The sequence below is a fragment of the Octodon degus genome, unplaced genomic scaffold (genome assembly GCF_000260255.1).
Source record: "Octodon degus isolate 3935 unplaced genomic scaffold, OctDeg1.0 scaffold00199, whole genome shotgun sequence".
NCBI classification, from domain to species: Eukaryota; Metazoa; Chordata; class Mammalia; order Rodentia; family Octodontidae; genus Octodon; species Octodon degus.
Window position 1 is genome coordinate 4,120,720 of NW_004524775.1, and position 124,122 is coordinate 4,244,841.

The window sequence follows — 124,122 nt, forward strand, 5'->3', positions numbered from 1 at the left end:
AAACTGTCCTATTCACAGAGAGCACATTGGCCAAGCAATGGCCGTGACTCATCCACATGGCTGACACTGACAAAGGTTCTACAATCTGAGGTACAGGATCTCAGGATAAATCCTGAGGGGATTTCACTGACCTTACCAGACCCTAAAGCTACAACTCTTGTTGCATAGGTCTTGCTTTACCTTGGTCTTAACCATTCAGTAGAAAAGTATGAATTCGAAATATAAGAAATAAAGCCATGCTGTTATGTTGAGCTGTAGGGGACTCAGGTCAACAATTTCTGACATTGCCAGTCAAGTGGAAGACCCAATACTATTATGGGCTACTGGACTCTTTTAGAATATTTTGCTGAGTTAACACACCTATAATATTCAAATAATGGAACTTAACAAAAAAAGGGTATACAGATGAATGTCCATTTTGTATCTGTGTTTTCAAAGTGGTTAGGATAGATATATAGTTACATTCTCTTAATGAATAGAGTGATTTGTTCTAATGGTGTTTGTAAATAAGATATCATGTCCGCATCTTGTACAGCAATTAACCACTAGGAAAAAAACATGCAATGGGATAAATATTGAAACTATCATACTAATTTGATTTGAAAAAAAAACTGTCCTATTAATCAGCTGTGAAACTGTCTCATTCATATTTATTTCTCAATAAAAAAATAAATATAAAAAAGCCTCAAATTTATCCTTTTTATAGCTGAATAATACTCCATTTTGATAGCTTAGTAGAATAAGTGCTTCCCTGGCAAGCACAAGGGCCTAAGTTCAATCCCCGGTTCCAAAAAAAAAAAAGAAAGAAAGAAAGAAAGAAAGAAAGAAAGAAAGAAAGAAAGAAAGAAAGAAAGTCAATCCTTTGTCTCATGTCACTAGCCAGAGAGTGAGGACTGGGGCTGTGCTTGCAGCCTGTCAAGGATGCACTCCCCCCCATGTCCTTAGCCTGCACTGTTCCTGGGTCCCCAGCACTGGACTCCTGAGCCAGGTACTGGCTGCCTGGTGCCACTAAACAGGCCCAGCATGGTCATGCCAGGGCCTAGGCTCAACTGCACATTGCGTCTTGGTCCTGCTCTTGCCCTGCTCTGCCGAAGCCCCAGGACGTCTCTAACCCTGGACAGCTTAGCATCCTTTGGACCTGGGGCTCAGGCCACCTTTCTGCCCTAATTAGAGCCTCAGGCTCTTGCTCCCTTCTCCCACACTAGAACCTCCTGCCTCTGCAGATCCAGGGCCCTCCTCAACCAGCCCCCAGCTCCCAGTTGACCCCAGTGGCCCTGTCACAGCCTGCCGTGAAGAGGGGAACTGGCCAGGGAGGAGAGCATGGCCCTGGTGTGTAGAGTCTTGAGCCCAAGGCAGGGGGCTGCCATCTAGGATTAGAATCAGACACTAAAAGTAAGGCTGGGGTCCTACAGCCAGCCTGGTACCCACAGAGGTTTAACCACTACCCAGGTTCCCCTGCTCCAGGAGAAGCCCACTCCCCACAGGGAAGGCCTGCAAAGCAGAGCAGAGGCTCATTTTCAGACTCACTTGCCCTTTTAGGTTAGCATCCTTGTTCAGTGAAGCACATGAGCAACTGTACATGACAGTCCTACATGCCTGACACCCCTCGGTTAAGGGTCTGCTGCTCCCACTAGATTTAGGAATCCCAGAGTGTGAGAGTCCTGTCTCATTAATCTTTGAATACCTCTCTGGCCCAGTACAGAGGTGGTCCCTAAAACCCATTGGATAAGTGCATGCATGGATGCATCTCTCAGCAACTCTGTGGCTTCCCTGTCTAGTGCATGCCAACAATACCAGCTCTGTCCTATTTGATTTCCCTCAGGCTCACCCTTCCCCATGCCCTGGCAGACTCTTCTGCAGCACGAGAGCACAAACCCCGCCACCTCCTTCCAGGAGGGTGACAAGCAGCAGAGCTGACACTCATCTTCTCACCCCGTGGAGGAGGGGTGTGCCCTCCCTGGAGTCTCACAAACAAGCTCCCCACCACTCCCCTCGGGATGTGCGTCTGCACTTTCCCCAGCTGGCTGAGCTATTCTGGGCATTCCTTCAAGTGTCACTGGCGACTTAGAACTCACCTGTGACGAGCTGCCAGATTCGCTTACAGAATGCAGTTCTAAAAGCAGCTAACAATGCCACAAGATGACGGGAGAGGAGAAGCAGCGGGATCTGGTCTTCAGTTTAAGACATAAATATCTGAAAATGAGAAATTCTTCAGAGCTAGGCTCCCTGCTGGAATATTTAGTGCCTGGTTACATAAAAAGCCACAGAAGCCAGGCAGATGGGGGCTGGGCCCTGACTAGGGTGCTCGAGTGGGTGCCGGGGTATCTGACGCGCCTCTACCCCACTGCCCATCACCATTGGACAGGAGCCACAGGCAAAGGCAAACATGCAGGGTGGCACACAGGGCCTGTGCTGTGCCACAGGACCAGAAGAGGTATACAGCAAGATGCAAAGGGCCTTGCCTTCCTTCTCTGGAGAGAACTGAGGTCACACCCTGACATCCATCCTAGGGATGGAGATGCAAGCTATGTCCTGGTGTTCAGAGCTGGCCTCAGTTGGGCGGGCAGAGACAGAGAAGAGAGGTTCCCAGGCAAAGGAGGCTGAGGGAAGAGGAAACAGGAAGCTGGCTCTCAAGCTCCAGAGGACTTAGGAGGGCACACACACTGAGGGCCTTAGAGGTACAGTGCTCTAGAAACCCCACAGGGCACCACATCTGAGGACAGCCATGCCTGCGGCTCATGTGCTGCAGCATGTCCTGCATGACTGGAAGTAACCTCTGGTGGGATCTGATCCAATTTACATGGGGTCCATGCAGGGACAGAAACCCCTCCAATAGACAAAGGGGGCTTGGAGTGAATCACCATTCTGGAAGTCACACAGAGGCTCTGACTGGTGGCTTCCAGGGGCCGGGAGCTCTTTTTGTTGCCTGGCTCCCTGCCGAAGAGTGTGTCCTTGCTAATAAATCTGTTTTTGCTCCTGTCTCTATGTATCCTGATCAATTATTTGTTGGGGACACCAAGAACATAGGACACCATTCACAATCCAAACAGCACCCACCAGCTCACAGGGACTCCAGCTTTGGCTCAGGGGCACCTGGGCCTTAGCAGGCTCAGCGCAGAGCTCTTGGGCTTCAAGAGCCCAGCCTGCATGGAGGAGCTGTGCTTGCTCAGGAAAGGCCATGTGGATGAGAGCAGGAGCCTCTGTCTGCAGCCACGTGGGGCCAGAGGGCACAGCGCGTCCTGGCCCCCCTCGGGCAAGAAGCTCCAGCAGGGCCTCAGCCAGGGTGCCCAGAATCTCAGAACCAGATCTGATCCAATTTATAAAAGTAAAACTGTGGGAGTTTCTTACACAAGACTGTGAGGAGGCAGAGCTGTAGCCAGGCCTTGCCAACCTCCAAGGCACCAACCTCAGGCATCTCTGGCTCAGAGCAAAAGGAAACAACGTTTTAGGGATCATCTTGCCTAGCAGAATGTGGTGCAGATCAGACCACAAGAGGAAGACAAACATGGTGAAAAAAGCTGCCTCGCATTTGGAGGCTGCCATGTTTGCAAGAAACATTCATGAACAAGACTCCTGTCACCCCGCTGGCAACCTGTCAAGCTGATATGGACCCAGTCCACAGAGCAAACCCTGAGGCTCAGACAGGCTGGGACTGCAGGGTCCTGGGAGGCTTCCATCTCCATGGGCTCCCCCAGGGTCATGATCCCTCCTGGTTACCCAGAGCTTTCCCACTTTAGCACTAAAACCCCATCGCCTAGGGACACTTCTGACCATGGCCAGCCAGGATGCTGTTCAGGACTGCTGTCAAAGAGGCCCAGCATCCCCAGAACTCGGGTCTTAAACAGGAATAGGTGGTCAGCACCATTCTATCCTGCTATGACAGTGGATGTGGGGGCTAGGACAAGGAGAGGGTGGCATGGTCAGAGCCACTGAACCACCACGGTCAGCACCACACCCTGTCCAGGTATCAGGAAGCAGAGGGAGAAGAGAAGCACTCCTCACTCGCAGAAAGCACCAGAGCTGCATGGACCAGTCCTTGCTCTCCTCTTCTTCCTCAGCTCTGGAAGCCCCTCCGGACAGCAGGATCTCCAGCTGAGGACTGTTTCTGACACCCATTCCCAACAGCCAGTAAGGTAAAGTGGGGTTACTAGGAGGTCTTCCAGGAAGCCACTTCTGAAAAAGTCAGAAAAAAAAAAAAAAGTCAGCCAGGCAGCAAACTCTTTGCCCTTTTATTTATTCTTCTTGCCTGTAACTTGACTGTTTTGGCTCAAGTGCCAGCAGCCATCTTTGGACTGTGAAGAGGAAAGCAACATGCTAATAAAGTGAGAGAAAAAAGACAGGGAGAAGCGGGGCCCCTCATAACCAGGGAGCCACCATCTGCTTCCAGGCTTCCTATGTGTGTGGGTCACTGAAGTGGGTTCTCCTTGTGGGCAGGGGACTGCACTGCGAGGCACTCACAGGCTGGGGACCGAGTGGCTTCCAGGGCTCAGGCTGGCTTCCTGGTCTTGCTTTTCTTTCAGATCTCTGTGCAGCAGCCCACAGTGGTACACAGTGCCACCCTGACACCTGGGACTGCACCATTCTTCCTGCCGTCCATCCAGCTGGCTCTCGTCTGACTGCTTCCAGCCTTCCCCCAGTGGTCAGTGGCATTAATGATCTTGGGAAGAGTGAAGAAAACAAACAGCTGGCTCTTGGCTTTGAAGCCACAAAAGACACTTCCGGAACTGATGGCCTAAAGAAAAGAAAGGCTTTTTAAATTTCATAAGTCTGTGTACTGTACATCTGCAAAAGTTCAGAACATCAGCAAGTGAAGAGAGGCTCCCAGTTTCCTAAGAGTAAAATCAGATGGCAGGAGGGAGAAGACAGCCTTCATCCCCTCCCCCTAGTTGCTGGGACGTGTGAAAGGACACCTTCACAGCATGTGGGAAAACCACTTTCAACCTAAATGATCATTGCTAGCCATACCACCAACTGAGCGAGAGCAGACTGCAGGCTCTTCTCCCTGTCCACAGGAGTCCTAGCTGCAGGTGCTCAGAGCCAGGGGCACCTCGCAGGAGAAGGACATAGGGTATCAGCAGCAGGGGCCCAGGTGCAGGGCGGGAACCTGGAGCCGCAGGCACAGGCAAAGGCAGGTGAATGACAAGTAGGCCACAGCTGGACCGTGCCACAATGGACAGCTCGCACAGCGTGGGGATGAGCGCAAGGCTGTGCTGGGGCTGGAGGCGGCGCTTGCGGGAGAGTAAGGTTCACATCCACCAGGGCCAGACTCTCCCCAGGCGGCCGGCACGAATGAGCAGCGCCCACGCGAGCGTCGCTGTGCAAGACAGGAGGCGAAGGCCTTGAGGACAAGAGGAGCAGAAAGCCAGCCCCTTGCCTTGGCACAGGTATTAAATCGTGAAGTACAGGCAGAGCTTTGAAAACAGTAGCTGACCAGTAGCACACATTTTTAAATATGCCGCGGAACGAATTTTAACACACTGGAAAGCAGCAATGTGACAGCTCTGTACTTGTGTTGGTGGGTAAAACATTATTAATTTAAACGTGTAAGATGGAATTTTAATCAACTTTTCACAGCTAAGGACACAAACAATAGACCTAGAAAACGTTTATGCTAAACCAGAACCAGTTGTTTCCTAACACACGCGTGTTTTAACTTTTACTTTGAAGCAACTGCAGACTCACAGCAAGCAGCAGGAAGGGGATAGAGGGTCCATCTGTGCCCTTCCACCATCCCCCAGTGTTAAGCGTTGTGTCCCTGCAGGATGGTGGGAAGCTAGGAGACTGACGTCAGCGCAGGGCCTGGGTTTTGCTCCCAACTCTTTACCCATGTGAGCTTCTAGGATTCACTGTAACAAAGATGCGGGGAGATAACTCAGTAGAATAAGTGCTTGCCTGGCAAGCGTAGGATCCTGAGTTCAATCCCTGGTTCCGCAAAAAAAAAAAAAAGAAGAAGAAATAAAAATAAAGATGCAGGGCTGTTTCATCACTACGAAGACCTCTCTCCTGCTTCCCTTGGGTACTAAAATCCAGGGAACTGCTCGCCTTTCTCCCGCTGTGGTGCCCTTGTGTTTTCAGCACTGATAAGTGGCATCGACAGTGCTTTCCCTGTTCCACTAGCACCTGCCTGAGTTCTGCAGGGTCTGCACGCACACGATCTCGTCCCTTCTGTTGCTGAGAAGTGTTCCACAGTGTGTCAGGGTCGCACAGTGACCACTCACTTGCTGAATTTCATCCTGGGTGTTTTCAGGTTTGGGGCAGTTGCAATAAAGTGGATATTGGCATTTCTGCACACATTTTATGTGGATGAAATTTCATTTCTCTGGGATAAATGCCCAGGAGTGTGATTTTTGGTCTTATAGTAAGCACACGTTTATTTCTGCAAAAACTGCCAACTCCCAGAATGTTTGTGCCACTTTGTATTTTCATCAGCAGTGTAGAAGAGATCATTTCTTCACATCTTTGCCAGAATTTACCATTATCATTTCCTAATTTCATTTTCCCTAAAAGGTTTGAAGCGGTAGCTCACTGAGTCTTCTCTGCGTCTCCATAGCAGCTGCACCTGTGAGCGTCTTCCCTGGCTCCCTTGCCAGCTGCTTGTTCTTGGTGCATGACATTTTCTAATTGTGGTGTGGCAGTTCCTAATTGTCCTGTTTGGCGGCGAATGTTGAGTTGTGAGAAGAATGTATATATTCTAGATTGGAACTCTTTTTCAACTATGTGGCTTACAAATATTTTCTCCCAGCTATAGCTTGTCTATTCGTGCTCTTCACAGGCCATTTTAATAATGACCGTGCTTATGTCCAACTTACTGATACTTCCCAATTCATTACCTCAGACTAATATTTACCTGACAGAAAAATCAGACAAAAACAGTTCACAAAATAAAAACATATACCCTATCATTCACAGCTATAGATGCTTACTCCTTAATAAAATATTAACAAACAGGATTCAGTGACATGTCAAAAGGACCTTTGTGCACACCAGCCCTGACAATGTGAGGTGCCTCAGTGTTCAAAGGTCACTGAACACGCTGACTATTTAGGACACTAATAACCTACCATATCATCAGCTCAAATTAGCTTTTAAACTGGTGCAGGAAAATCATTTGATAAAGTTCAGCCTTTTATCATTTCATGACCATATCTCTCAGAAAACTAAGAATTTAGAGGAAATTCTTCAACTTAATAAAATATGCTTATTTTCAAATCCTACAGTTAGCATCATATTTAAAGGAGAAAACCTGAACACACCCTTCCAAACCATGCACCAGAAAGGAACAAACAGTCTGACTACCACCATTCAAAACCCTATCCAGGCTGGGGAGATGGCTCAGTAGAATAAGCGCTTCCCTGGCAAGCACAAGGGCCTGAGTTCAATCCCCGGTTCTGCAAAAAAAACAAAACAAAACAAAACCAAAAAAACACCATCAACAACAACAACAACTATCCATTTTAGGTTTTCCTATTACATAATCATTTCCTATTACATAAAATGGGGAAATCAGAAGGAATCAGGAGAACTCACACAGAGAGTAAGTCCTCAAGAAGGGGCTTCCACTTCTGGGTTGGGACCAGTGGAAAAGAAAATGGGGGACACCTGCTGTCTCCTGAGGGCTGTTTATAGGGAAGAGGGAGTCCTGCTCCACAGTGCAAGGAGCCTTACCCCAGCCTCCCCAGAGCTTGAGACCAGAGCCATGGAGCAGAACAGACTTCAGAGGCCACATCCATGGGACACACAGGTGGGGCCTGGCAGAGCTGGCTGAAGGAGTAGGGGGACCTGTCCGTCATAAGCTCCCAGAACCCGCTAGAACTTCTCCAGACCCCCACAAGGTTCAGACTCCGTGAGGGGCTGCTATTTCCACTCCGCAGCATAGGCTGCCTGTGCTGAGGCAGGGTACACTTTTAACTTTGCTTCTATACTCTTTTTGGTCTTCCCTTACCCCTTCAGTCCTCCTCACCTTTGAAATAAACTTTTGGCACTGTGTTTGGTTTGTCTCATCTGCTTGTTTGCTCCAGACAAGAAGGACCTGGAGTACTTTTCCAGGCATGCCATTTTTTAAAGGAAGTACAGTTCACTCCAGCTGCCAGGGAGTGGCACTGAGGGAGGAAGTGCTGCCTAGCCGAGGTCCCACCGAGGAGGCAGAGAGAGAGCTAGTGTTGAATGTTCAGGCACGGCTAGGGTGCTTATCAAGATGCGCAGAGAACTGACAAGCGCACACCTACTTGCAAGTGTGAGCAGCTTCATTTAGCGAAGATCACAGGACATTGTGCCCAGGGCAAGTCCATGCTGGCAAAAGATAAGGCACAAGTAGAAGAGGTTCCAAGTGACAGAAAGGCAAGCACTGCACACAGGTCACAGCCTGTGGAAGCAGCAGCAGCAGCGGCTCTACCCCACCAGGCTCTTGGAATGTAAAGGATGTGTACATTGGCCCAGGTGCCTCCTGAGGTGTTTTTTGTTGTTGTTGTTGTTGTTGTTGTTTTTGCTGTACCGGGGATTGAACTCAGGACCCTGAGCTTGCCAGGCAAGCACTTATTCTACTGAACCATCTCCCCAGCCCCCTTCTGAGATTTGAGTGTGATGGGCAAGCCTGACTGACTGGGTGCGTTGTCATCCTCGGAGCGCTGTCCCGGAATTTTCTCTAACCGACCTGTGATCCTCTGATGAGGTGAGACAGGAGAAGGTAAGTGGAACTGAGCTGGGAGACCTAACACGAGTGTGGTCTGGCCTAGAGAATCAGTGACCTGTCTATGGCCATACCACCCTGAGTGCACCCGATCGCATCTGATCTCAGAAGCTAAGCAGGGTCGGGCCTGGTTAGTACTTGGATGGGAGAATCAGTGACCTCCTGCCATCTCCTAGGACAACAGAAGGCAGAATGGCCCTGGGCGCTATTTAAATGGGTAGAGGACAGTGACTCCTTATCTCCAGGGGTGGGGTGGGCACAATGCAACCTTGTGTTCTGCTGAGGCCCATCCAGGACCACAGCATCTTGGAGGCACTGGGCAACTGGTAGCAGGAATCACACAGCAAAAGATCCCATGGTCAGGGCTTGATCTCCTACTGGCTGCCACCACCCACGAGTTGGGTCCAGCAGGAAAGAAAGGGGAAGCAAAACCCTGACCAAGCAGCAAGGTGTACTCGTTGGATGTTTGTCTGTCAGGCGGCCCAAGACAGAAACAGCCTGACTATAGGTGAGAGCGTCACACTGGCCTGAGGAAGTCACGGTGTGAGCACTGGCCAGCAGAGGAGGAGCACCTGTGGGGACCTCAGAGTCAGCAGGGTGGAGCGAGGAAAGCAGGCAGGTGGCAGGGAAAGGTAACTTGCTGAAGGGAAGACCACAACTGTGGCAGGACCCTCACCTCTCCAACTCAGCAGGGCCTTCAGGACCTGAGCCCAGGCTACCAGTGGGGAAGGACTGCTCCGAGGGGTGTCAGCTTCTCCTCTCGTACTTAGGCCCCTAAAAAAGAAAGGCCATGCTCTTTCCTATGCACCCACCAGCCAGATTTCTTACCAGGAAACCCGCAAACCCTTCTGTCCTCCCCAGGGACCTGTGGCTAATGAAGCTGGTGAAACACCAGGATGTCCCGAAGCTCTGCTCTCCACAAGTTGGCCAAAGCTCACATGAGCCAGGCATGGTAGCCCTCACCTGTGGTCCCAGCACTCTGGCAATTGAAACAGGAGGAGTTTGAGTCCAGCCGGGGCAGTACTGAGATACTCTGTCTCAAAAGAAAAATGAAAGTGCTGGGTAGAAAGCTCAACACAAAAGTCCTGGCTTCAGTCTTAGCACTGCAAAGTCCAGCAAACAAACAAACAATAAATAAAACTTCTATGGCTCACCACAGGGAGTCATAGTTCCCCTGAAGTTCTGCCCTCCTTCTTGAGAGTGGCCAGTGGCCAGTGACCTGAGAAGATATAAAGATGGCCAAAATTCCTCTATTTCACTGCCTGCAGTTCCTCCCCTGCCCTGTTCCACCTGCCATCAAGGGGCAGAACGGCCACCCTATTGCAGTCCCTTCCATGCCTGTGGAGTCAGCACCCCTTGCACAGCCACCAATGGCCTCCAGGTTGCCTGAGCCACCTGACTGCCACAGAGGGATACAGGTGCTCCCAGGAACACATGTCCTCCCACAGCACCAATACGGCAAAAACAAGGGCAAAACGCAGGGCACTCTCTTTCCACATTGGAAGGGGCTCAATGGCTGTGCCTACAGCTAAAGAAGACGAGAGCTTCTTATGATCGCACCCCACCCACCAGTCAGCAAACACCCAGTTGCCTGTCTGCCCACTACACCCATCCAGGGCAAGGCAGGAGGCTGGTGACCTGCACAGTGGCTGCAGTGCAGCACCACAGTCCAGAGTGCACAGCATCGCTCCCAGCCTGCTGCAAACCAAGACAGCCACGCCTGGGAGCCACACACGGAGGCCTGGCACAGGCAGCTCAGCCAGAGAAGCATCACCTCCAGCTGCACTGAGCCACACACGTGGCCTCCGTGGGCCCCAGTCTGAGCTGCCTCCAGTCCAGGCTCCCTGCAGGGGGCTCGCCAGGGAGGCTGTGTCCAGTGTGTCTAGTTTAGGGATGATGCAGGCCCTCGTCCAGATCCACACGCCACCCTCTCTGTGGACCTCACAGGCAGGCTCCCGCCTCTGCCTTCTGCCACCTAGTGGAGACATTGTGGGAGCAAAGGAGGCTCCATTCCTCCTGTTCTCACCTGTCAGGTGACCACAGCATACTGGTGGCCCTGTGGTGATGATCATAGCTCTTGTCTCCTGACTCCATACAACTCCTGGGATGAGTAACCGCTTTGTCTAGCCCAGCTGGGGATGGCGCCCATTAGAACCAGTCCTAGAGTCCTACTCCATCCATTTGCTGACCTAAATATATCTCCTTTAATACTCCTGATACAAACTTTCTGACAATACTCAAAGTGGGCCATCTAGTTCCCAACTTTACACACAGCCTGTTTGCAAGGCCCCTGTGACTGCCCCAAGGCAGAGCCCAGAGCTGCTTCTGAACCTCATGACGGCTGGAGCCTGATCCTATAGATCTAAAGCCTGGTGCCTGGGAGGATTGTGCACCTTTGCAATGAGATGCTGTCATCAGAAAACCAAGGGATCGTACAGATGTGAAAGCTGAGACAAAGGAGAAGTGCTCTGCAGATGAAGGACATCGTGTCACTGAACAGATGTATGTCTTTGTGAAATCCCCTTTGAGACACCTTTGTGTCACCTGCAAGAGAGGAAAGGCCATCATCACATGGATTTCGCATCTTAGAGTTGATGGGCCGGACCACTAATTCATGGCACATAGAAGGGACAAGGCCTCATGTGGGCAAGGAGACCTGTGGAGCACAACCTGGCTTCAGAGGTACCCACACCTCAGCATCAAGATGGAGAAAATGGAGCAAAGAGGCTCCTGGCTCTGGCTTTAGGGGAAAGATGGGTTCAAAGCCCCACCGGGCCTCAGAAGGACCAGAGCTCTAGACACTCTCAGGAGCTGCTTAGGAGCCATATGGAAGATGCCAGAAAGAAAGGGATAAGATACCACCAGGGGTCTGAATTCAGGCTGAAGTAGCAGCCACTTGGAGAAGCACATGGGGAGCCCCAAGTTAACCTTGTGTTAATCCAAGTTAACACAGTATCAAACACAGTGTGTCTGGGAATCTCTCGGGAGCCAGAGCACAGTGACCCCCCCCCAAAGGGCCAGCTTCAGAAGCTGTAGGGAGCTGAGACCAGGAAAGGGACAGACAGGAGTCTGTAGCCATAGAATGCCTGAACTGATGACTCAGGAGGCTCTGTGGAAACCCTAAGATCTACAGGCAGAAGACAGTAATCTCCCTCCTGGCTCTCTGTGCTCCAGAGCAGCCGAGTAGGGTGATGCTGGCAGGACTGGTGGAATCACATGAATTCAGCCCTGCCACATGGAAGTGGTCAGATGATGGTGCTCACTGCTCTGAGACGTGGTTTGCACCGGAACCCATCATCTCCTCCTTGCCCTTAAGAGGCCAGTCTATACTTCCTAACTCCTCCGAGCTGTGAGTGGCCCAAGCACTACTTCTCCCAGTGGAATGTGTGCAGGAGAGAGCGCCACTTTTGAGACAGGTGCATGTTGCCACACTTGCCTCCCTCCCCAGAGAACCTGCCCGTGTGGCATGCAGGAGCCAGCAAAGCATGTCAGCAGCAGACCCACCTGATGGAGGCTGGAAAGGCACTGCCAGAATTCTGGAACACTATGCAAGCAAGCCTTGCCTGGGTGTAGAAGTACACTTCTGAGCAGAAGCCACACACTTCTGGATTCATTTGTTAGACTCCAGGCCTAAGCTGGCCTCCAGAGGGCACTTGGGCTCTGAGGGAGCCCCCCACACGCACACCCATCAAGGGCTAGAAAGTGTTGTAGGGGCAGGGTGCTTACTCTGGGAGTTATCAGCCAATTATTTACCACTTTGGACTAATCAACTCCAGTAAGAAACCGCTCAGATTTTTCTTCTTTTACTTAAAAATTGGAAATCAGCCTAATAATGATGGATTTTTGTTGTTGTTTTGAGACAGGGTCTCACTATGCAGTTCAGGCTGACCTTCAACTCACTTTGTTGCCCAGGATGGCCTCAAACCCAAAGCAATCCTCCCGCCTCAGCTTCTTGAGTGCTGGGATTACAGATTTGTGCCCCCATGCCTGGCTAACAATGGGTTTTTAAACCTCTCTAAATTACATTCCTCAAGAGCCTCTCTTACAAAAAAAAAAAAAAAAAAAAAAAAAGCCTCTTTTATTTTGACTCTACAACAAACTTCCCACTAGTCTATGTGGGCTTGGGACCAGCTATTCCTTGTGTAATAGTAGCAGAACATGTGCTTCTCTAGGACTGCTAGAATTTTCTAGAACTTTGCCATATAGACCATGAATATTCTAAGAGCTAATGCTCTGCCTGCTGTTTTTTGAATTATTAGCATATATTTACTGCGCACAAGAGTTACATTCTGCACACTTGGGACGCGTACATTACACATCTAGGGTCTTCCTTCATCTCCTTCTTCTTCCCCTCCCTCCCTTGGTCCCCTTCCCATCTGCATAAGATCCATCACCCTTTTTCTGTTATCTGTCTTTTACTTTACTCTTCATTTATCACTTAGGTTTCTCCTGTAAGAGAAACCATGTAATATTTAAGCTTGTGTGCTGGATTTATTTCCCTTAACCTTATGATCTCATGGTGCATTTGTTTTCCTACAAATGCCCCAAGAATTTCTAAAAGTCTCTGCATATCTTGGTTCTACTTATGTACCATAGTAACTTTTTATTACAAAAAGTAAAAAATACAGATAATCATAGAAGAACATTGAATCTAAATGAGAAGCAGATCACATATGCCCACCTCTCCTCCCACTCCTGTGAAATGATTCAAGAGATCAGATTAGCTGGACCTGACTCTAATGCAGGAGGAGGTAAAACTCAGGCTTATTTTTCATTTTATGCCATGTCAACCCTAGGCCTCTGCCTGTAACAAAGTTTGATCCAGAGACAGTGGTAGAAAGGCAGGAGTCCGGGCTCTGGGTTCTCGCTGCAAATCTGAGACCAGCCTGGGCCAGGGAGTTTAAGGCCAGCTTGGACTACATAGCAAGGCTATGCCTGAAAAATAAATAAATAAAAATAAAAATTTTGTGGCAATATGAAAAAAAATTCCCACATACTATCAAGTAACCAGAGAATGAGATTCAGATAGCATGTATTTTGTACAGGCTGAAGCAGGAAGAGCATAAGTTTGAGTCCAGTCTGGGTCACTGTCTCAAAATTAAAAACGAGTGCGAGAGCACTTGCCTAAAGTGTACAAGTCCCTAGTTGGATCCCCAGCGCTACACATATACCTGCCCTTTGTTTCATTATTTGTAAGGAAGTCAGCAGCAGCAGCAACACAGGTCTGGCCCGTGGGTCCAGGAAAGGCAGCGGCCACTCAGAGTGGGCTCGGTGTGGACGCTCCTGACTTGCCCCAGACACTTTCCCAGAAGGTGTGTGCGCGCGCGTTGAGGCAGGTTCCCGGGACACTGGCCGCGCTGCAGCCTCCGGCTCCTGCTCCGCGTGGTGCCGCGCTCTGAGCCCTGCGCACTGCGCTCTGCGCCCTGCGCCCTGCGCCCTGCGCTCTGCGGCAGACGCGGCGCGCGTTCCCTGATCCGCACCAGCTCGCGCCTCCGGATGCAGCGTGCGGGCGCGGTGACGTTCTCGGATAAATGCCGAGTAACTGTGTAGGCGAATGGGAGCTAAAAATAAGCACGGAAAATCTATCATTAAGGTATCACTGCGCCCGCGCAACTACTGAAGGCTCCCCGGCTCCGCCTTCAGGCTCCGGGCATCTGCAAAAACTCTTCAGCCGGACCTCGGCCGCACGGCAGCGCCAGGAATTAAGACACCGCTGGAAATAAGTAAAACAAGCCCCCATCCCCAGCCCGCCCCGAGACCTCGTCTAGGAGGCCACTCGAAGGGCCCGGAGCTGAGGCGCCAAGGGACCCATCTCGCCATCACCCTCTTCTATCCACCTGGGGTTAGGAAAATACGGTCCTGGGGGGCGGAGATGCCGGATGAGAAAATGAGCAGGACTTGACCCTGGGTCCGCACTGCGCCACGCCGCGCCTCGGGGGGCACACATCCCGGGATCCAGGGGCGGCGAGGCCCCAGGTTCCCCGGGTTCGATGAAACCGATCCGATTCGCTCTGAACACCCGGGGAAGGGGCGGCGGGGGCGGCCGGCCAAGCGCGCGCGCGCGCGTGTCCCTTCCGCGCGGGGACGGCCTCGCGGGCCGCGTCACCTGGCTCCGCCCGCCTTCGGCTAGCCGGGCAGGGCGGCGGCCTCTGCGGCCCAGGCGCTGCGGAACCGGCGGATCCAGGAGCCGACCGCGAGTGTAGACGCGGGGGCGGAGCGCGAGCGCGCGGATGGGCTGCGGGGCCGCGCCGCCGCGCGGGGAGAGGACGTGAGCGCCGGCCGCGGCCTGCGAGCATCATGCAGAAGGGCATCCGGCTCAACGACGGCCACGTCGCTTCTCTGGGGCTGCTGGCACGCAAGGACGGCACGCGCAAGGGCTACCTGAGCAAGCGGAGCGCGGACAACACGAAATGGCAGACCAAGTGGTTCGCGCTGCTGCAGAACCTGCTTTTCTACTTCGAGAGCGACTCGAGCTCTCGGCCCTCGGGGCTGTACCTGCTGGAAGGTTGCGTGTGCGACCGCGCGCCCTCGCCCAAGCCGGCGCCCTCGGCCAAGGAGCCGCTGGAGAAGCAGGTGAGGGTACGGGCGCTGAGGAGTGCGCGGCGGGGAGGGACGGGCGAGGACCTCGAACCCGCGTCGAGACCGGAGGGGCGCCGCGCTGTGCCCCGCCAAACAGTGTCACCCTGGCGGGAGCGTCCGCTCAAGCACCACTTGGGTGCAGCTCCGTGTGGCGGCACCTGCGCCCCGCGAACCGCATGGTCGGCTCCAAAGGCCGCTGGGGCGCGGGTCTTGGCCGTGGGCGCGACGCTCCTCCCCGTTCACAGCCGCAGGGCCCCGGGGCCTGGACACACACAGCCTGGGTGATGGGAGGAAGGTGAGCCCTCTGCGGTCTTCAAAGGTCTGTCCTGCTTAGGGGAGGGTGATGATAACGGGTCCTCGGATGCTACCACTAAGAGGAACCTGACATCCACAGGGCCCGAGCAGCCTGGGACACTAAGGACCTGAGAGCTATATTGAGGTGCCCCAGGGTCTGAGGTTGTCTTAAGCCGCAACTGCACCAAACTGGCTGCATTGAATGTATCCCTAGAAGTCTCACTCCTTATCAAGACAGACATCCCAGCTCAGCCTGCCCAGCCAACCCCTTCTCTCCTCAAAGTAGCCCTGCGCACTGGGAGATGGTTCTGGGGCCGGGAGTGCACAGGAATGTTTGAGAGTGGGTCTCTGGGAAAGACCAACTAATTAGGCTGGAACCCCCAGGCAGAGAGCAGGCAGCCACTTACATTCAGAACTCCAAACAGGCTGAAGGACCCAGCAGAGACTAGGCTGTCCAACCTGGTAACCTGCCCTTCTCCAGCCCTAAGGTCCTGGTGTCTGCCCTGGCCAGAGTCCTTGACCCTCAACCCTCAGCCCTTCCCCAGTGGACCACCTGGGCCAGGGTGGGTAGAGGTGGGAGAGGGCACCGGTGAATGTGGGTTCACAGTGTCTATTCCCTGGGCCTGGATGGGAAGACGGAAGGGCCTGGGGCCAAATCGCAGCTTCCTACTTTAGATGTGTGACTTCAGTTAACATGCTGAGCTTCTCTGAATCTGTCTTGTGGTCTGTGGAATGGGGATAATAACTGACACCTCTGGGATTCTGATTTTACTGAGTTAAATGTTGTTTATGAAGGGATGCTCCAAGTACAGTTTAGTGGGGGGGGGGTCTAATAAATCTTAATTAAATCTGAATTCTGGGCAACAATATCTAGGAAACTGCATGTTGAAGCCGGAAGACAGCCCAGAAAGCATGAGACTCATCTTTCCCATTTCACAGACCACAGCACTGAGGAGCAGAGAGGGAAATGGTTGCCCAAGAGCACAGAGAATCTGGCAGAGTCAGACCTAGAACTCACTTAGCAGTCAGCCTGGGAGCAAGCGTGTGTGAGCTTGTCCCCAGAGCACTTCAGGCAGAGTTGAGCTGGGAGCAGCAGGTGGCCGGTGCTGCCCTGCTGGGTGCAGGTCTGTGGAAGACTCATCACGCCTCCTGTCCTAACCCCATGTTGTGCTGTGTCCTCTAGACAGGTTCGGTGCACATGGGAGTAGGTCGTGCCCCTTGGCTCTTCGTGTGTGCAGAAGTGTAATGTCCTTTCCAATGTTTGCCAGAGATCAGTGCCCCAGCAGCTGCTCCTGCTCCTCCTTGACTTGGCATCCCTGTAGCATGAGGCCCTGCACCCAGGGCAAAAGGCTTCAACTCACTCATGACACTGTCTGGGTCACACAAACTTTGATTCCAGCCCTGCTGGACACAGGGGTGCCCGAGTTAACAGCCCAATGAAGCTATCAGCCTGACAGGACTGGCTAGAGTCTGGTGAAGAGTGTCTTAGTACCGCATCGTATTTATGTAGGTCCAGACTTCTCTATGGGCCACAAGATGGTTTGTGAGGAATGGGGGCCATGCCTTTGCTGGGTGCTCTCTCAATTTCAAGGTAGATGCATAGGAAGCACTCTCAGAGTTGGACCTGTGGGTGCATTGTTACTTCTGCCTTCTGCACTTGAGGACAAATCAGTGTAAGGCCCTAGTTGAGCCATTAGCCTAAGGAGCTGATGGCCACATGCCCTGGGGAAAAGAGACACAGATAAGAGTGAGCTCTTTGCCCTAGGAAGATACTCTGATCCTGGGCTTCGTGGGGGACTTCCAAAGCTCAGGCCATGCACCAGGCCCTCCCGACCCTGTGCATTCCCACCTACTACATCCGGGGCTGTCTTGGGGCACTGGAGCTTTGGCCCTGGAGCCGGCATCTCAGGCTATCAGATCCGCACAGCCTCGTTCCCGCATCTCCCCCATCCTGGCCTGATTGTCAGTTCTAGTTCATCTCCTCCCACCACTCAGCCCACACCACAAAGTCGGGTGGTGTGGGCCCAGAGTTGGCTGCTCCACGGCATCACACAGTGCTGTGCAGTAGAGGCACTGCACATGGGCTCTTGCAGCTCAAGTAACAGTGCTCTTAGCCCTGGTTTCTCAGGAGAAGAGCAACCAGAGTGGGTCAGAGCGTGGACTCGAGGCTCTTCCTGTTCACGGAGAACAGAAGGGCTCAGGCAAATCCTTGCCACCGTAGCCTCCTCACCTGATGGGGGCAGTGCTCTGGAAGCCACCAGGCAAGTGCCCTGTCCCCAGACACGATGAAGCCCTGTTCCTGTTATCTTTCACCGGACATATGGGTTCACACCAGCCTGAAGGCTTGGAGACAAACAGCCACCCACTGAGGCAGAAATGAAGCTCACTTTGGCTGTGCCCTTCTGCCTCTGCTGGTGTTAGCCCAGCCTGAGCATACTTGAGCTCTGCCAGTCCTGAGCTCACAAACCAAACAGCAGACATGGCCAGCAGCTCGGAGGGAGAACCTGCACACTGGGATCCAGCAAGCATGGCACTGGCAGTGGATGGTGCTGCCCTCACGTGCCTGGAAGGAGTGGGGTGAACATGGCCCTGACTGTGTCCTGAGGGGACAGCAGGCAGGGCTCAGGGAGCAGGCCACACACCCACACCTGGCTGGGTGCCATCCACAGCTTGCTTGCAGTGCTGGGCCTGGATGGGGGTCCTGCAGGTTCAGAGAAGAAAAAAACTTCTGCCCATGGAAAACTTCTTCTGATGGGAACCTGCCCATCAGCCACAGCAACTGCCCAGGGCAGGGACACACCTCCCTTGAGGCCCCTCCTGAGGTAGGAGCTAGGGCCCTGCTTAAATAGCCTCTGCCTGCTGCCCACTCACCCATCCCAATGCTCCCTCTGGGTAGCCGGCCACCAGGATCCTTCACTGTTACTATATCCTTTTAAAATTTTAGCTGATGTATACACTGGTATAAGGGACAGTGTGACATTTTGATTCATATACATAGGGTAGTGATCAGCTTAGGGGAGTCTGCTCGTCCATCCCCTTTAACTGAATCATTTTTAGACTCTTCTGCCAGCACCGGGAGCCACTTAAGTCAGGCCAGGCTGGCCAGCCTTCTCCCTCTTCCTTCCCTGGCCTGGCCAGAGCATCAGAACGCCAGCCTCTGTCTCCTCTCTCCTCCCTCAAGGCCTCTGCTGGAGTGGGCTCAACCTGTCCCATGTCCTTGGGATACCAGCCTCTTCTGTTTTGGGTCCTCACCTAAAAGTCACCTCCCCAAAAGAGGCCTCCCCCTCCAGGGCCACATAACACTCCCCCTCACAAGGAACGGCATCCCAGACCACGTCCTCTGCCCTTTGGGAATGGCTGTCCCTCAGGGCTAAGCACCAGCCAGCTAGGATAGGAAAGGCCTCTGGGCTGGTACAGCTACAAGTGGTGCTGGGGGTAGAAGCTCCAGAAGGAAGAGGGAACCAGGGCTCTGTTGTGAAGGCTTGGTCAGCAGGTGCTTCCTGAAATTGCAGGGCCTGTGTTCTGCTGGCTACCAGAAAAGAGTTTTGTGAGCCTACCTGCTGACATTCTCATCTCTGCCTCAGGTCTCTGAGCAGATAGATCACAGGGAGTGAAAGGCAGCAGGAGGTTTGCGGATGGGAGATGAGTATGGGGGCCTGGGGCAGAAGGGTTTGGTCCCCCTCCAGGTCTTCAGGCGTGCTTGTTATGGAGATAGATGAAGCCTGTGTGTGTACCTCCATGGGCTCAGGAGGTAGCTGCCCTGTGCCCACAGCCCAGGAGGGAGCAGGTGTATCAATGGAGGGTGGCTGAGAACTGTGCCAGCCTTGCATAGCCTTCACAGTCCCTCGAGGTCCCCTGCGTGAGACCCAGCCGGCCTGTCCTTGGGCAGCTGGGAGGTGTGTGCTTGCCCACCTCCCATTCGTCTTCCCCTTCTGCCCACTGGAACACCCCATTCCTCCCATTCAGGGACAAAGCCTGAGGATTTACCAAGCCACGTGACAGTGAAGTTGACATGTCCCTCCCTAGGTCCCTTTAGACATCCTGCTTTCCTCTGCTAAGCTACAGTGTTCTTGCCTCATTCTGGGAATCCCTGGAACTGCACCCACATCCCCCAAAGTGGCCTCTTTTACATTCTAGGTTTCCACATGAGAGCTCATCTTTAATGCTTCCCAAAGTTTGTCCTTCTTCACGGTATCACTGAGCACCCTTCAGATGACATGTTGTGGATATAGATTAAAATGGCTTTGAAGCACTCGACTGAAAACATCGAATAATAACAGTAAATATCATTTATTGGGCACCCAGATCATGCCAGGCCCAGGTGCATGTCTCAGATATGGCACCTTCCTTCACTATGCCAGCAGCCCCGGGGGGGGGGGTATCTCTTGGCCCATTTTCCAGATGGCAGACAGAGCTCAGGTTTAAATTGTTGCTCCAGAGTTTGAGAGTTACAGTATGTGGAGCGCTGCACATATGGAGGGGGGCGCTATCAATTACAGCCCTGCACAGTTACAGCACCGCATGTGGACTCCAGAGGGGGCTGGTTCTTACCAGTTTCTGCCAGGAGAGACTGGAAGAAACGATTGAAAACCTGTTGATGCTGCACAAAGCTGGCTTTGTGTGTTGGGTGAGAGCTCCGCAGCTGAGCCCTGTGCTGACGGCCCTGTGTGGCACGCCCCTGTGGGTCTCCCTGAAACTGGTCTTGAGAGCTCACATGGCTGGCAGCAGAGCCTGACCCAGATGCTCACGCAGGGCCCTGGGCCCAACATATTCCTGCCACCTAGATGCTTCCAATAGCAGCAGTTATTCAGGGAGTGGTTAGGGACCCCAAAACCCCACACCCGTCTCCACTGGGGTGGAGCTAGGCCGTTTCCACCTCCATTCTGGAGGAGCTCCCTCCTCTGCCTGTGGCAGCATGGGCCTTCCAGTGGTGGGCTTCAGACCCATCTGTGGGTCCCCCCTCTGCCACCTCCCAGCTTAGGAAGGACTTCAAGTCCCTGACCCTCAGTTTCCCCATCAAGGGCAGCCCGGGTGTGGTGCTGAGGCCTGAAACGGCCTGGCAAGCATCAGAGGTCTATGCTGATGAGGGTTTTACTATTGGGGCAACAGCCCAGGCTCTCCCAGCTGTGGCAGATTTGAGGAGGGCTGCCCTCTTGCCATGACACTTCAGGTCTCTGCCTTCCTTGCCTATGGCCATGGAGTGAACAAGGGAGGGGACTTAACCACTTGGGTCAGCTTCAGACTTCTGGTCTCTAGCAGCAGCTTGGTGGCTTTGCTTCTTGGGAGTTTCCAACACCTCTTGGGGCCAGGCCTGTGCCTTTGGGGCACCACGACCACAGGCAAAAGGTTGGTGCTGACTGGAAGAGGGGAAAGAGCATGGGTCATAGTGAGCAACACATAGCACCCAGGCAAATCAGGGACACAGGCGACCATGGGGAGGATTCTGCCAGGCTGGGAAAAAGGAAGGCTCCCAAAGAAAGGGCACAGTCAAGCAGGGTATGGAGGCTGTGTGAGGCTTGGGACCTCCTAGGAGCACCCAAGTCCTGTACTTCAGAGCTCAGGTCGCGCCCAGGCCTGGTAGGGAGCTGGTCAGCTGTGTCTCTCTGTACCTGAAAGATCTCTGTGGGGGAGAAGGCAGGAGGAGAGCCCATCTGGAGGCTACAAAACTGAGTAAGGTGCAGGGTGCGATCCAGAGTGCAAAGGTCCATTCCTGCACCCAGGCTCTGGGTCCCCAGGACTGCCCATGAGTCCTGGGATGCCCCCAGTAGGCTGCCCATGGGAGGGCATTGGCAGGCCTGGTCAGGCATGCACCTTCGCTTGGCAGGGTACCTTTCAGATGAGTCCTGGAGGTCAGGCTCCCAGGAAAGGCCACAGCTGCCCTGTGGTCACCATGTCTCCTGCAGGCTAGGGTCACGGTCCCCACAGACACCAGCACTGAGCTATCTCTGCAAGCAACAGAATACAGATCAGTCCTCTCCTGATTCGGTAAGGGAACAACAAGGGGGTGCATACTTTGAGCTGGAGACTTCAGTCAACCACTTTCTCCCTAAAGATGAAATTGTTATTTCCTGGAGATACTGCACTTCTTAGCTGAACTTCGATTTTGGTCAAATTGGAAGCTCCAACTTAGATTTGAAATAAAAGCCTTTCAACTAGGAGTGCATAAGTGAATTTTTAATGAACTTAACTGTGCAGTTTTCCAGAAATTCACCTAAAAATGCAGAGATGCCTGGGCCAGACTGATTTTCCCTCTTTCAGAACCATAACTAGAACAGAGCTAACTGTTCAAATGCCTCTTGGCTCTTGCATGAACCCAGGGACTCAGTAAGAGTGAAAGAACATGGTCACATTGGGCTCTTCCCTGCCCTGTCCTCTGAGCCTGCCACTGTCCTTCATCCTTCTAGTGCTGCCCTCTACCATGCTGCCCACCACTGGGTTAAGCTTAGGCCGTGGGGAGGCAGAGTCCCAGGAGAGCCGGTGCTGCATGCCTAGTGTGGGGAGGTTCCTGGTGGCCTGGGGAAAGGGAAACAGGCTGATATGGGGCACTCCCTGCCTTTTGCATAAATGAGTGAGAGTCCCAGTGTCCTAGGAGCTCGAGTAAGCAAATGTTGTTGGCAGATATAGCAGCTGCCTTTAGTGAGGACCACATCCAGGAGACTGGAGAATGGGCTCTAGGGAAGAGCCTGGTGGCTGGACTGTGCAGTGAGGTAGAGAACAGGTGTCAGCCAGAACTCTGCCACTGCCATGGCTGTGCTTGCCTTGGGGTTAGGGTTGGTGGTGTATCCTGCAATCAGCACCTAGGAGGTGCAGGAGGGCCATACACTTTGCACCTAGCCACAACTCTTTCCAGGTTCCCCTGCTTCTCCTGGACAGCGTCTATCCAGTGCATGCCCAGATGTGAGCATGCACTCAGGGTCGATATGGGGATTGTCACTTCCTCTGAAAACCAGCACTTCTGATGTGGAGAGCTGATGGACTGCCCTTTCTATGGCTGTATAGTGTTATGTGGATGTGCTCTAGGTTTTTACAGTTTTGAGGGATACTTGAGTAACTTAACACCTTTTGCTGTTGAAAGCAAAGATATAATTAATAAATATCTATATTGATGAGCCATTCCTGACTGAGCACATACATGTTATGTTCCAGCTGCTGTTTGAGCCTTCTCTTACAAATGGGGCAGTTGGTAGGTGAACAATGGGCAGACAGGCTGAGGCACAGGGACGGTGAAAAGATGTTTGCTTAGGACTGGGTGAGGGTGGCAGCCCCAAGGCCATCTCCCCCCGGGCCACTTGCAGTGCCTCAGTCACACAAGGTCAGCAGTAGAAGTTTGGTGGCTACAAAGATGGAGCCTTGGCCTCAGAAGCAGCACGTTCAACACTGGGGTGTGTGTGTGTGTGTGTGTGTGTGTGTGTGTGTGTGTGTGAGTGTGTGTGACGGAAATTTGGACAAAGGGCCTTCTCACTGAGCTGCCTTCCCAGGCCCCCTTTTTTGAGTCAACCTCTCCATAAATTGCTCAGCCTATGCTCAAATTTACCACCCTGCTTCAGCCTCCTGAAGTACTGGAATCCCAGGTGTGTGCCACCACGCCCATCTCAAGGCTGGCTCTGAGGAGCTGCAGCAGCCCTTCAGGGCTCTGGCTTTGCAGTTACTCCCCTGCCCCTGCCTCCCTGTGGCCAGCAGGGGCTGCACAGGTCCTTCCCTGTTGTAGGTTGGGCTGCAGGCCACCAGAGACCAGAGTCTTATACTGGACCTGGGACTGCCACTCAGTCTGGCAGAGGCCTTGGGGCCTGAGCAAGGACCTGAGAACTTGGAGGCAGGCGGGGAGCAAGGAGCCAGCAAGAGCCAGCAGCAGGCTTGGGCACAGGTTGCCTCTGCCCCTGGCACTGCCATACTGAGAGGCCAGGGCCAGACATCCTGTCTGGTTTGGGAACCAGGAACCCAGAGAAGCTGCATCCATATTTAGGAAGGCCCTGAAATCCACATTGTGTTCCCAGGGGAGCTCCTAGCACCAAGGCAAGAGCCGTGTGGATTGGTAGGTGCTGCCTGGAACCAGGAGTGCCAGGAGGCTGGGTAGGAGTGGTGCTGTGCAGCTCAGGAGCCAGGCAGGGGCTCCCTGGAGCCCTGACCATGGGAACAGAGGACACAGGGAGCCCAGGAGCCCTTTCTCCCCTTTGGAGAGAAGAGAGGCAATGAGAAGAACTCCAAGCCAGGACACATGCACATGCACACATGCACATGCAGACACATGCGTGTGCAGGGCTGTCTGGAGCACAGCATCACATATATGGGGACAGTGAACAGCTGACTGAGGCCCAGGCCACAAAGCCTGACCCTGACAGACAGGGCCACAGAGTGGATCCTGGTTCAGATGGCAGTGACCAGGGTGACAGTGCCTGCCCTCTCGGAAGTATAGTGGGTCTGAATTCTGAGACCCAGGCTGGACAAAGGTGGCACAGTGGGTGTGGGAGTTGCAGCCATGAACAGGGAAGGCCTAGAGTCCAGAGAGTACAAAGAGAGGGGCATATGGGGTGTAGCAGCCAGGGGACACTGACCCTCAGTGTGCGTGGGTCTCGAAACCACTGAAGCACTCTGGGCCAGCCCTCTAGGCCTCATCCTCAGGACAGCAGCCAACCCATGCAGTGTGTGTGTGTGCGCGCAAGTGTGGATGCACACATATGTGTTTTCTAGTAGTTCATAATGAGGAGGCCAAGCAGACCCACTATGTGACCTTGTGAAGGGTTTGATGGTTTAGAAAGCATCCCTGTGCCCCTTCATGAGCCTGGAATATCTGCATAATCTGTCTGAACTACATATAAGATGGTTTTGTTTTTTGGCTTTTTGGTTTTGATTTTTGTGTTTTTTTTTGTTTTGGGTTTTTTTTTGTATTTTAGGGAAGGGTCTACAGGGTGTTCAGGTTCTCACTGCTAGATAGATTGGACTCATAGTGATCTGCCTGTTCACAGCCTCCCAAGAACTGGGATTACAGGCGTGCGCCACCACGCCCAGTCTCAATTGCTGTCTCAGTGGGCCCAGGGGGCAGTGCCTGCATGGCAGGCCTAAGGATCGAACCTGGCCCCTGCACCTTCTTGCAGGTGCTATAATCTGCTGAGCTATTTGGCTGACCCTGTAAGATGGTTTTGTGAATGAGGAAACTCCACAGCAGCACCATAACCCTAACACTGTATGCAGCCTAAGCCTGAGGTCCTTATACCCTAACACAAACTGCACCCTGGGCCTGAACACACTTCCTAGACTGTGTCTCACAGAGGACCAGTAGATCTTTCTGCAAACCGGAAATGCAAGGGCCCCTGCTGGAGTAAGTTCCATGAGCCACTCCTTGCCCTCCTCATCAGATGGTCAGAATCTCTTGTGTAAAGCCTTCCCAGTGGGGGCCAGTGTAGCCCAGGATGGCTCTGCAGTGTTTGATGTTTTCAGGTGGGGTCTTTCCTTGGAAAGGAGCAGGAGCCCACTCGTGTTCCAGAACAGCCCCACAGAAGGAGGCTCTGGAGTAACAGCAGTGCTGACCTGTGGAGCCAAGTGGGAAATCCGTCTCTGAAGCCCAGACCTGTGGCATCTCAGCCCCAGGCTCCCTGCTGTGTGCTGGGCTCAGCATCTGGACTCTGCCTCTCAAGGTGCTCTGGCCTGGGGCGTGGAGCTCAGTGCACAGCTTGTATCCTGCTCTCTTGTCACCTCTGCAGCTTCCTGCATCCCCAGCTGGGTGACTCCAGGGATATTTCGAGGCTGCACTGGGTCCTTGCCTGCAGGGATGTGGGTCTCAGAGGGCACAAAGCTAAGGGAGACAAATGTCAACTCTCAGGGTCCTCCCAGAGTCTGCACACTGGATGCCAGCAGAACCAGCTGGGCTTTCAGAGTTATCGGATACCCCAACTCATTTTCACAGCTCTGGAGAGGGTCCTAAATGCTTGTTCCCTGATGTCATAGATGTGCAGGCTGGAGGGAGTTGTGGTAGCAGGAAAAACAGGCATGCAGAAGGTGGTTGTGAGGGATGGGACGGGACTGTGGAAGAGCGGGCAGCTTTGCCAGGAAGGAGGCTGCAGCTCCTGAAGGATGTGGCCCAGCTTCTGCCAGAAAACTATCCTTTGGGTGTTTGTTTGTTTGTTTTGGAAGTCTTGCTATGAAGTTTAGTCTGCCTTTGAACTCGCTGTGTATCCCAGGCGGACTGCACTTACAGCAGCCTTCCTGCCTCAGCTTCCAAATGCTGGGATTACAAGCATGCACCACCACTCCTGCTGCTCACCATTATTAATACCAGTCATATGTGGCTGGCCCAGGGCCGTTACCACTCTGCCAATGCCAGAGAGGAGCCCAAAGGTCAGGGGCTGGAGGCGGTTGGGGGCTGGAGGTGGTCAGGGGCCCAAGGCTGCCAGAGCCCTTAGCCTTGAGTGTAGCCAGCCAGCTTTCCTTGATGTCGCCCAGTTTTGTTCCACCCTGTGCTGGCTCACTGCAGCCAGGTGAGCTGGAGCTCCTCTGCCTAGACAAGTGGACCGCTGGCCACTCCCTGCCTGGCAGCAGGGTCATCATTCATTCTGTGCTCAGCACCTGGACTGCAGGCAGAAGCTAGGTGGAGAGAGGCAGGAGGTAGAGGTTAAGTGGTCCCTCATGTCCAGTGTCTTGAGTGGGGGAGTTTCTGTTGACCCTGCCCAGGCACTGTGGGAACCCAAGCTCAGTTGGCCGAAGAGGGGACATCGATCCAGCCAGACCGACCTTCATGGAAGGAAGGGGGTGGGTAGCAGAGGCCTGAGGCACAAGTAGAGAGAGAAAGGGTAGAAACAAACCATAAAGAAAGGAGGACAAACAGGAAGTAGAGGCAGAGAGAAAGAAAGAATACACAAGACCTTCCCAGGCCAGTGAACCAGGAGGCAGGCTTGTTCTAGAGCTGCGCCTCCCTGTAGCACACGGGGCCTTACCTGGGTCCTCACCCAGCTACAGCCCTGCACACACCGGGCTCTGCTCCTTGTGAAGAGCTTCCTGTGTCTTCCGAGGGTACCATCTGAAGCTGCAGCAGCCCTCCAGAATGGCTCCAGGTGAAGACAGTGAGCTCTGAGTGCCATAGGAAGGCACAGCCGGGGCTCTGGACAGCCCAAGCCAGCCAGGTCCCTAAGACATGGGTGTTTCAGACCCTTAGTGCTTTGCAGCTGCTTTCTTTGATGTTGCCCAAGACTTTGCCCCATAGTTATGTAATGAATCCAGGTCTAGTAGTTGATCAATTTTGTTCAAAGTACCCGCACTTTGAATTAGGCTCAGCCTTGCTGTCCAGCCCAGGAGAACAATGTTACAAAGGAATTGCAGTGAAGGAGTAGAATAAAGTGCCCGTTAGTGGCCAGACATCCCTGTTAACTTAGCCAGGCCTCCCGCGCCCATGAGAGGAAAGAGTCTTTTCTGTGCCTGCTGTGTGAGGGAGAAGCTGAAATGGGAGGCATGCAGGTGGCCAGGGGCTACACAGGCAGCACAGGGCCTTTCCATAGTGTAGCACCTCAGCTGTCACCCTAAGCCATGCTACAGAGCTGCCCCTCTTCCTCTCCTGTCAATTAAGGATACTTCTTTACCTCCAGGGGAATTTTGCCTCCTGATGTTCTTCCACCTTTCCAACTCTGCACTGAAGTGAAGGCTAACGGAGCTCATACCCCTCCTGGATCTGCTGGTTACACTCTGACTGGCTCATCACTCCCAGGGAGGGTTGGGTGGGCTGTGGGGTCCTGGCTCAGCTGGGTCCCAGAGCTGGGTGGTTCTGGCCCTGAGAGCTTTCTGTGTTTTCCATCTCCGAAGTCCTGGAAAGTCAATGGGACACCAAGCCTAGCCCAGACCCAGCCTTCCACCCGGAGAGGCAGGAAGCTGGTGGGACCCAGCCTACTGGAGGCCAGGTGCCCAGGCATTGATCCAGCCAGGGACCAGCACTGGGCACCCCTGCCTGGGCTGTAAAACTCTTAGAACATTTTGTGATGGCTCAAATTTCCCAGAGTAAACTGTCAGCCTGAGACATCAAAGGCTTAGCAAGAAGCAGTGGGAGTCCTTTCCCTGTTCCCTTTCCCTCAAACATTGCCTTAAAACCCTATGGCATCCATAACAATAACCTTTGCTTTCACACACTTCACCAAAAGATTTCTTTTTCTCTCAGACTAACCTCAGTCTGCTTTCCCTGTCCCAGTTGCCCAATCCTGATGAAAGAATATCACTTAGCATAGTGAGAAAGAATTTGGCTGTCCTGAGTGTCTGTCACCCCCAGGCCTGGCTTACTTGGAGGGAACCCTGCCTTGGTTTAAAAACCACTGGTGGCCCCACATGCCATCAATCAAAGGGGTGAACTCAAGGTCCTCCCCTCCTCCCAGGCCACACCTGCAGCTGGAGAGGTCTTCACAGTGTAATTAATGTTAGCAAGGGGCAGTGGAGGCTGCTGCTTCCTGGGTCCTTGTGGAGACTGCAGGACCTTGGGATGCAGCAGTTCCTTTGCACCTGCTCATTTCCTCCTTCTACCAGCTGTTACCATCTGTTCTGCACCAGGCAGTCCCAGGCCCATGAGTCTGCCAGGCAGGAGAGGGCTTGGAGAGAAGGACAGGGTGGGTGTGCAGACCTCTGCCCCAGCCCTGGATGGTATGGGAAGTACCACACTCACACCGATCACCCTGCCACACTGAGGCTGCAGCTCATTGGCTACCCTGTCAGAGAAAAGGTGAGAGCTCACCTGGAGGGCACATCAGGGTGGCAGGCCCAGAAACTGCCTTGTCCAGCCAGAAAGTCAGGACACATTCTTACTCATTCATCTCTGATAGTTACTCAAGATAGAAGCTATATCAGTAATAGATGGCAGATAGATAGATAGATAGATAGATAGATAGATAGATAGATAGATAGGGCAAGATAGATAGATGATAAAGGGAGAGATGGTGGTAGATGATAATAGATACAGATGGTAGATGACAGATGGGCACATATGTGCACACGTGTATCTGGCCATGTATCATGGAGATCACAGAACAGATGACAGGAGGCATGGACTCACCTGCCCCAAGCCACCCTTGGGCCACCACAGAAATTTGGCCCTGGGCTTTCCCTACCCAGGAGCATCAGCCTGCTGACTCGGAAGCTTGTTTGTAACCATGAGGACAGCAGCAGGAGGCACACAAGGGCAAGAGCCCCCAAGGGCCCCAGGCTGGGGGTCCTAAGCCCTACTCCCAAGGATGCCCCATGCCACTTCCTCCAGGCCTTGGCCCTCTGTGGCATGGGGCGCACATCTCTACCTGCATCGGGGTCCTCCTCCCTCCTACTGACCACACCTGGGTGTAGCAGGCATATCCAGGCACAGAAGTCAGCTGCCTGCCCTTGCAGACACACCACTGACCAGTGTTTGGTTCTTCTGCACATAGGTCTGTGAGCCAGGTGTTTCCTTTTCCTTAGCACCTCATCCTCTACCCCGTACATATAGGCTTAGTCTGTGTTGTGCCCCCCATCTGTCTCCGCATCCATCCCTGTCTCTACTGATTCCTATGTGTGCTGGTCTCTGCTGGACAGCCCAGAGTCAGAATCCTTGATGACTCAGAAGCACTAGTGTCAGTGGTCCCCCCCCCCCCGGATGCTGCTGGCTGTGTGAGCCAGGTGCTGGGGAATGGCTGCCATGTGAGAGGACCAGGCCACTCTCTGCTGGGGTCTCGAAAAAGCCAGAACACCCGGGGCAGGAGCAGCTCCAGCTCTGGCTGCAGTTGTGCTATTTCCAGCAGAGGCCCCCAGACAGACCCCACAAAGTCAGGATGTGTGCTCAGCTCCAGCACAGCCTGTCATCTCTACTCCCACCAACTGCCTAGGCCTGCAGATGCTTCAGTGTTACAGGCCCCCATGTGATGAAACAGGAATGGCTCTGCCCACCCTACTGCCAGCAGCTACTTTTTGGCTAAAATGCAGCCTGCCAGTCATTCAGCCCAGGTCTTCAAGGGATGACAGAAGCAGGACACCTGCAGGGATGGTGGTGGCCAGGAGGAAGTGGAGTGGACATGGGGATGGCCTGACCTTTAGCTGTGAGGTGGGAGAGGAGTTAAAGTCTTAGGAGCCCTCCACCCCTCCCCGTGTGGCCTGAGGGGTGGGTGCTGGGTATGGACTCTGTCCTCGCCACCAAAGGACACAGGTGCCTGATTGCCTGGGCTAGCTGACTTCTCTGAGGCCAGGTTCCCATGGCGAGGGTGCAGGAGCTGTAGGAGCTAGTACTTCTCCATCAGAACCTACTGACAGAAGCTTCCCCAGAGAGGCCTGAGCCACACGAAGCCCTGCCCTCTGCAGCCTAGGTGGAGAGGCTGCTCCTGCCTCCTACCCAGAGCCCCCATCCTGCCCAGAGCCTCTCTGTGCCTTGTGTCGAAGTCAGGGTTGGGTCTCTCCCCCTGCACCCCTGGAGTTTGTCTCCCTGCTTCTCTCACCTGTGCTCCCAGTGTGGGCCTGCAGCTGGAGGAGAAGATCCTTGTCCAGGAAGCTGTGTGGTCCTGCCACCTTGCTGTCCAGCTGTGTGGCCTCGAGCAAGTAGCACAGTTACTTCAGGATCCATGCCTGAAAATCAGATAATGCCTGCACCACAGGGTGGGTTGGGAGAAAGTATCATGCGCCTGTCACCTCAGGGACAGAGAGGTGCTGGGCAGCACCTGCAGCTGTTTCCACCTGCTTCCCTCCTGGCAGGCAGCAGTACGGGCCCACTGAGTTCAGGTATTTGAGGTTGTAGCTAACATTTCATTCTACAGCCTGTTACCTGTTTCCTAGGAAACAATGAGAGGCACAGTCTTGGCAGTGAGTGTCCCCTCCCCAAACATGTGTGCACATGCTCATGCACACTCTGGCTGCTACCTAGAAGGGCAGTTAACAGAGACGTGTCAGCAGGGGCTTCCAAGAGCATGATGCCTTGTGCTGCTGCTCCTGCCGGCTGGACTCCAAGGGATAAGGGCAGCACCTTTTGGGCACAATTCCACTCAGCTTAGCCCTAGTCAGCCTCTCTGGGTCCCTCTGGGCCCATGTCTGCACCTGCGCTGCTGGTCCTCTCTCTGTGTCCTCTGCCAGCCCCACCCCAGCTGTCTCTAGCTCAGTGGACCCCAGCCTGTGACACCCCAGAGCCCAAGGCATTGTTCTTGATGCTCCCACTCCAGCTGGCTCCCTGCAGTTGGCCCCGACTCTTCCTGTGCCAGCTGCCCTGAATGGACCAGGTGCACACAGCATCCCTGGCCTCCAACCAATGAGAGTCCAATAGAGCCTGTCCTCTGGGAAGCCCCCCCCCCCCGATTTCTCTGGTTAGGTCTGTGAGCCCTGTGGCTCATTTTCTTAGCACTTCCATGTACAGATCACACCACATTATTGCAAACACATTCACGTGCTCGCTAAGTGCCAGGCACTGCACAAACATCCACATGGGCACCTAATTGCATGCCATACTGCTCTGCCCGACAGCCCGGGCAGCCTCACTTTCTGTTGGTCACCTGCACCCAGCACAGAGGCTCTGGGGCTGTGTCTGCTCTGGTCAGCTCTGGCAGAGCACATCCTTGGGTTTTGAGGAATGGTTGGACAATGCTGCGTTGAATTGCTGTCCCTGGCAGGGAGGTTTCTCCAAGTGCTCTCCCTGCCTTCCTTCTAGCCTGTCTGGTGGTTTAAGACCATCTTTTTTGTAATTTGTTGGCAAATAGAGCTTTGTGATTTTCCTTCCTTGTTACATCCTAAGCATAGGTTTTGTTACGTTGTGCAAAAGCCTTTTCAACAGAGTGTGTGAAACCGTTAACTAGAACAGCATTCTGGTGATCACTGCCAGCTCCTGTGGGCTAGCAGACAGCTGGATTGACAGTGGGTGCCACCAGCCGCTGCTGGGACCCTGTAACTAGCTGTCATCTTCTCCTCCCTGCAGCATTACTTTACAGTGAACTTCACCCACGAGAACCAGAAAGCTTTGGAGCTGAGGACAGAGGATGCAAAGGACTGTGACGAGTGGGTGGCAGCCATCGCCCATGCCAGGTATGTCCCAGTCTGCTGGCCCCGCAGGGAGGCTGACTCAGGAAAGTGTGTGTCCCAGAAGCATCCAGGTTGTGCCTCTCCACAGCCAGGGAACACGAAGCATCAGGGGCAGCCTCGCAGCTCCCCTGTCTGGGTTACTTTTCGCTCATTGCTGAGTAGAATATCTGACATCCAGAATTAGGAAAGGTTTATATAGCTCATAGTTTGTGGAGGTTTCAACCCATACTCAGCTGGCTCCAAGGCAAAGTGGCACATGGCAGAGGGCAGCAGTTCACAGAGGTAGAAAACAGCAAAAGCAGCAAGAGTGCAAGGGAGGCACAGAAAGAGCGAGTCTCGTTCCCTCCCTCCTAGTGTATGCAGGCTGCCTGCCCAGGGCAGGTGTGGCACTCACACTTGTAATTCCAGCATTGGACTGTAGATTGACAGAAAACTCTAGAAGCCCACCCATTGACTGCTTGAGGCTTTGGGGGGACATCTAAACACCAACCATAGAACCCCATACTGCTCCAGCCCCACTCATGTGTTGCATGGCCAGGAACAAGTCCTATGTTCCCTTTAGACCTTAGTTTTCTCACCGAACACTGACATTCCCCATACCTCTCTGAGCTTTGACCTGTACCTCCCTTCCCCACAGCAGTCCATGCCCCTCTGGAGGGAGACTCCTGCCAGGTGGGGAGAAAGGTGCTAGAGGGAAAAGGGGCCCAATGCTAGACCACGTCCTTCCTGGGATCTGGGCAGGATGTGTTTGTGAGCTAGGATGCAGGCCCAGGACTAACAGTACCAGGCAGAGCTGAGCACTGTCATGAGCAGCAGGACCCAGACTCATCCTCTGAGCAGACGGTGCTGCTGTGTCTGCCTTTCCATGAAACGTTTGCTCCAGAGGGTGAGGACCATGTACAGTAGTCTTCTTTGCATTCCCAGGGACTTTGATAAGAGTAGAGAAAAGTCGCTCAGCAAATAGGAGTGGAGGAGTACAAAGATGAACAGATGGATGGATGGATGGATGGATGGATGGATGGATGGATGGATGGATAGAGGATGGATGCAAGGCTAGGTGTTGAGTTTACACATGAATGATGGGGGAGAAGAGAAGATGGATAAATCAATGGATGAGTGTTCAAAGTGTAGGTGGAAGATGGCTGTCTGTCTGGCTGGCTGGCTGGCTCGATCCATCAATCAGTTGAATTCTTGTCCCTTCCTTAACCCTTGAATCAGACCAGTTGACCAGAACATCTTATTATGACCATAGCAGTGACCCTTCCCTAAGAGCTACTTCTGTTCTCCAGGTGTATCCCATCTTAGCTGTAGAAACTTAGCAGAGGCAGAGTAGCTCCCAGGTATTTTCCCAGAGATATCACAGTCTGGTCAGGAAGACATTAGGCACATGTGTTCTGGGGTGCCTAGGCTGTGCTAAATACAAAGCATACAAGGGAGACAAACACAGAAAGAGACATTATTTCCATCTTCATGGAAATGGAATTTGGAGAAGGTTAAAAAAAAAAGAGGGTAACATCTGGCCTAAGTGGAGGACTGAGGAGCAGATTTAATGGGTTTAACCATTAATAACTATTTGAACCATTTAAAGTAACCATTTCAAAAACATTTCCAAAACCCCTTTTAATTACAACAGTGGTGCAAGAAAGCTAAATCCAGGAATAACAAGGAAGTAAGTTTGGGTGTCAGAAAATATAAGAGGTTGGATAGTCAGCTGGTAAGAGCCTATGATTGATTTGGAAAACCCTGCTGAGAGGTTTAGCCTTTCCTCTGCAGAGAGTGGGGCACCACTAGGCATGTGCACCAGGGGAGTAATAAGGTCAGAGCTGTGATGCAGAATAGAAATTGCTCAAAAATGCAAAGATCATCTTACTATGAAGATAAAGGACTAAATAAGGAATTTTCTAATGCTAAAGAATGTAATTCATTATGAAGCTATGTACACAAGGATAATTAAATAGAATACTATATCTTTTTCTAATTCCAGAAAAGATGGTTACAAAGATCAATTTATTTTAAAAATAAAGTTGTCAAAAATCTAAATAAAAAAAAGAATAGAAATTGCTGCAGCTGTACAGGGTTGGATTGAGTGAAGAACCAAATTCAGAGGGAGCAACTGGACCACAATCTCCCTGGCATCAAATGCTGTAGAACCAATAACAGGGTTACTCTGAAGGTCAAAACATCTTATGTGAAGGTTGAATGATATTATGTACATGGAGGAATTTTTTTAAATATTGAAGTGTCATGGAATTGTAGTTTGTTATGCAATCTTATAACCAGGGCTACATTGATTTAGAAATTAATACAAACATTTTCAAGAGGCAGTAAAACTCCAAAACCTATATGATAGAATAGTTAAATCACGAAGACTAGAAACAATAAATGTTGGAGAGGGGCTGGAACTACCTTAAGTATTGCAAGGTGCAAAATAGCACAACCAGAAACATTGTTAGGCAGTTGCTTAAAAAGTTAAACATATATCAGCTCAGTCACCCAGCAATTGCTCTTCTTGTGTTTATATAAGAGAAATGAAAAATGCCCACAAAGAGTTTCATATGCAAATGCCACTAACAGCTTTATGCACAGTAGACCAAAGGCTAGACATAGCCAGTGTCTATCAGTGGGCAAAAATATAAGTCAACCTCTGTACTTCATGCAGTGGAATAATGCTGACCAATAAGAAGGATAGGCTAACATTACATGCAGGAAGATGGATGTATTCCAAAATCAGTACACAGAGTGAATCTAGGAAGACAGTGCATGCTATGAGAGTTCAGCTATATAGTTTTAGAACAGGCACAACTGGCCAGGAGTGACAGCTCAGAGTGGGTACTGGGTCTGGAGTGGCTGGACCGCAAGAGGACCTCTTGGAGTGCTGGGAAAGCCCTGTCTTGGTCAGGGTTGATGCATTGGCCACAGTTGATTGGACCATATGTTTAAGATTTGTCTTTCCATAAGATGTGCATTAAACCTTAACTTTTAACAATGAATAATATATATTTCAAAGAGAACATTTTATTTTCTCCTGGTGTATAACAGATTACACAAGCCAGTCATCTTGAAGCAACATCTCTTATCCCAAAGTCCCGTGGGGCTGCTGTCTGGGGTCAGCTGAGGTTTCTGCCCAGGTATCCCAAGGCTGGTCAGGAGGTGTAGGACTGCCCTGTGGACATGTCATCCCAGGCTGCTTCCTGTGTTGGGCAGGATCCAGCCAGGGAGGATGTGGGACTGGCTGTCCACTCCCTTGACGCTCGCCCATGCGCCTTCCACGTAGGCACCTTCTGCCTGAGCCGGCAGCTCCCCACCCCAGACAGCTGCACTGGCACAGAGAGCCTGTTCATGTCCAGACTACCTTCCTGTCACCACACCAGCACCACCTGGCACAGGAGCAGAGCCTGAGCACAAGCAGGCACTCAAGGCGGGTGTGCCGCAGGGGACACCTTGGGGCTGCCCTGAATCTGCCCACCTTAGAGAGGGGCCTGCAGTCACAACAGACCAGACAGTGTGATCTGTATACCATGGCCACCCAGCCCCAGGCCCAGGGACATTTCCCACCTGGCCACGTCTGCAGCACTGGCCTCTACATCAGAGCAGCCCTCTGACTCCGTGTGTCTCCCCTGCTTCACCCCAACCTAGAGAGCACCTCCGTCCCCATGGGGCTCTCGTGGACTCACTCACAGGCCTCTGGGCCTGGCTCCCAGTGAACACTGCTGACTCCATGTCAGGAGGTGCCCACACAGCAGGCATCTGCCTTCCCAGGGCATGCAGGGAGGAGGGCTCAGCTTCTGCCCTCCACCCATGCGCTCAGCCTCCTGGAACCAGGTGCCAGCGGTCAGCAGGCTTCGGGCTTTGCTTGCCAGAGCCTGGGATAGGAGCCAGCCCACCTCTCAGAGGGTCTCCTGTGGAGCAAGGCACATAATGATCACAAACAGGGGAACATTAGTCACTTCTCTGGGGTACACATCACCCAGCCCAGTGGGGCTGGCTTTGGGGAAGACACCCTCCCTGGAGCAGCTGCTCAGGACTGGGGGGCATGAGGAGCTGTGGCCTCTGCCTGCAGCCTCCCATACCAAGTGTGACCTGAGCCAGTGGAGGGCAACCCAACATGAGCTGCTTTCGCAGACACTGTGTGTGCAGATGTGGCCACTGCACACGGCCAGGCTCAGCCAGCTTTCTCCCACAGCAGCCTCCTGGTGTGGTTACGGCTGCAAGCTGGCAGGAGCATAGCTCACAGCCTGCCTTCCAGCAAGGAGAGCTTGCCCAAACCTGCCACCCAGTTCTCATGGCCAGACCCATTCTGTCTCCCACCTGGACAATGACTGCCTGTTTATTCAGGCAAGTTGCGTCTCATCTTGGCCTCAGTTTTTGCACTTATCGCATGGAGCTGTCGAACTCCATCATCCTTGAGTTGTCTTATGGTCTTGGGTGTGTGGGCTTGTTACTATTTTCAGAAGGGAGGGAGGGAGGGAAAGGGAAGAGGATGGTGGTGATTTAAGGGGCTGATGAGGGAAAGGGAGGGGCTTTGGAGGGGAGGGAAGTAGCCTGGCACCTGTCAGAAGGGTTGGGACACTGCTGTTAGTAAGACCATCCAAGAGGAAGAGGGGCTTTCTCACCAGGTGTGATGCGAGGTGGGCAAGGAAAATCTGGCTCCTTATGCTTTTAACTGAATTTTATTGGATATTCATTTTCATAAGAGAAGTTCATAAAGTCCCATTGTAATCTGATAGTGCTGCTGTCCAAGGACACTCTCTCACAGCATGTTATCTGCTTTTGGAGGTGGGTGGCAGGCAAGATGGGAGATTTGTGCTCTTGCCAGTTCCCCCAGGCCCCTGCTGGGTCCCTGCTCTGCCCTAGCTCCAGCTGGCCCACACCTGCACCACACCTGTCCCTTGCTCCCGCCCCAGGGTGCAGCCTCCTGCCCTGGCCACAGGCCTTTCCCACCACAGCCTTCTGGGTTCTTGGCTCCAGCCTGGGGTTATGAGGAGGCTGCCCTTGCCTCATCTTGCTGAAGTGTCACAGATAAGGAGGAAGGAGGCAAGCTGCAGACAGAAAGTCTACCCAGGCAAAGTCTAGAGTCAAGGGCGCCTGTGCCTGTGTGTATGCATGTGTGTGCAAGAAAGCAAAAGAAGCTGGGTATGGTGGCACACACCTGTAATCCCAGGACTCGGGTTTCTGAGCAGGAAGGATTGTTGTAAGTTCAAGGTCAGCCTGGGCTACAAAGTAAGCTCAAGTCTAGCCTGAACTACATAGTGAAACCCTGTCTCAAAAAAGACAGACAGACAGACAGACAGACAGACAGACAGACAGACAGACAGACAGACAGGACAGGACAGGACAGGACAAGACAGGACAGAAAAGGAAGCAAAAAACAGAAGTGTGAGCCAGAACAGTGGAGGGGGAGGGCAGTGTGAGCTGTGGGCTTGGGACAGCTAACAGGATCCAGGGCTGCGAGGCAGCGTCTGGGCCGCATGTCCATGTGTCCCCCACCCCACCCCCGCAGCTACCGTACCCTGGCCACGGAGCACGAGGCACTGATGCAGAAGTACCTGCACCTCCTACAGATCGTGGAGACAGAAAAGACGGTGGCCAAGCAGCTGCGGCAGCAGATTGAAGATGGGGAGGTCGAGATTGAGCGGCTAAAGGCAGAGGTGACTGGGACTGGGGGCTTTGAACTGGGGATGAGGTCTGCGCTTGGGCCAGTTCAGGCCACCCTGGTATCCGGCCGGGCAGGGCACCATTGTGGCCGCTTTCCTGCGCTGCTGTGAGAGCAGCTCCTGCAGAGGTCAGTGGGCAGCAGCATCCCTCCCCGCACACACTTGGGCCTCCTAGGTCAGGATCTTCACAGCCACAGCACCGCAGGTGGGAGCAATGAATGTCTGCCCCTCGGTGTCTTTCCGGTCTCCACCTACCAGAGTTCATGGTGGGAAGGTCTGATGTCTCTCTCCCCCTACTCCACACAAGCTCAAAATAATCTGGACATATCACACAGGGACACAAGCTGAGCCAAAGAGGGGATAGTACCAGCATGGACTCCTGGGATCCATCAGTTGTAAGAATTGCAGGGTTCTGGGCACAAGGACAATGCAAGGCCATTCAGGGTTGGGGATATCTGCTTCCCTTTTCCTATCCTGCTGTCCCCACCCAGCTCCAGCCTCCAGCCTCCTCTGATGACCTTGTAGGACCTCTCAGCCCCAGATTGCATGGGCAGGAAGGACAGCGACGCAGCTGGGACAGCGCAGCTGGGACAGCGACGCCATCACATCCTGCATCACGCACCCCTGGGCAGGGTACCTGCTGTGCCTACACGGAGGTCCCATGGAGGGTGGGATGTGCAGCTTCCCAGCTGCCTGGGCAGAGGGTACCCAAGAATTCCACCTGCAGGTCACTGGCAGGATGGCATGGGTTCCCCGGAGAGCTGCATGGCCCTTCAGCCCCACTTGAAACAGCTCAAAGGAGATTAACAAGGAGCACAAGCACCAGGCGCAGGGCTTTCTGTGCAGGGAACTTCACACCAACAAACCTGTGCTGCCTGAGTGCCAGGCATCCAAAACGACATCATCCTCGCCCTGCAGCAAAGCTCTGAACTCAAGGCAGCATCAGATTCGGCATCTCTCCCCAAAGGTGTCTGACATCCTCCTGCAGGTCTCCAAATCACCCTGACAGTATCAGTCGCCACATCTCACAGGGGAGGAGAGAGCCCAAGTCGCCTGCCCAACGCATGTGGCACAGGGCTGGCACCCAGGTCTCCTGCCCACTCAGCCATCTTCCCACCCAAGTCCAGGCCACTATTGAGCCTTTTTGCACAGGTTGGAGCTCCTTCTCATCCCCACATTTGCTCTGGAGAAATCCTGCCAAGTGCAAGTGCCAGAATGTGCTCTGCCAGCTCCCCACAGACTCAGTGAGCAAAGCTATGCTACAGCCAGCTGGGCGTCCTGTGCCATCCACTGGTCAGGCAAGAAACTCTTGATGACAGGGCAGTGTCCATTGTCACTCTTTCCCTTTCCCTAGGAAGAGCAGGTGCTCCCTATGGGCTTGTGGGATTCAGGCTCTCAGGTAGGTGTACCAAGAAGCAGAAGTTCCTACCTCTGGGTCTAGAGGTGGCAGAGTGTGGCATGCGCCCAGGTCACACAGGCAGGTAGTGTGGGCTTGCCTTAAAAGGCCTGGAGATTTTGGGCCAGAGAAGGGGCACAGTACAAGTAGTCTCTCTTTTCCCCACAGGCACACATGGCACACACATACATGCACGTGTGCATGTGCGTACACACACACACACACACACACACACACACACCCTGCAGGCCAAGGGCCCCTGTTCTCTAGGGAGGCAGGACAAGAAAATCTCATCCTGAGAAGAAACCATCAGCAATACAGGAAGTACAAGAGGCAGGCAGGTAAGCAGCAACCCCAGTGACACACAGACTGAGGTCTCAGTATCAGAGTGAGAGGGACCTGAGGACACTGAGGCCTTAGCAAGGAAGGACCTCACTTCAGTGCTGGATCTGCCGTTCAGTTCTGCCAGTGCTTGACTCAGCCCATGACCCATAGGAGACACCCCAGCATGTTGGGAGGGCCAGCATTACCTGAGGGGCCCCAAGCTCTCAAGTCTACCTGGCCCCCAGCCCTGGCCTGATATACCTGAGGGTTTCTGGGGGCTTTGGTTCCTTTGGCCAGCACTCACTTCCCAGCTGTGCTCTCCAAACTCCTCGAGCTGCTTCCCACAACAGCTATATCTCCTCAGGCTTTGCACTCCTGACCCTCAGGTGGTCACACCAAGATCTGTCAGGATAGGTGGGGTCCTGATGCAGCAACAAACAGCCCCAGATCCTAGTGGTCTAGAACGCAAATGCAGGTAGGTGCCTTGTGCTCTGTGCTTCGGCGGTGGTTCCGCTGCTGACCATGCACCACTGGAGCCTCCCTGGGAGCCAGGGACATGGACAGACAGGGCTCCCTCCATCAGAGTCACAGCATCCCGCAGCAAGGACAGGAAGCTGGCTTAGCTTGAGGGACATGTTGAGGGACAAAGCAGGCTATGTGAGCATGCCCTTCGCAGGGCCTCTGAGAAGTAACTCCACTCACAATATGTAAGAAGGAAGAGTGCCGAGCGGCCACCTCAGCTCTCCTGCCCACTCAGTGGTGGCTGCTATGCTGTCTCCAAGCCCAAGGACTCAGGCTGTCACATGAAACAGATTCTCTCAGCCTTGGATATAATACAGGGTGTCCTCAAGAAAACAGCTTAGAAATAAGAACACATCTCCATTCACGAGCCAGGGTGCCTTGGTCTTCACACCCTGCATATTCTCCTCAATCTTTGCTCACTTTCATACACCAGCTTTCAAGAGCTACTTATTAAATTTATAGGAATTTTGCCATCTGCTGATTTGATTCTTGAATCATTTGAAGTGGGCCATAAGAGAGCACAGCTGGCCCACTCCACAGCATTTATACCACAGCCATTAGCAGAGGCTCCAAGTCTGAATTTTTTTTGCAGGTTGCTGGTCATAGCACTCACATCTTATGCCTGGCTGCATCTTTTTCATGACCAGATGTAGTTTACAGGGCAGGTACAGAATCAAATGGGACTTGGTGGGCTTCAGAACTTGGACAGCAGCAGCAGAGCCTGAAAGCAGGTGCTAGCCCTTCTGAGTCTAGGACTCTGCAGTGTGCAGGGGCCCCTGCCGCCTGTCCTGCTGCTGCAGCCACTCTGCTCTCGGGAGCTCAGCATCTTAGCTGCTTGTTTCTCCTCCTGGAAGGCCCCACCTCTCACAGCCCAACAGCCCTTCAAGGGCGCCTCATGCAAAGGGCACCCATACCTGGAGAGCCTGGGTGGCATGGGTTTCCTTCCTTGTGGTGCTGTGCCAAGTGGAGAGTCGGAGAGCTTCCTGGTAGCAGAACATCTCCTTGACCCATGGGCTCTCCCAAGCCCAAGAGGGCAATCCTAGAGGAATTGCAGACAATTTTTCTTTAAGGTTTAAAATAGAAATCACCTTAGAATCCATTCTGCAGACAAACTGGGATCATATAAAACCCCAGTGTGAAACAGGTCAGAGAGAAGACTGCTCCAGGTAGGTAGGGCGCCCTGGCCCCGCTTTGCCAGCTCTGGCCTCCTAGGGCTGCCCCCAGGAACCACTCCCTCCCACCCTCTGGGCAGGTGTCACACCCTCAGCCTTGGGGCACTCAAATTCTTTCTTAGACTACCTTTTAAATTCTTACATGTCCTTCAGAACTTCTAGAAAACCTTTGCCACTCCAGCGGATACCCACCTCTGCTCTGGGCCCACCTTATGGGATTGTAAGTGACTTCTGTAGCTGCCTGGCCCACTTCTCAGGGGTGACTCCAGGGAACTCCTCTAGGGAGGGGTCTGACTTCTGCAGTCCCAGCTGGTCTCTAGGGCTCGCTCAGGGTTCGACAGAGACAGTCAGGATAGGCAGGTGGGTTGGCATGCGGGAGACTGGGGGCAGGGGGCTGTTGGGCCTGGAGGGGACTAGGGAAGCACACGGAAGCAAGAAGGGCAGTGCTAGGCAGTAGCACTTCAAAGCAAGAAGCACAGAGGTCTTTAGTAAAACCTGGCTTTCTGACAAAAAGAAAGAAATCTGGATTAATTCCTCTGCAAAGCCCCAACAGGACTCACCTGGTTTAAAGTATGTAGGAGGTGGAGAGCAGCTGCCTGCTGCTCTGTGCCCAGGAGAAGGTGCACGGAATTTTCTTGATGAGCAGGTGACCAGAACTCAGACACTGAGGCAGGAGAGGAGTGAAGCAGCTACGTTCAGTGACTGACAAGGTCCAGCTCCCAGGACAGTGCTGATGACGTGGGTAACCGCCAAACACACCAGGGTCAGGGAAAGCCCCTCTCCAGAAGGACTGGTGGGGTGAGAGGAAGACTGCCGCCCTGAGCCCTGGCAGCTCCCACCACCATCTACAGACTGCTCCAAGCGGGAGCAGCCAGCAGCCCTAGATGCTCACAGTTCCCGGGCTCCTGACTTTCTGGCTTTGCTCACCTTTTCTGACCCTTAAATGAAGACCTCAAGGCCACATGCGGTGCCTGCACGGGGAACAGCACAGCTGACCTATTTGCATCTATTTTTGTCCCAGCCCCTGAGGAGCTGATGTCCTGGAATGCCTGTCTCTGAGGAGACACCATCGGTTTTGAGTACAGGCCACCCTAAACCACCCTGCACATACACACCTGTCATCGCCCTAAGGAGAAAGAGTGCAGTGTGCAAAGCCCAAAGCTTAGAGAAAACAGCCTGGCTCAGACCTGGTAACAGGCTGTTGCAAAGGCGTGGATGGACATGAGCATCTCCAAACTGTCTGGAGCTCGTGTGTGTGTGTGTGTGTGTGTGTGTGTGTGTATGCGCGCGCGCGCGTGCGTCTTTAAACCACAGATCACAGAATCAGCCTTCATTTCAAAGTGCAGATATTCTCAAGGGATCACAGAAAGGGCAGCATGGAAAAATAAAAAGAGGAAGACAACGGAGAAGCCATTTCCACACCCAGCGCTTCTGTTAGACGTTTTCAGCCACTCGCCTGCGAAGGCCATGGTAATTTTAGCAGCCAGGGAGTGCAGAGTGGGCAGCTGCTCCACTTTGCTCTCCCGGAGCTGCTCAACGTGCTGCTCTGAGTGCCCATTCACACTGCACTGCAGCCAACAGCTGGCCTTCCAGGAACATAGCCACGTGCTCCCAGTGGCACTGTGGCTGTGTTTGTAGAATCCTGAGCTGCTATCTTTAGATAGGTGAAGCTTAGTGACAGTTTTCTTCTGGTTGCAAGTTTTGTGGCTGCCATTGCTGATTTTTTTAGAATTACTTATGTGCCTGCTGAGCACATTCAGAGTCCTGGTGCAGGCTCAGTACACTGGGAGCACATTAATGAGTAGAACAATGTAGCCTCTCTCCCCAGAACTCACTGCAAAGAATGGAGGGACCTGGCAGTTCCAGCATTCTTCCAGGAAAATGCCCTGTGCTGCAACACTAGGTGTGAACAGGGGCCTTGCAGAGTCCAGAGAGGCTGGACAGACCACACCCCACAATGCCCCCTTGCCTGTCCTTCCAGGCCCCAGGCCTTGGTCTCATCCTTATTCCTGTGCTCTGACTCCCAACAGACAATGGAGATTCTTAAGACTGCTCAAATGTCACTCCAAGATCTAGCTCATCTTTCCTAGAACGAGGTGTCTGGGTTGTGCTCCTCCAGGGACTGTCACACCAAGGAATGCTGCAGGGTGGCCCAGGCAGGGGAGAGCCACCTGCTCTAATCTGATATATCACCAAGTATGGTTCTGCTTTTTAAAAAAATAGACTACCTGAATATCCATTAAGAGACGAGTGCTAAATAAAATATGGTGTATGCATATAGTAACGTGTATTTTATTACTGTACCACTAATAACGGTGTTCAGCCTTAGATAAGGTCATTCTGACACTGCTACCGAGAGGACAAACCTTGAGGATATGAGGTGAATAAGCTGGTCACAGAAAGTCCTGTTGGAGTGTGCATAGGGGAGGCCCTGGTGCAGCAGTCACAGATGCAGGAGGTAGATTATCCTTGCCAGTGGCCAGAATCAAGGGGCATAAAGTTATTATGGCCTCATGGGCACAGTTAGAGTTCCATGAGGAAGACATAGAGGTTCTAGAGCTGCTTGGTGGTGCTGATTGTACCCCACTATGCATAGTCTGGATGCCACTAAGCTGTTCATGTACAGTGATTAAAACTGTGACCAAAATGTAACAGTAAAGGGGCTGATGGTTTGGGGGATGGAGGGAGAGTCACAGACTGAGGCCATGCCTACAGCCTTGCTCTCCGTGTTCTGCAGTCTGGGGTGCTCCTGGCTGCACACCCCAGATAGCCCATACTGTGTGTCGCATCACCTGCCCCCACACTGCTGTGCCCTGGACACGCAGCTGTGTCCAGCTCTGCTAGCTGCTGACCTGCTCTGTTGCAGATCACTTCCCTGCTGAAGGACAATGAGCGCATCCAGTCCACCCAGACTGTCACCCCCAACGATGATGACAGTGACATCAAGAAGATTAAGAAGGTGGGTGCTGCTGTCCAACCTGTCCCCTTAGAGCCAGGAGTGGGCCACATTCCTGGGGCAAGCCACCCTCTTACGCCCACAGCTGCAGGCAGGCTCACCAGCCTTGGTGACAGGGTGACACCTCAACAGGCAGGGTGACACCTTCTGGCTACTGTGTGAATGGGAGGTGCAACCTCATTTTACAGATAAGAAAACAGGCTCTATTAGGGAGGAATGGGTGGTGCTGGAACCAGACCATGCGGGAGATGCCAAAAATCTGCCAGGACCACAGGGCACAACCACACCAGGCTGACTAGCACAGGTAGGATGATGACTGTCCCCCAGGGGAGCAGATGGACCAGAGTCCTGCCAGGTGAGGGGTCAGAGGTCTGGTGCCACCTGGACCAGAGGCTGCAGTCGCTTGGTGTCCCCTAGACCAAGCCCAGTGTGGAGATTTCCACCCACACAGTAGGGTTTTTTGCCTTTGTATTTGTTTCTAGTGTTTTAAAAGGTTCACCAAACAACTGGTTTCTCAAAAGCAGGAATGGCTAACCTTTGTGAGCTACTTCCCATATGCCAGGTGCCGTTCTAGGAGTTGGTAAAGATTCTATGGCTCCTCACTAGAACCCTCTGAGGTTTCCTCATTCTGTCTCATGCTGGGGGAGGCCATGCTTCTGAGAGACACACATCGCCCACGTGGGCACAGCTGAGTGTCCGCACAGTGACTCAGGCTCTGGCTGCAGCACCTGGCCCAAGTCCTCCACTTCTGGGGGGCACTGCATCCTGAAAGAGCCCCAGGGGCAAGGGGGCCTTCCACCAGCCAGCCCAGGTCTCTGAGAACCTGCTGGCCAGCAGCACAGGGCCTTCCACTTGGGTCTGGGCCATATATCCACCACCTTTGCTATGGGTATAGCCCCTGGTGGCCTTTCTGGTCAGGGCATTTGCAAAGGGCCAGTCGACACCAGTCCCTGCCTTCCATCTCCCTGCTCTACCCAGAGCTTCAGTGTTCCAAGCTGCCCCTCCCAACAGACCCACCTCAGAGGTCCTGCTGGGTTGAGGCTTTGGAGTCTTAGCCTCCTCCACATGCTCCAAAGCCTTACCCAGATGCTGCCATACAAGCCTGCTTAGGAGCGAATGCCCAGGGGCCTAGCACAGGTGCACTGTGTCCCTCCCTGTGCCACCGCCAGGATCACTTGGGAGTGAGCACAAACCACTTGTGTGTGTCTGTGTGTGGGCTCAAGGCCCTTGCCCACCTTTCTGCCAACACCAAGCCAGTCCTCGTAGCCTGGTTCCAAGGACAGGCTAGGTAGCTGTGCTCTTCCCCAAAGTCAAGGGAGGCTGCCAGTGAGGCCCGAGGATGAGGTGTGCGACTTTGCCAGGTGCTGTTCAGTTTGATCATTGTCTTCTCTCTGGGTGAGCTAGTGGAGCCCGCTGGGCTTCCACACAAGTCCTTAGATGCAGCAGGGGCATCCAAGCCTGGCACAGCCCGTTCTGCTGAACACCTGCTGCGTGCAGACGTGGGGCCACAGCCTTCTTTCTTCAGTGGGTACTTCTGGTACAAGCCAGGGTCTTGCTGAATTACAGAGGCCTGAAACATGCATTTGTAACCAGTTCTTCAGAGATGCCAGTCTAGTCTGGTCTGTGCTGAGTCATCATCTCTTCAGTCCCATTTCACACATGGGAAAGGACCGAGAGACCCACGGATGTGTTCAGCATTAGGCACGTCTCAGCCAGGCCTGGCCCACACTGGGCTGTGTCCCTGCAAGATGAGTGGGGGAGGGGCAGGGCCAAGGTCTATGCCCTTGGCATGCAGCTGCTAACTCGAGCACTCTGCAGGTGCAGAGCTTCCTGCGGGGCTGGCTGTGCCGGCGGAAGTGGAAGACCATCATCCAGGACTATATCCGCTCGCCTCACGCTGACAGCATGCGCAAGAGGAACCAGGTGGTCTTCAGCATGCTGGAGGCTGAGGCTGAGTATGTTCAGCAGCTGCACATCCTTGTCAACAACTTCCTGCGCCCACTGCGCATGGCAGCCAGCTCCAAGAAGCCTCCCATCACGCATGATGATGTCAGCAGCATCTTCCTGAACAGGTGAGCAGCCAGGGCTGGCCATGAGGAAGGGGCTGGCTGCATGGTGACACAAGCCCAGTGCAGCTTCTGCCATGGACAGCTGAGGAAACTGAGGCCCAGAGAGGAAGGCAGTGGCCTGAGGTTACGTGGACAGGAGCACAGACAAAGGCCTCCACAGTGCCTTTTACACTGATGACCCTGCAGGCACTTTGTCCTCAGTAGAAACTCAGGAGAGACAGGCTTGGCTTTCAGAACCTGGGGAGGTCGAGGCCAGGAGTGCTGCTGAATGGCCTGTCCTGCACAGGGTGGGGCTGTAGTCTGGTACACTACGTGGAGTGTCACCAGTGCCTCCTGGGAGGAGCCAGGTTTCAGTATTTAAGTTACAGTTGCTAAGAACTGAGGACTGTTTTTCTAAACTCTGACTTTTCACCCTGGTGTGGGAGGCCCAGAAGCTCAGGGCAGTGCTGGGCCTGAAGGTGAGAGTCTGAGGGGTAGGGCCCCAGCAAGACCTATGCATGGAAGAGAAACAGCAAGATGGGGGTCGCTGTCCTGATCAGCGCTCTCAGGGTGCCAGCCCTGCCCTGTGAGGCCCACTTCCTGCCGAGCGTCAGCTGCCCTGCGCTGGGGCTTCTTGAGCTTCTCTTCCTGCTGCATGAAGTGTCCCACTGGGACTGGCTTCCCCGTGGTCTGCAAGGACAACCACAGCCTATACCAGGCTGCACAATGGGGAGCCAAGTTGTGCTTTCTGTGCTGGCCGGGCACAGTGACTGCGATCCAGGTCCGGCTCAGCCCGTGGGGAGGCAGTGTTGCTGGGTGCTAGTTCTGGGCACCTGTGGTCGGGGTGCTTCAGAGCTCTGGCACCCACCCTCTTTTGGAAGCATTTTCTTAGCAGGTAATTTAAAGGAGCTTTCTGGTGGGTCATAAAATTGTGAACCCTGGATGAAAGCAACAAACATGAAGTTATGGGCAGTGTTGCTTGCGCATGATTCTGATCGCGGAGCTAGAGTAAATGTGGTATGGCCTGAATATTCATTCTACTGCGTTTTTAAAAAACAATCGTCACTTAGTGATTTCCCAGTCCCCAGCGATCCCCGGTTACCTCTTCTCCCTCACCGTCACCCTCCCTGGGCCCCAGCCAGGTTGGAGGCACCTGGTGAGGCGTCGAGGCTGCATCTGGTGGGGACCCAGGGCCCAGGCACATACGTGGCTGCCGAGGCCAGGAGTGAGGCAGGCAGGAAGTGAGGTCAGAGTGGGCAGAAGAGAGAGGGATGGGGCAGGCAGGAGCAGGAAGCCTCTGGCCTCAGGAGTCCCAGACACTGGCTCACTGACCCGCAGGGGCTTGTTCGCATACCTGTGACCTCAGTTCTCACACGTGAGGTAAAGGGGCTTAGACAATCTCTAAGCCAAGAGAAAGTAGATATTTTCTTTTTTCTGAAGACTGGTGATATATTTCCAGAAACCCAGGTAGGGCTTGTGGCCCTGGAGGCCTGGAACATGGCTGTGTTCCTTTGGGACAAATCGTAGGCAGCTTCTGGCTCGTGGGACCTGGGACCAGTGGGACCCAGGGACCTGCATTCCCACTCAAGGTAGGTGCTGCCGGACTGCCCGCTAACCAGCCACATGGAGCCTGAGGCTGGAGACAAGCACAGCGTGTCCAGGGCCATGGCCCCATAAGGAGAAGACCTGACAAGTGTCACATACTCTGCGTGGTTGACTCCTGTGGCAGGTGAGGTCCACGCTGCCGAGAGCTCAATGTCTTTTTGTGCGTATTGATTTTTCCTTAACTTTGTTACACTTCATCGCTTGATCTTCAATAGAAGTGTTTTAACCACAGATCTTTGGTTAAAAATGTTTATGCAGCTCATAGAATCTGTTGAAAAGTTGTTTTAAAAAAGTCACAACAGTATTTTATATTTCATCTTTTAAGAACTGAATAGATCCACTTGGATAATTTCAACTGAGAGCAGATGGGGAGGGGAAGGGTATTCATCTGCTATTAAAGCTGGCTTTTTTTTTTTTTTAAGTGGGGAATTGAACTCAGGACCTTGTGCTTGCCAGGCAGGCACTGTGCCACTGAGCTATACCCCGAGACTGAAGCCAACATTTTCCAGTGACCTCAAAAAGAAAGAGAAGCAGAGCTGTGGCCCCTACCCAGCAGGGACCCAACCCTGATTCGGGTGCAAGCCTGGGCAGAGCAGGGAGCTCCTTCCGCTCCACTGACAGCTGGGCCACAGACAAGGACGCAGGGTGAGCTCCAGGCCCACCTCCAGGGGCCGCTGAGCAGGCATTGCCAGGGCATGGACATAAGCACTGCCTAAAGTGTGCCAGTGTGCTTCGAAGGACAGTCCTCCTGGTTGGGAGAACAGCTGTACAAAGCCTCAGGCCAAGAGGCAGGAGGACCCGCCGGAGATCTCAGCAGAGAAGGTCAGGGCTGTCTCCGAGGCTCAGCCTGGGGAGGGGACTGGACGGCAGAGTGGCAGCTATGGCCTTGAGGGGGCCTGACCCAGCAGGCAGGGGCAGCCAGAGGTGGTGGTGCCAAGCCCAGCCCCTGCTGCCTTGTGCCCCAGGTGTTGGGTGGCCTAGGGCTCATGGAAAGGGGCAAGAGGGTTCCAGAAAGGAGGGAGCACCCATCTTAGCACGAGCCGGACAGGGGAGCCCTTGTCAGAACAGGAAGGAGGTCCTTTGGGGTGTGTCCTCGGCAACCCCAGCTTGGACTCAGTGGCGTCAGGGATGTGACTGTCCCCAGGGCCTCCGCATGCTCTGCCCAGGCCTCCTGGAGCAAGGGCCCTGTGCCTCTTCCACAGCCTTGGGTCTGATGAGTCTCTCACAGACCCCCATGTCCCAACAACCATGGCTTCTGTTTCCTGCTGAGCGTTCAAAGCCCCTTGCTCATAATAAAATGGGGGGAAGGGGCTGCAATTTCAGGGGCAGACAGACTTGGGATGGGGTCCTGGTTGGACAGAAGCTCCACATGGAAGCCGTCCTCCCTGAGCTGCTCCCTGACACTGCTGATGCCCTGCTGGGCTGTCTCCCTTTCTCCATCAGGGGTCCAAGGTCAGTGATTCCAGCCTCAGTGATCGCACTGACCCTGATCAAAACAGTAGGCATCTGATAAATTCTCAAGGCCTCTGTGATATGGACCAAAAGGTCATCAGAAAAGGCTGGGCCTGGAAGGTTGCCCTGCCTCTTAGAGGGTATCTGGGCCAGGTGGAGGTGTTTGTGCACAGCGTTTTGTGCCAGAGCCGGCAGATCCCAGTGTGTGTAGCAGTGCATCCTGTGCACACTGAATGTAGTGCAGACGTTCCTGACTCGCATCCCCATGTAGAGCCCATCTCAGACACACACACAGAGCAGGTTCAACACTGGACATCCGCTGGAGTAACTTAACATCTTGTCGCAGGACTGGCTCTGGGTCACCTGGGAACTTGAAAGTTCTCGACTCTCAAATTCCATATGAATTTCATACACCCTATCTGTTTGAAACCTCTGAATTAATTTGTAGAACCCAAATGCCATGTCAAGACTTTGTAAATTGCTCTTCTATGCTGTTTCAGGCATAATGGTAAGAAAAGGGTCTGTGTGTGTTCAGTCAAAAGAAGTTTTTCCCAAGCCTTTTCAAAATTCACCTATGGTTGGATCTGCAGGTATGGAGCCTGGGGACACAGAGGGCATCTGTGTGTCCAGTGCTGATGCTGATGGTCCCTGAAGTGAGTGGAAGTCAGGTAGGTGGGAATAAGGACGGGGCCTTGTGACCACCTCCTCAGTGCCTGGCTACATGGAGGTGGCTGCACTTCTCATAGCATAAAGAACAGCTAGAGTAACTTTCTCTCCCTGGCACAGCCCCACCAGCCTGCTGCAGAATCATATTCTGTGGGTGATATACTCATGTGCTGGTGCTATGAGCCTGCTCCTCAGGGGAACCCTAGGAGGCTGGAACCCAGGCTCCAAGAGTGTCCAGGGCATGTTCAGGGTAGCCTAGGGCTTTCACTGGGGCCTGCTCTGAGTTGAGGCTTAGGACTTCCCTGCTTCCTCATTGATTATAGGCTGGAGTCCTTTCCATGAGCTCATCTTCCTTGTTGTGTGCACCAGCTGTGAGTGCCCTGGAGCAGAGTCCAGGTCAGGCCCCAGCACAGAGTGTGGGTTCCACTTGAGGAGCAGAGGCCTCATGCCTGCACTCAGCTCTCTCTGACTTGCTTTGGGGTGAAAGTGGAAGTCCATGGTAGAAACCCAAGGCTAATTTGGTGGTTCTGTTTCTGGAGCCTGTTAGGGTCCTGGGTAAGCAGAGGCCAACACTAGGGTGGCCGGGCTGCCGAGTGTTAGCTGTGCTTCTCTGAAGGGGAAAGATCTTGGAACCAAGCGTCTGTGGTGGGTGTTGTGGAGACAAGACAGTCGACTCACAGGTTTGGGTGATTTCTCTTTCATAAAGATCAGCCCAGGTGTGATGACTCATGCTTAGAATCCCAGAACTCTAGGACGCTAAGACAGGAGGATCACAAATTCGCGGACAATCTACACAGTTGAACACTACCCTATAAAAATAAACAAGGGCTGGGGCTGTAGCTCAGTGTAAAGGTCTTGGGTTTAGCCCCCTGCACTGGGAAACAGCAAATGGAGAGCTGGGACCCATGGAGTGACCGTGTGAAGACAGGCGCTGCCAGGTGGCAGCGTCTGTGTCCTGCTGCCTGCTCTGATTAGTAGTCTAGGCTTCCTGGCTGGCAGGGGATGAGGCTGGCAGGTGGGGTGTGTGGTGCCAGCAACTTCTGTCTTCCAGGGCTTAACCTTAGGGTTAGTATTTGGCTGTACTAATTTACATCCCACCAGAAGTGAAGGAGGGCTCTTTTTAGCCTGGCAGCCTCACCAGCGTTTGTTTTTTATATTCTTTTTTTTTTTTACTTTTTATTTATTTATTTATTTTACTTTTTTTGTATTTTAGGGAAGGGTCTACAAAGTGTTCAGGGTCTCACTACTAGATCAGACTCATAGTGATCCGTCTGTTTACAGCCTCCCAAGAGCTAGGATTACAGGCGCACACCACCACACCCAGTTTCAGTTTCTGTCTCAGTGCACCCAGGGGGCAGGGGCGGGGCCAGCACAGCAGGCCCAGGGATCAGGGATTGAACCCCTGGCCCTTGCACCTGCCTGTAGGCGCTTTAATCCACTAAGATATTTGGCCAGCCCTTACTTTTATATTCTCGCTGTACAGCCATTCTGGCTATAGAGAAATGAATTCCATGTCTCATTTGCATTTCCCTAATGGCTAAAGAAATGAGACATTTATTCATATACTTATTGAGCATTTGTACTTCTTTTGAGAAGTATCTGTTCAATTCATGGCTGTTTGAGTTTTTGGTGCTGTTTTGTTAGTTGTTTGTATAGTTTAGATCCTCTGGGAAGAGTAGCTGGCAAAGATTTTCTTCCATTCTGTAGGCTGTCTCTTCACTCCATGTAGGAACTTTTTAATTTGATGTGATCTCATTTGTTAATTCTTGCTGTTATTTCCTGTGCTGATGGAATCTAACTCTGGAAGCCTTTGCCTATACCTGTGGCTTCAGCATTCTTTTTTGTTTTCCTTTAGCAATTGCAAAGTTGCAGGTCTTATACCTAGGTGTTTGATCCATTTTGAACTGGTATTTTACAGGATGAGAGTAGATTGTCAATCTTCTTTTGTTGTTGTTGGCTTTTTTTTTGTTTTGTTTTGTTTTGTTTTGTTTTTGTATTTGATACAGGTCTCACTACACAGCTTAGACTTGTAGTGATCCTCCTGCTTTCAGCCTCCCCAGTGCTGGGATTACAGGCATGCACCACCATGCCCATGGCCAGCTCTGCATGCCCAGGAGCAGGGCCAGTACAGCATGTGGTGCCGGGGATTGAACCCCAGTCCTTGTGCTTGTCTAGGCAGGCTCTTAGTCTGCTGAGCTATCACACCAGCCCTGGATTGTCAATCTTCTACAAGTGGACTGTCTGGTTTTACCAGCACCATTTGTTAAAGAGGCTGTTTTGTCTCCAACTCTCCAGCATGTAGTGTTGGCCCATTTGTCCATTATCAGATGACTGAAGTTATGTGGTGCTTTTTCTGTCCTCTGTTGGTCTACATGTCTGTTTTTGTGCCAGTAACATGCTGTTTTTATTATTATGACTTTGTAGTATGATTTAAAACTAAGTATTATGATACCTCCACCCTTACTCTTTTTTGCTGTTACAATTGCTTTGACTATTCCAGGTCTCTTGTGTTTTCATGTGAATTTTAGGATTCTAGTTCTGTGAAGAATGTCATTTGGGATTTTGGCAAGAATTGTATTGAATCTGTAGAATACTTTGGTAATATGGCTATTTTAACAATTTAATCCTGCCAATTCATGAACATGGGAGGTCTTTTTATCTTCTAGTATCTTCATTTTCTTTCTTCCAGAATTCTGAATTTTTTATTACAGAGGCCTTCCATGTCTTTGATTGGACTGATCTCTGGATATTTTTAAGCTATTGTCAATGGAATAATTTTCTTGACTTCTTTCTCAGTCCATTGTTGGTGAATGAGAAAAATCTATTCATTTTTTTAATATTGATCTTGTATCCTACTATTTTGTTGAATTGATTTTTCACTCCTAAATGTCTTGAGAAAGTCATTAAAATCATCTAAATATAGGGTCATTTTGTCTGCAATGTCTTTTTTTTTTTTTTTTTGCTTAATTGCTCTAAGTAAAATTTTAAGAATTATATAGAATAGAATTGTTAAGAGTGAACATACTTGTCTCATCTCTGATTTTAGAGGAAATGCCTTCAGTTTTTCCCATTTAAAATGATGCTGGCTCTGGCTTTGTATTGAGGTATAATCATTAGACATCTAGTTTCTTCAGGGCTGTAATCATGGAGGGATGTTAAATTTGGTCAAAAGTTTTTTCTGCATTAGTTGAGATGCTCATGTGACATTTATCCTTGGTTCTATTTATGTGTATTATGTTTATTGATTTGTGTATATGGAACCATCTTTGCATCCCTGTAATGAACCCAATGTGATTATGGTGGGTGATCTTTCTAATGTGTTGTTGAACTCAACTTGAAAATGTTTTATTAAGGATTTTGGCATCTGTGTTCATCATGATATTGGTCTGTAGTTCTCTTTTTTATTCTTGTCATCATCCGGTTTTGGTATCAGGGTGATGTTGGCCTCATAAAATGAGTTTGAAAAGATTCCTTTCCTTTCTCTTTCATAGGATCATTTAAGGAGCATTGGTTCTTCTGCAGAGGTCTGGTAAAATTCAACAGCAAACCTATCTTGTCCTCAGCTTTTCTTTGTTGGGAGGCTTTTTATTACTGTTTCAATCTCCTTGTTCCTTAGTGATCTGTTTGGCTTTTATATGCCCTCTTGGCTCAGATTTGGTAGCAATATATCTAGAAATTTATTTTTTTCCAGGTTTTCCAGCTGATTAGAGTCTAGGTTTTCAAAGTTGTCCCTAATAACCACCTGACCTTTGTTGGCATTTGTTGTACCATCCCTTTTCACTTTCAATTGTGTTGACTTGGGTCTTTCTTCTCTTTGTTTGGTACGTTTGGCTAAGGGTTTGTCAATCTTGTTTACCTTTTCAAAACAAACTTATTTCACTGATTATGTCCATTCTCTTATTCTTTATCTCATTAATTCCTCTGATCTTTATTATTTTTTTTCCTTCTGTTGGGTTTGGTTTTGGTTTGTTCTTGGTTTTCTAAGATACTTAGATGCATCATTAAATTATTAATTTGAGATCTCTAATTTTTGGCGTAAGTATGCATAGCTCTAAATTTCCCTTTTGAAACTATCTTTGCTATGTCCCAGAGATTCTAGTATGCTCTATTTCATTTTTGTTTGATTCTAAGAATTTTTAAATTTTCTCCTTGGTTTCTTCAATGATCAAAAATAAATTATTCAATCTCCATTTGTCTACAGTTTCTGTGGTTTCACTTGCTGTTGATTTCTAGTTTTATTCCTATTATCTGATAAAATGTGAAAAGTTATTTCAGTTTTTTATATTTGGTAAAGCTTGTTTTATGGCCTGAAAAATAATCAATTTGGAGAACATCCTATGAACTGTTGAGCAGACTGTGTACTCTGTAGTTGTTGGATTAAATGTTCTGTAGACATCTGTTAAGTCCATTTGGTCTGTAGTATAGTTTAATTCTGATGATTCTTTGTTGACTTTTTATATCTGCCTATCTGTTTGTGAGAGTGGAGTATTGAAGTCATCCACTTGTACTGTACTGGGACATATATGTCCCTTTATGTTGAATAATATTTGTTTTGAAAAATTGGGCACACTGAATATTTGCAAGTATTAAATCTCTTTGGTGGATTTTTGCCCTGTTGGTCCAATTTTGTCTTGAAGATGGTTTTGACAGATACAAGTGTAGCTACCACTGCTTGCTTCTAATTTCCTTTTGTGTTGAACATTTCTACCCTTTTGCTTTCATCTAATGTATGTCTTTACTAGCAAGGTTTGTTTTTTGCAGGTGGGAAAGAAAATGGATCTCATTTTCTAGTACAACCTGATAGGATCTTAGTTACTTTTCTCATTGCTGAGACAAAAATACCTGACACCCATATTTAAGAAATGGGGAAAGATTTATTTAGCTCACAGTGTGTAGGGTTGGCACATGGCAGAGGGACAACCATTCATGGCAGCAGAAGACAGGCAGCAAAGGCAGCAAGAGACAGACAGGCAGGCAGGCAGGCAGCAAAGGCAGCAAGAGACAGTAGGCGGGCAGCAGGTGGGCCTTTTGTATACAGGGGAGTGCCTCCCTGGAGCCCTAACCCCAGCAGTAGACTGTGAGTCAGTCACACATGGCAGATCCCACCACCTCTGAAGAGCTGCCGCACACGACTGCATGAGCTGTGAGGGGGACCCCAGACGCAAACCACAGCTGCTCATCTGTGCCTTTCAGTAGCAGGAAGCACCACTTATAGAGTGCTTGCTCATTCCTGTCATTTTGTTGTTTTGTAATGTTTCATTCTTTTCTAATTTTTAATAGTTTAGCTAGTCTTTCGTGTGTAGGGTACTTTCAAGTGTGTTCTGCAGTGCTAGCTTAGCAGTCACGATACTTTTTAGTTTTGCTTATATTGGGAGGTGTTTATTTCTCCTTGAGTTTTGGGGAATAGCTTTTCTGGATATACTGTCTAGGTTGGCACTTACTTTCTCAGTGGCTTGAAATTCATTGTTACATGCCCTCCTGGCCTTCAGGGTGTCTACAGAGACAGGTGAAGTAATCCTGAGAGGCTTGCCTCTGTAAGTGACTTGGTGTTTCCCTTGTGGCTCTCTACACTTTTTCCTTGTTCTGAACTCTTGCCATTTTAGCTGTGATGTGATGTAGACCTACTCTGAGCACGGTGGGGTCCTAATGCCTCCTGTGTCTGCGTGTATATATCTTCACCAAGGTTTGGGATGTTTTCTCTTATTTCAGTAAATAGAACCTTGACACCTTTTTTTGTAATGCTGCTGTTTTATTTCCCAGAGCTCTTGGATGTTTCATTCATAATTTCTTGAGTTTTTTGTTATTTGTTTGTTTATTGATGTCTGTGTGTCATAATTCCATAACCTTATCTTCCAACTCTGAAATTCTGTCTTCTTCTTGATTTCCTCTCCTAGTCAGGCTTGGCACTGAAGTTGGTCTTTTTCATCTCACTTATTATGCTCTTCATTTCTATTTGGCTTTTCTTAAGACTATTTCTCTCTCTCTTCTGCATGTCCTGCATTGTCTCCCTTAGGTCATTCAGCTGTGTGTTTGTATCCTCTTTGAAGTCATTACTCATTTTAAAAATCAGTCTTTTGAATTCTTTGGCATTTCATCTACTTCAGTGTATTTCCACTGGATTGCTGGTGAATTATGGGAATTTGGAGGAGTCATGTTGCTTTGTTTATTCATACTTTATGTGTTTCTATGTTGAGACTCGTGACTTTGTATCGATGGCTGTATCTTCCACTTTCATGTGAGGATCTTCTTAGTGACCAGCCTTCCTCTGAGGGTTCAATCCCATCAAAAATCAAAGAGGAGATAACAAATCACAGTACTGTTGGGAGCACAAGGTCAAACAAAATAATGATATACAGTAAAAGCCAATTAAAAGCAGAAAGTACAGTACCATTAACAATAAAAAATAAATGAGCAATAATAATAAACTAAGCTGTGGTGGCACAGGCCTGTCAACTCAGCACCCAGAGGCTGAAGCGGCAGGGTTATGTGAGCTCACAGCCAGCCTGGACTACACTTGGGCTCTGTCTCACATCATCATTGTCACCCTCATCATCATCACTGAAACTGAAAAGCAGCAGGAGTTTTTGTAATAATAATGAAAAGAGAGGGTGAGAAAAGAGATGAAGTGAAATGTAATAAAGAAGGAAGGAAGCCAGGCATGGTAACACATGCCCTTAATCTCAGCCCTCTGGGAGGCTGAGGCAGGAGGATCATGGTTGCAAGTTTATCTTGGACAACTTGGTGATTATACCTTGTCTCAAAATTAAAAAAAAAAAATTAAAGGCTGAGATATAGCTTGGTGCAAATCCCTGGGTTCCATCCCTGGAAGAAAAGAGGGAAGGAAAGAGAAAAGTAAAATAAAGAGGAAAGTGAGATTAAAAATCCAATTAAAGAATAAAAAGTACTGAGACACTGATTGCCCCAGCAGGGAAAGTGGGGCACACACAGAAACATGATAGTTTTGAATCACTATCCCTCCCCTATATCTGTCAGTTCCAATACTAAGGGCCTAAGTAAAAACCACCCACCCAAAACCATCATGGAGCAACCATTTGAACTCATTTCTCTTTTAGTTTCTTGGCTATAATCCCAGCACTCAGGAGGCTGCGGCAGGAGGATTGATGCAAGTTCAAGGCCAGCCTGCACTACAAAGTGAGACCCTGTCTTAAAAAAAATTAAAAAAATAAAAAAAGACATAGAATTCCAGCCAAATAGTTCAGCAGATTAAAGCCCCCGCAAGCAAGTGCAGGGGCCAGGGCTTTGATCTCCCGGCCTGCTGTGCTGGCCCCACCCCCAGGGTGTGCTGAGACTGTGATTAAGACTGGGTGTGGTGGCACATGTCTGTAATCCCAGCACTTGGGAGGCTGTAAACAGGCGGATCACTATGGGTCTAATCTAGGAGTGAGACCCTGAACACCCTGTAGAACTTTCCCTAAAATACAGAAAAAAAAAAAGAGAGAGCTTTGACCCCTACAGCCAATTATTTAAGAAATACAATTCAGGTTTTTTGTTTTCGTTTGGTTTGGTTTTGCGGAACCAGGGATCGAACTCAGGCCCTTGTGCTTGCCAGGCAAGTGCTTATTCTACTGAGCTGTCTTTCTCTTTTCTTTTTGTATTTAGTACAGGGTCTCACTACGCAGATCGGACTCGTAGTGATTCTCCTGTTTTCAGCCTCCCCAGCGCTGGGATTGCAGGTGTGTGCTACCACGCCCAGGCTCAGTCAGCACGGTCTCAGGGTGCCCCGGGGCGGGGCCCGCACAGCATGCTGGATATGGGAAGGAGGTGCAATGTGTAAAGTTGTAGCTACCACAGGTAGCGACTGCCCTGACAGATCTTCATCAAGTAGAAGGAAAACCCAGGCAGGACGTAACCATTCCAGACACCATTAACACTTACGAGTCAGGAGCAGAGATCAGCAGAGGTGGCCTGGGGCTTGAGGGGGAGCAACTGCAGGCATGCTGGGAACCTGGGAGCCTAGGACTTGAAGCAGCCTGGGAAGGTGACTGGACCGCCGAGGACCCCGAAGCTGCTTCTGCTGCAGGAGTACAGGAGGGTACTCGGAGGGAATCTACTCCCAAAGAAGCCGGGGAGCACTGCCGAGAGAGCACTCGGAGGACTGTGAATGCTGCCCAAGCTGTGACAAGGAGGCAGCAGGCTTCACAGGTGCTGACTCTGGTTTTGAAGGAGGGTCTGCTGTGGGTAAAACGCTGTCAAACAGCGTTGCATGACACGGAGGAATTGTGAAAGGTCAGCTAAGGTGGCAGAGTTCACTACTGTCTTATTTTAAGAAGTCACCCAACCACCCTCACCTGCAGCAGCCAACAGCAAAGCCAGGCCTCCCCCAGCACAGAGACGGACTCCCTGAAGGGAAGACGCTTGCTAGCACCTTTTGGCAAGGAAGTGTTTTTAATTAGTGTGTGTGCACTTAGGGTCACGCAGTTACAACCAATAGGCTACAGTGCAATGTAAACGCAACTTCTAGACGCACCAGGGCGTGAAAACGACCACGCTGCTCAAGCTGTGGGTGTATTGCTTTCACTGGGGAACAGCAGACTGCAGCACCTCTGAGGCACCCCTGTGCAGGGTTACAGTCCTAGCTCAGTGAGGCCCTAACTTGCCTCTCTGAAGCCTGCGCAGTGCGGGAGTGCAAGGAGCCCATGTCCTCCCCAGCACATCTGAGCTGTTTGCTGGCGCCCCACTAAGCCTGATGTCTCAGTACTCAAGGTATTCTAGAAGGCACTAGATGTATGCCAAGTCCTGCTTGTGTGGCCCCCTGAAGAACCCACGAAAGTCCCTTTCCACCACACCCACCTCAGGCCAAGGTGCACCCGTGTTCTCTCTGTTGGTCTCTCAGACCTGTAGGACCTTTGTGTAGACACACATATTCCTCAGCACTGGTGCCTGTGTGTCCACTCAGCACACTGGTCCATGGCCATGCCAGACTAACCTCTACCCTGCAGTGCCCTGCAGCCCAGAGTGTCCTTTAGGAGACCACAGACACCCACAACCATGACAGAAATGAGCATGCGCCGGTTGCGGTTCCTGCTGGTCTCAGCTTGCACAAGCTTTCCTTTCCTCTCACTCTCTGTGGGGTGCGGTGGAGTCCATAGCTGTCCCTTGGCAGGAGGTGCCATGCTCTGATAGCTCTTTCTTTGTCCCCTCCTCTTTTCCACCCTAGCTGCACCTGCAGAGCAGAGTACACAGGGTGTTGCAAACATGGGTTGTGAGTCTGTGGGCTCTCGGGACCCTTCTGCCCTAGGCCCCCATTGCCCTGGGCCCTGGACCTTGGCTCCAGCTCAAAGGGCATCTTTAGCAGCCTACTTAGCAGCAGCCCACTGTCCTGGTTCTGAGGACTGTGCCCCACCGCAGGAAACAAGCACCTGGCTGTGGGACAAGTGCAGAGGCTAGGATGCAGAATGTGGCCAAGAAAGAGGGCAAGCCCAGGGCTGCCCTTGACTCCAGCAACCTTATCCTCCGTCCCAGAGCCTCAGTCTCCCTGTCCATACATCAGGTGCAAAGTTCCCAGACCCTTTTGGGAAACCTCTGGTCTCAAGACAGGGGTAGGAGCAGAGAAGCAGGGAGGACCATGAGAAGGGCCACTCCCCAGAGACTGAGCTGTTCCTACTGTCCCTGTCCCAAGAGCTCTTGTAACAGGGCGAGCCAGGGCCAGGCTCCACTGGCTGCCTGGAGGTCCAAGGGGAGCAAGAGAGCCTGGACTGGCAGTGCCTCAGAGTGCATCACATGGCACCAAGCCTGGCTTAGTAGCTGGGAGCTCTGGGTCCTTTGGCATCTCTGACTTCAACTCCCAAAGCAAGGGCAGTGTTGGGGCTGTGGGGAACACCTGCACTGAGATTTTTCTCAGCTCCTGCACTGTGGCTCCAAGGTGCCAGGCGTCTAGCTAAGATCACAGCTGGGGAGGGTAAAGTGGTCAGAACCATTCTGTGGGGTCCCAGGGGTCTTTTCACAACAGCAGCAGCTGTTCCTCATGCTCTTCAGACCCCAGGGTCATCCACATATCTTGGGGACCAGCAAGTGGGGGCTCAGGGCACACAGTGGGACACAAACCAGAGTGGCTCCTGGCCCAGTAGCCTCATGGTGCAGACCCTGGGCCTCCTGCAGCTGATCTGCTGCTGCGGCCCCACCACCCCTACCCTGCAAGGCTGAGGCATCACGGGGGCTGCACTCACACCTGTCCCTGCCCTACGCTCTCATGCTATGTCTTCATCCTACTAATGGACCCTGTATAGAAGGCCTGCAACAGGGGTGGCCTCACACTGTGGGCAGCTGAAGCAGGAGAATGGCAAATTTGAGTCCAGCCTGGGCAATGTAGCAACTTAGTCAGACCCTTTCAGGCTGGGGATGTGGCCCCATACAAGGCCCTGGGTTCAGTCTTCAGTATTGCGAAGAGGGAAAGAAGGGATTGGAAGGAAGGAAGGAAGGAAGGAAGGAAGGAAGGAAGGAGTGAGGAAGGAGAGAGGGATGGAGGGAGGGAAGGAAGAAGAGCAAGGAGGAAGGAAGGAAGGAATAAAGGAAGAAGGGAAAGAAAGAAAGAAGTGAAGGAAGGAAAGAAAGAAAGGAAGGAAGAAAGGATGGAAGAAAAGAGGGGGAGGGAGGGAGAAAGTAAATAGGGAGGGAGGGAGGGAAGGAAGGAAGAAGGGAAAGGAGGAAGGAAAGAAGGAATAAAGGGAGAAGGGAAAGAAGGAAGAAAGGATGGAAGAAAAGAAGAGAGGGAGGGAGGGAGGATGGAAGGAAAGAAGAAAGGAAGGAAGGAAAGGAGGAAAGAAGGAAGGAAGAGCGATCTCACAGAGGGCAGATATTGCTGCTGCAGAACCCACAGAAGGTGCAGCGGCGGGATCCACTTGAGGAGGGCAGCACGACCTCGGCTGGAGCCCGGCTTCTGCTCTCTCTTGCAGTGAAACCATCATGTTTCTGCACCAGATCTTCTACCAGGGACTGAAGGCCCGCATCTCCAGCTGGCCCACGCTGGTCCTGGGTGAGTACGTTTGTGCTGTCCAGAGTCCTGCTGAGGGTCACCCTGAAAGACAAAGACATGCTGTGCTTGCAAGCCAGCCACAAGTGATGACCTCAGCCCCCAGAACCCCCAGGATGCAGGGAGGGAAGACAAGCTGGGAAAAACCATTTTAGGACTGAGGCAGTTTTAATTTTTTCCTACTTTCCCTTTGGAAAGGATATATACATACCCACTTGAGAACATTTGAAATCCCAGCAAAGTAGAAAAGTTTTAAAATATCCATCATTCTGGTTCCCAGATATACTCCTAAAAGCTGTGTATTTAACTCCAGTGTTTACCTTGCGCCGATCTTGAGCTCCCCCCATTTTACATGATTGCAAACATGCTACATTACAGGGTTTGAATCTTTATATGTTGTTCTGCTTTGTGTTTTGCTTTGTTTTTTACTTAAATCGGTGCTTTCTCATGCTGGAAGTGTGGACTAGTTGTGCAGTGCCCAGGCCCCAGATGGTGCTGCCATCCCAGCGGGGGCTCGCACTGTTGACCTCAGAGCGTTGGCAGGGGCTGCCCTCAGACACGACCACCTCTGCCTACAGAGCAGTCTCCCTTTTAGAGGCTGTTCTGGGATAAGTTTCAAAGCAGATTTCCAGAAGCAAGATGCGTGAGCACATAAAAGGCTCTGCTTCTCCCTGTTGTCCGCTGCTGTCCCCAGAGCTGCCGCACCGGGCACCAGGAGGGCGGACGATAGGTACCCTGAAACTCACCCACACCTCCTGCAGGCACCACTTCCTCCTTCCTCCACGTGGTGGGTGAAGGGGGAGTCTATGTCGCCTCCATAACACAACCCAGAAGCAGCCACCTGGGCTGGGTACATAGGCCCCTGGGGCCGCTATCTGTGCTTCTCACAGTTTTCCTCAGAATCAAAATAAAACAGGCACTTCTGGCCCCCTGAAGACTCCAGGCTTTGGGCTGCAGCTCAATCTGAACCCTAAGGTTGCCCCTTGGTTGGTGCAGGGAGCATAATTTCTTCCAGATTTTCTTTTTCTTTTTTTTTTTTTTTTTTTTTTTGGCGGAACCAGGGATTGAACTCAGGCCTTTGCACTTGCCAGGGAAGCGTTTAATCCACTGAGCCATCTCCCCGGCCCCCCTCTTCCAGATTTTAAATGGGGTTCCTAGCAAGAGGTTTCACCCCATCCTGTGAAATGCTGTGGAGCAGGTTTGGGGAGACTGCTTGGAATTTGGGGGTATGATATCGACACTCAGGATGAGGGCAGACGGACTAGAGCTCTGAAGGGCAGGGAGTCATGGAATGGGGGTGGGGGCTCCGAAGACCCCCTCAGAGCCAGCTGCTGCCATAGCTTGTGCCCCATTTCTGCAGTAAGAGGTGCTTTGGGAGAGCAGGCCCAAGAGCCAGAGCAGGGGCAGGGAAGGCAAGCCGTGCCACCTTGCAGAAATGCCCTGGGCCCAGGCTGGGCTTCTGGGGCCTGGGCCACGCTCCACAGTGGGTGTCTCTCTCCCCTCCAGTCCCAGTGTGCTGTGGGAAGGGTCTCTGGATCTGGACCTGCCCACCTCCTGGGTGTGGCTGCCACAGGCCTGTGGGGCCCCATCACACGACCCCTCTTCCTTGCAGCGGACCTCTTCGACATCCTGCTGCCCATGCTTAACATCTACCAGGAGTTTGTGCGGAACCACCAGTACAGCCTCCAGATCCTGGCCCACTGCAAGCAGAACCGAGACTTCGACAAGCTGCTGAAGCACTACGAAGCCAAGCCTGACTGTGAGGAGCGTACCCTGGAGACCTTCCTCACCTACCCCATGTTCCAGGTGTGCGGCTGTGGGGCTGGGCTGGGGTGGTGACACAGCAGCGTGCCAACCACCCTGGGCAGTGCTGCCTGAGGGGCACTGTGGGTGCACAGGCAGGGTCCCTGCCCCAGGCTCAGGAGTCTTTGTGGTCTCCACTGCCCCTCCACTTGCCTTCACAGTGCTGCTGTAGCCTGTGCCCCGCCTCTCCCCGTCTCATGCCTCCTTGTCTGCGGCCTCACCCCAAGTCCATCTGTCACTCCACAGATTCCCAGGTACATCCTGACACTGCATGAGCTGCTGGCCCACACACCCCACGAGCACGTGGAGCGCAACAGCCTGGACTACGCCAAGTCTAAACTAGAAGAGCTGTCCAGGTGAGGGGGGCTCAGGGGACCTGGGGAGAGGCTGTCCAGGGAGGGCCCCCTGGAGCAGGTAGAAGGGCCACAGCTCAGGCTTAGGGACATGGCCTCCCCCTTGAGAGGCAGTCCTGTGAGGCCCTGGCACAGCATGGGTCCCACGAGGCCCAGGCATCCATGTTATACTTCTTCAGGGTAGGAGCCACTCAGGGCTCTGAGTTCTTCTGCTCTTCTATGTCTGGAGCTCAGGCAGGGACTCTGGCCTAAGGTTTCCATCCACAGCAGACAGCAAGGAGCAGGTGCTCCTGACTTGACCCCATCTAGAGGTCCCTGGCCTTCAGCCATGCCTTTACCTGGTCCTCTCTTAGCCCCTGAGTCCAGACTTCCTCTCTGAGGATAGACTAGGCCCAGGGAGGTGGATGACATCCAGATTCTGGGTGCAGCTTGAAGGAAGAGTCCATGGGGTTTTCTTTAGATCAGGTGTAGTTGAGAACAAGGCTTCTGAATGGTGACCAGAGGCTGGAGCTGCCACTGACCCAGGTAGGTTTGGAGGGGCAAGGACTCACTGCAGAGTTGAGCTTGAGGCCCAGATGGATGTCCAAGACAGAGACAGAGCCATTCCTCAGCCCATGTACTAGATACATCACCAAGGGAGCGAGTCTAGATGGAGAAGTTGAGTCCCTTAAAGTACCTGTGGCTTTACCACCCAGGCGGCCTGCTTGGGGTCTCTACCTCACAGAGGCAGGCCAAGAGGGGCTTCTGGTCAGATGCTGCCAGAGCCATCAGAGATGCCGGACTGCAGGGCTGCAGGCCCAATAGTGCCCTGAAAAGCTTTCTGGGTTGAGCAGGGACGAGGTCTGGACTCCCTTGGGCAGAGGCTGGATGAGGCCTGAGCAGGCATGGCACAAGCTGCCCAATCCTTTCACAAATCAGCAGAGTGTCATATCTGGGGTGGATTCAGTGTCATCCATGTGAGTGTGAGCAGTGGCAAGGCCATTCATGGAAGGAAAAAGCTGAATCCTGTCAAGCCCAGGGCCAAGCCCTGCTTACTCCTCCCTAGGGAGAAAGCTGGGACCCCAAGCCCATGGTCCAGACCCTGACCTCTCCCCCAGGATCTGCACAGGGAGCCTGCTGTCTCTCCCACACCCAGCAGCACTGAGCTCAGCCCTAGAGGCCTGGAGGAGGCTTTTGCTGGCACCATGACCACAGTCTCTTCCTCTTCCTTCTGCGGGGCAGTGAGCGGAGAAGGGCTATAGATAAAGCAGCCACCCTCTCTCGGGGCCTGGACCTCGTCCTGCGCTTGCTGATCACCAACACCATCGCTCGGAGTCCGAGGAGCTTTCCTGAGCCCCCTAGCTGTGCGCACAGATGGGTCTCCAACACTGTTCCCAGCTGACGCCGACAACAGATTGTGCTTCACTCCAGAGACCCACTGTGCTACTCTGAGGTCACCCCTTGTGCCCAAACTGAGCTTCCTCAGGAAAACCCCAGCCTAGGAGAGAGAAGCAGTTCTCGGCCCCATGGCTCCCTCCAGCTGGGAGTCCATTTCCAAGGAGCCATCCTGTGCCAAAATGGCCTGGCTTCCCAGGGTAGTGTTAATGGGGAAGAAAGGGAAAGCTGAGGCTTCTGTAGAAGAGGCCCCAAGTAGGTGTCCTGGTCTGCATAATACCTAAACAGCCTAGTCAGTTTAAGCCTGAAATGCAATCCCTAAAGCAGAAAAAAGGGTGCATTTTTGCCCCAGTGCTAATGATGCAGTGACTGTAGCCGCCCAGCCCCCACGTGGGCAGGTGTGGAGCTCGGCCTGCGCTGCTCCAGCTTCCACCCAGAGTCCTGCAGGGGAGGAGGTGGCTCCCAGCACGCCAGCCATCTGCTCCTTGCCGAGTGGGCTGGCTTGGCGCAGACCCAGTGCAGCAGGGTCCGCTTTCCTGCCATGAGGCCGCAGCCGGAGAGCGTGTACCCTTCCCTGGTAGCCTTCCCTCTAGGTGACCTCACTGTAAGCGTTCAGGCCTCTGAAGGCCAATCAGCTCATGCTCTTCTTGGAGGAGGTGGCATGCTTTTCCAGAGGCCCCTCTTAACCCTGCCCTCAGAGTGATTCATGTCTATCCTAAGAATCCTCAAAAACCATTGAGGTTAAATAGGATCACAAGTCCGCATCTTGTACAGCAATTAACCTCTAAGAAGAATATATGCAGTGTATTATTTGTTGAAAAATTAAAAAAAAAATAAATTAAAAAAAAAAAAACATTGAGGCAAAAATGGCAGCTACAACCCGCCTTTTCCTACCAAAGCTGTTCCTAAGAAGTAATTAAATGTCACCCTCTCCTGGAAAGTTGGGGTGTTGCAGGAGTCAGAACCCAAGCAAAGAGGGGTTCCACCCTATGCCCCAGGACAAGAATCCCTAGAAGTCTCAGGCTGAGGCCAGTCATTCACACAGTCCACTGGGTTCTAGGTGCTCCAGAAACGTAAGCCTTTCCGGGGCCCAGGTAGTGTTACAGTGACAGCCAGGCCTCCCCAGCGTTTCTTCTCTGGAGAGAGAATGACAGCTCCTGTGGGACGGTGACACGCCGTGGCTATGCAGGCACAGGGCCACCCCTCCACACTCGCACCCTCCCGGCCTGAACAGAGACCCTGGAGACCATGTCCAGCCTTCGAATGGAGGCCAGCACCCTCCTCCCTGGTGGCAGTGCAGCCTGCCAATGGCTGTACTCTTTCCTGTTCCCACAGGGTAATGCACGATGAGGTCAGTGAGACAGAGAACATCCGGAAGAACCTGGCCATCGAGCGCATGATCATCGAAGGCTGTGAGATCCTCCTGGACACCAGCCAGACCTTCGTTAGACAAGGTGTGCTGAGTGCACATGCTGCGGAGGGGCACAGCCCTCAGGGACACAGCCCGCTGGCCTGGCTGAGTAACATTGGCACGTGCTGTGCGGCTGGTAGGCTGTGGTGGGTCTGCAGATACCGAGTTTGTGCGCAGAGATGCAGATGCTACTGCTTTCCAATTTTCTTTTCTCCACGTGCAAACATCATCTTACCCAGATGATCTTGGCTCTCTTGTTGTAAACACTGACACTTCCTTTTGTGAAAAAGAGCAGAGGATGAGTACAGACAGTGCTGACCCTGTAAGTCACAGGCATTTGGAGGTCCCAAGGAGGGGGACACCAGGGTTAGCCCTGTAGAGCTCTCCAAGGCATAAGGTCTGATGTTCACCTTGATGCTTCTGAAGGTCACTTGTTCACCTTTTCACCTTCCAGGTGACTAGGGTGGTGGATGCCTCCTGAGTGGGCCTCCAAGTCCTGTCCACATGGCCCTCATACTGTGTCCATAAGAAACTGGCAAGAGTAGCCCACTGCCTTCCTCAACCACCCTGTGATGTGCTGGCCCAGGGCCAGCCCACCCATCCCCCAGCACCCAGCACTAGGTGCCCTCCATGGCATCTGGGACCTCTGCAGGAACCCAAGTGGGCACCTGTCCATAGTCATCAGGAGTAGCCTCTGTTCCCTGCAGCAGGCCAGGCCAGCTTGTAGACAGGACAGGTGCTGCTAGCCAGCCCTTTCCCACACCTACCTTTTCTGAGCCAGGCTCTGGAGTTGCCTGGAGAATGGAGCCACCCACAACAAGCCTGTGTTGGGGAGACCCAGGAAGCAGGAAGGCCACAGAGAGGTACATCCCAGAAGCAGTGGGCCAGGTGGCCAGAGCAAGCCAGAGTCTGAAGGTCTCTCTTCTCTTTCTAAAGGGAAAGAGAAGTAGATTTGCACTGGGGAGTGAGGAAGGGCTTTCAAGATGGTGGTGAGAGGTGAAGGAGCAGCCTCAGCCAGGATGGAGCTCATGGGTCCTAAGTACAGTGGAGAAGGGGGCCAGAGCCCCGTCAGGTGGGGACTGGAGTAAGTCTAGTGCCCCAGCCATGGTCTAGGCTGGACTCTGCAATGCAGGCAAGGTTGACTAGCCACGTCTCTGTGGATGTGGGGACCTGGGGTGCACCTGACCACGCCATCCTCACTCCCACCTGTTCAGCACCACTACTACCACCACTATGCTCCCCACCAGGTGGTGCCTTGTGGCCCCTCCATACCCAGAGGAGGGCTGGAAGGGGGTCCCTGGACATTTTCGTGAGGACTTGGGTTTGTTTGTCCCATGGGCCCCTGGTGCCGCCTTCAGCCAAAGCCGCCAGAGGCCACTTGCCACCCTGGTAGCGAGCTCAGGTCTCTTCTCCACTGCAGGTTCCCTCATCCAGGTGCCCATGTCAGAGAAGGGCAAAATCACCAGGGGCCGCCTGGGCTCACTGTCCTTGAGGAAAGAGGGCGAGCGTCAGTGCTTCCTGTTCTCCAAGCACCTCATCATCTGCACCCGTGGTTCTGGGGGGAAGCTGCACCTGACCAAGGTAGGGGCCAGACGGAGGTGCTCGGGTCACACAGACAGCAGCCAGGGTGTGAGAGATGTGTGCACATGTGTGCGTGCACACACACACATACACACACACACCCTGGTTTCACTGGAATGGGCACAGCAGGTGTCCCAAACCCCTTGGAGGAATCGTGGGAAAGGGGAAGGCACATCTTAGAGCCCCCAAGGCCACACTGCACCTGGACACCTGGACGGGTGAGTGGGGTGTGGAGAGACCCTTAACAGGTCCATGTGTATGGTACATGTGTGCGTAAATGTGTGTATAGTGTGTGTAGATGTACGTGCATGTTTGTGTGGGTATGTTCTTATGTGCGTGCACTGTGTAGATTTGTGTATGCATGTGTTTATGTAAATGTATATGTATGCAGCTCCATGTGCACATGCATATTGTAGATGTGTGTTATATGTAGATATGTGTATGTATGGGTTTGTGTGACTACTTGTGTATATATACAAGTGTGCATGTGTAGATGTATGTGTGTAGATATGTGTGTACATATGAGTACATGTTAACATATGTGCATAGATGTATGTACATGTGTATAGGTACAGTGTGTCTGTTTACATGTGCAGGAGCTGCCCTGGGCTAAGGTAGCCACACTGCAGAGCCTGCCCACAGCTGCTCAGGATCTCAGGACCTCAGCATTTGCCCGGCCATCCCAGGGCATGAGGGGCAGAAGCACGCAGACCCTGTACTCTCGCGGCCACGGGGCTTTGCCCAGCAGTGCATCCTGAGATGTGACCTCCATTCCCCCGCCCCTTCCCTTCCTCCTCTGTGAAGGCTTCTAGCACAGCCCAGGCAGAGCCCCCTGCTCTCCACACAGCTCTGTGCATCACGCTGCTCTGAATTCAGAACCTGGCCCCACTTCTGTCCCTATTGACATACCATCTGTTGAGCAAGGGTGATGGAGCCACTGTCCCTGGGAAGCCTCTGTCCAGGTCCCCGTCTGCCAGCGTGTGGTCCCCACAGAAGCAGGCTGGGCTCACATCTAAGCACAGTGTAGTCAGGAAGGGCTAGGAGGACAGCGATTAAGTCACAGCATCAGGGAAACCATTCTCCTAGCCCACAGTGTCTGGCCGTAACCTCCTGTTGCCCTAAGAGATCAAGCAGCCCCTTGAGACATAGCCTGCTTATGTTAACATGTTAACAAATTAGTTCACTGTCTGCACCAGAAAATTTAATTTTAAAACATTGAGTACTCTAGTTCCAACAAATCATGTACCAAGGAAATCTTTGGGTTCTGAAGACCCACTGGGCCCACCAATAGCTGGGGAACAGCAAGACAGATTCCATAGGCGACATCATACAGCTTCTTGCTGAGTCAGAAAGCACAGTTTTACGTTGTTAGTTTTATTGCATTCTATTTGGAGATTTTCCCCTTTTATGAGTTCTAAAAGGTTAGCATACTGGCAAAGAATGCAGAAGAAGGGCCTTGTATAAACTCACAGCAAGACCCCAGACAACTCACATGGCTGCCCAAGTCTCAGTTTACTTGCGTGCTAAGGAAGTTTCCTTACCTTCTTCCCAGCAATGCTGGAACACAGTGAGCACTCAGTGACATAATGATAGTGAGCTTACTTGCACGTGATAGTGAGCTTCTGGCATGCCAGTAGCTTTTGTGTAACAGCCACACACTCCTTCAAGTAGAGATGAGTGCTTTGAATTCCCGCAGCAGGCAACTGAGTAGCACTGCCCACTTCCCATTTGACAGATACACACAGTTAGACAGGAGGCAGTCAGTGGCTGAGCTGGGGCTTGAACCCAGGCAGTCTGGCTCCAGATTGTGTTCTTAATTGCTGTTTCAATCCTCCCATGGAGCCAAAGTTGAAGTCAGGAAAGGAGAAGGCTACCAAGCTGCCAGACCTAACACTACCGTGAGAGTTGTTGTCAGGACCTTAAGAAAGAAATCAGAGTTAATGAGGCTCCCAGGACAAGGAAGCCAGTAACACTGGTTAGGCCCGTAAGTCCTGAGAGCCATGAAGGGATGAGAACTTGGCCTTCGGAGCCCATCAGGATGGCAGATGAGCCACATGACCAACCTGTGATGTCCTCTTGAGACAGCAAGAGCTTACACTCTCTGCCTTCCTGTTTCTGTGGGCCACCAGGAGTTTATGGCAAGATCCGAGCTGGGGCCACAGTGCTCTGAAGCTGTGGCTGGATGCGGGCATTTTCCAAGATGGCAACTCGCAGGGCCACTGACTGGAGCCTCAGCTGCTCATCTGTACACCTCTCCACACAGCATGGCAGTTGGTTTTCCTCACAACACGCACCTCCAGAGCTGGCCAGAGTGCAGGCAGCAGGCTGCACTTCCAGATTCGCATGCTGTTACTTCCCCCTCACTCTTCTGTCAGACACCAGTCCCTGAGCCCAGCCCAGCCCAAGAGGAGGGGAATTCGGCTTCAGCTAGCAGGGGAGGAGGGTCAGCGAGTCTGCAGGTGTGGCTCAGAGCACTGCAGGCTCTCTTCCTCAGCACGGTGTCCAGGGGCCTCTCACCTCACGTGCCCACACACTCGGGCAGGAAGCACTTTGCTGGTGCTCCGATGATGGAAATGAGTAGCATACCTGGCAGGACTCAGCCCTCTGCTCTCCAGACACCTCTAGAAGCTGGCCAGGTAACTTGGGTGAGGCATCACACATTCTGAGTTCATTTCTTTGACTGCAAAATGAGAGTCACAATAATATAAATGATTCTTCACTTTGGCCCAGCTCCTTGTTGGTAACATGAGGGGTTTGGCCTAGAACAGATTCCCAGATTCTGTGGACCTGGGACTCTGAGGTGGGGTCCAAAGAGGCATGGGGCCAGATGGAGGTCACATGGCACAGCTCAACCTCGCCCTCTATCCAGGGAGGCCCCTCAAGGCAGTCTTCTTCTACCCTTGTCGTTGGGCTTGATGTGAAGACCAAGTCCTGGTCTTGCAAGATATAAGATCACTTGGCAAGTTACACACACACACATACACACATGCTCAGATACCCTCTGTCAAGGGCCTCCCAATCCTGACTTTTGGGACTCCTGAAGGAACTTGGCCCTGATCCAGGGTGTGTCTGCTGCTCTCTTTCAGAATGGAGTCATATCCCTCATCGACTGCACTTTGTTGGAGGACCCGGAAAGCTCAGAGGAGGAAGGTCAGTGTGCAGGACATCCCCAGAAAGGTCTGTCCAACTTTGGCCTTGGCTGGGACAAAAGCAGATGTAGCATAGCTAGCAGGGGGAAGTCATGGACCCCCTTAGGTTGTTTCATCCTACTAGGGTGGACGGCTTCCACTGGATTGGGGGCTGTATGTTCTTAGGGTACCTCTCACCCGTGTGTACGTGGGGCCCCAGCTCTGCCCACATGGGAAAGATGGGATGGGGTGTCTTGGCCTGGTGCTGAGTCTGTTTGGCTCATGGTTCTTCTAGAGGCTGGGAAGTCCAAGATGAAGACTCCCCTTTGGTGAAGGCCTCCTTGCTGTGTCATAGATTGGCAGAAAACATTGTGTGGTGAGGGAGGAATGGGAGAGAGAGAAGGGGATGGAACTTGTCATTGTAGGAACCCATTCCCTTCCTCTGTAATGAGTCCACTCCCAGAATAATGCACACATCCTCTTAAAGGTCCTCACCTGTGTTGCCTTGGACATTAAGCTCCTAATTAAGGAACCTTAGAGCCTAAACTCAAACTGCAGCAGGGAAATGAGTGCCACTAATAGAGGGGCACAGGCCTGAGGTTCAGAGAGAGGAGATGCCCCCCTCAGTGGGAGTGGCATGGCCAGGAGGGGAGACAGAATCTGGGGAGAGGAGAAGTGAGGGTGAAAGGACCACTGTGATCTGCGTGTTCTTGGGACTTCCCCCAGAAACCAGAAGTGACTTGGGTCCTTGTGTGGTGAGGAGGTAGAATCAGTACTTTCCTACCTGGGCCTGAGGTAGCCTGCATCTCCCTTCATTATGGCCTCTGCCAAGGCTCAGAGACACCCACCTGTTGGGCAATCCCAACAGGTCCTGCAACCCTGGCCCAGCTGAGCTCTTGGGGAGGGCCCAGACCCACACCTCCTTGGCACCCCAGACCCAGCAAAGCCCAGTCTTGGACATGGGAGTCAAAGCACTGTAGCTCAGCACCCCTGAGGCTGAGCCCAGGGCTCCCCAAGGAAGGATAGATATGCTCCACGACTTAGCTGGATACCTCTCACCAGCCTGATGCTCTCTGGCCTTGACTACAGCTGAACCTTGGGAAAGCCCAGACTTGGGTGGCACTGTCAGACCCCAAAGCTCTATTCTTGGATCCAGGGAGTGGGAGCATGCCCTGAAATCCCACCAAAACCCACACCACGAGCACTCCACTTCTTAGCAAAACAACTTGACCCCCAAGTCAGCCAGAACTCACTTCCCTGTGCCCAGCAGGGAATCCTAAACTTCCTGAGTGTCACAGCTAGAAGGGACAGGGACTCAGAGCCCCAGTCCACTCCTGGATTTTCAAAAGGCTCTGGGATGGCCAATTGCTCTCAGTGGACCTAAGGAGCAAGAGTCAGAGGGCCCACAGTTTTTATTAGTACTAGTGAGGGAGGCAGATGGGAGTTAGGGCAGAGAGTATGGGAAGAATAACTTTTGCAGGCATGGATTGTAAAGGAGGAAAAAGACATGCTTTACCATGTTCTGAGGCTTTCCAATTAGTGGTAAAACAAATAACTTGTTTGGAAAGCCAATACCCTTACTGCTGGAAAGGTATATTTCTTTTTGAGTCTCCTGGCCTTGGCAGAGATGTTAAATCAGGTCCTGACCCTGATATTTCACAGGCTCTTGCTTGAAACTCCATTCCAGCCATCAGTGGGTGGGGAGGGCATGGAGTGGGGGATTCTTACCCAAGAGCTGCCGCATTGGTGTGGTGAGACGCACTGGCACCTTAGCCAGGCTCAGTCACATTCTTTTAGCTAATTAAGGAACATTCATCTCTATATAGCCAGCTCTGCATATCTCAGATAATAGGGTTGAGATAAAGGTCAGGTAAAGACGGAAGCAAAGGGTTTTATTTCTTGGGGAACATGACTTTATGTCCCCCGCATTGGGGAAAGGACATGTTTAGAAGAATCCTTAAACTATGACAGTCTTTCTCATAAAATGCTTTCAGTGTTCAAGGGACTTTTCAGGTTAAGAGCAATAATAAAATACCTGGAATTTGTTCCTATGTAGGAAAGCTCAATCCTGGACTGAACGTCCAGCTAGCTATAACAGTTTCAGACATCAGAGCTTTCTGCCCAATACCCTTATGTTGTAGGATGGTCCAGCAGCAAGGTCCAAGGCAAGCTCTAGCCTGACTTAGTGGTCACCCTGCTGGGCTCAGTCCTCACTCAGCAGGGCGAGTAGAGGGCAGATCCGAGCTTTTGGCCCCAAATCCAAGGTGGCCCCTGTGTTCTTAAAAGCTGCTCCTTCACCCCAGGTCTCCACTTCCCTGTTTGAAATGGGGATTCCCCCACCTAGGAAAAATACCCTGGGGGAGCAGATGCTGGTGGCCTAGTACCCGGTGACCTGGGTCCCTTCCCTGGATAAGGCAGGGACCAGCAAAAGATTGTCTAGCTTCAAAAGTGCCCACACTCACTCTGTCAACTTCATGTCTCACAACTGGAAGCCAAAGGATCTGGCCAAGACATAGACCACTTGGATTTTAAGATCGGGGTGGAGCCCAAGGATTCCCCACCCTTCACAGTCATTCTGGTGGCCTCATCCAGGCAGGAGAAAGCAGCATGGACCAGTGACATCAGCCAGGTGAGCAGTGTGCCATTGTGCCCCACCTGGGGCAGGGGATAGCAGCTGCATTGTTCCTCCAAAGACCACAGTGCCCCCAGGCCCACGGCCCCCGCCAGGACTGGGGTCTGCCAGCCCAACCCACTGGCGCAGTCCTTTTAGCCACTCTCCAGCATGGTCCAGGAGCCTTTGCACCTGACTGGCAAGATGATCCATCCACTTTCGCAGAACCGGTGCTAGAGGAGGTCCCAGAGCGGCTGATAGGGAGGTGGATCTGGAAGTCTCTGAGAGGTACCTCCTGGGGTCTGAGGCATCCAGCACCCACCACTCGTGGTGCCAGCCTCTTAGCTGCCACTCCCTGTGACCCTGACACCTGCCTGCCCCGTCACACAGCTTCACAACTGGATGATTCTGATCATGAGCAGAAAAGAGATCTTCTCATGGTAGAACTGTGAAATCCATGTGCAGGGGGCACAGGAGGAAAAACAAGCCTTCTCCCATAACAGTGCTGGCTCCTTTGTTGGGGTGGGCGGGTGGGTGCCTTTTATTTAAAGCTGAATTTTGTTTGGAGAGTCTTCAGAGCTTAACATGGGTGACCAAGAGCTCCCTCTGTGGGAGGACCAGGGCTCCTCACTATCTGTACCCCTACCCCCAGGCACAACATGTGCAGATTTGTAGTTGGAAACCAGCCTGAGAGCATGGGCACTGGTTGGGCGAGGGCAAGGAGAGCCACTCCAGGGCCCAATGGAACTTGTCGTATCCTCACCATATCTCAGGGTGGGCAGCAGAGGTGTCAGTCTTGGGTGGGCCCTGTTCTGCACTTAGGAGAAGGCTTTCACCAGAGAAAGTGAGGCTCGGGGAGCCTGACGAGTCCACCCCACACCCAGATGTTTGGCTGAGCCTGGCCTCCTTCAATGTCTCCCCAGTCCCGCCAGTGCCCTGTGTGGGGCTGGGCACTTGAGCCTGTTTGTCACAGAGCCTCTGGGGGCCCAGGACCTGGGGTGGAGGCCCAGGCCCTCATCCTGTGCCCCTCTGTTTCCAGTGTGTGGACAACATCCGGTGCAATGGGCTCATGATGAATGCATTTGAGGAAAACTCCAAGGTCACAGTGCCACAGATGATCAAGTAAGTGCCCTTCACCTAGTGGAGGGACACTGGCTTTGCACAGATGTCACACGTGACGGGTAGGCTCGGGCGGACAAGCCCTAGGTCTCTGGCAATGCTGAGCCATCTGTTTGTGAGTTAGGATGTCTGCTTTATTTGCAGAGCTTTACTGTCTGTGTGGATTAATGCTTTGGCTTCGTTTTTGTTGTCATTTGCTTTGTAGCTGCACATTACTTTTGTATTAGACTGTCTAAAACATAGTATTAGGAATCACACATTGTGAATGGTTTTAAAAATAACTATTTTTCTTCTCCTAATTACAAAAGAAATACATAGAACATTTCAAAAACAGTGAAAAGTCCAGGACTTCAAGGCCACTATGTTTGTTTGACCAGTCCTTGGGGACATGGATGTGGTGCCTGGTGGCCTTGGCTCACCCAGCCCAGCCCAGAGCCCAGGTGATGCAGCTCCTCTTGCCTGCAGTGGCCACAGGGCTCCTCCCAACCACTCAGCCCTTCCCAGCCCCACCCTGTGTGCACCCTAACCCCAGCCCTTTGCTCACACAGCACACCTCCCAGAACTCAGCACCTGTGTGCTCTCACTAGGAGTCTACCATGTTGTGCGAGCTGTTTGTACTAGGCTTGGTTTCATTTCCCCGTCTCATTACTTCTATCATTTGTATAGCATAGCAGGGCTTTCTTCAGTAATACTGCACTCCATAGTGTGTGGTGAAGGGTAGGGCTGGAGGACAGCTGTGTGCCAGGTGGAGCTGGGGTTTATTCTGCAGGTAGTGAGTTGTGCCTAGGGAATGTCAGGCCTGCCCAGTGCCATGCTGATGGGAGACACAGCTGGGAAGGCATTGAGGCAGCAGGCAGCCAGTAGCCTGGGAAGTCCCTCCGCTGTTTTTAAGCCCCTGAGTTTCCTCCAATTTCTAAGGCAAACTCTTAGCTGTGAGCCCCTGTCCAAATGAAGTTAATTTGGCACAGAATAAACATCACCATTCCAAAAGGTACAAACAGGAAGATAGAAAGCAGTGGGACTAAAGCAAGTCCAAAATCTAGCAGGGCAAACATTAAGTCCCATAGTTCCATGTGGAATATCCAAAGTAATCTGTGATGACTTGTAAGCTCCAAAGATTTTGTGTGGCTCCGTCTCTAAGGCACTTTTAGTGGTAGCTCCCATGGCTTCTTGCTTGGGCTGGCTTTGCTCCCTCCTAGCAGCTTTCTTCAGACAATCCACGTTCCTGACTTTTCCAAACTTCTAGGATTTCCACTGCACTGTAGGCTTCTCACAGCTTCACACACTGCCTTCCCAGGAGCACACTGCCTGGCTTGCCAGGCCTTCTTCTAAAATCTAGGTGGAAGACTTCTTAACCTCCGAAATCCTGCATTCTGCCTGTGCCTGGGACCAACGCCACGTGGATGATGCCAAGGTCTGCCGCCAGCCGGAGCAGCAGCCAGGCTTTCCCCTCTCTTGGCTGCAGGCTTTCCTCTCTCTTGGCTGTAGGGTCGAGTGCCTGGATGGCTGAGCACTCTGACCCTGATTCTGAGGAACAAATTCTCTATGCTGCCGCCATTCTGGAACCTGGTGTGGTTCCCACCACCACTGTCCTGGAACATGGTGCTCTCTGACTTTCTCCTCAAAGCAAACTCTCTCACATTTTCAGTTTTGAGGCTGAAAAGGGTGGAGATTTGCTGCTTCTTGTGATGCCCTTGGGCCATCTTTTCTATTCTCTTGTTTCTTCTCAATAGTGGAGATCTTCTCAGCTCCGGCTTTGCAGTCCACAGCTTTATTGGCACTTCCTTTCTGGCCAAACTCACAACATTTTAAATTATCCTGCTGGGTTCTTTGCTCGTGATTCTCAACATAAATCTGACTAAAAGCCCCCACCAATAGTCATGCCACTTCCTCAACATTTGGCTGCTTTAAAATTTCTTCTACAAGATTAACCAGTCTGCCATGCTTAGTCTCAGGCAACATCTGTGGACAATCTCAAGCAAAATGCAGACAAACTTTCTGCCAAGCCACAACACACATTGTCCAACAACCAATGCAATCCTTTTTCCCAGAAGGAACCTCCCCAGTCTGCTCTTTACAGGCAGGATTTCTATCAACATTCTGGTCATCTGAGCTCTGACCAGAATTTCCCATACGGAACAGCTGAAAGTGTTCTAGTTCTTCTCTTATAAGCTACATCTCTGAATCCTTCCTTTCTCTTCCCATAAGCCATTCCCAAAAATCTCTTAATCCACATGGTCAGATTTAGTCACAGCAATGACCCCACTTTCCTGGTACCTAATTCTGTCTTGGTTACTTTTCTTTCGTTGCTGGGACAAAATACCCAAAATTAAAGAAGGAAAGGTTTACTTAGCTCACAGTGGAGGTTTCGGTCCATACTCAGCGGGCTCCAGGGCAGAGCAGCACAGGGCAGAGGGCAGCCGTTCATGGTGGCAGAAAACAGCACAGAGCACAGGGGGGAGCAGTGACAGCAAGAGCAGCAAGGGAGCTGGAGAGAAAACCTCTCTGCTCTACTTAACTTGCACGCAGGCTGTCTGCCCCCAGCTGAGTGTAGCACTCACACCCGTAATCCCAGCATTGGAGCATGAATTAATCACAAACTCTGCAAGCCGCCCCAATGACTGCATGAGGCTTTGGGGGCACAACTAGATACAACGCACAACAGAATTAAAACAAAATTAACCACAAGTACATCAACAGCGTCCAATAGTACCATAGCTTTCTCCACTCCCAAATTACATTTTTCTCCCCCTACATCTCACTGTACCCCACATGTATTCTCTTAGAGCTCTCAACACTAATCCTTTACTCCACCTCTAAAAGACCTCCAATAGAGTCTGACCCCATCTAACTTTTTTTAGCAATCATTATTTCTCCTATGTACTTCTTCACCTACTGACTTAGCCTTTTTTCCTTTTTCCTGCCACATTACAGCCTGACTGTTAATAACAAAATAGCGTGGAGAGTAAAAATGTGATGAATCCAGGTGTGATGGTGCACACTTGTAATCCCAGCTTTGGGAAGGCTGAAAACAGGAGGATCACTATGAATTCAAACTGCATAGTGAGACCCTGTACCAAATACATTTTTTAAAATCAAAGGAGGAAAAATAATACTTTGCGCAGCAAGATCCTGAAAGTAAGCAGAAGTAGCAATATCATTCTCAGACAAGGTAAACTTAAATCTGAAATGAATCAAAAGCATCAAAGACTGGCACTATATATTAAGGGAGCGATCCAACAGAAAGAAATAACAATTGTAACTATATACACTAAATATTGGGTACCTAACTCCATAAAACAAATATTTCTGGACATAAAAGAGAAAAAAAATTAAAGTGGATGACCTCAATACCCCACTTTCACAAAAAGATATCAACTAAACAAAAAAAAAAAACCTCACCAAATGAATATCATAACTGAGCCATATCTTCAGACAAATGGACCTAATAGATACTTAGAGTGTTCTACCCTACTACAACAAAACACACATTCTTCTCAATGGCAAATGGAAATTTCTTCAAAATAAATTACATAGTTGTCAACAAGCCTGCTTAAATAAATTCAAAAGAATCAAAATCACCCCATATATACTATCAAAACATTTCACAATGAAAACAGTAAATCAATCATTAAAAAAACTCAGAAAATTTATGAACACCTGGCCACTAAATAACGCACTCATAGAAGAAAGCAAAGAAGTGAAATAGCCTTTCGGTTCCACCAATCCGTGGCCTAAGAGGCAGTCGTGGCGCCCAGCCAGAATGGCGATTTCCTGAAGCCCCTCTTGCACAAGGACTGGCAGCGGCGTGTGGCAACGTGGTTCAATCTGCCAGCTCAGCTCGGAAGATCCACAGGCGCAAGGCCCGGCAGGCAAAAGCGCTGCATGGCCCCGTGCCGGCGTCTGGACCCATCTGGCGCATCGTGCACTGTCCCAGGTGCAATACCACACCAAGGCCGAGCCGGCAGGGGCTTCAGTCTGCAGGAGCTGCAGGTGACCGGGATTCATGAGAAGGTGGCCTGCACCATTGGCATTTCAGTGGACCCAAGGTGGTGGAACAAACCCACCGAGTCCCTGCAGGTCAACGTGCAGCAGCTAAAAGAGCACCGCTCCAAGCTCATCCTCTTCCCCAGGAAGCCATTGGCCCCCAAGAAGGGAGACAGCTCTGCTGAAGAACTCAAGTGGGCCACCAGGCCGACAGGACCTGTGACGCCCATCAGGAATGTCTACAAGAAGGGAAGCCAGGGTCATCACAGAGGAGGAAAGAACTTCAAGGCATTCTGCTCATGGCCTGCACCAATGCCCAACTCTTTGGCATCCAAGCGAAGAGAGCCAAGGAAGCCACAGAGAAGGATGTTGAGAAGAAAAAATAAGACACTGTTGGGATCTTGTAATAAATGCTCAGAAAAGCTAAAAAAGAAAAAGAAGGAAAAAAAATGAAATGAAATGAAATAATCCCTGGAACTAGTTTAAGGAAGCAAATCATGAATATCAGAAAAGAAATTAATAAAACAGAAATGAAAAGTAAATGCAAAGCATTAATAAATAAAAGAGCTGCTTTTTTATTCATAATCTTTTTTTAAGTCAACAGAAAATGGAAATATACTTTTTAAAGTTTCTAATACTAGGAGAATATATAAGAGCTGCTTCTTTGAAAGAGTAAATGAAATAAATCCTTAACTAAACTTACCAAAAGGAAAAAATGACACATTAATGCAGTTAGAAATGGAAAGGTAAAATCACAATTGTAACAGAATCTATTTTGCATTCTGTTACATCTCCTAGAAACTGTCAAAATCTAGGAGATTGTTAGTAATTACTATAAAAAATGTACTTCAACAAACTGTAGTATCTTTTAAAAATGGACAGATATTGGCAAATACAACTCAACAAACATCAAAAAAGTCATATATCATAACCATGTAGGCTTTATTCCAGGGATGTAAGAATGATCCAACATATGTAAATCAATAAGTGTGATATACCACATAAACAGAAGCAAGGATGAAATTCAAATAATTATAACAATAAATGCAGGCTGCAGAGATAGCTCAGTAGCACAAGTGCCTGCCTGGCAAGCACAGGGTCCTGAGTTCAGTTCCCAGTCTCAAAAAAAACAATAAATGCAGAAAAAAAATTTGACAAAATCCAACACCCATTTATGAGAAAAATCCTGAAGAAAATAATTATAAAAGGACCTTACCTAACTCTGATAAAAACCATTGATGACAGCCAATGGCCAGCATCACATACAATAGGGAGAGGCTGAAAGCTTTCCCTTTAACACCAGCAAGAATCAAATGTCTTTTTTTTTAAAGGAAGAGTAAGCTTTTTAATCTAATCACTTGCAAATTAATGAGTAATACACCAAAATGGAATTTTTCTGCCCAAGATATTAATCTTAGAAAATTTTGTACATGTATAATGTGGAACATTTTTATTCCTAATTTATACTTTACAAGATATTTGACAACATACAAAGAATACCCAGTACTAGGTGGAGACTGCTTTGTATTATGATTTATTTAAAAATTTTACTGCAAAAAAATTATACCACATAATAAGAACTACCTTTTTCCTATAAAGGCCCTTTGGGCCACTTCTGCAGTGTATAAAAGATGCTTTAGTACCAGTGCTCCCAGGATTGTTACTACAGGCTGAAATATGACTGCAAAGTCCACATGTAGTTCATAGTTCTAAAGAGATACATCCGTTTTGAAGCACAGCAGTCCAGCTAGATTGGCAGGTGACAGTGGAGGACCAGGGTAGTCTATCAGCCTCTATAAGAGGTGTGTGTGAGCCTTCCAGTGCTGTCCTGCTAGCTGTACTGCCTTGCACAAAGGGGCTGCAGATGTGCCATTATGCCAAATGTGGTTCCTCTGGAAAACAAAAATGTCTTGTGTTGCTTCAGTAGACTGCTTCAGTACATGAACAGCAACTGGAAAATAGAAGGGAACAAAAGAGATATGTGTACATAGGGAAGGAAGGAATCAAATTGTCCTTATTTCCAGATTCCATGAACCTTTACATAGAAGACAAAAAAATCCACTAAAAGACTTCTAGAATTAATAACTATGTGCAACACTGTAGCAGGATCCAATCAAAAACCAAAAATTAGTATAGTTCTTGAATATCAATAGTTAAATCACAAAGATAGAAGTTAGGAAAACAATAACATTCTCAGTAGGTCTATGAAAATTAAATAGGAATTAACCTATCCAAAGAAGTGAGAGACCTCTATAATGAAAACTATAGTACTCTGAAAAAGGAGATCAAGGAGGATCTTCAAAAACGGAAAGACATCCCCTGCAGAACCAGTATAGTCATAGTGGCCCTGCTTCCAAAGGTGATGTACAGATTTAATACAATCAAATCAAAGTATCAACAGCATTCCTCACAGAAGTAGGAAAATACAATCTTAAAATTCATGTGGAACTAGATTCAGAATAGCAAAAGCAATACTGGATAAGAACAAAGTAGGAGGCATCACAATCTTGGATTTCAAATTATGTTACAAAGCTAAAGTAATAAAAATAGCATGATAGGGGCTGGTGAGATGGCTCAGTGGTCTAAAGCACCTACTTAGAACAAACTAAGCTAAGCAAAGTACAGGGACTGAGGGGCTGGTGAGATGGCTCAGTGGTCTAAAGCATCTACTTAGAACAAACTTAACAAAGCACAGGGACCGCGGTTCAATCCCCCAGCACCACATGCCAGCCAGCCCCGCCCCCTGGTGGGCTGAGCTGGCCACACACACACACACAAAATAAATAAATAAATAAATAAATAAATAAATAAATAGCGTGATACTAGCACAGAAGCAGACAGGTGTGTCAAAGAAACAGAGTAGAAGACCTGAAAACAATTTCAGGTAAATTCAACCACCTGACCTTTGACAAAGGGACCAAAACCATACACTGGAAGAAAGAGAGCTTCTAACAAGTAATGTTGGAAAAAACTGGCTCTCAACACACAGAACGTTAAATCTAAACCTATATGTCTCACCATGCACTAAAATAAAATAAAAATGGATCAAACATACAAATACTAGAAAAGAAACATTTAACTGCTGGAGGATAGAACAGGTAAAATTATGGAAGGCACAGGTGTAGGCAAGGACTTCCTGAGCAGAACTCCAGTTGCATAAGAAGTAGCACCAAGAGTCGACAGTGGAGCTACATCAAATTGCAAAGCTTCTGCACAGCAGGAACAACCAACAGAGTGAAGCAACAAACTAGAGAATGGGAAAAAAATTACCAGCTACTCCTTAGACAGAGGATTAATGTCAGAATATATAAGGAACTCAGAAACCTTAGATCTCTTCAATAAAAAACCCAGTCAAAAAAAATGGACAACTGAAATAGATACTTCTCAGAAGATACACAAAAGGCTCATAAATACACCAAAAAAATGAACATTGTTGGCCAGTAGAAAAGATATAAATTAAAACAACACTAAGATTCCATCTTACTCCAGAAAGAATGACAATCAAAAAATCAAATAATGGGGCTGAGGAGATGGCTTGGCAGTCTAAGCACCTGCCTGGCATGCACAGGGATCCAGGTTTGATCCCCAGTACTGCATGCTATGCCACTTGCCAGCCACCAAAACAGGGTGTGGTGGCACACTCCTGTGGTTCCAGTGCTGAGGAGGCTGAGATGAAGGGATCACTGCAAGTCCGAGCTGCGTGGCAAGACCCTATACCAAATAAATATGTAAAAATGCAAGATTAAAAAACAATGAGCCAACCATGGTGGCATATGCCTATAATCCCAGCACTCAAGGTGTTGAGGCAGGAGGATTGCTGTGAGTTCGAGGTCAGCCTAGGCTACATAGTGAGTTCAAAGCCAGCCTGGATCAGCACTCTCTTCTTGGACTGCCATCATGTCTAAGTCTGAGTCTCCTAAAGAGCCTGAACAGCTGCAAAAGCTCTTCATCGGAGAGCTGAGCTTTGAAACAATTGATGAGTCTGGAAAGCCTCTGTGAGCAGTATGGACACTCAGAGTGCACGGTAATGAGAGATCACAGCCTCACATGCTCCAGAGAGTGCTGGTCTGTCACTTCCACCACTGAGGAGGAAGTGGTTGCAGACGTAAATGCAGGGCTGCACAAAGAGGAGGGAAGAGGTGTGGAACCAAGACAGGTATCTCAAGGGAAAATTCTCAAAGACCAGCTTCCTAATTATCAGTGAAGAAGAGCTTTGTTGGTGAAGAAGAGCGTCTCTTAATGCTTCTTCTTTAAGAGAAGATACTGAAAGCATCACCTACAAGATTATTCTGAACAGTATGGAAAAAAATTGAACTGATTGCAATCATGATGACCGAGGCAGTGGAAAGAAAGGGGGCTTTACTTTTGTAACATTTGATGACTGTAATTCTGTGGATAAGATTGTTGTTTGAAAATAGCGCACTGTGAACGGCCACAACTGTGAAGTGAGGAAAGTGCTATTGAAGCAGGAGACGGCTAGCGCTTCATCTAGCCAAAGAAGTTGGAATGGTTCTGGAAATTTTGGTGGTGGCTGTGGAGGTGGTTTTGGTTGCAATGGCAGTTTTGGGTGCCAAGGAAACTTCAGTGGTTAAGGTGACTTTGGTGGCAGCCATGGTGGGGGTGGATATGTTGGCAGTGGAGATGGCTACAGTGGACTTGGTAATAATGGAAGCAGTTATAGAGGTGGTGGAAGCTACAATGAATTTGGCAATTACTGCAATCAGCCTTCAAATTTTGGACTCACAAAGGGAATAAACTTTGGAGGCAAAAGCTCTGGGCCTTATGGTGGTGGAGGCCAGTATTTTAAACCACAAAATCAAGGTGGCTCTGGTGGCTCCAGCAGCAGCAGTAGCTATGGCAGTGGCAGAAGGCTTTAAACACTTTCAGGAAACAAAGCTTAGCAGGAGAGGAGAGCCAGAGAAGTGACAGGGAAACTACAGGTTCCAACAGATTTGTGAATTCAGCCAAGCACGATGGTGGCAGGGCCCAGCTGCTACAAAGAAGACATATTTTAGACAATACTCATGGGTATGGGCAAAAAACTCGAAGACTGTATTTGTAACTAATTGTGTAAAAGGTTATTTTAGTTTCTGTTCTGTGGGAAGTGTAAAGCATTCCAACAAATGGTTTTAATGTAGACCATTTTTTGTACCCATGCTATTGATTGCTAAATGTAACAGTCTGATCGTGACACTGGATAAATGTGTCCTTAAAAACAAATAACAACAGGGCTGGTGAGATGGCTCAGTGGTCTAAAACACCTACTTAGAACAAGCTTAGCAAAGCACAGGGACCACGGTTCAATCCCCCAGCACCACATGCCAGCCAGCCCCGCCCCCTGGTGGGCTGAACTGGCCACACACACACACACACACACACACACACACAATAAATAAAATTTAAAAAACAAAAACAAACAAAAAAACAAATAACAACAGCAGCAAAAAGTCAGCCTGGACTGCATAGTGAGAACTAGTCTCAAAAAAAAGACGTATTACAGTGAAACACACATACCCGTGTACATGGTTATAGCAGTACAATTCATAATAGCTAATCTGGAATCAGCCTGTATGTGCATCAGTAAATGAATGGATAGAGAACATGTGTATTTGTACACAGTAGAGTACTACTGTGCTATAAAGAAGGGTAAATTTGAATCATTTTTAGGAAAGTAGATGTTCCTTGAAAACATCATGTTAAGTGAAATAAATCAGACATGTAGGGCTGGAGAGATGGCTCAGAGGTCTAAAGCACCTACTTGGAACAAGCTTGGCAAAGCACAGGGACCACGGTTCGATCCCCCAGCACCACATGCCAGCCAACCCCGCCCCCTGGTGGGCTGAGCTGGACACACACACACACTAAATAAATGTAAAAATAAATAAATAATAAAAGAAATATTAAAAAAAAATCAGACATGTACATTTAAATACCATGTGGTTCTTCTCATAGGAAAAATCCAAAATATAAATAAAAATAAAAGGTAAATCACAAGAAGTAGGAAGGTAGATCTTTTGCAGAATGGAGGGGACCAGGAGATGAAGGGGAGGGCTGCGAAAAAGAGCTGTGGTGCATCCGTGTCGCAGACGCCTGCAGTCAAGTGGTCATTAAGTGAACAGAGTGTTACTTTCTATGATATTAAACAAAAGCCAAGAAAATACTGAGTTAGTTTAAAAGGCACATCTTACTCCTTAATGAAAAAATACAAACTGGTACTTTTAATAGATTATTATATTTTACATGATATAAACAAAATCACTGCTGTATCTGTGTGCTTGGTTTCCTTAAAGCAGTCATTAAGTAAACATACAGGAAAGAAAGGAGGAAGAGAGGGAAAGAAGGAAGAAAGGAAGGAAAAGTGAACACTAGACTTCATTCCAAAACTCTGGGTGTTAGCAGTAAAAGCGAAACAAGACTACAGACTCACAGTGCTTGGAAAATGTAAACCGCGTTTGCTCAAGAGTCCTTGCTACAGAAAAAGAAGCCCTGTACAAGCCCTGAAATGCGTCCCCTGTGGCTCTGCCTGCAGGGTGCCATGGGCCTTATCCCCTGAGAGGTGGCCACTTCCCACTGCTGGGGACCTCCGCTCTTGGCCACTGTGTTTTGGCTGGCTGCACTCCACACATCTCTGTGTCCTGACAACCTGCCACCAGGCCTGTCCTGGAACGTCCCTGAGAAGGCCTGGGGTCTGTCCGGCCAGCCTCAGATGGCCGGACTCCATGCAGCCTTGACCAGCATAACACACAGATAGGCCCACCCTGGGCCCAGCCAAGTCCAGCTGATCCACTGCTGGCTGTAGACTGGCTCTAAAGTGTATCATGCAACCAGTGAGGGTCAAGGACACGATGACCTCCCCAGCACAGACTGAAGAGGTGGAGGAGCCATAAACTGTGAGCTGTTTTCCAGCTGTGGCTGGTGTTTTGTAAGGGACCATCACACAGCCAGCTTTGTCCTTTGGCCTGCAGAACTGAGGAGAGGAGGCATCCAGAGCTGCTGACTTTGCATGAAGGACTCGCATGCTCAGGAGGTTTAGATACTGTTGCTGGTTGGCTCATAGCAAAGGGTAGTAGAGTTTCCACACTTATAAAAAATTAGATTCTGGGCAATCCAGTTCAGCAGTCTGTCATCTCCTTGAAGTAGACTGGTTCCTTTGGGTCATGAGCTGTGCTCCACATGGCTTTATCTGTGAATGTCTTGTAGAACTTGGTGAAGAGCTGCCTGTCCAGGAAGTGCCTGCTGGGTGTGCGAGGGAATCACAGCCTGTGCATCTCTTCTGCACTCTCACGTGAGGTTCCTAAGCAACAGCGGCACACATCTGTACTCCACAACCTCTGTGCACAGCTCAGACATCCTTGGGGCAGAATCCAAAGGGCTTTCCACCTGCCGTTAGTGGGCGGGCCTCCTAGTGACCACAGGCCTCCCCATGTCCCAGTTCTACATGAGTGACTCCCCATGATTTTATGTATTTACTGTTTTGTGTAATACTGGGGATTGAATTCAGGGTCTTGTGCATCTAGACAAGCACTCCAGTCCGACTACCTTGTGAGCTGCAGGTGCCTTCAAGGCAGCAGCGTTGTCACTGGTTTTCAGATTTTTCTTTTGTTTTTGGTGCCTAGAAATTCCTTATATTTTCTTTTTGCCCTTGTTAATCTTTTTAAAATTATAATATGAGCTAAAATTCACTTTTTTTTTTCAGTACCAGCAATCAAACTCAGGACCTTGCACTTGCCAGGCAGGTGCTTAAACCACTGAGCTATCACCCCAGCCCCTACAATTCATCATTTTAGAGAGTACAATTAATTAGATTTTAGTATATTTTCTATGTTGTACAACTGTTGCCATTATCTATAGGGGGAGGGACTTGTATCTAATGTACACAGAACTCTAGACTTCAAAACTGAAAAAACAAGCCAGTTACTATTGTGGTGTACACTTGAACAGACATCTCACCAGAGACACAGACAGCAACTTGGCATGTGAAAAGATGCTTCTGTGACATACATTAGAGATTTACCTTGATTTTTAAGAGGCCATCTGGCTGGATGTAAGATTCTCTCTCGAACATCTTTCCCTCTCCACTTTGAATCTGTTATCCCACCACCTCTGAGGGTTCCGAGAAGTCAGCTCTCAATTGGGCTGTGAATCTCCTGTGCCACTGCCACTTCTCCTGCTCCGTGCTCTCTTCATGTGTTCTTTCAGAAGCTTGACTGTGTGTCTGGCTGTGGGTCTCATTTCTCCTACTTGGGAGCTGTGGAGCTACTTGAATATGCAGATCAATGACTTTAATCTAGTTTGGGAGAGTTTAGGTCATTATCGCTTCATATTGTCATGGCTCTACCATGGTTTAAATGTGGCCTCTCCAAAATTCAGGTGTTATCAACATCATAATATTAAGAAATGGGGCCTTAGAGTGGGTCACATTCAGGTTTGTCCTCATAAACAAGAATAAACTCCTACATAAGGCTTTGTGCAATGTGGGCTTTGTGCCCTCTCAGCGTCTACATGTGAGGCCCAAGCTTTATCTCAGAAGCCGAAAGCCACTCTCACCAGAGACATTGTCATCATCTAACTGCAGAATACTTCCATCACCCAAAGAGAGACTCCACAATATTAGCAGTTGGTCCCCCTTCCCTTGCGATGCCCAGCCTGCTCTTGCTGTAGACCTCCTGCCTAGGTTGTTTGTGTGCAGAGCTACCGCCCGTGTGGTCTTACAGGTCTCACTAGTGAGAACCCTTGAGGTCTGTCCATGTTTGCTGTGGGTCAGGGCTTCATTCCTTTGAATGGCCGGATATCTTTGTGCTGCATGGAAAGGGCCCGCGGGCCTCCTCGGCGCCATGCTGAGCATCCCTTTCATCCCTTCCACTTCCATGGCAGAAGTACTGTCCTGAGCTGTGGGTTCCAACAGGAACAGGGATTTGTATCCAGGGTCCTAGGAGCTCCCTGTGGGTCAGAAGGGACAGATGTGGGGCCCAGCACCTCAAAGCCTCCCTCCTTGTCCTCCTCAGATCTGATGCCTCCTTGTATTGTGATGATGTTGACATTCGCTTCAGCAAGACCATGAACTCCTGCAAAGTGCTGCAGATCCGGTATGCCAGCGTCGAGCGGCTGCTGGAGCGGCTCACTGATCTGCGCTTCTTGAGCATCGACTTCCTCAACACTTTCCTGCATTCTTACCGTGTCTTCACCTCAGCCATTGTGGTACTGGACAAACTCATCGCCATCTACAGAAGGCCCATCAGCGCCATCCCTGCCAGGTGGGCACTCTGGGCCTCCAGCCTCCAAGCAGGAGAGGCTGCCCATGTGTTGGGGGGCACTCAGCTGCAGAGCACAGCAGGGCGTGTTAGGGTCCAGAGCATGTGGGGCTTGAGAGCTGGGAGCCGCCCTCCCTCCCCTGCACTGGGAGTCCTAGCACATGTTCCTTCTTCTCCACTTTCAACCCCTCTGAGATGCCCAGGGCCCTGTGCTGCTGGTAAAGGAAGGAAGAAAAGTTTGTTGTGCACTTCTCAGACCCAGCCCTGCTTCAGGGGGAAAGAGCAAGCTCTTTTTGGTATATCTGGGGGCATAGTATGTGGAGGACAGGCTACATAGTCTTGACCTCAAGGCTGTCCTTCCTGCCTGGCCATTGCCACTCAGAAATGCCAATGACCCTCAGGTGCCCTGAAAGGCCATGAGACTCAGCCCAGGCTCCTGAGGTTTTTGGCTGAGTGGGGACGTGAACTCAGGGCTCTGAGCCCAGTTTTCCACCCGCCCCAACCCAGAGGTGCACATGAGGTTGCTTCGAGTGTCATCTGGGGGATGTTGAGCTCAGAATCACCAGGTCAGTCCCTTCCTGTCCCCAAGCCTCAGCTTCCTTGTGCTAAGGCACCCCTGGGGATGTTTGAAAGGATGGAGACCAAGTAGGAGGATGGAGCAGCCTGGTGTGAGAGTGGCAGAAGGGTGAGCACAAAAAGCGACTCTTTCCTGGGCCCCCACAAGCAAGACGCTGCGTCTGTGAATATATGCTGAGGCTCTTTGTCACAGGGTCCCTGCTGTGAGGACCAGCCCCACTAGGGGGTCCTCCGATCATGACCCCCCAACCCACTGTCATTTACCCATTCCACCTTGGCTCCCCTAGGTCACTGGAGCTTCTATTTGCTAGCGGCCAGAACAACAAACTCCTGTACGGTGAACCCCCCAAGTCTCCACGTGCCACTCGCAAGTTCTCCTCACCACCGCCGCTGTCCATCAGCACATCCTCCCCCAGCCGCCGGCGGAAGCTGTCCCTGAACATCCCTATCATCACAGGCGGCAAGGCCCTGGATCTGGCTGCCCTCAGCTGCAGCTCCAATGGCTACACCAGCATGTACTCAGTCATGTCTCCCTTCAGCAAGGCCACACTGGACACCAGCAAGCTCTACGTGTCCAGCAATTTCACCAGCAAGATTCCGGACGAGGGTGACACAACTCCAGAGAGACCTGAAGAGCCCTCTGCTCCCAACAAGCAGAGTGAGTGATTGTAGGCACACATGCATCACCAAGGCAACAGGTGCCACATCTCAGGCTCCCAGCAGGAGGAAAGGGAACAGGTCCCTCAGGTCATACCAGCACTAGTGTGGGTGAGACAAGGAGGGCCTCTATGGGTGCTGCCTGGGCACGGCAGGCAGAAGTCCCCAGGGGGTCACCATGCCTAGATAAGTGTCAGCACCATCTTCAGCAGAATGGGTCAATGTATCAGCTGAAGTCCCTGCATTCATTGCACCTGCAGCAGACCTGTCCTGAGCCAGGCCCATTCAGGACCCAGAAGCAAAGGGTTACTAGCTGGGTCCCACCTTCCAGGACTCTGTCTGGCTCAGGGACCAGACCAAATCTGGAGATTTGCATACCTGATATATGTCCTGTTAGAGAGATACCCACAGGTGCAGAGCATGGGCAGAGCGGGTGCCAGGGAGTCAGGAGTTGGAGTTGGAGAGAGCTCCCCTGGATCCACAGTGGAGGAAGAGAGAATGTGCCAGACAAGAGCAGTGTGAAGGGCTGAAGAACAAGGAGGAACATTGTCCAAGGAACAGCCTACACCTCAGCTTGCCTGGGAATGCTGAAGAGGCAGAGGTGTGCACCAGAACAGGCCTGCTGTTGCACTTGTTCTGGCCACATTGGCAGGCTCCGAGGTGGTTCTGTTTCAGTGCAGACCAGGTCGTAGCCTGGGGAACACCACCCAGCCTTGGGTAGTGCGGGAACACACATGTGCAGCACCTTGGCTTTGAAAGGAAGCTTTTTAAAAGTACTTTGAGGTAGCCAGGGTTTCTGAGTGAGAGGGCCAGGACACCCAGCAAGGGCACAGTGGGCCAGTATCGAAGCTGGGTCATCACGCCACATTCCACAGATAGCTGACTGCAGGACTTGGGCAGCTGAAAGCTGGCAACCCAGGGAACAGCCACCAGAGTGCCCCAGTGCCATTCTGGCATGCAGCAAGCAAGCCCCAGGGGACCAGCAGAAGCCATGGAGTTCCACACAGCAGGAGCCCTGCTGAGCCCAGCTGCTGCCTTATGAGTCCAGACAGTGCTAGAGTCTTCTGGGATCAGGCCTCTTCTTCTCTAATTGTGTGCTCTTGCAAACATTCTTTTCTAAAAAGACAACCTGTGCCCTTGGTTGGGTTTTTAGAGGTCATACATAAATGCACTCACTTTTTTTTTAATGTATTTAGTACAGGGTCGACAGAGTCTCACTATGTAGATGGAACTCATAGTGACTCTCCTGTTTTCAGCCTCCCAAGTGCTGGGATTACAGGCATGTGCCATCACACCTAGTCTCAATCGCCATTTCAGTGCACCCAGGGACAGGGCTGGTGTGGCACACCTGGGAATCGAACCTCACCCACTGTGCTCTGCCTAAGCAGGCACTTTAGTTCTCTGAGCTGTCTGGCCAGACCTCTTTCTTCACTTTCTAGGTGGGAAACTGAAGCTCAGAGCAAGTAGAATATTTGGCCAAGAACTTGCTGTGCCACAATGGGATTTTCAGCATGAGGCATCTGCCTTCCCAGAGGGTACAGACTACAGTCTCAGGATTAGGGAGACAGTGATTCATCACCCACACCAGGGCAGAGTACAAGCACAAGTGCATGTGTGCAGATGCTGGGCCCACAGCACTGCAGGACACAGGGAAGCACAAAGGTGTGGTGTCCTGGAGCTCTTGGGCCTCAGGAAAGGCAGGGGTCAAGCCGGGATCTGCACTCGGCCAGACCAAAGCTGTGCCTGGGAAGGTTGGCCCAAGCAAAGCCCACTTGGAGGCTCACAGTGCCCACTAACATGAGGAGCCCAGAGCTCTGTGGCCAGTAAAGCTGTGAAACTTTCTCCATCCAGAATATCCTCCACTTACTCTGTTCTGCTTCCATAAATTATAGATGTGAATATTCAAATCAATAAGTAATTGAGAAAAGTAAAAGCATTTTTTTAAATTTTCTCCTAGCCTCTGAATTCTCCGTAAGAGAAGAGTTAGATACTGATCAAAACCAGAGCGATGAGGGGGATGCGGAGACATCACCAACGAAATCCCCAACAACACCCAAGTCGGTCAAAAGCAAAAATTCTTCAGGTACAAATGGAGGCCTGTGGGGAGGGGTGATGGTCAGGCCAAGGAGAGCACCTGGCCTCAGCTCTGGTCCTTGCGAGCCCTGAAGTCCCAGAGCCCCAGCACGATGGTGGCGTGGCTGAGTACACCCTGTTCTCACCTCAGGAATCACTGATGTCAGGCATGGCCGTGTCTACATGGCAGTCAGGCTCCCTTGTGGGGACCCTAAGAGAGATGCCAGGGTCTGCCGGGGCTCGGGCCACCACCCGCTTGGGGGCAGCTGAGTCCCAGGCTTCTGAAGAGCAGCAGTCACCTGGCTGAGAGAGACAACCTGGCCCACAGTGGACACACAACGATGTGCACACACGCACACCACACACACACACACACACACACACACACACACTCAGGGCCTGCTCAGAAGAAAGTCTGTTTCTTGCACAGCTGAGGCCAGCTGGCTGCTAGCGGCCGAGTGTGAGTCTGGACTCATAGGATGAAGCTGAATTATTAGCAGTGGTATTCCAGGGTATTTACCCTGCTTTTCCCCCAATACAAAGTACTTTCATCAGTGTTGTCTCTTTTAATCCTTACTTTCATCTGTAGAAGTAGGTATTATCCGAAGGTCATTGTGTCTCAGAGGCTGGGACACTTGCACAAGGTCACACAGCTAGTGGGGTGGAGACTTTCAGACCCAGGAGTGGACTCTGGTGCAGTGCTCTCTCCAGCACACCATGTGCATTAGGAACCTCAGACCTTAGATGGGCTGTGTCCACTCCTGTGCTGAGCAGGCAAGAGAGCTTGGGTCTGAGGATGGAAAGCCAGGAGGAGACCTTCTGCTGAGGCAGGAGGTGGCTGGGGGTGTGATGGGTGCCCCTTCCTGGAGGCCCCCAAGAACCCGTCCTTGGGGCTGGGACAAGGAGCAGCTAATGGTGGGTCCCTCCCATCCTCAGAGTTTCCGCTGTTCTCCTACAACAATGGAGTTGTGATGACCTCTTGTCGCGAGCTGGACAGTAACCGCAGTGCCCTGTCAGCCACCTCTGCCTTTGCCATAGCAACTGCAGGGGCCAACGAGGGCACCCCAAACAAAGAGAAGTACCGGAGGATGTCCTTAGCCAGCGTAGGTGTGCGAGCATCTCTGCTCCCTGGTCCTCCTGAAGTGGCCACACGATGGGCCTGTGGCGGGCGGGGACCTGCTAGGACCCCTGCGGAGCTCCCTGCTTCGGCCGATCACTCTTGTTCACGGGACACCGAGCTTCCTACATCATTATTTGGACTTTTGCCCCCTTCAGCGCCTGGAGGTACTGGCACTCAGCCCCAACCCCTGCACTTACTGGGGTTCTGTGCACCCAGACCTGCACCCCACCTAGAGCCGACCTATCCTGCATCCTCCCTGCCCACCACCAATAGGGTGGAAGCCTGGCCAAGCCGCCTGGCATGTCCAGGCGGGCACCCTCTCCTAGCCACCCAGCATGCCCTCCCACCTGCTTTCTCCCTGGCCCTTCTGCTTCTGGGACAGATTGTACACATCAGAGGCCACAGTCCCTACCCTGCCCCCAGCACTGTGGTCTCAGGAGGCCCCAACGATCCTTCACTGCTTGCACTGCCCTGCAGCCCCAGAATGACAGAGAGCTTGAGGCTGGGGGTTGGCCTGTGTCTCCTGGGAGGCCATAGCCGGTACCTTGTCCCCATGTGGCTTCTCTCCCTGTCCTCTATGCCAGGCTTCCCTCCTGACCAGAGGAATGGGGACAAGGAGTTTGTGATCCGCAGAGCAGCCACCAACCGCGTGCTGAATGTGCTCCGCCACTGGGTCTCCAAGCATGCTCAGGTGGGCAGAGCTCAGCTGCCCCAGCATACCCAGAAGAACATCCTGGGCCCAGGGGAGAGGGTCACAATCATTTGAGAAGCATGGTGGTCACACTTGTAATCTCAGCACTTGGGAGACTGAGACAGGAAGATCGTTGTGAGTTCTAGACCAGTCTGGGCTCCACAGTGAGCTCAAGAACAGCCTGAACTGCATAGCATGACCCTATCTCTAAAAGCCAAAAGAAGAAAAAGGGGGGCTAGCTCCTCCTTGGCCTGTGTATCCTGGCTCTCTGCCAAACACCTGTGTCCAAGAGTGTCACAGCCCCACTGTGTCCCAGATGACAAAAAAGGCAGCCTGCCATGGGCAGAGACAGAACAGAGTCCCTCCTCAGGCCTTGCCCTAACCACCTCGGGCAGCTGACAGCCACAGCCAGTACCACACAGTCTGTCTTCTTCCCACAGGACTTCGAGACCAACAGTGAGCTCAAGTGCAAGGTGATCAGCTTCCTGGAGGGGGTCATGCATGACCCCGAGCTCCTGACACAGGAACGGAAGGCTGCAGCCAACATTATCAGGTCAGAGCCATGTAGGCCCAGCCAGCCAACCTTTGCCTTCACTACAGGCCAGAGCCAGGCAGGCAAGGGGACCCATCCCGACAAGACATCCTGTAACCTGGGGAAGCAGGCTCAGGGTACAGAGGAGCCCAGGGTTATGTGGATGCTACCCATGTGCGCCCTGCCTCCCCTCCCCAGCAGCCCTGACCTCCTCATGCCCAGGCCACTGGTGCCTGGGTCCCACAGTGCTAGGCACTACTTATACACAGCTGGCTGCTTCAATCTTTGTTCATTAAAAGTGGGTAAAACTGAAATCCAGGTCTTTGGTCACATAAGCAGCTCATGACTGTGCCCCTGCCATCCTGCAGAGTTCAGGGTGCAGAGCTGGCAAAGCTGTTCTTGGGGCTCGGCTCAGCTCCATTACACTGCGTGCTCTTGACTCTCCTGTTCCAGCAGTCCCAAGCCGAGCCACCTGGCCCATCCCTCACTCTGTGTGATGTGAGCCCCAAGCCCTCAACTCCTCTATATTGTTCGAGGACCACAGATTCCCAGGCTGCCCCAACTTTCCACTGTCCTGACCACAGTATTCAAGGCCACCCAGGACTCAAAGCTCATCCTGCTGCTTGGGACACAGTGGGGTGAGATGGCTCTCAGGGTCTGTCCTGGGCTGCACCCTGCTGTGCCACAGTGGTTGCCCCACCTGCAGCCCAGGCCAACTCACCCTCCACTGCCCAGCCTGACCACTGGCCATCGCCAGCACTCACAGGCAAGCATCTGAGTGCATCACTATGCTGTACCAGTCTCGTTCCCCACCACTGCTCAGCACCCGCCTGCTCACCCGGCCACCTCGCTCTTCCTCTTCTCCTCATCTCAGCCACGTCTAGGCCCAGTCACCTGCTGCACTCCTCTTCTGCTCTCTGGCCAGTGCCATGCCTGAGGTCACCATCCAGGCCCAGGCTCCGGGCTCTCCTAGGCATCCTCTTCTCTACCAAGCGTGTGGTTGTTCCTGCTGTGTGCCAGCCACAGTTGCAGGCCTGCCAGGTCCCTCAGGGCCAGACCAGGGTACAGCAGCATGCAGGAAGCCTGGGGCTGGGCGAGAGGCCTAGGGAGACAGCAGGCATCCACCTGGCTGAGGTGGTGGCCAGCAGCCACCCTCTAGGGGACCTGGGGACTCACCCACCTTCTGCCCCCAGGACTCTGACCCAGGAGGACCCTGGCGACAACCAGATCACGCTGGAGGAGATCACACAGATGGTGAGCAGGGCTGCCCTCCCCGCCATGCGCCCTGACTGAGTACAGTGACTTCCGACATCCATTTCCTATGGCTGCCGTGACAGGGCCCCAGGCTGAATGGCTTAAGTGACAGAAATGTATCCTCTGATCTGGGGGCCCAATGTCTGAAAGAAGGTGTGAGCAGGGCCTGACACTAGCCCTAACTCTCTGGAGGCCCCTGCCCGGGGAGCTCTGCTGGCCCCACACACCTAGCTCATGGGTGCATCATCCAGTCTGTTGCCATGGGCATGTGGCAGTCTTCTCCCTCAGTCTGGCTTCTGTGCAGATCTGTTTCTGTGTGTATCTCTCCTCCTTCCTGGCAGATTGAGCCCAGGGCCTTCAGAATGAGGTGCTTCCCCAGCAAATCTCCTGCCTCGGCTTCTGGGAGTACTGGGCTTGCATGCACGTACTACCCTGCCCAGGGCATCTGCCCTTCTAGAGATGCCAGACATATGGGTCAGGGCTGCCTTCGCATCAGCAGAGACTATCCAAAGGAGGCCACTCTCTGGGCACTGGGGCTGGCATTTTGGTATGCCTTTACTGGGGGACAAAGCAGCTCACTGGGCACCCCTTTCTTCATTCAGGTTCCCTGCTCTCCTCACCCCTCAGCTCTTCCTGCCACTCTGCCCTGGGAGGAAGGCAGGGACTTGATGGTTGTCCTTCCATGCTGGTACCTTGTTGCATTCCTGAAGAGTTCAGATAACTTGTCAAGTGTCCTGCAAGCACACACTACTGCACAATTGAGGCCGCTGAATTGTGGGACACTTCTGTGGCCCACTTGAGGCTGTGCGTGGAGTGCAGCAGTGGCCGTCTGTCATCCACATGCAGGCCTGGTTTGCTCCCCGCCCCACACCGCCTTGAGCCATGGAGCTGGGGTGTGGCCCTTTGCTAGATCTCCAGTGACCCAGACAGTGAAAGAATTTACTGAGTAGAGGAAAGGATGACAGAGTTTTAGATTGGAACCAGATATGGTGGTTCACATTTGTAACCCCAGCAGTTGGGAGGCTAAGGCAGAAGGATTTCTGTGTGGCCAGCCAGAGCTACCAGGTGAGCTGTGCCTCAGAAAAATAAATAAATAAAAATAAAAAAATAAAAAATAATGCAAATTGGGTACGTGCTCAGAAAGGCAGTAGGCAAGTTTCTGAGGGAGGATGCACACTGCCAGGGTGGAAAGCCCACGTGGGGATGGTGCGGGGTGATGACTGTAAGAGTTTGGAAGGTCTCTTTAGCTCAGCTTGAGCCTTATCTGCCTCACAAGAATGCCTGTGTGTGGGAAACAGGTGGCATGGTCCACAGGGTGACCTCACAGAGGCTTCTAGGACTCGAGAGCCAGGGGTTCCGCGTCACAAAAGATTTGCCGTTGCCCGTGTGCATACTGCACCCTACTCATATGCCCACAGCTGCTGAGGGGCCAAGGGGCAAGAGGCTGGGTCGCCGGAGCTGTAGATGAATGTGCTTTCTGCCCATTCACTGCCTGCCTGGAAGGGACAGGCCCGGCAGCTGGGCCACCACGGATCATGAGCTAGTGCTGGTGCCCAGAAGGGCCCATGTTCTCGCGGCCAGTAGACGTAGTGGAGTGCTGTTGTGGGCCACCTTGAGCTCCTCCTACTGCATCTTGGGGCCAGGGATACTTGGGACAGATGCATGGAGACCTCCCCTTGGACCTCGAGGCAGGGTGGTGAGCACAGAAAGCAGAAGTCCTGAGTGGGGTCTGGCTGTCTTCTCCTGAATGGCCCTGCATCCTGAGGATATGTCAATCTGTTCCTGGCCTCTCCCTCAGTGCACACAGCTCTGTTGTCCCTTTTCTACCTCCAGTTCCTGCCAGCCTCTCCCAGATCCTTCCCAGGAGGCTGGTATCCTCCTCCCCAGAACCCTGCTGTGGCTACCACTGTCCCCAGACAATGGATCCTGAGACTTCCTGTTTGAGGGCCCTGGTTTGGTGGGCACCCTTAAAGATGGTGTCTGCAGGGACTTCCCAAGGCCAGTAGCCTGGACTCAAGCCAGTGGCTATGCTCTGGGCAGATAGGAGCACTCATGCCACCTGTCACAGCCAAGTCAAGCCTGAGCTCCAGAGCTCCTAGACCCATTCCCTGGCCTCTGTGGCCTCAGCGGCTTGTCTGAATGCAAGGTGATGGTAGCTCCTGGGTGGGGTGAATGTGGACCAGAGTGGTTCTGCAGCATGGGTCCTACCTCCATCCACTGCAGCTCATCCCCAGCCATGGCCAAAGCCCAAGTATCTTGAGCCCTAACTTGACAACTTGCCCCCAGGCAGAAGGCATGAAGCCGGAGCCCTTTGAGAACCACTCAGCCCTGGAAATTGCAGAGCAACTGACCCTGCTGGACCACCTGGTCTTCAAGAAGATTCCTTACGAGTAAGCCCAGGCCCAGCTCTTCAGCATGACTGCAACCCATCCCCGGGGCAGGGGTACACTCAAGAGCTGTGGACTCAGCCTGCCCAGCTCTCTCCTGCCGTGAGCAGCGTGCATGTGTGCATACACACACACATGCTCTCACGCACTCACCCCCTCACTCTCTCCCTCCCCACAAGTATCTCTAACTCAGAGATTCCACTCTGAAGGTCTAGAGAGTCTGTGTCTATGTATATGTACACATGGGTTTTTGTGTGTGTGTGTGTGTGTGTGCACGCGCATGTGCACGTGTGTGCACAGAATTAGAATGGTGAGGGGACGCCTTTGGGAACCCTTTATCTTTTTCCCTGTCCTTTTGTGTGGTCTTCTAGCTCCCTGATCTCCTCAGCCACCACCAGGTGACTGACACAGCACTTTCCCTACCACAAAGAAGGCCCCCTCCTCAAATCCACAGCCAACACTGGGCCACTCCGCATGTCCCACCAGCTTCGCACTGACCCCTGAGGAAGTGTGCAGACAGGAACCCAAGAGCCAGGTCACAGGAAGCCTGAAACCTTGCAGCCTGCTTGAGGCAGAGACCAGCATTAGCCCAGGGCCTGGCAGAGGGGCATGCCCCAGAAATGACACCCTCAAATGGCAAAGAAACAGGTGGCATGAAATGGGCAGCAGCCCTGACTGCACATGCTGGCCCTGCTCCTTCCTGCAGGGAGTTCTTTGGACAGGGTTGGATGAAGCTGGAGAAGAACGAGAGGACCCCCTACATCATGAAGACCACCAAGCACTTCAACGATGTGAGTGCAGGCGGCCCGCCTCCCTCTCCCTGACTTCTCACCTTTCCTGGGCAGGGCCCATGTGGGCGGAGGATGGTGGGATCCAGGCTTGCCTATTCCTTGGGCACCCGTGTGGCCTCACCTCGATCTGTCAAGTGGGGACACTTAGGAGTCACATGGAAGTTAACTGGAACAATCACAGGGGTTCCAGACATGCTGGCTCCAGCAACCAATTGGGGAAAGCAGGCTCAGTCCTCAGAGCAGGCACCATGAGGGCTGGACAGATAGACGGGAAGGGTGAGTGGAGCGCAGCGGCATCTTGGTGTTCAAAACATGCACAGTTGGACTGGCAGAGGCAGGAGGCATCCCTCTCATGTGTGCCATGCCTGAGACCTCCGAACCTGCTGTGTTCCAGTCGAGAGTATCTGCTGCCCTGGGGGGGGGATAAGGCCCCCAGGGGGCCCTCCATGGTGAGCAAGATGGCCCAGCAGGGTAACCCCAAAACAGACGCCCCAGAGCTGCTGAGCGCAAGGCCAAACCTGTGTGGATGCTCCTAAGTGTCCCTGGCAGGCTCAACATGCTGAGTACCCTGCTCCACAGCCTTTTGTCCTGACACCAGCCCAGCCATCCTGAGGGACAAGAGCAAGCCCAGCACCCCTGTACGGGGCACAAGGGTCCTTGGCTGATGCATTCGAGTATGGAAATAAGAACACCTGGGAGCAGTGCCTGGACAGACAGGTCCCAGAATCTCCCGCAGCAACACCCACACGACGGCCCATTGCCAGGGCCTGCAGTGAGCTAGTGGCTGCCCTGACTGAGCTCTGCCTGTGCCTAGCACTGTGCTTTCTCTGCACAGTGGTCACCCCAGCTCAGAGACAAGCTGATCTCATCAGTGAGGTCCTGAAGGGTCTCCAAGACCTTGTGGCAGTACGGGGGAGTTGGCTGTCTGAGGGAAGATCTGTCAGGACAGCATCCTCACATTTCCTCAAGTGCCAGCTCCTTGTCCACGGTATTCTTGTGACAGCCCTTAGGACTCTTATAGCCCTTCATTTCTGTTGACTTAATCATCAATACCATCTGATAACTTGCAACACACTCCATTCTGGAGGGACCCCAGAGCCCACGGGAATCGGGAAAGCCAGGGACCACAACACTAGCTCCCAGCTGAGCCCCACATGGCTCTGTAGTAAGCACACAAGTGAAGTGAGTCTCCCCAGGTCCCCCAGGAGAGAAGGAGACAGGAGGGCCTCCGGAGCAGGTGCAGCCCCTCACGCGGCTCCAGGCAGCTGTGATCAGCCTGATCCCAGCCCAACCCGGGGGCCCGGGCTAAGCACAAGATGTGTGCAAATGAGCACTCACTGTACCAGCGGTGGGCATTCATCACGGGCTGAACCACTGTCCCTGTGTGTGGCGGAAGTCCTCGAGGGCTGAGAGCTCTCCTGTGAATAAATACTGACTCACGGTGTTCCTCCTTCACCCTTTTCACATGGTAAATGATGATTCTTTTTTCCAAGAGCCAATCCACTGAGACCCCCCAAACAGGCAGGTGAGCGATTTCTCCCCTTGTCTTGTCCGTCTCTGGCATTGGACAAGGTAATGCTGGCTTCCTGGATTACAGTGGCAGGTATTCCTTTTTCCCTCTTTTCTGGAAGATTTTACTAACTCATTCCTTCAGCAAAATAGTACAACTTGGGGCTAGGCTTATCTTCTTCTCCCCCCCCCCAGTACCAGGGATTGAACTAGGACCTTGTGCTTGCTAGGCAGGCACTTATGCCTGCTGAACTATATCCCTATATCCCTTGGGGCTAGGGATATTACTGAGTGGTGGCAATGTACTTGTGGGCAGGGGCTTTTATTCTGCTTCACAGCACCAAAAAAGAAGTGTAGCACTGGCACCTGGGGCACATAGTTTACTTGTTTGTCAGCAGTTGGAGTGGACTGGGAGCCACGCACATGCTGCATATGTGCTGCATCACCAAGCTATGCCTCAGCCAGGTTCAGTGTTTTCATGATAGAAAGATACCTTATTACCTCAGCTTCCTTAAGAGATGTAGCATATGTACTGTTTTGTGTTCCTTCCTGATTCTCCTACGTTGTTTTCATACAGGTGTAGTTCTATAATCCCTTCTTCTTTATGTGCATCCTTTAGATGTTTTGTTTTTTATAGCAAGGTGGGTCTACAGGGTCTCACTACACAGATCAGACTCATAGTGATTCTCCTGTTTTCAGTTTCCCAAGTGCTGGGATTACAGGCGTGCCACCACACCCAGTCTCAATTGCTGTTTCAGCGCACCCCAGTGGTGGGGCTGGCACGACAGGCTAGGGATCAAACCTCCAATCCCTGCATCTACCTAAGCAGGCACTTTAATCCACTGAGCTATCTGGCTGGCCCTTTGATGTTGTTTTTAAGAGTGTTTCTTTCTTTCTTTCTTTTTTTAAATAACAAGTAGTTTTGTTTTTCTGAACTAAAAATTGAACCCAGGCTCTCTCATATTAACCAAGTACTCTACCACTAGGCTATACCCAAGCCCTTTTTATTTTATTTGAGACAAGGACTCACTAAATTGTCCAGATTTTAAAAAATAATAATAAAAAAATTAAAAAAGAAAAATAAAGGACTGCATAAATAAACCATAAAAAACATTGTCCAGATTGAGCTTCAAATTTGGGATTGTTCTGCTTCAGCCTCTAGCACATCTTGGACTTACAGACATATGCTACTGTGCCCTGTTACCCAGTAATCTTTAGAGTAACTGCAGACTTTGGAAGCTGCAAGGAAATGTGCAGGGAGGTCAGTACTTCTTGCTGTACCACTTCCTGAAATGCCAGATTCCTGTGCCTCAGCTTCTCCTCTGAGGCCTCCAGGTCCATCTGACTTGTTCTCTCTCTCTCTCTCTCTCTCTCTCTCTCTCTCTCTCTCTCTCTCTCTGTGTGTGTGTGTGTGTGTGTGTGTGTGTGTATACAGACCAGGTGCAACAGTCCTTGGGGCTCTTCCCATCTATGTATGTCCTACTGTCACAGGTTTATGGCAGAGGACTCCCATGAACCTGCCGGGTAATTACTTTCTCCCATGCACCTCAGAACCCCTTGGAGAGGGTGTAAAGGGGACTCCCATGGGTGTTCAACTAGGTTACATTAAATGTCTATTTGTTATGAAAAAAAAAGCAGCATATTTATATTCCCTTTGGAAATTTCACCTCTTTTTTTCCAACATTCCAGCCTTTTGTACTCTTGCTAACTTTTTTCCATGTAACATCCTCCATGTTTCTTATTCTTTTAAATCACTTGGTAATTTACAATCCTCATTGTTATTTTGGAAGTGATACCTTTTTCATTGTATTCTCTAACTGGCTATTGTTAATTTATAGGAAAACTTCTATTTTCATAGTTTAAGCCCTTACCCAGCTACCTTGTTTTTTCTCTGGTGCATTCTTTTGGAATTTTCAGGTGATCTTGTCTGCAAAGAGTGATTTATTATCTCAGCAGGACTTATTCCTCTTACTTTTTTCTTGTTTTATTGCATTGGCTTAAAGATCAGCAACTTGATTGCTTCTGAAATCATCCGTAACGAGGACATCGGTGCCCGGGCCAGCGCCATCGAGAAGTGGGTGGCTGTGGCCGACATCTGCCGCTGCCTGCACAACTACAACGCTGTGCTGGAGATCACCTCCTCCATGAACCGCAGCGCCATCTTCCGGCTCAAGAAGACGTGGCTCAAAGTCTCTAAGCAGGTGTGGGCAGAGGCTGGCCCCCTGTGTCTTGGCACTGGGCTGGAGTTAAGCAGGGAGACCTCAGGGTGGCCACTGCATGTCTACAGGCAGACCAAGTCCTAGGAGAGGACCCACATCCCTGGTGAAACAGACTTGTCCCATCTGTCAACAGAACCAAGTGTCAGGCTCACAGAAGTGGCTTTGGAGCCTGCAGGTTTCTGATGCCCACTGAGCAATTTACACCCTGGTATAGAAAGTGTGAGGCCATGACTGCTGGCGCCAACACTCTGCCTTTTGGTTGGGGTAAACGTGGGGGTTTCATAGAGTAATCCCAGATTCATGGAGTAGCTAAAGAGACTATCACATGATCCCTTCCCAGAATACTAATTTCACCAGCCCTCTGGACACCAGAGTTAGGTGGTCATTATCCATCCGATAATTGGTCATCTTAGATGTGAGCTTGATCCTTGTTCATTCACAGTGCAACTCTGAAACTCCACAGAGCCCTGTGAATCTCCACATCATCGGGGCTGCTTTGGCCAATGGAGATCTAGACAGAGATGTCCTCAAGGCCTGGGCTGGTCTAGCTCAGCACTGTTGCCCCCACCCTGCTCAGCTGGGATGAGGTGATCCTTTCCAGAGCACTCCCAACAAAGCTCCTCTTCCTCTTCCCTCCTGGAACCCACATTCTGTATTTCTTGGCCATGTTCTCTAGCATCACCCTTTCTGGAGTTGGCTTTTCTGAAATCTTATATTCTCTTCTGAGATTATGTGCAGAGGGAGGTCAGCATGCAGTGCGTGCTGTGCAGGACCTGGGGTCAGATGACCTGGCCCAACACACAGAGGTGCCTCCAGCTTCCACCCTCACTGGCAGGCTGGGCCCAGCTGACTTCCTCAGCCTTTCACCAGGTGACAGTTGTGCCCTCAGTGTCTAGTTACCTCTACAGCATCCCTGGACACTTGTGACCTGTGCAATGGCCACATCTGGTGGGTGCCATCAATCCCACATCAGCACCTTGTTCTCATCACTCCCCTAAATGTTCTGGCTCAACACAAAAAGGCATCAGACCCAGCCCAGCCCAGCCCTGCCCACAGGAGTCCAGTGGTCAAGTGCAGCTTGAGACTTCCATTCTTTCTTCTTGCATCCATCTCCCTATCCTCTGTAAATGGTCTCTCTCCCTCTAGAGAGGTTCTGAGGCTTCCTTACAGCATCGCGCTGATGAAGGACAGGGTCTGTTATGCTTCCTCTCCCTGTTCACTGGAGATGGCCATGTTGCAGTAAGAGCAAAGGCTTCTCTTCAGCAAATAACTCATTTTGGCCTCTTGGGGAGGAAATACTCTCAGCCACTGGGTGGCTTCCATTCAGGGCACAAGAGGGAATGTCGTGCATGGACTCCTGTTGCCCTGGACGTGCTCTTAACTTGGTCCCAGTTTCAGTGACATATCAAGCCCTTCCCCCTGCTCCCCACTAGTGCTCCACTACAGCAGAGACGACTAAGGCCTGCTCCAGGCAGCATGGGAGGGCAGAAGCTGCTGACTCAGCCAGAGACTGGAGCACCCTTGTGAGAGCACCTGGGAAAATGCTGCAGCTTCCCAGGCCACTTAACTCTTCCCTGACCTAGTTTGACAGCCCAGGACAAGCAGGTGACACAGTGAGCTCAGAGACATGGAAGGAATCAAAATGTGCTCAGTCAGAGTCACAGCTGATCTCTGTCCTGAGGGGAATAGGAAAGCCACACATCAGAATGGCCTCTGTGTGTTCCTGTGGCCTCAAAGCCCAGGAAATGCTTCACCAAGAGCTTTGAGGACCTCCTGACCCAGCCTCTGTCTCTCCTCCATCTACACTGTCTGAACTGGTGCCGCCTCCGGACTGTCCTCCATTCCTGGGGTGGCACACTGGGGCTATGCGGGGACTAGGGTGGTGCCTTGGCCATGGACTTCCTAAGGGGCCAAGCCCACAGAGCCACCGCACACGCGTCCTCTGTGCACGTGGATGAGGGCCAGGAGGGTCGCTACACGTCGGTGTGGAACCACAGGGCTACTCTGCCCCACCTCCATCTCTTTTTCCATCAGCAAGGAGACTTTAGTTGTCATTTTCACAGTTAAGCAAGGAGATAAAATCTGGCTCAAACACTGAGCACGTACTTTGTTTTTTAGCTTTTTATTTATTTTGAGATAGGGTCTTGCTACACTACCAAGTTCACCAGACCCAGCGCCTCCTGCCTCGACTCCCCAGAGTGCTACAGTTATAGATGGTGACTCCAGGCCTTTTCACGACTGGGCACCTCTTGGCCCCTGGGCCATGTCTCCTCCAGGTGCTTAGCACTTCTGGTCGTGTGGCACACAGCCATTTTGAGTAGTTTCTTAGCCACATTCTGGATTTTGAGAATCAACTCTGGGAAGGAAGCACTGATCAAGTTCACATTTTATACACCAGGGCAGTAAGGACCCTAGAGGTAAAGGGATTTTCCTAGACCTCCTTGGGAGAGGAGCTTGAAGCCAGACCAAGGCAATATACTCTGTGGAGTACAACTGGCCTGTGTAGCCAGTCTCTAACCTCAGGGGTCCCAAACCAGCCTGTGTGGGCTTTCTCATTGGGCAAACTCTTACTGTGGACTTTCTTCTCTGCCAAGCCTTTTATTCTTGTGACCAATCGCTTGTCTTTTCTTTTGGTTCTTAAATTTGGGCGGTGTTCCTGGCACCCCAAATGAAGGTGTGAGAAGATGTACATATTGTCTGGGTGCAGATCCCAAGGAGATCCCAGTCGTGGCCCAGATGCAAGCTTGGGGTCACCACCAGGGCCTTCTGATGCACAGACCTCCTTGTGGCCCCCTACGTTCCCGAGGCTGTGCACGCTCAGACCCCACTCCAGCTTCTGCATTCTGAGTGATGTGCAGAGGCAGACAGAAAAATGAAGATTCTGGAGGAGGCTGGGGGTTACACTGGCAGGCACAGGAGGCCCAGATACAAGGCAAATATGGCAGCATGCTGGAGTGGGGCCAGGGCCGTGGGCCTCGACACCTGCTGTGTGTCAAATGCTTCTAATTCCTTCTAGACAAAGGCCTTGATTGATAAGCTCCAAAAGCTTGTGTCATCAGAGGGCAGATTTAAGAATCTCAGAGAAGCTCTGAAAAAGTAAGTCATGTGTCATTTTGTCACTGTTATGTTTAAAATATAGACCTGCTCTGCAGAGGCCTGGCCAAGCCATATGGCCCGGGAAGGATGTCTGTCTGCTGCCTGCCTGTCCCGTCTACCCCAAGACCCCTAGAGTTCATGGCCTCCATGTTGGATCAGCTTTTCCCACTATCTGGGGCTGGTGGCACTTTCTGGGAGCAGCACAGGAATCCTAGCAGTCACAACAGCTGCGGCATTCAAAAGTACTTTTTTGTACTTGAATAATTCTGAATCAGGTTATATCTTCCACTCAGTGGTTTAGTTACGCTGGTTGTATTTCCTTGTACACTTGAGAATTAGTTGTCAAAACTAGAGAGCATATTAGAGAGAGTACCATCTTGGAATCACAAAATGTAATTTTAGAGCGAATCAGGCCTACAGTTTGCAGAGAGCCCCCTTGACCATCGCACCTGTGGCCCATGCACACGATTTGGGCCAGGAGGCTTTTGCTGTGGAGGATGCCCTGCGCTCAGCAGGTCCTGAGCAGCACTTCAGGCAGTGCCACTCCTCCAGGCCCGCTTTTCCAGATGCAAGCTGAGGAGCGAGGGCCAAGCACACGTGGCCTCAGCACCATGGCCTGAACTGCACCTGGTCCAGCAGTAAGACCAGTGCTATTTGACTGGCTGGGCCGAGGCCTCCTCAGGAAGCAGCAGCTTGACTGCTGTGCATGCCTTGTGGCCTTGCACCCTTGCAAACTGTGGGCTTGGCCCTTACCAGCCCACAAGGCACTTCCTCCAGCTTTTTTTGATGACTCCTGTGGCATCCCTTTTTCTTCTTGCCTGGGTAATTGCTCACCTTGGGAAGCCTCTGGGAGGCCCCAAGAGTGTCTGGTTCCAAGGAATCTGCTTCCCTGAGGTGCCCGCTGGGGTTGCTACATCACTGCCCTGGCACCAGGACCCTGGACAAATGAAGCCTGTGGCCCTGAACATCAGCATGGACATGCTGCATAGCCCAGTCCACCTGCCCACTGCCTCTCAGGTCCTCCTGCCACTCTCAGCCACCCTCCCCAGCTCTGTGTGCCATTGCCTTCACTATCTGCACTTGGACTTCCGATGGATGCTGCCACATCTGTGCTATCTGGCTGCCTCTCCTCCACCAGGCTCCCTGTGGGGGGAGCCCCCCCCTACATTCTCCACTTGTCTGTCTGTCCCCATCACTACCCCATCTCCTTCCTCACTGATTGCTCTCCACACAGCCCTGCTGCCATCTGTGCTGCCTTGGTGGCCCCTTCTGTCTGAGCCCCTCCTGGCTGTCTTTCATTTCAGGTTCCTTTGGGTCTGTCTGAGTGCTTCCTTGGTGTTCTGCTGCTGGCAGCATGGGACAGAGCTGGTCTTCAGCAGGCCTGGGAGTTGAGATCTGTGTGCCAGACAGGCCAGCCTCATGGATACAGAGGGCTGGCCAGATATGCTAAGGTGTTCATATGCAGCAAGGTCACAGAAGCCCTGGGGATCTGTGTCACCAGGCGAGGAGAAACACAGGAGTGAGGTAGTAGTCTGCAGGTGCTCCAGATGAATTTCTCAGACAAGGATCCCACCCAAGCCTTCCTGTAGGGCTTGCAGCCCCATTCATATTTCCCTGGGAATCATGTCCAGCCTGGTATTAAAACCAGCAACCTCCTGCCAGCAGCTGCAGCAGAATGGCTTGCGGCCTTATCAGCTAAGGTCCCACTCTCAAATGCCACATGCCAGCCTCCCAGCCACGCTCTCCAACACACCTGGCCCACCCACACTCCTGGCCACACTCACTTCTTCAGTTCCCTGCCTAGGAACACAAGAGTGACCCTGTCTCCTCTTCTCAGTCCCTCCCAGAACCCTCTCATTGACCAGAGCCTTCCTACAGCTCTGTGTACAAAATGCAGCCAAGAACTAAGCTTGGCAGTCCTTCTAAGGCCAGCTCCATTTGCCTGCCCTGCCTCAGCCCAGCCAGCACACAGCATATCTGCCCCTGTTGTCTTGATTCAAGGGGGAAATCCCTGGCTCAGAGGAACATGGGAGCAGTGTCCATCCTAGGCTGTTCTCCTGAATTAAGGGTGGGATGTCTCTGGTGGACCCTGAAAGCAGCTGCCTATTGGGCCAACCTGGCACTGGAGAGTAGGGTAGAGACATAAGGCTGTGGTTGCCGCCACCCAGAGGCCAAGTGCCTTCTTCTGCCCATGACAAAGCAGCTGGTGTCTCAGTAGCAGTAAGCAGGGGCCCCCTGTGATGACATTCTCTCTTCCCAGCACCTGATCATCCACTGCATATGCCAGAGACTCAGCCCCAGGGCCAGGCATTCAGCCACACGGCCTCGTTCCTCAGTACCACACCTTGCAGGCAGCAGGCCTTTGAGAGCTGTTTGAATGAGTTGAGGCTGTGGATGAGGCAGGCTCCCAGATGGGTGGGGCCACAGCACCCCCAGGGAAAGGGCCTGAGCATTGCATGCTCCTCCCCTTCCAGTGCGCAGCAGGGTTCTGGCCCCAGGCAGGCATCTGTGGGGTCTCTGGGTGGTCCTTGTGCCCACTGGCTCTGGGCATGTGTGGGCAGAAAAGCATTGCCAATCAGAGTGCTGTAGCACCCTCTGAGGCCCTCACCAAGGTGCCAGGTGAGGACAGAGTTGAACAGGCAGCTGCATGCTGTCCACATTCCTGTAGCTAGATGGCCTCCCCTCCATGTCAGGGAAACCTGCCCTGGCCATCTCTGGGCTGAGCTGTGAGAGACCCAGAGAGTGTTAAGGTCTCTGAATCCTCATTGCCTCTCTCCCCAGGGCTACCCGCACCCCTTGTCATGTGAAGGGGAGGGGGATGCATAAGAGGAACAGTGATAGAACACCTGTTCTACCCCTAACCACAGCTGTGCGTATTTATAGGTATGCAATACGCATGTGGGCTGGGCGAGTGGAGCTCAGTGATAGACACTTGCCTAGCATACAAGTAGCTCTATGTACATAAGGTGCTGAGCTCCAGAGGCACCAGCCCAGCCCAGGGCCCCTTGGCAGCAAGAGTGGGACAGGGCCAGGTCTTGCTCTCTCTCTGCCTCACTGCCTTGCCTCCTGCCGGCATGGCTGGAGGCCCCGGGTTCAGGTCCAGCACTGCTGTGCACACATTTATATGTAATTTGAAGGACTTTTTTTTTCTGGCTGGCTCAGGATGCCTTAAGGGCAGGTCTGGTAAGGCATGAGGATCTGGGAATCAAACCACAGAATTCTGAGCCTGACTGCTTTGCTTAAGCAGGCACTTAATAATATGTAATTTGAAATCACAATCTGATACGTAAATGTGTATATATATATATATGTGCCTAAGAACAAAGGTTTCACAAACATTTGCTCTTATTCCATGCGGTGAACTCAGTATTTCCCACACTGTTCCATTCTGTTTAATGTAGCCGACAGCCACTAAATTCATCCTGACAGCCACAAAAAAGCCACAGCTAGAAAACCTGTCACCGAGTCCCCTATACTCTATTTTAGCTTCAACCCTGTGCCAACTGGGTTTACTTAACAGTCTCCTTTAAATTAAATCACTTCCTTCAAAAATATTTAAATAAGTAAGTTCTATATCATGGAAATAAATGGCAAACCTGGCATACTTACTGTAACTGTAAGATTATCATGAAAAAATATAAAAGGAAAGAAGTGTTATTAAATTCTGAGTGTTAATGCTTCTCAACTCAGATACAGACCTGTTGCTATTGCTTAAAAAGGAAAAAACAACGGGAGGAGGTGCTGGTGTTGGGAGAATCACACCATGCAGCACCAAATGCAGCGTCTCTGGGTGCGAAGGGACAGCTGGGACTCTAGGCTCCTTAGGGTCAGGCCTAGACACCCCCAGGCTTTCTTTGCTGCCATCTATGGACATAAGGTGCTGAGCTCCAGAGGCACCAGCCCAGCCCAGGGCCCCTTGGCAGCAAGAGTGGGACAGGGCCAGATCTTGCTCTCTCTCTCTGCCTCACTGCCTCGCCTCCTGCCAGCATGGCTGGGTTGTCTGGAAGCCTGAGGAGACAAGGATCTGGGAAAGAAAGGAGCAGAGCATTCTGTAGGTGCTCCAGAGGACCAAAAGGAGTCCAGAGCACAGGGGCTGTGGATGCTGGCATAGCTCCTGCCTGCCCTAGGTGTGGCTCTCATACCAGCTTGTATCTCCAGAAAATGCACAGAGACGCCCCATCACTTTCCAGTGACTCCCAGGAAAGTGCTCTCCCAGGGCCAGCATTGCCATGGGGTCCCTGATAGAGGAGGCAGGCAGGATGCTGTGGGCACTGAGGATGGGCTGCTCAGTGTGGGGGGAAGGCCTAGGTGGGGTGGCTCGTGGCCAGGCAGAAGTGGAGAAGAGACAGCAGGTTGAGGCCCAGGTAGCCCCTTATCATCCTCCCCAGAGTGCAGACCACTGTTCCAGCTGGCAGTTGAGGCCTGAGCTTTGCTTTTTCCCTGGCAAATGGAAATCCTCTGCCTCTAGCCAAGGAAAGGTGCATGTGGGGGGTCCTGTGTTCTTGGCAGTTGCTCTTGTAAGTGAACATTTTCTGTGAATGCCATTTGCTCCCAAGCTGTGACCCGCCCTGTGTCCCTTACCTGGGAATGTACCTCACTGACCTGGCCTTCATCGAGGAGGGGACACCAAACTACACAGAGGATGGCCTGGTCAACTTCTCCAAGATGAGGATGGTACGTTTTGGGGGACAGGATCCCCAAACTCAACATCTTCAGGCCCCAGCACTGGGTGGGCACCAGTATTTGCCCTGCACAGCCCCTTTACTTGGTCAGGCTGAGAGGCAGGACCCTGCTATGTGATGAGTAGAGTGAGGCTTTCAAGGCTGAGGGCTGGCCCAAGGTCACCCCACATGTAGAAGGGAGAGCCTGGTCTGGAGCTCAGGGACCGTAAGCTGCACCCCCAGCCGCACTCCTCTCACGTTGCTCAGGGAAACTGTGTGCAGCACACACTTTACGTACTTCAAACTCCACAAAACGCAGGACTGGGGAGGGGCCTGAGAAGCCCACGGCTTCTCCTTGCTCCAACTGGAGAGCCTTGCCCTCACCAGTTCTGTACAAGGGGCTTCTATGTTCGTGTGTTTCTCTGTCAAGCACCAGTGGGACATGCTGTTGTGACCATAGCCAAGGCCTCCCACATCACATGCAGTACCCACTGGGCTGGCTAGTCTCCCAGGGTTCTGTTTCCAGGGTGGGGTCATTGAGCCACTGATTTAAAAGAGAGGCTAGGGTTTCCCTTCTCAGCCACATTAGCACAGTTAGCTGTAGGCTTAAAAGTGTCTCCTGTGGAAGCAGGTTGCTGGCTTCAGGAAACCCTTGTTGGCCTTGACACACACCTGCAATCCAAGCTCTCTGGGAGGTTGAATGGAGAGGATCACAGATTTGAGCCTAATCTTGGCAATTTAACACAACTCTTTCAAAATAAAAACTGAATTGCTCAAAGTGAGGTGGCCCAGAGCGAGCAGGCCATCTTCTAAACTCCCTGCCTTCCCGCAGATATCCCACATTATCCGAGAGATACGCCAGTTCCAGCAAACTGCCTATAAAATCGAGCACCAAGCAAAGGTAAGATGGTACCCCGCCCATCCGGCTCCTGTGCTGGCTCAGCCCTTTCCTTCCTCTCCAGCACAGGCTCCTGTCCTAAGTCCTGACGCCCTCCCTATAAGGATGCCTTCCTCACGCCCTGTCCCCAGCAGGAAAAAGCTATCCCTTATTCCTGTTGGGTGTGTATTGCACTTTGACCTTTGGCTTATAACCAGGCCCAAGCTCCCAGTGCAAGGGAGTCAGGGTGTAAACATGCCTTTTTGAAAAGTGCTATGTTCACAAGTCATGAAATTCACAGATGCCCCTCCCACAGGCCACAGTGTCCCGTATTTTGGGGGTCTGTGTTCCAAGTCGTCCACAAACACAAGTGCACTTTTCGTTCTACACTGCAATCTCCACGTATTCCTCAGCTCATTCTTTTTCTCCTTAATAATATGTCTCAGATGGCTCTGGGACAGACACCTCAGCCTTTGTGGCTGCAGAGAATCTGTTCACTTCACCTCCTTTGTGCTGACAGAGACCCAGCCCATCATCTTCTTGCTTTGGACAAGGCCCAGAGAAACACCTCCCCACAGGCTTTCCCACAGGCTTTGCTGCATGCATTTCCAGCTGCACAACCAGGGGCTGTGCAAAATAGAAACAGTTTCTTCATGAGACAGCCAAACATGTGGAGGTGGTGAAGTGGCCTCAAGTCTTCCTCCTACAGGATGGATCTGGACGTCCAATGGGCTGAGGCACAAAGAGTGGAGAGCAGGTTCAAACCTCCTGCTCTGTCCCCACCCTGAACCAGCACTGGGGTGTTGAACACTGAGTCACACAGAGCAGGTGCAGCCCGGCAGCTTTGCTGGGGTTGAGAACAGCCTGCTGAGACTCTGCTCTGCATCTGGAAGGAGGCAGGGAGGCAGGACATGGGTGCTGAGGGTGGGGAAGCCCCTTTCAAAGAGGTGCTGCAACCGGCCAAGTGGCTTCTCTTCCTGGCAAGCAGGAACAGTGTCAAACCCTCCGAGGAAATTTAGGGAAACTACAGCCAAAGAGTAACACAAACCACTTGGCAGGAAAACAGACAATTCCAAAAGCAGTTAACAGAAGAACAGGTATAAATACTGGAAGAAATGTCTACAGTGGCTCTCCCACTAGAAACATAATGCAAACTATGTATGTCATTTTAAATGTTCCAAGGAGCCAATGACTAGGGAAATAACTCAGTGGTCAAACTTTTTTTAATTCATTTTAATGAGAAAAAAAGATAAAATAGTAATGAAACAGTTTCAAAACAGGTTAGTAGGACAGTTATAATAATTAATACATTGCATATTGTTGTCTTCCTAGTAGTTATTCAGAGGACAAGATACAGACATGATATCTTGTCTAAACAATATTAGTACAAGCTTTTCTTCTCACTGAACTAAGAGAAAGTAGCTGTATATCTATCTTAACTATCTTGTATATACATACATATTTTTTTCACAACAAAATGGCCCTTTTTTATAATCCCCCTTTTTTGCTTTGTTTTGTCAGAGATGGGTGTTCCATTGCTGTTAGAGAAGCCATTAAAGTGTAACCATGAGGTATAAAAAGTAAAGTTATATTAATATGCTGAGCTGTAAAGGCTCAAGTCAACAACTTTGGACAATTGCTAAATGTGCTGATAACTCACTACTATTAAGGACTGTTGGTCTATATTGGGTTATTTTGCTGAATTCAAGTGCCTGAAATCTTTGGACCAGCATCAAGTATGAAAAGGGCCTTTAAAGACTTCTCCAAATACAGCTTCTCTAACAGTGGTCAAACTCTTACACAAGGAGGGTCCTGAGTTGGATCTCCAGCACTGCAAAAAAAAAAAGGAAGAAAAAGTAAAAAAGAAATAGGTGAACTTGGGCCAGGCATGGCGCTACAAGCCTGTAATCTAGGAGGCTGAGGTAGGAGAATTGTCATGAGTTCAGGCCAGCTTGGACTACATAATGAGTTCAAAGCCAGAGTTTAAACTCATAGGACTATATAGTAAGGCCCTGCCTCAAAAAAGAAGAAGAAGAATTCCACTCTAGTTTTATATACATTATACATATTTAGTGTGTGTGTGTGTGTGTGTGTGTGTGTGTGTGTGTCTACTTATGTGTGGCACTGTGCATTGAACCTTGAGCTACTCAGCTTACAAAGGAAGACCAAAGCTTAGATCCTACCAAAGCCTCCCACAGCTATAGTACCTTCTGCCAAGCTCCTGCCTGCCTTGATTGTTAAAAGTTCTTGTGCAAATCTGGGACAGATGTCATAATGGAGGGTGACACCTTTGTCCAAAGTAGTCTGTAAAAGCATTGCCCAGGACATGAGCCATGAGGGGCGAGGCCCTGGGAAGAGCGGGAGCAGGATCTGATGCAGCTGTCACTGTGCAGAAGTAGATTTGGGGCAAGGACAGAGGTATATAAAGCCATGGGCCTCAAGCTTGAGTACACCCAAAAGTCAGATTCACCAGAAAGAAGGAATATTACTGGCTGTAACTTAAGTAACATGGTGATCAGGTCAGAAAACCCAGCTTCCTGACAGCATGGCCCTGGCAAACACTCTTTAGGGACATGTTAACCTGTAACAAGAAACCTAGTATTCCTGTTCCTTCAGTGCATCGTTCTGATCCCTTTACTGCTACAAACACCTCAGCCTGGTCCTTTTTAAAGAAATAAGATTTATTTGGCTTACTGTTCTGAAGGTTCCAGCTGTGGCATCAGTACCTGCTGGGCCCTTGTGAGGCCTCCTGGCAGGTGGCATCTCCGAAAGGATGCAGAGTGGCTAGCGAGGGCTGCAAGGCTAGCCTGGGTCACAGGGCCACAAAGTGCAGCATCTCTCATCAGTATGGGTTGAGCCTTACTGAGATACCCAAAGTCATCTTCCTAGAGGTGCTAGTGTGAGCCTTTAATCAGACAGTAATAATCATTCCAAGCTAATGCTATAGCTCAGTGATAGAATATTTGCCCAGCATGTATAAGTCCTTCGGTTCAGTCTCCAACATTGGAAAAAAAATCTTTTCATCATCATCTCATCTGTGACTTTTAATCAATATGTTTCACAGCTGGATGTGAACTTCACAGAGGAGGACAGAAAACAATCCAGAACCAGGCATGGTGGTACATGCTTGCACTCTGGGAAGCTGAGGCAGGAGGGCTGCAAGTTTAAGCCAAGCCTGGGTAACTTAGTGAGACTCTCTCTGAAAAAAAGAAAGGGGGCTGGGGAGATGGCTCAGTAGAACAAGAGCTTCCCTGGTAAGCACAAGGGCCTGAATTCAATCCCTGGTTCCACACACACACAGAGAAAAAAAAAATTAATAAAGGGCTAAGGATGTAGCTCATTGCCAAGGCCTTGGTTTTAATCCCTAGTACCAAAAACAAAAACAAAAATTTTTTTTAAAATATAGGTGTTATGGGGGGCTGGTGAGATGGCTCAGTGGTCTAAAGCACCTACTTAGAACAAGCTTAACAAAGCACAGGGACCACGGTTCAATCCCCCAGCACCACATGCCAGCCAGCCCCACCCCCTGGTGGGCTGAGCTGGCCACACACACAAATAAATAAATAAATATTAAAAAAATGCAATATATTTAAAAAAAATAAATAAATATAGGTGTTATGGTTTGTGTATAGGTATCTCCCCCCTACCACCACCACCAAAGTCTCAAGCAGCCATGAGTTGGCTTCCAGAGTCTGTGACTGATTCTTGATCCAATGCTGGGATTGTGGCTGGAGTGCCCTGGGCAGACACTCTGCATTACAGTGTAAGCAGGGGAGAGAAGCCAGCTAGCTGCCTGAGCCGCCGCCACTCCCTCTGCTCTCTTGCACTTTGTCACTGCAATAAATGGTTGCTCTCTGCCCTGTGATACTGTGCCTTGGAGCCAGCTGAGTATGGACTGAAACCTCCAGTAACTGAGCTAAATAAACCTTTGCTTCCTTCATTTTGGGTGTTGGGTATTTGGCCCAGCAACGAGAGAAGAGCAACTGAGACAACAGGCTTAATTTTTCTCCACTAACTATTAGAAGATTCTCAAACACATAATAAGAAAAATATAATTATTTCTTTTTTACTCATATTAGGTGGAGGTGTTTGGTTCCAACTGACTGACAGTGAACCTCAGAAGGAGTCTAGAGTGGGGGCTTCCTGGAAGTGTGCATTCTGATCTCTCGCAGGACATTTCATGTAGAATTAAGAGTGAGTGGAGAGGAAGAGGAAAGAGAAGACCCTAACCTGAGGATGGGCTGTTCTGGTCTATGTCCAGAATATGCTGAGCTGATCAATAAGTCAATATGGTCATCACACCTATGATCCATCACTCTCCAAAGCCCCATCTCTTAGCTCATGAGGTTTTTGGGAAACATTTAGATATAAACTATAACTTTAAAAAGATATTAGCTATTTTATTTATATCTAGTTATTTTGTTTTTGAGGCAGGATCTCAGTAAGTCATGAGGTTGCCCGGGCTGGACTTAGACTTACAAACCTCCCAGAGTGCTGGGATTACAGGCATGTATCACAACACTGGATCCACGTGGAATTTTTAAACTAGTATTTTATGCCTGTGTGATATTGTGGGTAGAATCCAGAGCCTTCTACACACACTACCACTTAGTGCACCCCAGCCTGATTTAGGGTTAGCATCACTGTCCAGACAAGCATTAAGACAATATTAAACAGCAATGCAATGGCAAGTTCTCCTGAGCTGAAGCATGACTGAATGCATCTCTTGCCTCATGTGCTGTCCTGAGCCCTCCCCATGAGGGCTTTTGGTCCCAGAGTCACCCAGGTCTGGAGTCATCCCTCACGAAGGCCCTATAACTCTGCCCTTCCTCTCTCCCCTCTTCTCAGGTAACCCAGTATCTACTGGACCAGTCTTCTGTGATGGACGAAGAGAGCCTCTATGAGTCTTCTCTCCGAATAGAACCTAAACTCCCCACCTGAAGCTCCAGCCAGACCCAGCCCCTCGTGTGGACATGTGCTATATGATAGTGTACATATTTGTTTGGTTTCTCTGGATTTTCCTCCTCAGTATGTGCTTCTCCAAGACTACAGATCCGTTCCTGTACTTAGGTTCCTATAGACCTGGAATATGAGTTTCTGCACCATCTCAGACTCTGACCCTGCAGTGCCTGTTTCTTCAAACACTGTCCTCCTGATCCACCCTCCAGACCTGCGGGGAGGTGGCACCCACTGGCCGGAGTCTTCAGCTCCAGGCCTGCTTTGTCCTCTCTCCCCAGAGCCCAGGCCCTGGCCGCTCTGGGCATCCTCCCAGCATGACCTCTGCAGCTGTTGGAATGGGTGGGTGGGGGGAGGTGGGAGGGGGTGCCATAGCCTCAAGTCCAGTCATTGACAGCTCTTCCTGCTGACAGCGACGCCAGTTTCCAAAGCAGCTTTTTCAGCCAAAATCGCAGCTCTCTCAGTAAGCTGCCTCCCTACGGTAAGCTGGCTGAAGGGAGTCCTCCCTGCTGAGGTGTGCCCTCACACCAAGGCTGCCTCCCTGGTGTCACGTCGCTCCTCGCTCTAGGATTCACGGCAGATCGCATGAAAAGCAATCTCCACAGAGTGGACAGACCCAAGAACTTCTGAGGAAAATGTAACTAACACCAAATCAGCGACCTTTGCCAACCGCTGCCCAGTACTCACTGGAAGTCAGGACATGAAAATATCACTTTTCCTCCTCTCTGAGCCGCCTGACGGTCACCACAAGCTTACATTGAGATGCTCTAAGTATGTATACCTTGTGATAATTAGTACCACACTGTAGAATTAGGAAATCAATAACCAAGTGTTTTTATTGCATATACTGTAGTCCTGTCTAAATGCCTTCTAGCAGGAATATAGTACTGTAGTGCTTATTCTGTGAATATTACCATGTATTTTTTACAGTGTACAGTATAGAGAACACAGGTCCACTCAGAAGTGGCAGGCATGCTCCACTCCGACAGACAACTTTTGCTGTAAGCAATACCTAGTGGTATGAGAATTCTATTTCAAGTCCTAAAATATTTCAACTTACAGCTTGTTTGGAAAAAAGAAATTTCCACTTTTGTAAACATATGTTTCCTGATTACCTCTTGCTAATAAATCTATTCTATCTCAGGGTGAGCACTGGGCTCTGAGCAGCTTCATTCTTTCCTTCAGGTGATATTTGATGGGCACTTGCTCCTTGGCAGAACTTGAGCTGGGGTCAGAGTTGGGGTGACAAATACACCACCCCTGTTCTGGGCACCATCGGCCCAGATGAGAAAGACTGTTCCCATTACCAGTTGCCCTAGAAACAGACCACTCAGAACTCAATAGTTTAGGCTGCACTGTGACCTTTCCAGTCCTGTGGGCTGACAGGGCCCAGCTGGCAGCCCTGTGTGGGCTTTCTTGGGGTCCCACAGCAGCAGAGAAGTTCATCTGGACCAGAGGCCAAGACAGTGCCTGCCCTCAGCTGGAGATGGTGGACTTTTCAGAGACGTGTCCATGTGGCCTCTCCTTGTGACTCTAGCCTTACAAGTGACCACCCACTAGACTCGGGAGAAGCTACTGCACTGACAAGAGGAGGCAAGTTAGGGTCTTCTCAATGGGGAGAACAACAACTATGTAGTCATCTGTATGACTAGAGAGACTGGGTTTTTCTGTTTTTGGTTTCTTTTTTTTGTTTGTTTTTGAGTTTTTTTGCAGAACTGGGGATTGAACTCAGGACCCTGCACTTGCCAGGCAAGCACTTATTCAACTGTGCTATCTCCCCGTCCCCTAACAGTGGGTTTTGCTTTTGTTATTTGTTTGTTTGGTTTTGAGACGGGCTTTCCCTGTCTGCCTTGAAATCATGGTGATCCTCCTGCCTCAGCCTCCTGAGTATGGAGATTACAGGCATGCACCCCATGCTTGGTGACAGACACATCTGAGCCACTCCACCAGAGGACATCCCAAGGGAGAAAGGCCAGTGATGGGGTGAGAGAGGACTGGCTGCAGGGTTCAGGCCAACACTGTGGCTTCGCAGCTCCAGAGCCTGTTCCTCATTTCCAGGAACAGACTGTGTGCTTCTTTCAGTCTCTGCACCTCCTTTCCCAGAGCCCAGAGTTTTGATTTCTTGGAGCCACAGATAGCTCTGAGTGGTTTGTTTCTAGGGCAACAGTTAGCCAGGTCAGTTTTCCTCACTAGGGCCTCACAAGTGCGGAGCAGCATGCGGAGGGCATGAGGTCTTGTGAGCCTCTTGTCTTGGGGTCCTCAGTATTGAAGGGCAGCGAGACCCTGTGAACTCAGGACTAGCCCACCTGTCAGGTCAGCTCCTGCATCCTTCCAGGTGACTGGCATGCCCTGTGCTGTAGAGGAGGCCTGACCCACAGTTGGAGTAGTAAAGGCTGCAAAATGAAGGTCAAGGTTTATTCTGAGCTTAGCTGCCTCTTGGACATGTGGAGGCCCAAGTGAAGAGCAATAGTTAATAGCAAAAATAACTGTCAAGTCCCTGACCATCCTGACAGAACAAATCATTCTCAGTGACACCGGGTAAGGCTCGGGACTTTGCCCATCTCCCATTCCTACAGTGGCTTCTGACTGTATCCTGACTGCATCCTGCAGAGTTTTGTGCCTCAAAACATACTCTAAGCACTTGCCAGGCAAGCGCAAGGTCCTGAGTTCAATCCCCAGTACTGCAAAAAAAAAAAAAAAAAAAAAAAAAAATTGCAGAATAAAGGCTCCTGATTCTGGAATTGAAGATAAAGCCCATTAGGACCTTTAAATTGGGTAGCTGTGCTCTTGTAATTTGACAGATTGGCATGCATTTGGGGGGGGGGGGGATTCTTTGTGGGGGTGCCTACTCTGTGCGCATCGAGATGAGCAGAGAAGGACACAGAACAGGGGTGAGCACTGCCCTGTGTCCTGGCCCAGATTTCTCCCATTGCCTTCCGAGGACAGGCCCGGGACACCGGCCCAGACTGAGCAGAGCACGACCTGCTCTGGGGCTTCCCAAGGGCACTTCCCAGGGGCCTGTGGCCAGCTTACCCCAGAACCGCTCTTGTCTTTCAGGCAGCTTCACCTTTTCCCTGTTTGTGCTGGGACCAGAGGAGGAATAGAATGGAGAAAGTCTGACCTCTGCCTGCCAGCCTCAGCACTGACTACCAGGCCAGCCTAGTCTGATTTCTCAGAGCTTCAACTTCCACACTTGAAAAATGGGCACAAAAATAGTATCTCAGCATGGGGTAGAATTAAATGAGCCAATACAAGGTGAGCACACCTCATCTGAAGCCTGAAACTGACTGCCAGCATGACCCCACAAGTAGAAATTTCAGTACGGACCTCATGAAACAGCTCAGTCAGAACACAAGCACACTAGTCCTAGTATACAAAACTACCCTCGAGCGAGGTGATACGCTGTGGGTAAAAGACAGGTTTTGTGTTTCCACTTGGCTCCCCAAGAAATCTCATTATATATGCAAATTTTCCAAAATGCGGGACAAATCCCAAATTGGAAACACTGCTAATTCAAGCACTTTAAATAAGAGATATTCTGCCTGCGCTTGTACCTGTACCATGCTCAGGACAGCATGAACAGGTGAAGACAAGAAAGTAGAGTGTGGTTTTTTTGTTGTTTTGGTTTGGTTTGGTTTTTGTTTTTGTTTTGTTTTTTAATTTGTTTATTTATTTATTTATTTTGTGTGTGGCCAGCTCAGCCCACCAGGGGGCGGGGCTGGCTGGCATGTGGTGCTGGGGGATTGAACTGCAGTCCCTGTGCTTTGCCAAGCTTGTTCCAAGTAAGTGCGTTAGACCACTGAGCCATCTCACCAGCCCTTGGTTTGGTTTTTGGTGGAACCAGGGATTGAACTCAGGCCCTTGCACTTGCCAGGGAAGCGCTTATTCTACTGAGCCATCTCCCCAGCCCCCAAATTTGTCATCTTTAGGAAATAGCACTGTTTGTTTTCTTTTAGTTTTTTGTGGGGTTGTTGTTGTTGTTGTTGTTGTTGTTGTTTTTTGTGGTACTGGGGATTGAACTCAGGCCCCTGCATTTGCCAGGTAAGTGCTTAGGGTGTGTTTTGAGGCCCAAAACTCTGCAGGATTGGAAGCTGCACCAGGTGGCAGCAGGGCAAGGCCCCGCCCAGGCTGCTGGGCTGGCTACTCCCTCACCACCGCAGCATGGATCCCAGGATGAAGACGGAAAGCACATCTAGGGGTCTGAGGAGTCTTGGGAAGACAGTGACCACCAGAGAGGACCTCAACATGCTTTGTGTAATCTGTCAAAGTATAAGACCACAGGGCTGGTGAGATGGCTCAGTGGTCTAAAGCACCTACTTGGAACAAGCTTGGCAAAGCACCGGGACGGCAGTTCAATCCCCCAGCACCACAAGCCAGCCAGCCCCGCCCCCAGTGGGCAGAGCTGGCCACACACATACACACACACACACATAAATAAATAAATAAAATTTTTTTAAAAAGTATAAGATCACAGCTACCCAATTTAAAGGTCCTAATGGGCTTTATCTTCAATTTCAGAATCAGGAGCCTTCATTCTGCAAACTAGACCAAGTCTTTCAATGGGCTGAGCAGAGAACATGCTTTTTATAGACAGAAAAGAGCTGCAAAAATCAGAAATTAAGAACACAAAGCAGATTAGTCATTTTGAAGTTGCTTTCCCTGTCAAGTGGGAAACAGGGAGACAGAACAATAAAAATATACCTGACTGGTTAACATAAGATTTTTTTCTTGAGGATTAAAATAGAAGTCATTTAGCTGGCCATGGAGGCACATGCCTGTAATCCCAGGATTTCGGAGGCTGAGGCAGGAGACTCAACTGGAACACAAGGGAAACCCTGCCTCAAAAACGAAGATCAGTCAGGAATATAACTCAGTGGTGTAAGTGTCGGCCTGACAAGCGCAAGGTCCTGAGTTCAATTCCTGGTTCCTTAAAAAATAGCAAAAGCAAAAAAGACAGAAGGAACTTCATTGTCACGCCAAATGGAACCAGCCTGAGGGAGACTTAGCCATTACCTCTTATTTCTCCTGGTTTTTTGGAAAGTAAGAGAAACAGTTCAGTCTTGTTTTGGTGGAGTGATGTGATAGTTTGTGTGAGTGACTCCATTTTGGTTTTTAGATTTCTTCTTGGGGCCTAGGGTAAGGACCTCATGCAAAACAATGGCCTCCTATGTTTATTATTGAGCAGTTCATTATAGGAAAGCAGCCTGGTATAGCAATTAAAAACTTCAGGTGAAAGATTATTGCAGGAGACCTGGAGCCCTGGATCTGAGGACAGTTTTGGTGTCACAAAGAATTTAGGAGCTGGAGATATAGAATTCAGTTAAGCTTGCTTCCACGTACAGGGCAGGCACCCACCACAAAGAATCACACACACACACCCCCCGCCAAATGCGTGCCAAGGTTGGAAATTTCTGCTTCAGAGCCAGAGTGCTCAGGTTCAAATTCCACCCTCATCGCTTCACCCTGTCACCACAAGCAAGTTACAGAGCCACTGTCTGACTCAGTTTCAAAACAAGGATGAGAACAACGCCCACCTTGCAGGTTGCTGCAAGGATTGCATGAGCTGTTTCGGGAGTGGCAGGAGCTGGTTAGGCTATAACTGTTGTTTTCCCATGGATGCCCACATGCTCACCATAGCAGTAAGCAAGCAGACCAGGTTCTTGCTCACAAGCCCTGCATTCTCCCTGGGGAATGACCATAAAAAGATCCTGAGGCACAGTGGCAAGCACCAGGGGAACAGTCAGGCAGCACCATTCTGAGGCTGCCTGAGAACAGGAGATCTTGACCCAAGCCTGGATTGTGATCATTTGAATCTTAAATGTCCCCAAAGACCTGGCTGGTGGAGGCTTGGTTCCAGAATGGACTATCAAGAGGTAAAAGCATCTTCAAATGTGGAATGTGGTCCTACTGGGAAATCTTTAGGCCCCTGGGGCACACATGCTCTTGAAGAGAGTGCGGGGCCTCGGCCCCTTCCTTGACTCTTTATCCTGTCCCCAGTCATGAGTCCAGCAGCTCCCCTTCACCATGGTGCCCGCCCTGATGTTCTGCTTCACCACAGGCCCAAAGTAATGGAGCGCACAGTGGACTGGACTTCCAAACTGGGCCAAGGTCAACCTTTGTTCTTCTCAAGCTGAGGTTCTTAGGTGTTCGCTATGGCAATAGAACGCGACCACCATCTTGTAGAGGATGTAAAACCGTGGTGCCTGCTCTGAAATGCCACTGCTCCCCTGAATTCAAAGGCCAGACTTTGACTTGGGGCAGACCCTGGGCAGTTCTGTGTGCCAGGGTGAAGCCAGAAAGGAAGAGACTGCCAAAAAAGTCAGGGATAAATAACAACTTAATACAGAATGCTTAAAAGCCAAAATTCAGATAAAAATCCACATTGAGCAGAATCCCAAACTTGTGAAGACAGGATCCACGTTCCTGAGGTTTTCCCATGGTCCAGGCTCCACCATGACTGACAGGTGGTCACCTTGTTATACCCAGCTGAACTGAGCTAGCATAGTGCTGGGTGCGGGTGGCCCCCCTGGTGATAGCTGCCAGCATGAGAAGAGCCAAAACTGAAGAAAGAGGGCTGGGGACACAACGTAATGTTCTAAGCACCTGCCTGGCAAGCACAAGGACTGGAGTTCCGTCCCTGTACTGCATGCCATGCCAGCCCCAGAACCCCAGGCCCACCAAGCGAGCCACTGCAACAAAGCCTGTAATCCTAGTGCTGAAACGGGAGGATCACTATGAGTTGGAACTGTGAAGTAAGACACTGTACCAAAAAAAAAAGACCTGGAGAAGGAATTGATAGGCTGTTAGGGAAGCTGTTGAAGTTGTTGGAAGCTGCTGGTTCTCTTGGGCTATTCTGCTGGGAGACATTTTCATGCTGGTTTTCCTGATGAACTTTGCTGTTCTCGTCAGAGAAGAAACTCAGGACCTCACTGTCACTGAGAATGGACTATGCTTCACTTTTAGGATGCTCTGGTCCTCATCTTGAGCGTTGCCTTCTGGCCTCAGATGGGAAGTTGGGCACTGCTCAGCCTCCTGGAGAAGCTTGTCATGCTGGTTTTCCTGATGGGAACCCAGCTTTCCTCAGCACTGCAGGAGCTCGAGACCTCACAGCTGCTGAGGACGGCTGTGGTACCTTTGGGGGAGCTCTGGTGGTTACTTTGAATCTTGCTTCCTGGCTCCAGTTCAGACCCCTCAGCCCGCTAGCACAGATCCTTCGTCCTTCCGCATAGACTTCCTAGCTTCCACCACCGGCATTTGGGCCTTTCTGGTGCAGATCCGTGAAGTGGGCCTGCGTGAGACTTTGTCATGAGCTCTAGGCCTCCAGCTGGACTTACGGGAGGCACTGTTACAGGCTCTAGGTTTTCAGCTGGACTCATGCAGGATGTTAGGATCCAGGCCCTCAGTTGCATTCTTCGGTCTTTATTGTATGAAAAGATTGTGGCATTCTTTGTATATGATTCTTTGGGTGATTCATTATAAAATAACATAAAATGTATCCTGTATAGTATTATTCCCCTTTCAAAACCCCCAAATCACAACACCCCCTTGCTCAAGAGAGCAGAAACACCACCCAGAGGTGATCTTCAAGACTGCTGAGCACTAGCCACTTGCTGACACATCACAGGGTGTAAATTTGCCAACAGTGGATCAGCTGTGCAGAAACCTGGCCAGTGTGGGTGGCAATAAACACAACTATGGTGCCCATTATTAATTCAGGAATTATGTTCAACTGCAGTGGAACTTGGGGTGGGGTGAGGAAAATATGGCTGAGGAAGACAAGAAGGCAGATGTCTGGAAGTGGAGCTATGTCCGGGGCAGGAAGCAGGCTGAAGGCTGCAGAAGGGCAATGGTGCTGGCCATTACAAGCTGGACAGCATGTATCACAGAGGAGCTACATGTCAGATAAAGGAGGGCAGACAGTGAGGACTAGGGAAGATCAAGATTGTCGGAAGGTCTCAGAGAGGGAACCAGAGGTTCACTTCTGAGTCCCAGAATGCAGCCATGAATCCCTCCTCCCCGCCAGCTCATGCACTCCCTGCACAGGGCTTTTGGACTGGAGATTCTCACCCAGGGCAAAGGCTATGCAGGGCAAGAGGAGGAAGGCACACTGCTCAGGGGCAGTTTAAAGGGAGGACCAGGACCCTCAAACTAAATTAGACTTTAATGTAATGCTTTTTAAAAAATCAAAACATAGTGCCAGCAGGATGTGGTGACCCACACCTTGTAATCCCAACATGGGAAAGGCTGAGGCATAAGGATCACTACAAGTTCAAGGCCAGCCTGGGCTACACATCATGACCCCATCTCAAAAAATATAAAGAGCCAAGGCTGTGATTCATTTCACAGAACCACAAAAGTATGTCTCAGTTACTCTTCTCTTGTTGCTGAGACAAATACCCAACACCCAAAATGAAGGAAGAAAAGGTTTACTTAGCTCACAGTTACTGGAGGCTTCAGTCCATAGTTGGCTTGCTCCAAAGCAGATTTCAACAGGGCAGAAAGCATCAGTTCATGGCAGTGGCAAAGAGCAAGAGAAGGCAAGAGAGGAGTAGCAGCAACAATGGTAACAGAGAGAGAGTCTGTCTCTCTGTCTCTTAGAGTGCATTCAGGCGCTCTGCCCCAGGTTGGGGGAAGTACACACACCCATAATACCAGCAGAACTAAAACCCATAATCCCAGCCTTGGATCACCCATAATCCTAGTAGATCACAAATTAATATTGGGCTGGGAGATGGCTTAGTGGAGTAAGCACTTCCATGGCAAGCGCAAGGACCTGAGTTTAATCCCAGGTTCCGCCAAAAAAAAAAATTAGTTAATCTCAAACTCTAGAAGTCCCTGCCAGATGACTGCATGAGCCTTTAGCGGGATAGCTAGATACAAACCATAACAGTATATATTTTTCTAACATGATCTGCCTTTGGGATTTGATTTTTTTTTTGCAGCATTATGATGATTCCAAAGATTTTTGTTCCATAATTTTATTGAGAAACAAATAGCAATGAGACAGTTTCAAATCAAATTGGTAGGACAGTTTCAATAATTAACACATCGCATACTGTCTTCCTAGTGGTTATTTGTTGTATAATATACAGACATGATATCCTATTTACAAACACTATTAGAACAAATCCCTCTATTCATTGAATTAAGAGATCGTAGCTATATATCTATCCTAACCACTTTGAATACACAGATACAAAATGGTCATTCATCTGTGTCCCCTTTTTTTGTTTAGTTCTGTCATTTAAATATTATAGGTGTGTAAACTCAGCAAAATATTCCAAAATAGTCCAGTAGTCCATAATAGTATTGGGTCTTCCGCTTGACTGGCAATGTCAGAAGTTGTTAACCAGAGTCCCCTACAGCTCAAAATAACAACATAGCTTTACTTCTTATACTTCAATTTTATACTTTTCTGCTGGATGGTTAAGACCAAGATAAAGCAAGACCTATGTAACAAGAATTGTAGCTTTTGGGTCTGATAAGGTCAGTGAAATCCCCTCAGGATTTATCCTAAGACCCTGTACCTCAGAGTGTAGATCCTTTGTCAATGTCAGCCATGTAGATGAGTCATGGCCATTGCTTGGTCAGTTTGCTCTCTGTGACAGCCTAAGAGAATGTTTTCTCTCCATGTGACTCTCCTTAGGCACACTGTACATCATTGATCACTTTCCTCTTTGGCCCCATAATCTCTTTGATCAGAAAATTTGGGACACTACCGAGGTACATGACGTTACAGTACAAGATCTCATATGTCCTGAGTCTTAATTGACCTTG

The 124,122-nt window shown here is 51.0% G+C and overlaps 1 protein-coding gene and 1 long non-coding RNA gene across 2 annotated transcripts; one reads left to right on the top strand and one right to left on the bottom strand.

Annotated features, from left to right (window-relative positions):
- Window positions 1–4,227: 4,227 nt before the first annotated feature.
- Window positions 4,228–8,037, bottom strand: LOC111813561. The gene is made up of 3 exons (XR_002818785.1): window positions 7,961–8,037; window positions 5,683–5,846; window positions 4,228–4,732 (listed from the first exon to the last, which is right to left on the bottom strand). It is a non-coding gene; the product is annotated as an uncharacterized LOC111813561 (long non-coding RNA).
- Window positions 8,038–14,942: 6,905 nt separating this feature from the next.
- Window positions 14,943–114,646, top strand: Rasgrf1 (Ras protein specific guanine nucleotide releasing factor 1). The gene is made up of 27 exons (XM_004644463.3): window positions 14,943–15,259; window positions 31,440–31,546; window positions 37,044–37,191; window positions 43,478–43,570; window positions 45,386–45,639; window positions 60,252–60,331; window positions 61,941–62,134; window positions 62,378–62,487; window positions 65,194–65,312; window positions 66,690–66,850; window positions 69,937–70,000; window positions 72,471–72,607; window positions 73,629–73,711; window positions 86,701–86,949; window positions 87,810–88,180; window positions 90,137–90,262; window positions 91,189–91,359; window positions 91,957–92,063; window positions 92,504–92,616; window positions 93,789–93,849; window positions 96,136–96,239; window positions 96,943–97,027; window positions 100,540–100,737; window positions 103,772–103,851; window positions 108,408–108,525; window positions 109,345–109,413; window positions 114,238–114,646. Exons 1-27 carry the CDS (start codon window positions 14,984–14,986, stop codon window positions 114,328–114,330), a joined length of 3,771 nt encoding a protein of 1,256 aa, XP_004644520.1. The 5' UTR covers window positions 14,943–14,983; the 3' UTR covers window positions 114,331–114,646.
- Window positions 114,647–124,122: the final 9,476 nt, after the last annotated feature.

What these genes read in the sequence shown, in the direction of transcription:
- Rasgrf1 (XM_004644463.3), top strand. Translation starts at nt 14,984, where the DNA reads ATGCAGAAGGGCATCCGGCTCAACGACGGCCACGTCGCTTCTCTGGGG. An exon ending in CTCTGCTCCCAACAAGCAGA is followed by an intron (nt 88,181 to 90,136) that starts GTGAGTGATTGT and finishes ATTTTCTCCTAG; the next exon opens with CCTCTGAATTCTCCGTAAGA. An exon ending in GGGTCTCCAAGCATGCTCAG is followed by an intron (nt 92,064 to 92,503) that starts GTGGGCAGAGCT and finishes TTCTTCCCACAG; the next exon opens with GACTTCGAGACCAACAGTGA.